This window comes from Eucalyptus grandis, chromosome 10 (assembly GCF_016545825.1).
Source record: "Eucalyptus grandis isolate ANBG69807.140 chromosome 10, ASM1654582v1, whole genome shotgun sequence".
Lineage (NCBI taxonomy): Eukaryota > Viridiplantae > Streptophyta > Magnoliopsida > Myrtales > Myrtaceae > Eucalyptus > Eucalyptus grandis.
In genome coordinates, this window is record NC_052621.1 from 2609100 (window position 1) to 2752453 (window position 143354).

The following is a 143354-nucleotide window of genomic DNA, read 5'->3' on the forward strand; positions in this document are numbered from 1 at the left end:
AATTATTAAGCGAAACAAGATTTGTCTTGAAAACAATTTAATTTACCATCGAAACAAGAACCAATGTGTTTTTGAATAGACAACGGGCCCCATCAATCACACTTGTAAATTTTTGAACCAAACAAAATTTGGCTCGAAAACAGAGAATTGGGATGTAGTTACAGTTCACAGAACAACTGCATGAATCAACGAAACAAGAACCAATCTCTCATTGCATGCTAATGCAATTGGATGACAAAACAGAGCCACACCTAAATTCAGGCCAATAAAATTTCTGGTAATACGAGATTCAGCTTGAATACTGTCACTAATTCCACCTAACATTTCGTGCCAAACGTAGTACCCAATTACTACACGGCTAACACATCCAATTATAACATGAGCGGCCACTTAAGCGAAGGTGAAAATTCAATTGCACCAGATCCAATCCTTCCAAAGATCATGCCGTCCCTCGCGCCGCTTATGAACTTCTTGATTTCATCGTCCAAAGCATCAATACTATGGACAATACTTTGGATATGTGTAGTCAAGAGAGGTCGCAGGCAAAAACAGCAGCCGGTGGGATGCGGTTAAAGCTCCCGTTTTCAAACACAACGCGTCGAAACAGACACTTTCTTTCGCGGTACGAGTTCGGAATCGGTCGGCACACGAGGAATTGAGATTCTCGGATGACATAGTCATCGCCGGAATGTCCGTAAGGTGATGTTATACAGGCTAGCGAGGCGAAGGTGCGTACCGAAGGCAATCGAGGCGACCGTGGCGGCGTCCCGGGCGAGGCGGACGGGGACGACGGTGCAGAGCTTCAGGGCGGTGGCCGGATCGTCGGAGGTCGCGACCGCTGCCGCCGCAGCGCCGCCGCAAGCGGCGGTGCCGGCAAGCGCGAGGACCCTGGCGCGGGAGCGCCAGAGAGATCGCGCGGCCATGTTTTCGGACGGCGGGCAAAATGGTCGGAACTCGGCGCCCCAGCCGTCGCTCGAATTCTAATTGTACGCAAAGAAGTAAAAAAGACATAAATATAGGTAAAATGCCAGGCTGTCGTGCTAACCGTTTTTATCTCCTCCGCCGAAATGCCGACCGTGCGTTTTGACCCTCTTGTAAGAAAACCAATCCGGACCGACTTTAAGACCGGACGTTTACCTTTGCGCAGCGCGGCGTTTTGGTATTTTCTGGGAAAATGTAAAGATGTAAAAGGAAAAATCGATATTTTGTCGTAAAATAACAAAATTAAAAAAATCTATGATCCAAAAATTATGAAATTTATATTAAAACTCAAATGTAAATGAGGAGAAAAAATAAGATCTAACAAAAATTTAAACTGAGAATAGCAAAATTAGATGACCATAATACTCATCACAATTATTGTAGTACTTTCAATCTCGTTTAATATTGTAAAATGAAATTGTCACATTTTCAATAATAAGACGAAGTGAACTTTCCAATCTCTATAGTACATGTCTGAATGGTGAGAAATTTACCACGTGTTCATATTGAATTATGACTAAAAAAGTGAAATAATTTGCTTAGAATATTCTTGAGACTTCTTAGCACATGAGGAATGTCATTTGACGTGCATTAGTGTGCAATATAGCAAGGCAAGCAAAATTACAATGTGCAATCTCTGATATTGTAGGGCTAATGTACCCAATTTGGCGATGTCTAGGGTTGTGGCGATCCCGCAAAGGATGGCCAAAGTCGCACTGTGACAATGATTGTTAGCATGGTTTAAACCGATGTCAAGTTCGCCGGTCTTTGTTTTAGTGCTTAGGTGGCGACTGCAGATCACTATTGATTCTCTTTCTAAATTCGTCTCTTCCTTTGTATTTTTTTCTTTTTGTGTATGGGGGCGCTTCTCTTGGGGCAATAACGGCCGTGCCATAATCAATCTCGAGGGATCTAATTAATTTTCTAACATTTTTATCTCATCTGAACAAAATTAAATTAGTCAATGATAAGATGGCACCGATATGGTAGTCCATATCAAAATTTTAAGTTGAATTTTTAATGAGATCAACTGACGCGTGCCACGTGCCTGTGTAGCTGATGTCACGATATGTGCGGCTGACGTCACGCGGCATGCACTACCAACTGCGCACATGCATCGCACGTGCCTGATGGGGACCATATCGGCACGTGCAATGCACGTGCCAACGACCCTAGTCCCTTCCGGCCGCATGTGGCGGGCGCGTCTGGTGGCCCCCGGCGGCAATCTACTACTCATTTTTCTCATATCAACAAGAGCTTCGACTCTACGCTATCAGAAACGAACTTTAATATACGAAAAATAAAAAAAACGAGGGGAAATAAAGATGGGTGTCGGGATTTTTTCCTTCCCCGATCGACCGACGGCGGTGTTTCATGAAAAATCAATCAAAAAACAAATCATAAACATGAAAAGGAATCGGGAAACATGAATAATGGTTCTGATACTAATGTCGGGAATAACAGATTTTCTAAAATCGGTTCCGATACTTAATTGAACCCCTAAAACAAACGTGGAAGATGAGCCCAGAAAACACATGTATCACCGATCAAAGATACAATACAGAATCGAGCATACCTTATTTGCCATAGATTAAACAACAATGTTGGAGTTCGAGGTTCTACCGAGGAGTGTACTGTTACTATATGGGGAGAAAAACGATGTTTTTGGGAGTGTATTGTTATTACGCTTTTTGGAGATAGAGAGAGACTGAAACTTACATACGCTAAAAGGTACGTTCTCTTTTTTTTTTCTTCTCTCTTAAAATGTCTTCTCCAAAGGACGTATCTTTCCAACGTAAAACGTTTCTCTAAAAGATATAACCTCTCAACGTAACACATTTTCATATCTCAACCCTTCATACACGAGCCCTTAATCTGCGGGCCGGGAACTTAGGCCCAACATGGGCGGACGATTCTACTTAGGCCCATCAAGTCATAGACTAAATCCATCAGGTCTCTATGGTTCCTTACTGAAGAATAGAAGTAGAACTCTCTATATGCAAGCCAAAAACCTTCGCTTAGAGCGTTGAGAAATCCTCTACTTAAGTAGCAAAATCGTTGCTCTCAATTACCCACAGCAAGCACATTGTGAAGCAAGCACATTATGAATCTCTATCGCGTGTTGCCATTTGATAATCATGAGTTGTTACTTCGTGATAATCTTCATGGCGAGCCTCTTGTGCTCCATCCGTGGTACAGGTATGAATCACTCCCTTTTGCTGGCTTTCTCTCATTTCATTTGGGACTAAATTTTCTCCTTCCGACACAGGAAGTTTCTGCCGAGACCCTCCGCAATGTGGTTGTTGTCAACCTCCTAAGTGCGTGCCGCCTAACCCAGAAGCTCTCAATACCAGCGGTGAAGTGAAGCCTCCTCTCAGCCCTAAGTCGACAACTGCAGCAGAGGAGCCTAGTACACCTGCAGTTCTAGATCCCGTTACCCCTGAAGAAGCCGCCGAATGTTGAGTTTAGAGTGTTGTGAAAGATTTAATAAATAATTAACAGCGCTTATAAAGTGCTTTAGCTGGCTTTGATACATTGCTTGTATTCTACATAAACGAGACTGAGATCCTAATATAATTCCGATTATGTACGGTCATCTAATTTTGCTATTCTCGGTCCAAATTTTTGCTAAAAATATTATTTTTCCCCTCATTTACATATACTCCCCGTTGGGACTGCCAAACGGTAGTGAAGAAAGGGCAAGAATTAAGTACGAAGTTCATCTCAAATCAACACTGAAGTTTCAAGAGTTATGTTTAAAAAATGGAGGAATATATATAAAGCTTGGGCAACATATTGGACAGTTGGTATGCTATTGATTTTGCTTCTTTAGATGCTAATAGGAAATATAAGAACGTTACTTCCTCTGGTATCTTTTTCACGATAATCTTAGACAACTAAGTAGATTAACTGTTGGAGTTTATTTGGAAATCAAAAGTAGCATTACTACTGTGTTAATTTATACAGGAGTATTTGGTACCTGAAGAGTATGTGAAGACAATGAGGGAGTCTATGTTGAATAAATGTCCAGTTTCCTCCTATGATCAAGTGTGTGAAGTTTTTAAGAAAGAGCTTAGCGAGACACCAAATAAAGTACGTATTCTTATTGTAATATCTCCTAGGCATCATATGCATTCTCCGATGGTCTCATAGGCTCTCTTTAATATGTTGAGTTTGCATCAATGGGGAGGTGGACGGCTGCCGGCGATCGGTGGTGGCTGGTGGGCTGTGGGTGGCGGTCGTGCGGTGATGGTCGGAGGTGATGGTTAGCGGGCGGTAGTCGTGCGGTCAGCGTGCGGCGGAGGCCGGTGGGTTGTGGGTGACGGTTGTGCGGCGATGGTCAGTGGGCAGCGGTTGTGTGGCGATCGTGCAATTGGCGTGCGGCGGTGGCGAGTGGGCTATGGGCGGCGGTCATGCGGCAACGGTTAGCGTGATGGTCGGTGGGTGATGATCGTGCAACCGGTGTGCGGCGATCGTGCGACGCTAGGCGGCACCGAACGATGGTGGCGGGCAACAGTGAAAGTTGTGAGCAAGAATAAAAACGAATAAATAAAAAAAAAAATAAAAAAATCATAATGCATTTCTATTCATTTTCTATTTCAATAATTTAAATTTTTATAGTTATCAAACACGTTATTTTATTGAAAAATTGTTCTCGAAGTAGAAATATAAAAGAACTATTTATGAAAAGAACATTTTCGGAGTAGAAATGTTACCATGCGCACCCTTAACTTCTTGGCTGGACGGTGGATATCTTACTTCGTTTGTGAGTTTGGTCGATAAGAGTTAAATTTGGAACAAACAAAAACAAGAATAACTTTTTTGTAAGATACAGACGTCAGTGTACCTTTCGTAAGTTATAGCACTTTGGTCTGCGTTTCGCACACTAAGCAACTCATACATCCATATTAAGAATTCTTGATGAGGCTAGAGATAACATGCATTTAGGAGTGACATAAGTAGCCAAGCATCACTTAATGTTATAGATGATGATTGGTGCATTTGGTAACATCTAGAATTAATCGAATGGAAGTTTAGGTCAAGACAATTAGAAATGATGTACATTGCGGTGCAGGTTTACGAGACGGCACAATAAGCACTGAAGAGAGAATGATGTACATTGCGGTGCAGTCAATGGAATACCTCATTCCCAGCTGCACTTTATTAAAAGAGGTTTCTGGGAGAATATTCTCTAAATGAGAATTACAACCCCAACTGGTGAAAAGCAGGAGGGAAAAGTTCCCTTTGGCATTATGCAGGCATATTCACATAATGTATGCACAACTAGAAGGAAAGAACCTACAATTTCAGAAAAGCTCCCAAATGATCGAGGCATCAAAACTCACAAGCAAACTATGTCAGAGGTGAATCTAAAAATACGCCACCTTATTTCTATATTTTGCAGCATCAGGGTTAGCATATCATGGATACAATATTTAATTATCGGTTGCGAACAGTCCAGAGTTGGCCCTCGGCAATCTGGTTTTACAGTATTCAACTTCGATAAAGTTCTTTTTCGAGTCTTCAGGCATTTGGGCTAAAGTCTTCATGCAACAAATCTTCTAATTCACTACTTCATTGTGATGAATTCTTTTCTTTCTCTGCTGCCCTGCTTTACCCGAGAATCTGTGTTTTTCTCCGAATTCTCTCCTTTTCACTCGGTTTTTCAAGGATGAATTCTTCTTCTTTTTCTTCTTAAGCTTGACATTTAATTATCCTCTAATAGATGAGTCTTGGAAATCATAATCCTTATGTAAGCCCAAGTAAAAAATTTAGAGGGAAAAGTCTCTTTAAATTTTAGGCAACAATCCTTATAAAAGATGACAAAGTGGCACATTGACGGCACACGCACAACAAAAGGAAATTCCAGTAACCCTCCATGATCCTTGGAAACACGATTCGTTTTGTCTAGATCATATTGACTCCAGTGACCTTCGAATAATGACCAACTCCCACTATATTGGAATCATGTTCAATCTCACTATCTTGAAGGCCTGGACTTATTCCATGCTGGTGATATTCAACTATGGAGAAGATTATGGAACGGACTCTAGACCAGTGCGAGAGTGCAGTGATCCAAGGAAAAACCAAGTGTTGCATGTCCTCCATTGAGGACATGATCGACTTCACCACCTTGATATTGGATCATGACTGTCGTAGTCCGATCCATGGAGACCGCTAGAGGGTCGAAGCGGGAGGTTTTGATCGAGCTGGCCGAAAGGATCGAGGGCAACGAAGTGAGTAAGGCCATTGCCTAGGAGGGAGTCCGAATTGAAAGGCTCGATCGGTGTGGCAGTATCACTTGAATCCTCCTCCTTGTGGCGAGAGAAGACGGGCTGGAGATTGGAGACTAGGCCTCAAGTAGGGGTGTGCATGGTCCGGGCGGGCGGTTCCCGACCTAGAACCGGGAACCGCCCGCTAAGGACCGGTTCCAAAAAATTGGAACCGGGATCCACCCGTTTGTTGCATGGATCCACTCGGGAACCGGACCGCCGGTCTGGTCCGGTTCCTGGATGGATCCATGGAACCGATATTGACACGAAACAATTTTGGTTTTCAACATAGAACGACTACGTGACATCAAAGCAAGCCAAAAAAAGAAAAACCAAATTTAAGTACGTGGAACAAAAATTCATTTGTTGCAACTATAAATGCAACCAATGAAGGAATGGATGTACGTAAGTTGATATAGAGGTATAAATGCAACCAATGAAGGAATGGATGTACGTAAGTTGATATAGAGGCAGAGAGAGTAGTAAGTGTTCAGGAAAAATGGGTCTCTCTTAAAGCTATGAACTGGACATATCCCTCATAAGGTTCGGCAAAATATCACAAGTCGCACAAACAAATCAAAGGAGTTGAAATGAGGCACAATCCAAACAAAGGAAAACAAAAGAAGTGCAACTAAACAAGACTTTATTGAATACATCACCTTCATCATTATATTAATAAATAAACTAAACAACCAAAAAGCATAAGAATTCCCCAATATTCAGCTTTGTATTCATCATGCCGTAGAAACAATTGCCACAAAACAATTGCTTTGTATTCAATTTTAGTAATTTTTTTAATATTAAAGGGAACCGGTCCGGTCCGGGTGGGCGGATCCGCCCATGGAACCGGGAACCGGACCGGTTCCCACCAGTTCCCAAAAATTGGAACCAGGAACCGGACCGGTTCCCTCAAGAACCGCCGGTTCCGGGCGGTTCCGGTCCGGTTCCGGGCGGTCCGGGCGGTTCTTGGGTATTTTGCACACCCTATCCTCAAGGCAGTAGATTATGCTTAAAATTGTTGGAGAAATCTATTGAAAAAGATGCAAATAAGAATTAAATAATCTGGGACGGGCAAGCAGGTTAACCTCGGGGTAGGAAACCCGATATGACTAGTTCTAGCGGCATTGTTATAAGTAAAACGCAGTTAAAAATTATAAAGAATTTTTTTTTTTTTGGGTATATTTCGATTGTGTTTGAGAGATTCTTTTAACAAACAAATGAAAGTGATAGTTAATAAAGAAATAGATTAGATTAGATGTTAGAGCCGTTACAAAATAATAGCTTTCGAATTTTCAAAATTCTCGAAAATATCCAATATAAATGAGCTGAATCAACTAGAGAACGATTCACCATACTTTCTTACCAGCAAACATGCCCAAAATAATCTCCTTTTTTGAGCTTGAATTTGTTTATCTTGGTCCTCCCAAACCTAACCAATTTTATATAAAGAATAATGCTACACGTATTAAGACTTTTTACTAAGAAATATCTAGTGATGAAGTGTCGAATTTGATTAGTTACTTAGGGAATTTCTATGAGATGATTTCACAGATCCCCTTGCCGGTGTTACCGGTAAATCATTGCCCCTCCTCATCAGGCAGTGGAAACTATTAGCCTCGCACAAAATTTGTGAATAAGTGATTGTCTATTACCAAGTTGGAGTATGGTAAGGATAGAGGAAATATTAAATGTGACCTTATAATGCAATCACATTTTTTGGTCCAGTTTTTTTTTCCCTTTTTGGATGGTAAATATTTCTTCGTAGGATTTCCCCTACAATTGTCATGACGGTAAAGTTATTGTTCCTGAAAAACTACTTTATTATTTTTCTGGTGTTTGGATAATGAAAAGTTAATCATCATATTTTCCATGGATTGAAAACAACAAGGTTAGATGTGAGAAAACAATTTTCCTTTATGATGAAAAAGGAAATCATTTTCCATAAACCACAAAACAAATAAAAATTGACCATTTTCCTTAAAATTGATTTTCCTTGATTATTTTTTCCTTTATCATGACATTTTAGTGAAACAAACACATTGCGTTTGTGGAAAATGATTAATTGAAAAATATTTTCCTTCCAATGATTGTTTGTATAATGTCCATGAGAATGTTTATAGATAAATTATTATTGATGGTGAAAACATTTTTCCTTAACTAACTATATCAAACGATGCAAGCATTCAATTTTTGGGAATTATTATTTAAATAATTCATTTTTCACGAAATAAATGGAGCCAATCAAGTCATCCAAATGCAAGGATGGTTCACTTTCAATCAAATGACCAAATGAAAGATGATGATTAGTAAATAAGTTTCCGTCAATAAACACCACTAAAAATTCACTTACACAGACCACTTAAAAGCAAACACCTTAAGAACGACAGTGTTTTGGTTGTAAAATTATCTAACAAAGTCTCAACAAAGGAAAATAAATGCGTCGAGCAACTAACAGTTCAAGATATATTTTTGTATCACAAGAAAACATCTAGATATATAAATGTGTCGTAGCAGGTTTAATTTTGAATTTTTAATATCGAAAAAAATTTCAGAATAAATATGTCGTAATAAACTAAATTTATAGTTTTTTTTTTTTTTGGTGGCTTGTCCCCAAATAAAAGCACAATTAATTTTTTTTTTTTTGTCTACAAAGTTTTCGGGCCAGGCCGGGCTGCAAGAGTCCGAGTGCATCGCTGCGATCTGACTTTCGAGAAAACCGGTTTTTCTACTTCCATTTTATGATCTCGTTTGCATATTCGTCTCTTCCTTTATATTTTTCTTTTTGTGTATGGGGGTGCTTCTCTTGGAGGTAATAACGGCAGTGTGCCATGATCGATCTCGAGGATCTAATTAATTTTCTAATATTTTTATCCCATCTGAACAAATTTTCGAGGGATCTAATTAATTTTCTAACATTTTTATCCCATCTGAACAATTTTTTTTTTGTTAATAATAAGATGTCACTAGTATGGCAGTCCATATCAATATTTTTATTTGAATTTTTAATAGAATTAATGACTAAGTTAAAAGAAAAATATATTTTCAGAGACCATTTTAGGGTTCAAAAAAAAGAAAAAGAAAAAGGAATGACATTAATAACGATTGAATAAATTAAAAATTCAACAGAATTAACGATTTCATTATTTGACAAAAATAAAATAAAATAATTGGCTCATGTAAAAGAACCTCCAAGAACTTAAGATGGAAGGTAACAAATAAGAAAAGGAACGAATAAAAGGAAATAGAAAAACCCATAAATCGTCGCCCCGCGGAGAAGCGAAATGCCGCCGAAAATCTGAGGCGGCGGCAGCTCGTCCGTCTCCGTCGTCTCCCCTCACTCCCGGCGACGCAAGCGGTGCCAAGCCGCCGACGCCCGCTCTCCCATCGCCGCCCCCGACGGCTCTCCCGGCGACCGGCGGCGGGCCACAATGAGGTTCAACTTCAACTTCGCCGACCCGACTCCGGACCCGCAACCCCGATCCCTAACCCCAAGGAGGAAGCCCAGTGGGTCCCCTCCAGAACCACCCGGTCTTCTCTCCCTCCTCCTCCGCCGGCGGCGGCGGCGGCGGCGGTCCCTCCGGCCCGACCGACTCTCCGGCGCCGCGGAACCTCCTGGCCTGGGACGGGTCCTCCCGGCTCTATTTCTGGGACAATGTGCAGCGGTGCCTCCATCGGATATCGGTTCGGCTTGGAGAACCCGAGCCGACTTCTGTTCTCGCCGCTTCTCCCTCGAAGGTTCTTCTGTTAACGTTTTTCCCCGTGGGTTTTTCAAGTTAATCTACGAGTCTGTATGTTGGAGTCCTGTAGGGTATTGGGTTTGCTGTTTTTTGTTCGTTGAGTGAAGAAACTGTGGTTTTGGCTGACGGTATTGCTACGTAAATTGGTGCTTTTGATGCATCTATAGTGTATTTCACATTAAGCAAATGCAATTTATAGGATAGTTGAATGGCTTTTGTTATGCTAATGCTGAAGCTGTGGAACTGGAAACGAGTTCTCAGCACATTGGATGCCGAGGTTCCAGTATTCTTGGCTTAGCAGCAAAAATTAGCGGAAATTTGGTCCTTTAAGAGTTTGCAAACTTGCTTGGATGGTGGAAATTCTGTGTTATCCTGTGAAATAGTTACATTTTGGGTCCATCTTACTTATATTGGTCAACAATGTCCATCAAAAAGGTATTGCGAGCAGAAACGGAGATCAACTTTGTGGTGGACAAAATCTCAATCAACAGGAATGGATCAGCATTGCTTCTTGAAGGTTCAGATGCCCTATGTGTTATGTACCTTTTTGGGCGTAGTTCTGCTGCTGATGACATTATTTGCAGGTGTGCAGAGTTTGGTGTTCTGTTTTTATGATAGTAGATTCCATGTTAGCAGTATTAAGAGCATGTTGTTCCATTTTGGGACTGTATTATTTTGATTTTGTCATTCTTCAGGGACAAGCCTAAACCACATGGCTTTTTATATCTGTTACAATCTTTGTCCTTATATTTTGTTATGGTTCAGTTTTTATTTATTTATTTTAGGTTGATAAATTCTCATGGTGAGCATTGGCCTCGAAAAAAAAACTATGTAGTGCTTTTTTTTTTTGCTGAAGGACTTCTAATATGTACTGTGCTGTTTTCTGTTGACAGAACTGTGTTAGTTGGTTCTGAAATTTACTTAAATGGAAGCAATGCCTTGAGAGTTCTCAGAGCTTCATGGCACCCATATAGTGACACCCATCTAGGAGTCCTTTCTTCAGATTCAGTTTTCAGGTAAGATCCCTTGTACTTTAGATTACGCAGTTGTGTATTGCATTTACACTGTCGCTTTCTAGCTTGGGATATATCAAATGTTATGCTTTTCTATTATGGCAGGTTCTCAGGTCATATACTTTAAATTCAGTTGTGACTTGTCTTCTCTTCCCTTGTACAGCCAAATGGTGATAAGAATATAAACAACAACAACAAAAGAATTATTATTATTATTGTTATTATTTATTATTATTTATTGTTGTTGTTGTTGTTGTTGTTGTTGTTGTTAATATTAATTCCAAACGATTATTGAGGAACAAAGGGTATGGTTTTAGTGAGTATAAGATGTGAGGAATTATTTAGGAGATTCGGGGCAAGCGGAAGAATGCCTGGAGATGCTTTATTGGAAAGATGTAAATTGTTGGGGTGTGCATGTCAGAAGTAGTAGGAAAACCTCGCAAGATAGGGACATATATCCCAAACAATGGTATTTTCCTAGCTTTGGAGGAGACATTATTGAAAGGGCACAGTAGTGTAAAGGACAAGCCTAAGACTGGAGGGGCTTTTTATGGTTTATATTTTGGTAATCTACTGCAAATGGCTTCCTCAAATTTTATCCCTTTCTGGGTTACTAAGCATGTTTTGCTCTCTTTCTTTTGCATGTCAATGACTATCTTCTGATTGTTTCCCACTTTTTTTGGGGTCAAGACTCTTTGATTTGTCTGCCAATGCCGTGCAACCAGAGCAAGAATTTTACCTACAGCCTGTGGACCCTGGTAAATCAAGAAAAGCTGCATCAATTTGCACTGTTGATTTCTATTTTGGAGGTGATCACTTGTGGGACAGATTCAGCGTAAGTCATGAGGAAAAAGATTTTTTAGTACAATGACAGGGATTAGATGCAGTCCTACGCTTACCTTTGTTTGTCCGATAAATTGCATTGATAGCCAATGTGGAGGAAAATGTTTGTGTCTCATTTATTCTTCAGCCAGCAGTATTGTCATATAGTGTCTTGGAGATGCAATTTGCTGCCCCTTTCTGCAATTCTTCAGTTGATTTCGTGGAACGCTCACAAGAATTATCCTTGCCATTTGAATTTTATTTTAATTGTGACTTTGACCATAATCCTGTGATCTTTGTTTTTGTAGGTTTTTGTTTTGTTTACTGATGGTTCAGTTTACATCCTTTGTCCGATTGTCCCATTCAAAAGGTAATTTTGTGTCTTTACTTTGTACTTGAAATTTCATAGTTGATGTCCTAATATTACCTTTATGACGGAAGGTGACTGGTTTGCATTGTTGAATCACCTCTTATAAAAAATACAAGGTGGGGTTGCATGTGATAGACAACCCTCCCTGAACTTTGCAAAGTGGGGATCCTTGTCCACTAGGGACGCCCTTTTATTCACAAGAATTATCCTTGCCTCAGTTGTTGACAGATGCTGTCTCTTCCCTTTAGCTGTAAAGTTTCCAGTTCATAATTTGGTGTTAGAATTACTGACACATGTTAAAGGGCTTAGGGTAATTTTTTTTTTGTCTTACCAAATTTTTGCTTAGTAAGACTAATTGAGTAATGTCAACTTTCATCAACAGTGCTCACAAATGGCAATCTATACTGGAGATATATGGTGATGCTCATACATATGGTCTAAAATCAACAAATCCAACTGCTGCACGTAACTCCAGCATGGCAATATCTTGGTTGGAAGCTACATTTCCTGAATTAGCTCAGCAAGAAGCAGAAGGGGCAAATCTAGCTACTGTAAAGGCACATCCTTATGCATTGTTTGATGCATCTCTTTCTTTACAGGTATTTTGTTACTGCCCATCAACAATGTGAATGTCCTCCTGAATCCATGATGTGCGATAATATTGACAGCTGACAGGCAATTAATGTTGCGAGATGCATGCATGACGTATACTTACTCAAACATCTACCTAGTGAACATTGCTTGCATAGTGAACATCATGTGCTCACACCCACATATGTGGCACACTGATGTTGCCTTGGTATAATGCTAATTTGGCCAAATATTTCCCTCAAATAACTTTACTTGCGCCTAGAATATATTTTTCCATCTTGTGCTTTATTTTTAGGATGGTGCAATGAACTGAAGAGAAGTATTGGGTTGTTTTGGTCTTTTTTCAGTATAAGATATTATGATTCATGTATTTCCCCATCAAGATTGTGTGTGCATGTGTGTTTTTCTACAATCTGAAAGTGATTTAGGCTAAGGGCTGATTCTGTTTATCGTTGTATTGATTTCCAGGGGCCTCTACATAAAGCCTGTCATGGAAGGGAAGATGATGTAGCAGTTAGGGTGCAGAGTGTGAAGGCTGTGCAGTCAGTTTTCTCTATAATTTAGTTAGCAAAGATTCAATACTTGTGACAACTTGGAGTGGCGGTCAAATGCAAGTGGATGCCCTAGCTGATGAAATTCAGCCAGTTTGGAACATAGGCAGTCCACCTCGTCTGCGGGTTGACTCCTTCGACCGGATACTGGGTCTTGCTATGATTTGCGAGTCAAACTCTGAGGAGCCTTCCAAGTGGAATATTAACAAACCATTAGAAAACACGATTTGGTTAGGGCAGCCTCCTCCTTTGCTAAGATTGGCAATCGTGGATTTGGCTTTGCCTCAACAGACCAATAGTGATGCGCGAATTATGATGTTTGCTGACCCCCTAGTGCCAGAAAGGATCTATGCTCTTCATTCTGGAGGAATTGATTCAATAGTATTGCATTTTCTCCCTTTACGAGTCAAGCAAATGGCAAGGAGGAAGTTGTTAGAACACCCTCCATAAATCCTGTTTTGAGCACCTGCCTTGAGGAAACATCCTCGCCAGCTCCTCTTTGTGGTTCTCTCTCATTATCTGATTCATTTGGTTATTCATGGATTGTTGGAGTTACTTCCAGTTGGGAATGTATTGTCGTAGAGATGAAGACTTGGGATGTCTTGCTTCCTGTTAGTGTTGATTCAGAGAAGAAAGATATTAGCCTGGAAAAGTCAAAGGAGATGGAAACTCCTGCTATGATCAGCAAAGAACTTATTAATGGTCCTAAAGTGGTTCTTGTTCCCCAGACACCATCGAATCTGCGATCTGTTGCTGCTGATTCTATTGAAGGCCGGTCAATCCTTCATCAGTACTTTAAGATTTTCCATGAGAATTATGTGGAATATGCACATAAGGTAAGAACATATTCTTTAATTCTATGAAAGAGAATTGTGGGTTAATTGGACCTTTGGCGTTTCATTAAGTAGGTTGGCATGCTCCTTTTCTTCTCTTTCTTGAGGCGCATTTTGGGTTGGTTGTGGCTTTTAACTGTAGTTCTATCTTTTGACTTTATCTGTCTTGGAATTAAGGATCTGGTTTTATTTATAACGAGCTTGTTAGTTTAGCACTAAACATAAGCAAGAAATTTTCCTGCCAAAATTCAAAGATTGTCCAAATATCAAAATGTTTTAAGAAGCTATGCACGAATTGACATGTCAATGGCATTATGTTTTGAAGGTTCAAATGTTTTGAGTTGAAAAAGTAAAAGCCCATGTATAGTAAGATTTAGATTAAGCAAAAGGCAAAATGAAAGTCAATCTAGACTTGATGGCTTATTGAATTCTTTTAACTATGTGCAAAGTTATAGACATTCACATTTGAAGTCACTTTTTCCACTAAATGTCATACCGTGAAAGTCATCTAGCTTGTATGGCAGAAACCCTATTTGTAAGCCTCCTGGAAACCGTTTCCTTTGTGCTTGTGTGCATATTGGTGCATGACTGCCTAATGTTTTGCAAAAGAACTTTTTGAGGCTCCGCTTTGCATATCCTTAATTTTCAGGATTTTTCCCTGGTTGGCTTCATTTAGTTTACCAGCCTAATGTCATACATATACTTTTGGACCTGTCATAAAGTTGAGGCACATGGGAGGCTTTTAGTCGCTAGCTCATTGGCAGGAAGATCGAGTCACTGATGACTACGTAAATCTTATCTTCCAGGTTCACTTTGAGCTTAAGCATCATGCCCCTCAGCTAAAGCGAATAATTGATGACCAGCATGCTCGTTTAGTTGAGGCACAGGAGAGGCTTTTGAAAGTTGAGAGAAAGCAGGCAGTGTTGGATGAAAGGATAGATCATGCACTCCTGCAGCATGAGATTCTGGATGAACGTTTAAAATGTTTAAGGAAGCTACCTGTAGCTCACAAGAAACCACTCTCTAGGGCTGAGCGAGACTTCAAGTCCGAGCTTGGTAATCAATACCTTTACAGCTTCTTAAATCTTTAATCCCGAGTCATCAACTGTTTTATTTGCTGAGATCAAAGAGATAAATTACCGCTTATCAGTTTCATTTGATACCAGTATGTCATGGTTACTCGTTGTTTTCTGCAGTTATACCTGTCGAGTTGATTCGAACCCCTTGTTTTTATGAATCGCATTTTTTTGTGTTATGCAGACCATTTTGCAGGAGTGGAGTTGGACGCTTTGCATTCATCTATAGATTCTATATCTACCCGGCTACGGAGGTACACTCAATCAATAAAGAAAGAGCAGACATCAAGGAAGAAGTCTCTTGTTCAAGACAACCAGATCTCTCAACTAAAATCCTCCCTCGAGAAACTTTCCCTTGTCAACAGCGACAACTTGAAAAAGGTCAAAGTCGTTGAAAAAGCTATAAGCAACAAGGAGAAGCAGTAGTGCATTTTCTCTGCTAGAATCACTCGGGAAGCGTCCTGGCGATGAACGTGACAATTCAATATCTCAAAGGGACGGATGCCTTGTCATTTTGCTCTGGAGGTGTCTTCATGATCTATACCAGTCTCTGCAAGATGGCTGGCTTTCGATTTGGGTCTACATTTCGTGGAATGATCGGCAGGCTTCTTTTGTGCTGCATATAATTATTCTGTAGAATACAAGCAATGTATCAAAGCCAGCTAGACTCAAAAGCACTTTACAAGCGCTGTTAACTATTGATTAAATCTTTCATAAGATGTGAAATCCATATCTTAGTGAGGTCTGGCATGACCCATCTATCTTTTGAGTGATTTGATTTTTTCTAGTACTATTCTGACTATACTACCAATGGAGCGCCATGATCATGGTTTTAAAATCGTGCGAGGTTTTAAAATTGTGCAATGACCATAATTTTAGAATTAGTGGAATGGAATGGGTTGGATAGTCGTTGCTTGTTTCGTGTACTCAACGAGCAAAGTTTTAAAATTGTGCTTGTCAGTATCTGTCTTCCCATCTCTCCCCGTCTGCTTCAGAAGTGCCCGCAAGTTTCTTCTTGGTGGTTGCGATAGTTCGTCCATTGACCGAGAAACCATCTCAACCTCAACGAGCAAGATGAGCCAATACGAAATCGATGTCATTTTGTCGAACGCCTGAACCTTAACGAGCAAGTTGAGCAAATTACATACATCTAATCGTGTAAGAGTTTCAACAAACTTTAAGCCTAATGAGCTGTGCGGGACTGCCACTAGTGTGTAGGGCAACCACGGATCCATAGAGACCATCCTTGATGTAGATCAAAGTCTTGTGCTTTCCTTGCTCAGCAATAACTCCGCTTTTAATTACCACGATCACATCTGCAATCTTGATTGTGGATAACCTATGAGCCACCACGCGTGTGGTTCGGTGCACCATGACGCGGTCCAATGTCTCTTGAACCGTCTTCTCAGATTCTGTATCTAGCACACTCGTAGCCTTGTTAAGCAGAAATCTTTTATGGCTTTTAACTAAAACGCAAGCAATAGCCACTCATTGCTTCTGACTGCCCGACAGATGAGCCCCTCTTTCACCAACCATTGTAGCATATCCCCGAACGTAAAATTCGTACTGTAAAAATCAAATAAGCCCATTTGAAAGCAAATGTAAGTCATGCACACGGAATAAATAGCGACTGTCTAACCTGTTGCAATCCACTAATGAACACGTGGGCGTGTGCTAATTCTGATGCGGCGAGTATTTCTTGCTCGGCTGCATCTCTATCCTTTCCATAAGCTGTGTTGGCCCGATTTGTCTCGTTGAATAAAACCGATTCTTGGCTGATCACACCCATTTGCTGCCTCAACCACTTGAGTTGCAGCTACCGAATATCCACTCCGTCGAGTGTAATGCGACCAAAATCAGGATCACAAAAGCGTTGCAGCAGCACTATCACTGTTGACTTTCCACTCTCACTTTCCCACTTTCCCACTTTCTCTGACCAAAGCAACAATCTGAGAGGAACAATCGCGTAATTGTCAAACCTTTTGTTCCTCGTGTTCAGGTGATCGAAACACTAGTGTTATTCTCGTAATTCAATGCTCAGTTGATGAAGTCATATTTAAAGTTAGGCATCAGATAAAGTCCGAAGTTTTACCTTTCCGCTGTAAACGGCCAGGCTGAGATCACAGAATATTTGAATGTCCGGCCTAGAGGTATATTTGAAGCTGACATGGCGAAGCTCAATCAACCCTTCACATTGTCTTGTGTCTATCTTGGATTTGCGGTCTATCATTGCTAAAATGGAAGCAGCAAGTAACACCTGTGACTTTGATGGAATCGGCAGTGAAGGAACTTGATTGTGAAATTGCACTGGCTGCCACGGTCAGAGCCAAAAAAGGAAAAAAAGAAAAAGAAAAGAATAAAAAAGAGGAGCCTGCAGTTACAGAACCTGTTATGTGTTGCCGTTCGATAATCATGGTGAGTTGTTACTTCGTGATCATCTTCACAACAGGTATGAAGATGATCACGAAGTAACGGCTCACCATGATTATCCAATGGCAACACGCAGTAGAGATTCACAATGTGCTTGCTGTGAATATTGAGAATGACGATTTCATTGCTTAAATAGAGAATTTCTCAATGCTCTAAAGTGAAGGTTTTTTGGCTTGCATTAGGAGAGTTCTTTACTAATGTACTTCTATTCTTCGGCGAGGAATCATAGGGACCCCGCAATCACATTTGATGTTTGTCCAGAATTTGTAATGTTTTGGACGCACATCCTAATAAGTTAGACAAATTCACGTTCAAGTCGTGCTTGATCTTCTTTTCTTGTATTCAAGGGCAAACAATGGTTGAATGAATTGATCTCAATGGCATCTATGTCTCATAAGAAAAGAAACATATAAAGAATAAAGTACATAAACCAAATCATACATATATTAAGAATTCTTGATGAGGCTAGAGATAACATGTATTTAAGAGTGACAAAAATAGCCAAGGATCACTTAATATTATAGATGATGATTGGTACATTTGGTAATATCTAGAATTAATCGAATGGAAGTTTACGTCAAGACGATTGGAAATCTCTGCAGAAAATGGAGCCTAGCCATGTTCATTATGTCACTTCATTTTCTTTATTAAATCTAAAGTTGGAGAAGAAAACACAGGACGGGCATTGCTCGAAGACTAAATGTCAACTTAAACTACTAACCTTGGATGCCATAGCAAAAGACTGGCATGCATCTAGTTAGTTTAATTCCGAGTCATCAGTTGTATTGTTGGCTGAGATCACGGAGATAAATTGCTCAAATCTCAGTTCCATTTGCCACCAATATGTCATGGTCACTAGTCGGTTGTCTGCAATTATACCTGTTGAGTTGATTTGCAGTCCTTGTGTTTATGAATCACATTTTTTTGCGGTTATGCAGACCATTTTGCGTGAGTGGAGTTGGACGCTTTGCATTCATCTATACATTCTATATCTGTCTAGCTATGAAGGTATACTCGATCGATAATGAAAGAGCAGACATCGAGCAAGAATTCTCTCATTCAAGACAACCACATCTCTCGACTGAGATCCTCCCTCGAGAAACTTTCCCTTGTCAACAGCGACAACTCGAAGACGGTCAAACTCACCGAAGAAGCAATAAGCAGCAAGGAGAAGCAATAGCGTGTGTTCTTTGCTAGAATCGCTTGGAAGCATCTCGGCGACCCACATGACAATTCGAAATCTAAAAGGGAGTGATGCCCTCATCTTGCTCTGTAGGTGTCTACATGGCCTAAGCCCTAGGCCGCTAGTACAAGCGCAGTTAACTGTAGATGAATCTTTCATGGGTTATGAAATTCATATTTTTAGCGAGGTCTAAGCGTGACCCGTCTATCTTTTGAGCAATTTGATTTTTCCTAATAGAACTAATCAAGACAACACTACGCGATGGAAAGCACTGGCCATAATCTTTGTCCTTTACCCCGTTCCTTCCTGCATTCTTCTCTGGGCGTGCATATTCCATTCAGATTGATTGTCTTTGGGATTTTGGAAATAAAGAAATCTCTCTGGGGCTTAAATGCTTGATCGATGCAGTCGACCGAGTGTGGTTGAATAAAGTCATATTTGCTTCTCACATGTGGCAACATAAAAGCGGAAGTAGGATTTTGAGGGGCAAAATGCAGGCACTAACGAGGGTAGATAGATAAGATATTCATTACTCCACCAAAAAAAGAAAGAAGGGTTGATATTCATGTTTGCTAGTGCTTCAAGAATCATCACCACAAACTCCTCTCTCCCTCTCCCTCCCCCGCCCCCAAATGCACGTGCATTGTAAATAGTGGCTATTGCTCTTAGCGGCGAGCCAGATCGAATGAACGAAATAATCTCAAGAGTTGCTTGCTATGTTACATTATAAGTGACTTGATTTTTATCGGATCCAATAAATTGTATCCCCACTTGCATCTTCTATTCTAAACCACTAGCTTCGCCCATTCGCACCCAGGACAGTTTTGCTCCCCCCTATGTACATTGCCCGAACGCGTCGCATCGACGAACATAGATGGGGTACGGCTTCTGCAATCACGTCGTCGGGAAGAAAATAACTTATTCTTCCTTCCGCTGGCACCCAACTGTCACGCGAAATGAAGGTGAGTTTGCCATCGTTAACCTTCAATTTCGCTTGAGGGGAAAAGAAATGTAAGCAAAGAGGTGCCGTATTTAGTACCTGAAGCGAGTAACTAGTTGGTGAAGGAATACGGATGTCTCTACTCTAGCTAGCTCCCATGCGGGACAGAGTCAAGGCCGTCCTTCGAATGGCGTAAAGTTGTTTCAGGGGTTGGCGAGCGAGAATTGCTCTGCATATAATTCATAGTTATCGATCAGTCAATTGAAGATAGATCATTTTTTTCAAGGTCGAACCAAGATCCGCAGGAGCAGAGAGAAGGACAGGGCAATACCTGCCATCTCTACGGGTTAAAAGCTCGAGCTTCCTCGAAGCGATCTTGATCTAGATGCACGGTGTGAAACGAAGTGAATGCTTCCCACCCTTTAGGTATCCTCCCTGCATGAACAGAGATAACCCAGCGAATTAGATCAATCGGCCCATACCAACATGGAACCAAATCGAGAAAATTCTCCTTTACCTTTCACGTTGACATCCGTCATCGCCTCCCTGAATACCTTTCTAATGATGTTCGCAACCCGCATCGTCTCATTGATAACCTGAAAACACTTGCATAGCACAGCGTTAAAGCTCGGAAGCGTCACGCTTTTGCCAAACCCATGGCCACGAGAATGCCGTTGGACTTGCGCATTGCGTGAAAGGCATAGGCCTGATAGTCATTCCAGTCCGGACTCTCGCAACGATATTTCTTCGCTCTGATCTTGTCATGCTCTTCCTGTCATCCAAAGACAAAGATGTCGTCATCCATGGGATCGAAAAATAAAGATATAACTCTTATCCGATATCTTCTGATCAAGAAAAAGAAAAGAAGAGAAAAACATTTAAAGAAGAAGAAATTCAACGGGGTGGAATCTTGATGCATGTGGGAACAGCGTCACGTGAAAACACGACGACCAAAGCGATTCTTTTTGGAAATTTTCAGGAACAGCACCTAACTCATCCTAGACCACGACTAATGAGAAGCGGTTCCTCTATCGGATAGCTGTTCGGCTTGGAGAACCCGAGCCAACTTCTGTTCGCGCTGCTTCTCCTCCAAGGTCCTTCAATCATCATTTTGTATGTTGAAGTCCTCTGTGGCATTGGTTTGCCTTCTCTCGCTGAGTGGAGAAACTGTGATGCTTTTGGTGCATTTGTAGCGTATTCCAAATCAAGCAAATGCGGAATGTGGGATAGTTGAATGACTTTTGTCATGCTAATTCTGAAGCTGTGGAACTGGAAACAAGTTCTCGGCATGTCGAATGCTGAGGTTCCAGTATTCTTAGCTCAGCAGCACAAATTAGTGGAAATTTTGGTCCTTTTGGAGTTTGCGAACTTGCTTGAATGGTGGAAATTGGAAGATCGAGAATGTTATCCTGTGAAATGGTTACATTTTTGGTCCATCTTTCTTATATCAGTTGACAATGTATATCAAATGTGAGCAGATTCGGAGATCAACTTTGCGGTGGACAAAATCTCAATCAACGGGACGGATCAGCATTGAAGGTTCAGACGCCCCATGTGTTGTGTACCTTTGTGGGCTTAGTTCAGCTGCTGACGACATTTTTGCAAGTATGCAGAGTTTGGTGTTCTGTTTTTATGTTACTGGATTCCATGTTAGCAGTATTAAGAGCATGTTATTCCATTTTGGGACTGTATCGTTTTGATTTTTTCATTCTTCAGGGGACAAGCCTAGACCTCATGGCCTTTTATATCTGTTAAAATCTTTGTCCTCGGTCTATTTTTTTTTATTTCATTAATTATTGTCTTATTTCATTTTAAATATAAATAGTAACTTGATCATAATTAATAAAAATGAATTATTGTCTTATTTCATTTTAAATATAAATAGTAACTTGATCATAATTAATAAAATGAATTATTGTCTTATTAATTATTTTTTTTTTTGGGCTGATAAATTTTCTTCGTGAGTCTTTGCGTCGAAAAAAACTAGGCAGTGCCTCTTTGCTGAAGGATTTCTAATATTGACGGTGTTGTTTCCTATTGACAGAATTGTTTTAGTTGGTTCTGAAATTTACTTAAATGAAAGCAATGCCTTGAGAGTTCTGAGAGCTTCATGGCACCCGTAATCGGGTCGGATTTTAATTGCATTGTCCCCTTCTTGAAAACTTCCCTAATAAAATTTGGTAGCGTCTAAGAAAACTAACACTTCTATTGAGCTCGAAGGGGGGATTTGCTTGTTGAGCTGCAGGGAAATGGCATTCCCTATCGGCAACACAAAACAATCCTGTGTTCAAAACGGCGCCTCCCATCTCCAGCAGATTCACTTATGAATGCAACTACCAATACGGCAGTTGCGTCCCGCTTGCATTAGGTCACCACCTACTTCGGTGGCATGTATGATTTCCAATGACTTGAAAAATAGATGTTTGGCTCTTGTTGCTATCAATAGATTAAACTAGTTCTTATGCATAAAATTCAAAATAAACCTTACCATCATCATCCCCTCTTATTTTATTTTCTTTTTGGGTTGCTGGTGCAAAGCTAATTCATTGTAGGTTTGGGAGCAACATTATTTTCTCAAATGGACATCAAGATCCTTATAGTAACAGAGGGTATAAAAAGTCAAATACTCCTCACCGTACAATTCATCCGAAGAGTAAAATTCCACATTACATAATCATGTTTAACAATTTGATCTCTTTTTCAATCTTAGGATCCTAAAGAATAATTTAGACAGTACCGTTGCCATCTATACAAGGAAAAATACATAATGGGCCACTTTATTTGTTGCTTTGCGACTCGTCTCACATGCTTGCGAGTCACTAAAAATGAAATCAAGAGAGGGAACCTACTCAAATTAGGAATCTGACTCCAAAGTAGAAAGTAATTTTGTAATTTCTTGCTTGTTTGGGCATCAAACCAGAAGCCCTATTTAGATTTGAATTTTCCACTTTGATCGGGTCTCCTCATTTCCAAACTCAAAATATATTCTCATCAGTAATTATATGTTTTGCACACTCTGTTGCTTAGATTTATAATCAAAGACACAAACAGATCTAGACTAGTTGGACATACAACGAAATACCGAAGTAGGGATAATTGAATATATGCCAATCTTCTTGCTTTGGAACAATGATATGTTGAATTGCTATTACAAACAATATCCATGATGAATTGATTCAAGAAGGCCATTTCAATAATAGGTAACAACAAAAGAAAGTCCTCTATAACCACCCGCCGGTGGCTCAGCTAGGTAGGCGCTAGATTTCCATCGAGGAGGTATAGTGTTTGAAGCTCCTGCAACTTGTTTTGAGTTTCTTGACGACTTACCTGGTAGCACAAGATGTGGTGGCAAGACGTGTTGCCCAGTGGTTTACCTCTCGATTGCCGGCCGTGTGGGGTTCCCTAGGTCACCAAAAAAGAAAAAGAAAGTCCTTTATATCTTTTAACAAAGTTATCATTGTTTTTATTTGTTCCAAATTTAACTCTTGTTGACTAGACTCAGACAAAGAAAGATATCCACCGTCCAGCCAAGAAGTTAATTCTTTGGTGTGGCAACAGTTTTCTCCGAGCAGAAGAATAGTCCAAGTGCCGAAACTTGACATGAGGGGACACTTAAGTGCCAAAACTTTGAAAATGTACACTTAAGTGACATTTTCTTTGAAAAGTGAGACACTTAAGTGCTACCTCCGACGAACCTTGCCAAAAAATCTTACGTGACAATATTTTATTATTTTTGCTTGCCTACGTGGCTGGGTCGGAGACGACTCAGCTCAAACTCACTTGAAATAACGTTGTCTGCAAAATAAAAATTAAATTACTAGCTAAAATATTCTAAAAAGTAAAAATGTGTAAATAATTAATATAAAATTAATTAAATTAAATTTAAACTTACATTAATTTAAAATATTCTAAAAAATTAAAAAAGGGAAGGGGGTGAAGGAGGTGGTTGAGGCTCGCAACCTCGCCCAGATCCAGCGAGGGCTCGTGGGCCCGCTGCCGGTTCACCAGGTCGGCGAGGGCTCGCATCGCCGATGTCGCCGGCTTCTAGCCAAGGCCCGGCGACCCCCGCCGATGCTCCCCACCGTCGCCGGCCCTGCCACCAGTTGGCTAGGGGCCGGCCACCCCGGCCAACCCTCCCCCTTCCGCGTGGCCCTTCCCGACGGTGGCGGGGAGGCGGCGCGGCAAGAGCTCACCCTCAGCCCGCCTCCTTCGGCGGCCCCTTTTAAGTTTTTATTTTTTAGAATATTTTAAATAAATTTAAGTTTAAATTAAATTAAATTAATTTTTATATTAATTATTTACACATTAGACAAAAAACGATATTGTTTTTGCATTTTCTCGCCACGTCAGCGTGCAAACGACGCCGTTTTGCACTCATCTTGTCGGAAAATTGCCACGTCAGCAATTTGGTCGGATTTTGATCGGAGTGGCACTTAAGTGATCAATTTTATTCCAATTTTGGTACTTAAGTGTACATTTTCTTCATGCTAAGTTTTGGTACTCCAAGTGTCCTTACCTCGTTTTCTCCAACATGAAAGAAATTGTCACGTGAATTAGTGTGGCCTTCAAGAAAAGAAAATATAATCCAAATAAGGTAGTGATCTATTGGGATTCCTTTTCTTTTCCACTATACTTGGTTTAACAAACCTATTTACATCCTCCAATGGAATCGGGTCTTGTTCACATGGTCAAATCCGAGATATAATTTAATTATTTTAATGTAATTTGGCATAGAAAATAGTAGTACAAATTGGGATCGAGGGTTTATCTATATAAATGCAAACCGATGCTCCAATTCTTGAAAAATATATCTTTGGCTCTTATTGCCATAAGTAGATTAAACTAGTTTTTATGCATAAAATTCAAAGTAAACCTTGACATCATGGTCCTTTACCTTTTTTATTTTTATTTTTATTTTTTATGGGTTTCTGGTTGTAGGATATAGATCTAATTCATCGTAGGTTTAATAGCAACATTATTTTTCAAACGGACATTGGAATACTTATGGTAGCTGGGGTATAAAGAATCGAATGCTCGTCATTGGACATCTATCTGAAGAGTAAAATTTTACATTATCTAACCATGCTTTACAATTTGATCTTTTTTCAATCTTAGGATCCTTAAGAACAATCTAGACGGTATAACCATTGTCTATACAAAGAAAGGTACATAACCAAGTCACTTTATTTGTTGCTTTGTCTCCTGTGCTTGTGAATCATTCAAATGAAATCAAGAGAAGTAAATCTACCCAAATTAGAATCTAACTTCAAAGTAGAAAGTATACGTGTAATATCTTGATTGTTTGGGCATCAAATTACAACCCCTATTTAGATTTGGATTTTCTACTTGGATTGAGTTAACTTCATGGTTCAAACTCAAAATATATTCGCGTCACTAATTATATGTTTTAAGTTTCCGTTGTTTGGATTTATAACCAAAGATACAAACAGATCTTGACTAGTTGGTCATGCAGTGAATTACCGAAGTGTGGATAACTAAATATATGCCAATCTCCTTGCTTTGAAACAATGACATGTTGAATTGCTATTACAAAAATATCAATGATGAATTGATTTTAGAAGGCCATTTCAATGATAGATAAGAACAAAAAACTTAGTCCTCTGCATAACCTTGTTTTTCTCTGTTCCAAATTTAACTCCTTTTGACTGGACTCACGGATAAAGAAAGATGTCCACCGTCTAGCCAAAAAGTTAATTCTTTGGGGCAGCTATCTCGGACAGTTTTCTCCAACTGGAAAGAAATCATTACATGAATTAGTGTGGCCTTCAAGAATTGAAAATTTAATCCAAATAAGGTAGTGATCTATTCAGATCCTTTTTCTCTAATATACTTGGTTTAACAAACCTATCAATGGCCTCCAATCGAATCAGCTCTTGTACACATCCTCAAATCTGAAATATAATTTAATACATTTAATGTAATTTGGCATAGAAAATAGTAGTACAATATGGGATTGTGGGCTTCTCTATATAAATGTGAACTTGTTGAAGCCCAAAACATCTTGAGGATCCTCCTCTTCGCCTACCTGCTTTAGCCTAGGCAATAACCACACACCCCAACATGTCTTCATCACTTTGTAGCATTTTGATCATTGTGATGCTTTTCTCGGTTTGTGTTGCTACCGGGAAGAACTTCGATGCTTACTATATCCCAAAGCTGAGCGTATTCCACCGAACGTTTATTCAAGATCCTACATGGGCGGTTCGAGCTTCCGTCTCGTCAAAAGACTTCCAGACTTTCTTTTACAACCAAACCCTGGATCATTTTAATTACAGGCCAGAAAGTTACACTACTTTCAAACAAAGATATGTAATCAATTCCAAATACTGGGGCGGTGCGAATGCAGTTGCCCCGATCTTCGTTTTTCTCGGTTCTGAATCACCCTTCGACGTCGACATCAAATATCTTGGGTTCGTGGCGGAAAACGCGGCTGAGTTTAAAGCGCTTTTGGTCTGTATAGAGGTAATAAAAGGCCCTATATAATTTGCCTAATAGTACCTTCTTTTTCCCTTATGTTTGCCGTGCATAGGTACATATTCACGCAATTTACGAACGTAAAGTTAAAATCTTGCAGCATCGGTATTATGGTGAATCAATTCCGTATGGGTGGACACTCGATAAAGCACTAAAAGATGCCAAGACTCGCGGATATTTCAGCTCAGCACAAGCTCTTGCCGATTATGCAGAAATCCTTGTATACTTGAAACAGAAATTGAATGCCAGACATTCTCCGATAATTGTCTTTGGAGGATCATAAGGGGGAAGTAAGCGAATATGTTTTCACTTATCAGCAATATGACTACTGCTTAGCATTGAAATTAAAGAAAAAGCCCACTGCGCACATTGACGATATCAATTCCAATGTACGATTCCCATTAATTATAGTAGAATGTAAATAAACACATAGTCTGCTGAAAGTCCTTGTTCTTGAACATATCATGGATAGAACTTTTCCTAAAGAGCGCTAGTCATAATGACAACGACAATCCATATCAAGTTTGATAGTTTGCCCTGAATGGCATTGAAGAAAGTGCTTACCATTAGGTTTACAAGAATAGATCAACACCATACATTCTACATTACTTACAAGTAGGTCTTTCAATCTTCATATGTTTGATTTTCAGTGCTAGCTGCATGGTTTCGATTAAAGTACCCTCATGTGGCGCTCGGAGCATTGGCATCATCCGCTCCAATTCTATCCTTTCCCGACATCATTCCTCGGGAAACATTCTATGCGGGAGTTGCAAAAGATTTTTTGGTAATCTTAACTGCTGGATTTATACCTTTTTCCTTTAGCATGCGTTTTCGTTAATCAAATTGATAACTTAACTTGAATAATTATTTGGTTAATATTTCAGCAATTTAGTTTTTCTTGCCACGAGACCATTAGAAGATCCTGGGAGGAAATTGATAGAGTTGCTTCTGAGCTTCATGGTCTCGCAAAATTGAACAAAACTTTCAAAACTTGCAGGTGCGTGGATGATGGAATTGGGATTATACATCATATTGTATTTTGGAGACTTCTCAGAATGTTCTGTAGGACAAGTAATTTTTAGAAGATAAGAAGTTGTTAGACATATCTAATTGGAAATTTATAGCATATATTGACAGTGAAAGGAACCTTGCACAAACGGTCTATCCATTCTTGATTTGTGAATTTCAGGTATCAACTCCCTCACTTGCCATCAAGTATAGGGCGGATAAGACCGTGTGTGAAAAGCGTTTTTACCCTAACAATTTATTCCATAATAGCGTGAACTTTCGCTAAACAAGGGGAATGATTCTAACATGACATAATGGTTTTAAGCTCTGATAATATTTAAAAAAAAAATATTAATGGATATGCTTTAGAGACGAGTATACATCTAATTATGCATATCTTTTATCTTTTGTTAGACCATTGGAAAGTTCTTCAGAGCTCAAGGATTACTTAAAATCAGTCTACGCAGACGCTGCCCAGTACAATGATCCATTCAGTCGTCCAGTAGATGTGATATGCAATGCCATTAACGGAACTTCTCCAAGAAATGACATTCTCAGGAAGATTTTCGCAGGCCTCTCGACTTACCGAAATTCGACTTGCTACATCAATCCACCTCCTACACCTCTATCTAACACTGAGTTGGGTTGGCATTGGCAGGTGCACACTATAGTCGGACATCATGGACGGATTGTAGCTTACTACTACTAGTTGAAATTGACTCGAATTTTGTGTTGTACTAAGCAAACGGAGGTTGTTTGGGTTTGCAGACATGTAGCGAGATTCCGACCCTTTGGAGCATCACCAACAATACTATGTTTCAACCAGCTCCCTCTGGCCTAGATAAATTTGTGAATCGCTGCAAGCGAGACTTTGGCATTGCACCTCGGCAACACTGGGTCCCTACTTATTACGGTGGTCAAGTATGGTCACAAAAATAAAATCACATATCTATGATACTCTTTTAATTTTCTCTTTCACACACACACACACACCAAACAACATACGACACCCTTTCGTTTCTTCACTGACTATGGAAAATTGCAGGACATCAAACTCATTTTGCACAGATTCGCTAGCAATATTATTTTCTCCAATGGGCTTCAAGATCCTTTTAGCTATGCAGGGTATGTGTAGCATCAAAACCTATAGATTTCCATGAAAACATCACTAAATTGGATAAGATTTCAAAGTAATTCTTCTATACCATCAATTGTAGGATTTTGAAGAGTATTTCAAATTCGGTTGTCGCAGTCTACACAGCTAAAGGTATGTGCTGACTCAACTCATGTCGAACTAAAGTCAAATGATTCCGATACTCAAATTAATGCTGCGAAAAATAATTTCTTACCTACAGGTTCTCATTGTTTAGACATACTACCAGCTACAAAAGAAGATCCCATATGGTTGGTCAAGCAGCGGAATACCGAACTTGAGATTATAAGAAAATGGATAGCCACGTATCATGCGGATCTTCGTGCTTTTGGAAAATATTAATATATATCACTGGGGAATATCATTGCATTGAATAATGCTAATAGCATTAAGAATGAAGACCAAAGTTGTGTGCTTCGTCTGTTTTCTTGGGAGAAGGGTGAATTGAGATATCAAAATCATTAAAACATTAAGAAAAACTAAAAGGAATGGTACACTCCAAACTAATGTGAACTTTCCCGAAAGGAAGGAAAAATTCAATTGCAATGTAAGAGACGGTACGACTGTAATGAATCGAGAGAGAGCGAGCTAGCATGGTGGAGTGCTTAATACTTGTACCACCGATGGAGTACAAGGCGCACGCTGTGAAGATGATCACAAAGTAATGGCTCACCATGATTATCGAATGACAACACACAGTAGAGATTCACAAAATGCTTGCCGTGGTGGGGCTGTGGGTGATTAAGAGCAATTATCGCTACTTAAATAGAGGATTTCTCATTGCTCTAGTAAGAGGTTTATTTGCTTGCAATTAAAGAGTTCTTTATTAACGCAGTTCGACGAGGAATCACAGAGCCCAATGCTTTCATTCAGTATGCATTTACGTTTCATGTCAGTACAGAATTCAGCAACATTTTGGACTTACATCCTAATTAAGTAAGATAAATTCACACTCAAGTCGTGCTCGATCTTCTTTTCTTGTATTTAAGGGCAAACAATGGTCGGCTGAGTTGATCTCAACAGTTTTTATGTCTCGTAAGAAAAAGAAACAGATAGAGAATTATGTATTTTTGCACATATACCAACTCCGTGCCCGTAACTAGAGTCTTGATGAGTCTAGAAATAAGGTTTATTTAGAAGTGTGATAAAAGTAGCCAAGCATCACTTAAAAATACAAATGATAAATAGCGCGTTTCGTAACATGTGGGATTTGGACGTTTACGTCAAGACAATTAGGACTCTCTGCAGAAAATGGAGCATAGCCATGTAATAAGTAATTTGTTTAGGGCATTCTATTGGAGAGGGCATTTGTTTTTATGAAGAACACGGCAAAGCCAATTTATGCTTGTCATCGTATGTATGCAGAAGCAAGAACAAGATAAATAGCAATAAAACGCGTGACCTGACTTCATTTTCTTTATTAAATCTAAAGTTGGAGAAGAAAAAAATGGGACGGGCATTGCTCGAAGATTGAATGTCAGTTTAAACTACTAACCTTGGATGCCATAGCAAAAGACAGGCGTGCATCTAGTGAGTTTAATTCCAAGTCATCAATTGTATTGTTGGCTGAGATCACAGATAAATTGCTCAAATCTCAGTTCCATTTGCTACCAATATGTCACGGTCACTAGTCGGTTGTCTGCAATTGTACCTGTTGAGTTGATTCAAGCCCTTGTAGTTACGAATCACATTTTTTGCGGTCATGCAGACCATTTTGCTGGAGTGAGTTGGACGCTTTGCATTCATCTTTACATTCTATATCTGCCCGGCTATGAAGGTACACTCGATCGATAATGAAAGAGCAGACATCGAGGAAGAAGTCTCGTTCAAGACAACCAGATCTCTCAACTGAAATCCTCCCTTGAGAAACTTTCCCTTGTCAACAGCGACGACTTGAAGAAGGTCAAACTTGTCGAAGAAGCAATAAGAAGCATGGAGAAGTAATAGCACGTGTTCTCTCCTAGAATCACTTGGAAGTGTCTCGACGACCCACATGACAATTCGAAATCTCAAAGGAGAGATGCCTCTCATTTTGCTCTGTAGGTATCTACATGGCCTATGCAGTACCAGCGGTTAAATGTAGATGAATCTATCATGAGATATGAACTTCATATTTTTAGCAAGTTCTAAGCGTGACCCATCTATCTTTTGAGCGATATGATTTTTTCTAATAGAACTAATCTAGATAATACTACCCCATGGAAAGCAATGACCATAGTCTTTCTCCTTTACCCTGTTCCTTCCTGCATTCCCGTCTGAACTCGCACTTTCCATTCAAATCGATTGTCCTTGGGATTTTGCAAATAAAAAAAATCTCTCCGGGGCTTAAATGCTTGACCAATGCACTCGACTAAATGCGGTTGAATAAGTCATATTTGCTTCCCACATGTGCCTACATAAAAGTGGAAGTAGGATTTTCAGGGGCAAAATCTAGCCACTAACAAGGTAGATAGATAAGATACTCATTACTCTGCCAAAAAAAGAAAGAAGGGTCGATATTCATGTCTGCATCCGCGTCGTCGGGAAGAAAACTAACTTATCTTCTTCCACTGGCACCCAACTATCACGCGAAATGAAGAGTGAGTTCGCCATTGTTAACGTTCACTTTTGCCTGAGGGAAAAGAAATATAAGCAAAGAGGGGTGCCACATTTAGTACCTGAAGCGAGTAACGACGTCGTGAAGGAATACGGATATCTCTACTCTAGCTAGCTCCTATGCAGGACAGAGTCGAGGCCCTCCTCCGAATGCCATAAAGATGTTTCCGGGGTTGGCAAGCGAGAATTGCTCTGCATATAATTCATAGTTATCGATCATTGAAGAAAGATCATTTTTTTTCAAGGTCGAACCAAGATTCGCAGGAACGGAGAGAAGGACAGAGCAATACCTGCCATCTCCATGGGTTAAAAGTTCGAGCTTCCTAGAACTGATCTTGATCTAGATGCACGGTGCGAAACGAAGTGAATACTTCCCATCCTTTGGGGAATCGTTTAGGCCCGCATGAACAGAGATAACCCAGCGAATTAGATCGATCGGCCCATACCCACATGGAATCAAATCAAGAAAATTCTCATTTACCTTTCTCGTTGACATCCGTCATCACCCGCCACCTTTCTAATGATGTTTGCAACTGTTAGGAATAACGGATCATCGAAAACCGGATTCGACACTAAATCGAACCTCTAAAGCAATGCGGAAGACAAAGCCCGGAAAACACGTATCACCGATCGTAAAGCACACCACGGATTCGAGCGTACCTTGTTAGCCACAGATTAGACACCAATGCCGATGATCGAGGAAGAAATTCTGATCCGATGATGTCAATTTGCCTTGAAAGGGAGACCGGCGTCGCCTTGCGTACTGTTCTTGTTGGAGGGAGAGAGGGAGAGAACGCACGTTCATTGTGCCAACAAGTGTGTTCTCTCTCTCTCCTCCCTTTTATACCTTCCCCCATCCACGGGCCCTATTCCTATGGGCCGGGCCTTTTGGGCCCAAAAGATGGGCGGACGGGCCTTAAGCCCATTACCAATTAAAACTATCATCTCCCACTCGCACATGGTGGGCTGAACAGGATTCTCTTTACCTCTCTTCAACATTCATACCGGTGAATAACTGTGACTAGCATACTTTGAGAGCTCGTTGCCATACATCTATTTAGGAATATATAGACTCATAATGGGCATCACATCCCGAGTAGATTTAGTATGCAGTACTCTAGATCGATCGATCACATTTATATCTCTCTTGATCTCTTTTAAACAATGATATATATATATATATATATATATATATATATATATATATATATATATATATATATATATATTGTATTCACAATTATGATTATCCCAAAGACAGTCATAATTGGTTAACTGGTGAATACAAAACTACAATGTGATTCTCTAAAATCGATCTTCCTCTTTCCTTCAAACTCTCAATTTCAGTTCAGCTTGCTTTTCTAGAAATGCCCCATTAGATTGAATCAACTCATGACTATTGGCAACATCCTAAGATAGCAAACACTAAATAGAAATCTTGAGAATAAGTAAGAGTCATGAGGGGACTAAAAAATTGAGGAACTCTTTTCCTCAAGAGTCTCACACGTCATAAAAGTTGAGATCAAACTTTTTGCCACTCTTATTGGTCGTCTCATGCATACGTAGTATGAAATACGTATTACGGTATTAACTCCTTTCCCATGGAGCGTATGTCTACACCTTTCAATATGTCTAACTTGAGTTCACGTATCTACTCATTCACAAAATTCATGAGAACTCACATCTGGCATCATAGACAGATAAAGTAAAAATACGTGGGGTATTTTACTTTCGGACATAGTAAGTATTATGTCCTCATCTTAACACCCAGTTAGGCGACATACGTATTTTTTAAGCTTGAGCTCTCGATTATCACCTAGATAATAAGCTTAAAAACAGTCTCATCTCTATTTATCACACAGTAAATAGAGACGATTACCCATGTGAGTGGGCTAATATTATATCTGTCCGACATACTTTCTCAACTTAAAGTAATGCACTGAGCATTAAGATACATAAAGATCAAACAAAGATTCATAGGCATCAATGATGAAAACACAAATTCATCAAATGTGAACACTTAGGGAAATTACAATATTCAGTACATCAGCCTCTACACAATCCTAGAGATTTCATATGGCCACAAAACACATCTCTAGGTATTGGCTTTGTCATAGGATCTGCTACCATTCTATGCGTAGTATATACTCTAAGTTCACATCTTTTCGTGCAATCATATCCTTGACAAAAGTATACTTGGTATCTATATATTTGGTCTTGCCATGATATTTGGATATTTGGTGTACATTTTTGCTGCTTGGCTATCACGGTTAACCAACAATGAATCTGCAGCACTTCTAATAGCACCTAAATGATCCAAAAATCTCTTAAGCCAAACATCTTCTTATATTGCTGCTGATAATGCCACGAACTCAGTTTCAATCGTGGACAAGGCTATACACTTTTGTTTCTTACTGCTCCAACATATGGTGCCATTATTCGGTAAGAAACAAACCCAGAGGTAGATTTCCTTTTATTTAAATCTCCTCCCCAATCAGCATCTGAATAGCCTTTGAGTTGAGATCCTTTCCATAATAACTCAACGTATAATCAGCAGTCCCCTTTAGATACCTTAGTATTCATTTAACGGCCTTCCAATATGCTTGACCTGGATTGGATTGGTATCTACTCACCATTTCAACTGCATACCATATGTCAGGTCTTGTACACATCATAGCGTACATCAAGCTCCCAACATCACTAGCATAAGGAATATATTTCATTTGTTCATTCTCTTGTGGAGTCCTTGGACACAGTCTATAGCTCAATCCTTCACATTTTGCAATAGGAGTGTCTATGGGTTTAAAATCCCATATCCTTCAATTCAAAATTGGAAGACAACCAACTTTTGACAGTATTGACAAGCTCCATATTGCTTCCGGCAATTAGTATATCATCAACATATATGATATGATCACAAATAGATCTTTGGATCTTTTGATATATATACAATGATCCTCATCTATTATTGTAAAATCATATGCCATTATGGCATTATGAAATCGTATATACCATTGTCTTGACGACTTGCTTAAGGCCATATATCGACCTCAAAAGTCGACATACCTTTTCTTCTTGGCCTTTCACTATGAAACCAGCAGTTGTTCCATATATGTTCCTTCCTCTAATTTTCCTGCAACAAATGCAGAACCAATAAATGGATCACTTATAATCCACAATAAACAAAATGGAAAATACATAATTTTCCATGATTCATGCAATAAATGCAGAATAAAAAAAGGATTACCTCTAACCCATACAGACATAATTGAAATTTTTTTTTTTTGGGTCAACGGTCGTCGGTCAACGGTCGCGGTCGCGGTCGCCGGACGTCGGACGGTCGGACCCGGACGGGCCGGTCGGTCTAGTTCGGGCAAACCGACGGCACGTGCCGCGCGCATGCGTGGCTGACGTCACGCAGACGTCGCCCGGCACGTGCCGCGCGCATGCCGGGCGTCCGGTGTGTGGGTTGGGTCGGGGTTGCTGGCCGGTGATCGCCCGCCAACCGTCGTCGTCGTGCCGCGTCATCGATGACGTCACCTAGCGGTTTGATCGTTGGATGACGTCATGCCGGTTGACGCGCACGCATCGGTCCGCTGATCGGGGCGTGCCGGTTCATCGGCCGGTGGCGAGCACGTGCCGGTTTGCCCGGCGCGTGTGTCGCACGCGTCGGGCGAGCCAGCGCTTCAGGCGCGTCGTGCCCACGCGCAGCAGCCTTCCGGCCGCGCATGTGGCGTCGCCCTGGCGCAGACATGTCGCCGGACTCGCCGACGACCTCTTTCACCTAGTTCCTTTAGAAATCGATTTTGACTTACGGAAACACGAAAAAATCAATGAACAAAGTGCTCGGGTGTCGGATTTTCGCCCGATCCGTGCCGGCCGATTTTCTTCGCAAAAATTCAATCAAAAACATCAAACAGGTCGGGAAAATGTGAACTAAGGCTCTGATACCAATGTTGGGAATAACGGATCCCCGAAAACCGGATTCGACACTAAATCGAACCCCTAAAGCAATGCGGAAGACGAAACCCGGGAAAACACGTATCACCGATCGTAAAGCACACCACAGATTCGAGCGTACCTTGTTAGCCACAGATTAGACACCAATGCCGAAGATCGAGGAAGAAATTCTGATCCGATGATGTCAATTTGCCTTGAAAGGGAGACCGCGCGTCGCCTAGCAGCTGCATCGTTCTTGTTGGAGGGGAGAGAGGGAGAGGAACGTGACGTTCATTGTGCCAACAGTGTGTTCTCTCTCTCTCTCCTCCCTTTTATACTTCCCCCCATCCACGGGCTCTATTCCTATGGGCCGGGCCTTTTGGGCCCAGCATGGGCGGACGGGCCTTAAGCCCATCACCAATTAAAACCATCAGCAACCCGTAGAGTCTCATTGATAACTTGAAAACACATGCATAGCACAACGTTAAAGTTCGGAAAGCTAATAAAAGCATCATGCTTTTGCCAAACCCATGGCCACGAGAATGCTATTGGAATTACGCATTGTGTAAAAGGCAGACACCAAAATGAAGACCAAAATGATCATCTTTGGAATTTTTCAGAAACAGCAGCTAAAACATCCTAGACCATACGACAAATGAGAAGCGGTTCCTCCATCGGATATCTATTTGGCTTGGAGAACCCGAGCCAATTTCTGTTCGCGCTACTTCTCCCTCCAAGGTCCTTCTATTATCATTTTGTCTTGCAGGCTTTTTCAAATTAATCCATGCGTTTGTATGTTGAAGTCCTCTGTGGCATTGGTTTGCTATTTTCTTTCGCTGAGTGGAGAAACTGTGATCCTTTCGACCTGCTACATCAATCCGCCTCCTACACCTCTATCTCAAATGGACTTGGGTTGGCATTGGCAGGTACACACTATAGTCGGATATCATGGACGGATTGTAGCTTACTACTACCGGTTGAAATTGACTCGAATTTTGTATTGAACTAAGCAAATGGAGGTTATTTGGGTTTGCAGACATGTAGCGAGATTGCATCCCTTTGGAGCATCAACAACAATACTATGTTTCAACTAGCTTCCTCTGGTGATCAGAAGACAGGTATCTTGGTAAGCACAAGAACAACTGAACGCGAATGTTCGGATTTCTCTCTCGACATGAAGAGCTTTTCTCTACCATCAATGGTAGTTTTACTTCTAAACCCTAATGGTTATATCTCAACCCAACTTTCCTTCTCTCGCTTCTCCGCCAAACCCATAATTTCATCGCACACATGAGTCCGTTTACTTCTCAATTGCTGTTCTCTGGTTCGATTTGATTTCTTTACTCCTTCGGGTTTTTCCTCGTTCGAGTTCCAACGATGATTTCTTCTTCTCCCCGCAACGATTGCTCTTCGGATAGTAGTCATACCTTGGTTTACGCACATCCACTGTTGTGAATAATAGTTCAGCTCAACCATTAGCACAATTGACCATCTGTTGACACCTAATTTTTGCCCAAAAATATTTCATTCCAGCATATAGATTATCTAGGTGTTTAATATCGTGTTTTAAATGAAAGATGTTTTTCCTATAAAAAAATAATAATTTAAAAAAAGAAAAAAAAAAGAGAGAGCAAGTTGGGGCCAACGATCTAAATGTGACTAACCAAGCCTAGGAGGTCAGATTGGAATCCAAATGATAAGTTGGGGCCAAAATGCAATTTCCAAAAGTCGAGGGACCATTCGCAAATTTTGTAAAATTTGCGCCCGAGCCCTTAAATCATCATCTTGGTCATCAATAAGTTGAAATTGAATTTGGCCAAGTAGAATCAATCAAATTGAGCCAAAAAGACCACATTTGTATTGAATTTGGTATTTTCGGATAAGAAAATGGCCAACTTTGAGGGTATTTTTGCAAAATTGGGTGGGCACAATTGCGAAAAATGGTCAAGATCTTAAGCTACTATACATGAGGTTGCTAATTGATCAGAAACCGCGGCCAAATAGTGGATTAAAGCACTCAAATCAGCAGCCAAAACTCAGTCCACGAGTTGGTCTTAATCCGGAGTTGCTGAGTAAGCAATTTGGTGGCCCCACCATATCCTCCTCAGCTGCCCAAACAGCCCGATCTTTGCACGTGATGGAATACCGTATATAGCAGTGCAAGTGGACGAAAATTGGCCAGGGATAAGCTTCTGACAACACCGGAAATTCGCAGCAAAGTCCGCACACTCAACAGCTGCAGAACTTAAAAAATTGGCTAAGTCTGAAGAGTAGGTGAAGTAGCCCTGTTGATAGGCTTGGTAGGTGGACAAAGGCTGACCAAAATCCTTTAATTCGGGGATAATATCACTAAAGCAAGGTCTTTCAAGGGATGAGAGAGAGGAGACGAGGGGGAGGAGAGAGTTCGCGGTCGTCCCCCAAAGAGGCCCTCAGAAGCAACTCCAGAGAAGAAAACCCAAAATTCCAGATCAACCCCCAGAGAGAAAAGAGAAATTTTCGCAAACTTGCAGCCAAAATTAGCCAAAACCTTAAACTAGAGAGTGAAACTTCACTCAAAGATCTTTCCATCCATAGGTCGCACGTCTTAAATGGAGATCGGGAAGGCCTCCTAAAGCCCCCCGAAAAACACCCTCCTGGCGGGCCAAAGAAAGTTCGAAAATTTTTCTAAGTGTTGAGCCCGGTTGGTCACGAGTGAGGAAAGCCAGTGTTTTCGAGAAAGTTGAGAGACAAATGAGGAAAATATTGACTTTTAACCCAAACTAGAATACATATAGTTTGGCGTGGTGTCAATTTTTCCAACAAAATACGTCTTAAAGTCTAATTTTAGAGGTCAACGAAAACCTTCGTTGTCAGTTCTTTTTTTTTTTGCAGATCTCATTTCCAGTTGAAGAAGCCAACTTCCACAGGCCCCGAGGATAATTTGTCGGTTTCATCGGCCAAGAACCACTTGAAAAGGAAATTAGAAAGCAAGGTAAGCATCCTAGATGTATTTATTTTCGAGTTTGAGCATGTTTTGATCATGAAAATCAAGAGGAAAACCAGCCCGAAAACTGACTTCTGAGGCTGAAATTTTGTAAGTGTTTGAAATCTCTTCGAGAGTTTTGCATGTGTGCTTCTTGGAGAGGTCGTTTTGATGTTTTTCGGTGAGTCATTCTCGGTGATGTTTGTTGCATTTGAAAGTAAGTGTTACCTATTTTCATCTAGATGGAGTAATATTTCATATAGATATGGCATGTGATGGTTGTTTGAGCTTCAATCTGAGCATTTGGCATGGCTGTTTGACTTGGGTTCATCACCAGTTTTGCAAAACAGCCCCAACCCGCATGTTGGAGGCCGTTTTCAGTTCGGTTTTTGCATGTTCTAGGCTGCAATTTCTAGTCAAACACGTTCTTTGCATGTAGTAGTATATCCTTGATACTTTGCATTCACATGAGATTGCTTATGGATCGAGATTGAAGGCCACGAACATGACCCGAAGAAGCCGTTTTGGGGTGATTTGATGCAAACCAAGTATTCGATAAAATGTTGAAACCAAGCTCCAATCTCGAAGCGGTCGATTTGAGCTTAATCGTTGTGATATTCATGTGATTTGTTACTCCATGTTAGCATAGATCGGTTTAAGGAATCATTATTAATATTTAAAAAATAATAATAAAAAAAGAGAAAAATCTGAAAATTTCAAAAATATAAAAATGTTGGATAACATCAAATTAGGATAGAAATGACATATATGGAATTTTCCTAATTTTAAAATGTCATTTTCCTAATTTAATGCTATTTTGTTATTTTATAACAATTTTTGTAAATAATCCATTTTGCATTGATTAAAATTATCCGAGTAATTTCATGCATTTAGAGTAATATCATGCGTATTTAAATTCCCATTTTGCTCACGGGGTCCTGTCCCATGGCGTGATAATAAGGCCATGTAATATTTGCCCGACTTTGTATCGGGTCTTTCTTTTCCGCATTACTTTCAAGTCATTTCAATTTCTTGGATGTTTATTTACCGCACCGCAACTTTTCAATAAATTGAGTGTAAATTTATTTTCTAAATTATGTTAGGATTAGTTTAGACAAAAAAAAACCTACAAAAACATTTGCATGGACACTTAGCGGTTTCATAAAGATTATAATTGGTAATCAAGATTGTGTGGCCATTTAGATAAACAACCTTCCAAGTTAGTGGCGCAAGGGCGCTAATAGAAACATTGGCGTAAACAAGTCCCCCGTTCCTAGAAATCTCTGGTTGCGTAGAAATCGAGGCAACACTCCCGTGTCTCGGTTGGTTTCTAGCCGACCCCAATAGGCTAGTGGCGACTCCTAGAAGTACTTAGGTTGTTAAGAATTAAAATTCAAAAAATCCAATGTTGCGCGAGGTATGGGCTTGGGAGAGCCCACGCCTAATTTAGGGCCGTTGGTCCGCTTCTTTAGGCAAATACCCCTAAACCTTCTTCTTTTTTTCCCCGGACGGAAAAAAAGGAGGTCGTGACACCATCCCCCGTCCTTTTACTTCGCCGATTTTGCTCGCATGTACCAATTCCATGTGGCCTCATCTTAAGTTCTTGTCTTCTCCCTTTAATCTTCATTCGTTTCATTTGGGGTTCTTTCTATGGATACTCCCGAACCGGAAGACGAATGGCGCCTTGCTTTGCTCTCTGCAATCGGATGGGCCGTCTTTGGCCGGAACAAGATATAGACGTGGGATGAACAGACTTCCATTGGAACACATCGACACATGCAAGAAAACGTTAGTTGGTACAATTCTCTCAAATCCCTCAATCAATTTTACAGCATTTCAGAGCACTTTAAAGCGCGCTTGGCGCAACGAGCAAGTTGAGATTACACAACGAGAAACTAATATATATGTGGCAAAATTCAATTCCGAGAGTGACAAGCAAATAAAAGTGTGTTAGAGGGTTGTCCGTGGCGTTTCTAATCATCTAGTCATATTCAAACCTTGATAGCCAATACACCCTTACATTGTTACGATTTCTCGACGGCGCATTTTGGGCCCATGTCATTGGACTTCCACCGGAGTGGTGTACTTACCGATGATTTGCAAAAAGTAGAAACGTATAGGTAGAGTGTTGGAGGTTAAGAGTGATACAAAGGATGGTGCATTACTCGGAGCTAGGGTGTGTTCGAGTTGATATTGAATTGAGCCAACCACTCAAGATGGGACAACCGATTTGTATAGATTGCAAGACCATATGGATTGATTTTCGTTATGAACGGCTCTCTCATTTTTGCTATTCCTGTGGTCGTTTGGGTCACTATGCTATGTACTGTCCAGCCATCCTATTCACTGAAGTGAAAATGGAAGGAAAGGAAAAGATGGCCTTTGGCCCGTGGCTTGTAAAACGAGGTTAAAAATATAGTCCGTATTGGCTCACCTTTTATGGGGCCAAGGTTGATCCTGTTGCGACTCCATAAACTATTCCTGAAACTCCCTCCATTCCAAAGTAGACTTCATTCCCTACTTTACCACCAGCCGATGCCTTGGAGGTACTTCCACCCGATCGAATTGCAGAAATATAGCTCCACTACACGGCATCATGTTCACGCACCTATGGTAGCAGCATAAGAAGACGAATAGATGCAATTTCAACCCGATCGGCACATCACGCACTTCCACTCTAGTGAACAGCAACCGCCATCTCTCCTACCTCAACTTGCAAGCTCAACATCTGGTCAAAACCTAATTAGCAACTGCAAAAGTTGAGGTCAAGTGGAAAGGTAAATAGGTTGCTTTACCTACCGATATCATCAAGGATCCCGGAATGCAACATGACTCAATTATCCTCAACACACCTGATGTTGTCCCGCTTCTGTAGTATCATCCAGCTGCTATTCCACCACAAAATCCATCCACTGCAGCTCTCACTGTCTCTCCAACCACAAAGCCATGTAACTCTGCTCATACTCGAGAAGCAACTTCGCTGAAGAAACAGAAACATTCCAGAGTATCAACTAAAACCGGGATTGCCAAGAAACTTAAAAGGTATAACCCGTACGATACTCACACTACTGCAATTGAAGAGTTGATGAAATATCATTGTTAGAAACTCCTGTACTTGTCCGCTGACATTGCTGGCAAGTGGGTCGAGGTGGCTTACTCCAAAAGCCACCGCATGAAAAATGAGGCTACTTAGTTGGAACCGCTGTGGTCTCGGGCTCTCCCTCGACAGTTCAAGCTCTCAAGGCCCTTGTGGTCAAAGAGAAGCCCGACTGGTATTTTTGATGGAAACGAAGAATGAGAGGAGGTGGTTACTGTTACGGCGGAGACTTAAGTACCCGAACTCTTACCTTATCAATCCTTCCGGAATGGTCAGCTAGCCTATTTTGGCACTCATATTATCAGACAAGTGGAATACGCTAATCCCAACATTATTGATACACTTTGTTAGAGAATAGCAATGGCATCATGATGAAGTTAACTTGTGTATATGCGCTGTCAACTTCCACTCTTGCCAACGTCTTTGGATAGCTTTGCATCGGATCTCTCATCTCAACTCCCTACCTTGATTGTGTGTTGGTGATTTTAATGACATCTCTACCATTGGGAAAAAGAGGGCACAAGGTCAATAGACTCGCATCGAATGCACTATTTCGTAGAGATGGTTCATGACTGTTCATTAATGGATTTAGAGAGTAAATGTTGTGCTTTTACCTAGATGAATAATTGCCAGGGTGGAGACTTGGTTAAAGAACGGTTGGATAGGGCTCTTTGCAATACGGATTGGCGACTCACCTTCCCAAGAATCGAGGTACTTGCTTTACCCGCTATCGGATCGACCATAGCCCTCTGTTACTCTATACCAAAGCTCAAAAGACACAACCAAGCAAACCTTTTTTTCTTTGAAGCCCTGGTTGCAACACCTGAATGTCACAGCATTGTCGCAACTACATGGACCTTAGCTATGCGTCTCGGTAGAAACTTGCCACATCAACTCGCATTAGTCACCAAAGCACTACAAAGGTGGAGTCGAGCCCAGTTTTCCAATGCACACTTGTGTATTTCAGATTTACAACAACAACAACTCTAGACCCTGACCAACAACAACCTTGCTAACTATGACAGACAATTAGCCACCAAGTTGAAAGTAGATTTACAACTAGCATGGCAGAAGAGGAACAAAGATCAGCAAATGAGATCTCGACTACATTGGATATAGTGGGGAGACAAGAACACCGCATTCTTTCACGCTACTACTATTCAGCGCATGCAGCCGAAAACAAAATCAACTTATTACAGACAACAATCGTAACCGGTGAGTGATGATCAAACTCTTAAAAAAACAATGACTACACCTTGCTTTTTGATCTATACAAGACACGAGTCACCGGGATTATGGCCCGATTCCCGAACCGATGTTCGCACATTGTTACGTACGAGATGAATGCTTTATTAACCGCCGAGCTCACCCTAGAGGAGGTTCATCAAGCCACCTTCTAGTTGGGGCAAACTAAAGCCCCCCGACCCGGATGGTTTTAATGGTATTTTCTACCAATCACATCGGGGTATTCTTCATAAGGATCTATTTCTTTCTGTCTAGACATTTTTCCAAATAGGAGTCATGCCCTTAGCCCTCAATAGAACAATTCTCACCCTTATCCCAAAAGTCTCACACCCCGAACGCCTTGATCGGGGTTCGACCTATTAGTCTATGCAACTATGCATACAAAATCATATCCAAGACACTAACCAATATACTCAAACCCTTCATTCCCTCACTAATATCCTCGTAATCGCAGTGCCTTTGTGGGCGGCCGCCGGATACAAGACAACATCCGGATCGTTCTCAGAGGTTTTGCATCAACTCAAACCAGAATAAAAGAGACACTTTCAAGCAATTTTAAAGATAGATATGCAAAAGGCATATGGCGAGTAGAGTGATTTCCTTAAAGACTACCTCATTCGACTTGGCTTTCATTCCATTTGGGTAAAGTGGGTGATGTGTATCACGACTATCACTCTTAGTGTCAAATTTAATGGAGACCAGCTCAACTATTTCAAACCTACTTCAAGGCCTATGACAGTAGTGATCCCCTCTCTCCCTATATATTTATTCCTCTTCGGCGAATTTACTCTCGACTCTCATACATCAAGCAGTTGATTTGGGACAACTCAAAGGAATCCAAGATTAAATGGTGGTGTCCCACTCTTTCCCATTTATTCTTGCAGATGACGCTATCTTCTTTTTAGATGGGAGAGTACTAGAATGCCGTAACTTATCTAAATCTACCGAATCAATATCAGAAGCACGGTCAGTGCCATCAATAGGAATAAATCGGGCATTTTTCTTAGTAAACACCGTCCAAGTAGTCTACAGGAAAATCGGCACAACAATTCAGTGGTCCCGTGCTTCAAAAGACCGGAAAATACCTGGAATCCCGTATGACCTGGGTCATTCTAAGAGAGATATGTTTGCGTGGATTTTAGGGAGAGTTAATTCGAAGTTAGATGGTTGGAAGAGAAACTTATGTCGAAAGGTGGGAAAGAGATTTTAATTAAAAGTGTTGTTCAAGCTATCCTCAAAAGTATGCCATGTCCATATTTAAGATTCCTATGTCTTTATGCCGATCTATTGAACAAAGATTGCTCGATTTTTTGGTGGCAAAACGATAGTAAAAGCTGGGCATTCATTGGAAAAGTTGGGACTTACAAGGACGGAAGGATAATGGGGGTCTTGGGTTCGTGGACCTATGGCCTTTAATAGAGCATTACCGGCCAAACAAGCGTGGCGATTGATTCACTGTACTTTTTATCTTTATGGAGTCAACTATGTAAAGGCCTCTATTTTCATTCACAAGACTTTCTACGTGCTACTAAAGGTGCCCGCTCGTCATGGCTACTTGAGCATACTTATAGGGCGAGATTCACTTTCACCTAAGCTACGATGATCGGTTGGGGACGGATCACGCATCCAAATTCGAGAGGATTGTTGGCTGCCTAGGGAATTATAGGAGGACCAATGATAGAGAGGAACCCCGAATGGTGACAGTAACCAATATTACCAAAACAGAACAAATGGAATGAGGTTCTTCTTAGCGATTATTTGATGAAGCAACCACAAAGGAAATTCTCAAAGATCTCAAAGTGAGACCGAATTATACCGACAACCAGCTAATCGGACAGAAAATAGCAATGGCCAATACACTATGAAGAGTGGCTATCAATCAATCAAACAAGCAGCCATCCCCAACAATGAATACAGAGCATCGTCGTTTTCCAAATACCTAACATCCTATGGAAGAGCATATGGAAACTCAAAATCCCACCTAAAATCAGGTTCTTTCTCTGGTCAATTTGTCAGCATGGTCTTCCCACTAAGGCGAATCTATTTTAAGTGACACATTAGCGCAGATCCGAGAATGTAGTCTATGTGCAACTCATACCCTGGAAACGATGGAGCACCTATTTTTTCTCTGTCCCTGGACTTTGACCATCTGGTCTCATCCTCAGGTTAACATATCTATCCTACCTACTCACATCACACACATTGAATCATGGCTTGTAGACAAATTTGCAGAGAGACATCACTCACCCGGTATGGAAGTCGTCATTATTCTCCGGCAAGTCCGAAAGAAAGAAATTGCTGTATCTTCAATCGACAGAAACCAAATCCAATATTTGTCGTTGAAGCGTCTTTGTCAGCTTCTAGTTTGGTGAAGCATCTCGTCTTTCCACTACCAGCGCTACCTATCTCACACCGATCCAGGCTTTGTATGGCGCCCCGACTCTGTGCTGCATCAACATTGATGGAGCCTTTAAGATCGGCAGTCACCCGGTTCAACAACGACATATGTTGCGACCATACCGGTCAATTGAAAGAAGGTTTTACCTGTGAAGTCAAGCTTCACTACATTGCACATTGAAATCCAAGCTCAATGTCACTCGAGGCATCTTCTGCAGATCGGTAAGTCTCGTCGATCCCCTCATCATCGATACAGATCAGCCTCCAGGTGGTTCAAAGTGGTAGATGACCAACGGAAGATGCCTTAGGAAGGAAGATCGCTCGCTTGTCTGAAACGGCCGCTCCTCCCTCGTCTCTCTTGTCTCGCATTAGGTTTTGTCGACGTGAGGCCAATGCACTGATTGGGCTGCAAGGGCTCCTTATCGGGGTCTCTTAAATCATCTTGGGCCCTTCCCCTCCCCCCCATTTTGTTTGATCTTCTTTTGACCGATGCTTTACGTGCGCGGGTGTATTTATGCTGTTACTTGAATGAAATCTATCTTTATGACAAAAGAAAAAAGAAGAACCAGCTCCCTTTGGCCTAGATAAATTTGTGAAACGCCGCAAGAGAGACTTCAACATTGCATCTTGGCAACATTGGGTCTCTAATTATTACGGTGGTCAATATGGTCACAAAAAGAAAATCACATATGTATGATACTTTTTTAATTTTCTTACACACACACCAAAACAACATATGACACCCTTTCGTTTTCTTCACTCACTATAGAAAATTGCAGTGATCGGAGCATAGGATATGATATGAAATACATAAATTTTTTATATATCCTATCCACTATTTAGTTATTATAGTAATAAAGTCAAATATATTCACATCATATCATGTACATTATTTTAGAATAAATGACACATAAGTAAAAATGAACCAAAAATTTTGCAAATGGAGATGGTAAAATCTTCATGACACTCTTGCTTTATTTGATTTGATTTTATTTTCCTCTTTTTATTAATTAATTTTTATTTTTTATTTACCCTCCCATCATTCTCTAATAAAAATTTATTAAACATTAGACCGTACTAATATAACCAAAACACTAAAATATTTAAAATATATAATATATGTATATTTATATATTGAAATTATTTTATAAAAAAAAAAAATTATTAATTTTTTACTATATAAAAATAAAAATAAGATTAAATTAAAATAACTGAATTGTTATTTTTTAATATTTTGAATTTCTTATATTAGAATAAAATATTATTTTATTGAGATATATTTTAATTTTATTATTTTAAAAAATTGTCCTCAGATAAAAATAATAATCTCTCGGGTCTCTCTTTACTTACTTTATTTTATTTTCCTCTCTTTATTAATTAATTTCTTTTTTTTATTTTTTTTTCCTTCACACCGTTCTCTAATAAAATTTTATTAAATAGTAAATTGTATTAATATATCTAAAGTACTAAAATCCCTAAATTATATAATAAATATAAATATAAATTTAATTTACATATTAAAAAAAAATTATTTTATAAAATATAATTAAATTTAATATAAAAAATTAAAATAGCTTATTTTTTTTTGTTATTTTGATTTTTTTATATTAGAATTGAAATATTATATAGATTGAGATATAATGCTAATTTTGTTAATTTAAAAAGTCTGTCATGCAAGAAAATAACTTTCCTATTATAAATACTAGAAATCATATCTACCTTTATCCCATCTCCCTATGAGATAATTTTATCCGATCCATATCATCCTTATATCCTCATTTATCTTGTCTTGAGCAGGTACCAAATACAAAACATGATAAATTTTGTCCTAACTACCAAACGCGCCTTTAAGATTTTCCATGAGAATTATGTGGAATATGCACGTAAGGTAAGGACATACTCTTAATTCTACGAAAGAGAATTGTGGGTTAATTGGACCTTTGGCATTTCATTAAGTAGGTTGGCATGCTCCTTTCCTTCTCTTTCCTAGGGCATGTTTTGGGTTAGTTGTGGCTTTTAACTATAGTTAATATCTTTTTGACTTTATCTGTATTAAGGATATGGTTTCATATATAACGAGCTTGTTAGTTTAGCATTAAACATAGCCAAGAAATTTTCTTGCCAAAATTCAAATTGACATGTCAATTATTCTTCAAATGTTTCGAGTTGAAAAAAAGTCAAAGCTCGTGGCACAATAAGATTTAGATTAAGCAAAAGGCAAAATGTAAAAAAGTCAATCTAGACATGAAGACTTATTGAACTCTTTTAATTTGTGCAAAGTTATAGACATTCACATTTGAAGTTAGTTTTTCCACTAAATGTCGTATCATAAAGTCATCCAGCTTGTATGGCAGAAACCCTACTTGTAAGCCTCCCAAAACTCGTTTCCTTTGTGCTTTGTGCGTATCGGTGCGTGACTGCCTAATGTTTCCTAAAATAACTCTTTGAAGCTCCGCTCCATCTTATTTTTCAGGATACTTCCTGGTTGGCTTCATTTGGTTTACCAACCTAATGTCGTATATTACTTTTGGATCCCCCATAAAGTTGAGGCACGGAGAGGCTTTTATTCGCTAGCTCATTGGCAGGAAGATCAAGTCACTGATGATTACGTAAATCTTATCTTCTAGGTGTACTTGAGCTTATGATCATGCCCCTCAGCTAAAGAGAATAATTGCTGACCAGCATGCCCGTTTAGTTGAGGCACAGGAGAGGCTTTTGAAAGTTGAGAGAAAGCAGGCAGTGTTGATGAAAGGGGTAGATCATGCAATCCAGCAGCATGAGATTCTGGATGAACGTATAAAATGTTTAAGGAAGCTACCTGTAGCTCACAAGAAACCACTCTAGAGCTGAGCGAGACTTCAAGTCTGAGCTTGGTAATCACTCTCTGTACAGCTTCTTAAATCTTTAATCTCGAGTCATCAACTGTTTTATTTGCTGAGATCAAATAGATGAATTACTCACTTCTCAGTTTCATTTGATCCCAGTATGTCATGGTTACTAGTTGGTTGCTTGCAATTATACCTGTTGAGTTGATTCGATCCCCTTGTTTTTATAAGTCACATTTTTTGCGGTTATGCAGACCATTTTGCAGGAGTGAAGTTGGACGCTTTGCATTCATCTATAGATTCTATAACTGCCTGGCTACGTAGGTGTAATATTAGGCTGGTGGGCCCCAAAAGAAGAAAAAGAAACGTTGAAAAGTCAAAGAAGAAAAGAGGAGAAAAGAAGAAGAATGATGAGGAGGCACCAAGAACATTCGAAAAGAAGGAAAGAAAGAAAAAAAAGAAAATAAAAAATGGGAAGAGATAAAAAGGAAAGAAAGCCCACGTTGGGCACCAGAAAGAAAAGAAAGAAGAAGAAGAAGAAGAAGAGAAAGGGAAAAAGAAAGGAAGGGGGTTTTCGCACGTGCATGCCACGGATGCTTCGCAAGCCGACTCTACTCCATAACGCAGCACCTGGTAAGAGATTAGGCCCCTCGTTCGTCCAATTGAAGTTATTTATGAGTTTAGGGTTCAAATTCGGAATTGTTGGAAAATCAAGGGCGAAGTCCGATTTTGAGTCGTTGAGCCTTCATTTTTGTGGGAATGATAATTTAGGGTGTTTTGAAGCTGTGGGATTTTACAGATCGTGATTTGAGCTTGTGGTTTGTCCGAAACAAAATTTCAAAAGTTTCCTGCGCGCAGTAAACAGTAATGCATCCAGCAGCTTTGGGCCCGTATTTTTGTCATTTTTCAGCTTGATTTTGGGACGGTGAAGTTGGAGATTCTTGTAATATGTGTCAAGGGCTCTCTATTGACTATAAATTCATTTGGATCGGGTTCGGAGGAGGAAGTTAAGGTGTGATCAAGTTTTGCATTTAATCAAGGCTGCGATCAAGCTTAAAACAATCGCTTTGGTTATGCGATTTGTTAGAGCGTAGAAATCCTTTGTTAGAGTTAAGGCATAAGTTAGTCATTTCGTAGTTAAGATAAGAGTTTTATTAGACTTTAACATTATTCCTCGATTATTTGATAGGGCCGTGAGTTCGACGATACGAGTATCGTTCGCCGTTTGGTCGTGACCACGAGGTGAGTGGTACTATATCTTCTTTGGTTTTGAAAAATTATGTCTTGAAGTATATATGTATATACATTGAATTGAGGAGAGCATTTTTATGCATAAAGCCAGATCGAGCAATTGCTACTCTTGGTTGATTTTGAATGTTGAAAAGTGTGTTATACAGTAAGTGGAGATATATATGAAATTGCTTTTACATTGATTTATGGAAATGTTTATAATGATTTGAGAAATTGATATGAAATGGATGATGGGTTATGCTGCAAATGTTATTTGTTTGGTTTAAGATATTGATTTCTGAATTGGATTTTTCTTGTATTAGAGGATGGTTATTTATGCTCAATATGACCGTGAACCCGGTGAGGGGTTTTTGGGGTATGCATACCAGGTTTAAGATATCCTTCTGGGCCTAGCCACTGCTTTGTAGGTGGAGACCTTGCCAAGGAGAAAAGCTTGGCTGCCTTGTCATAAGGCGTTGTGTCGTGACCATGGTGGAATATTGAGCAACAAATTAATCAATGGATGGACCATTGATTCTATATGTAATATTTGATGGAGAGATTATTCAATGGGACTTAACCATTGATACTTGACTTTTGATAGTGATTTAAATGAATTTTCCATATTAGTATAAAGCTTGATGATACTTAACAACTCTTATATGATTTGATATGTATTTTATATATATTGAGTTGCATTATAGAGTTTGGTATTGCTTTGTATACATGCATAGTGGTTGTTCGATCTCGTTTAGAAGATATGTACTACTCATTGAGCTGTTGTTGCTCATTCCACTCCTCCTTTAATCTTTTAGGGTCTCTGCTAGCAGCGAATAGAGCGAGTGCGCCGTCGGGAAACTTTTTGGGGAGTTCTATTTTTGGTATGGACAAAGGAAATGGTGTACATATTCCTTGCTAGTGGTTGGATTGTCTCGAGTTCTAATTGTATATTTTTTGGTGGATTATAGAAACTTTGATGTTACAAACTAACTGTTGGTCTATCTGATATGTATATATGGTTTGATATATATAAGTTGATATCATGTTGTTGGTTGTGTTTGAGGGCTATGTCCTCGTGTGGAAGGACGGCCGTGTCATCCCCATTCTTTGTGATTTTGGGGTGTGACATCTAATGGTATCAAAGTTGACCCGACAATAAATGGGGCCATAGTGAGGGCGTTGTGCTCCCAAGGAGGGGAGAGTGTGACGGCCCGAGCGGCGGTGCGTGGGGAGAAGGGATGGCGATGCATCCGCGCCGGTCCCTGGGACGTGTGCAAGGGGAAGGGGTCCCTCCCATATCGCCTAGGGAGGGAGTCCCCCGCCGTTTATAATGGCTTGGGCCCCTAACCTGTGTGGCACGCTTTAAAGCCGTGAGGACTCAGTGTCCAAAGCGGACAATATCACAATGGGGCCCGGGGTTGTTACAGGTACACTCATTAATAAAGAAAGAGCATATACATCAAGGAAGAAGTCGCTTGTTCAAGACAACCAGACCTTCAACTAAAATCGTCCACGAGAAACTTTCCTCGTCAACAGCAACGGCTTGAAAAGGTCAAACTCGTCCAAAAGCTATAAGCAGCAAGGAGAAGCAGTTGTGCACGTTCTCTGATAGAATCACTATCTAGCATTCAAAGAAAATCCTTTGTACCCCGAAGACATCTGAGTGTTGTTTTTGCCATCCTGAGCGAGTCGAGCTCTGCATAGAAACTTGTTGCATACACACAGAACAGCAGGAAGATGGACATGCCGAACCCAATTCCGCTGGATCAGTCCTTGTCGAAATCTGTCCTCATGGGGCCTTCACATTTCTTCTCGTAAAGCTGCATTATCTTTCTTCAGCATAGAAAGAAGCTAAATGGTCCTTATACTTCCAACCGTCAATAGCTACTTGGCTTGCTTCCTCGTGTCATCTGCAAACATATTGATTAATATGGTCATGGATAATGAGATTATTTGCAAGATAACAGAAACCGTGGCAGAACCTTTTTTTGCCATTGAAGATTACATGGAATGTGAATCAGAAATTTCGAAGATGGCCTTTCTGTTTTCCTTTCTTTTGAACCTAGGATTCCAAATTAGAATTGGGGAATATATAAAGACCTCTGGGCTATTTCATTTAGTGAGCAGTAAAAAATATTAATGGATATGCCTTATAGATGAATATATAACTAATTATGCCGATTTGGATCGGCATGTTCCACCGCTTGATCTGACCTCCGACAGCATTCAGCTGCCACCGGATCTAGTATAATCTCATCCTCAAAGTGTTCGACTCTTCATGGTCGGTGTTTGGTTGTTCGATCACCGGATCCTTCCTGGTGACCTCTTTTCTCCATCGGTCTTGAGGACCAGCTAGTCGCTGTCTGGAAGTAGGTTAGCTACTTCCAATCTGTTCCGAGGCCCGTCCTGACTAGATTGTGGTCAGAGCTTGGCCGATCGGTCACCGAGTAGTGCCGGTGGTTCGATTTAGCATTAGTGGTCCCAAACCGGTCAAAGCTTGGATTGGTTCTTGCTATTGCTACAAACTAACGTCTAGCCGATCCTTGAGGCGACTCCGTTGCTATCTTTCTCTTTCCAAGTTGAAGGCTTGTTAGTCAAAAGAAGAAAATGCTAAAAAATTGGTCCATGACCTTTCCCTTACGATGGATTAGAAACTTTTGAGGGCCAAACATCACCAGTAAAAGTGTCATAAAGAACATGACTTCCCATGAACCATTGACCACGAACTAATCCAAAGTCAACACACATGAAACCCAAAAGATCTTGACTTCTAGATGGATGTGCAAAAGATCCATCCTTACATGTTTAAATCCTTTTCTTTTGGCCGGTATGCTTGTTTAAATTCTAATTGAATCATAAAACTACAAAATTCAGAGATTTGCAAGAGTAGAATTTTCTTTTTTCTTTTTTTTTTTGCCTCTATAATTAGTGGCATCACTATAAAAACTGAATATTTAAAATTACAGCGACAATTTTCCTAACTTGAAGATTTATTGTTGCATTAATTTAACATTAAATCATCCAATATGATTTTCAAGGAATCAATGCCACATAGAAATTTCTAGTAAAAAAAATCGCTTATGTAAATTATTAGTGTCTTTAAATCGTTCAATTTTATCAAGCAAGCAATGGTTTGAATCATTGAAGGTTGAGCAATGTCACAACACTCGACTCGTGATTTATCCATATCAATAACTATCGTTGATTTTATGTTGCATAAAATCAAACCTGATAAAGATCCATTTATCATCAGTATTTTGGCACTTACCAACTTTCGGAAATTTATGAGCACGGAAGAAGATTCTTTTTTTTTTTTTTTGCATTTCGAAGTAACAGAATAATCCTTGATGAAGCAATGTGATTATGCAAGGACGTAAAATGTAGATATAAATATCTTATACATAGTTTTTGGTTTGGGGCGGCGCTGAAACTTGGGTTACCTCACAAACTAGTTCAAATTTTCATAATTAGTTTCCCTTTTACAACCCTACGAGTTGATGGCAACTCCATCATCTCAAAAGAAAAAAGGAAGGGAGGAACGTGACATCTCATATAGTTCTATTCTCTGAGCTGATCACTCACAAGATAACTAGTCTATCTGGTAAAGCCATTAAGGGATTTTAACGCAATAGACTTGAGAATTCGACCAAAAATCGACTGCTCGACTGTGCTAATCTGCAAAATTCAATACGGCATGAGATCGTAGATAGGTCAATTCGACAAAGATATGTGATTAGTATGTGGGTGATTCCACATGATTACAAAATTTCTGTCGAACGGCATTAGACCAATTTTACTGTCATTTATGTACCATGTGCAAGTATTTGAAACCTTAAGATTTTCACGAAAATCGAGAGTCGCCAATATGTTGAAGATGTATAATGTGGGTAAAAAATAATCGACCACGGGTCAATTGCACCAAAAAATTCCTAAAAGTTACTCGGTAGGCTAGGTCACGCTAAAATCGCACCCGGTTGAAATTAACTGCGAATTTGAACCCGATTTCAAAAGTGAAAGTTCTCTCATGTCACGATTCATTTTAGGAATGCCCACTCATCCTCCGAAGATTTTTCTGCAAACCCGAGATTTTGGTGAAAAATCAAAGTCAAGTTATTTTGGACCGGAAAAATTAGAGGGTCATTTTTTGTCGCAATTTTGGCTATCAAGTCGGTTCAATTGATGAGGAAAAACGTTGAATTTGATTAGGGCACCTTGGTTGATTTGATGGATGCCAATTTGTACTCAATTGGAGTTGAAATTGCACCAAATTGGAGGGAATTGGTCCAAAATTTGTAGGACCAAGGGGCAGCAACATTTGGACCATTTGGAGAAGCTTCTAGGGGGAGTTTGGGTGTGGAAATTGGCTAAGGATAACAGCCAAGAGTGGTGGGGGCAGGCAATGAGCATTAAGGGGATATTTAGCTTGATATTTGAGGCAAATGGGACCCCTCTATCTTCAGCAGCTTCTTCTTCTTTATTTGGGCTACTTTATCCATTGTTGTTGAAGTTGAGAGCTTGAGAGAACCAAAAGAAATCGGCCAGCCTCCCCCTAAGTTGTCAACCACCGTCGGAGCTCCCACGCCACCTATTCGCCTGTCGCATGCCAGCCGCTCGCCTCCAGGCCCGTTTTCGAGCCATTGTCGTCCTGCCTCCTGCTTGTGCCCAGCCGCTGTCTCGAGCCTCCGTTCGGCCAATCGAAGCCTCCGCTTGCCGCCGTTCGCCTCCACCGTCACTCGCTACAACTGCTACCACCCGCCTAGTTTGTTTCCAACCACCGTAGTCCAGCCGAGTTGCCTCCTTCAGCAACAAGTAAAGGCCGAACCCTCAGCTAGGGCTAAGAGCTTGTGGCCCATTTTTAGGCCAGTCTAGACCTCTGTTGGTGTTGTTGCAGGCTCAAGTGTTGCTCACCTCTGCGTCACTGACGTCATGGACTCACCGGCCCATTAAACCGGTGAGTTTACTTACTAAACTCTGCTTAGAGAGTTAATGACGCTTAGTGGATAATTAGTTTAGGTTAATTAGGGATTATGGGGTTAGTTAGTTTAGATTAATGATTTAATTGTTTAATTATGCATGTTAGGTGGTTAGAATAGACTAATTAGGGACTAGATAGATTGTACTATTTATCTAGTTAGGTTTGGAAATTGTCTAGGCTGTTTAGGTGGCTAGATTAGCGTTTTCGGCCTAAGTTGGTATTTATGGTATTTAATTTGCATTATTTAATTTTTTTGTATTTATTTAATTATTTATTATTTTTCGGAAATTATATCGGGATAGTCGGTGACCGGAATTTCGTGCTGATTGCAATGGCGTGCTTAGTTTGTGCAATTGAGTGTTAATTTGTGCAAATTGAGTGGTGATTGGAATTTTGGTTATTTATTCCAAAATTGTGAAATTTTGTTATTTAATTAGAAAATCATGGGTGTCGGGTTTTGACACCGAAAATGATTTTAAAGACTATATCAATTAGTGGGATTTTAAAAGGAAGGGTATCAATTTTTCTGGTTTAAATTGATCGTGTACCTACACATGATTATTTTACCGTGTGTTTTTAATACAAAGAAAATAGGCCAAGTACATTATTTTAATTGGGACATTTGAATGCAGAGTTCGATGTCTTGGTCGGGATTGGATGGGTGCATGAATGATATGAGAACCCGTCACGAACCTTTGGGGCCGGGTGATGCTCCTTCGGGAATGCCCCAAGTCAATGAATGCCGATCGCAGTGGAGACTAGACCAATGCTCCTATGTGGAATGCCGTCTAGATGTAGACGTTGTTGTGCTCGATGGTGCGAGATGACGCCCGGCTATGCCAGAAGACTGCCGACTGTTGAGTCGGCCGTGGCCATTAGGTAGTAATTAATTGGGACGCATGATAATTTGATGCGCCTGATTATGAGACAAAATTGTGTGGCATGGTATAGGATGTATCATAACAATTTGGCCTTATAATCGAGACCCATGTGTTTATTGAGGTGAAAGTGGTGGCGTTCCAATTGATTGAGTTTGATTATTGCATGTGATTGTGTATATGAACTGTTCTGACATGCAAGGAGGATCTAAGACGAGGTAAGTCTCTGTGGTTGTGTGATTGTGTGGCTAGGTGTATTTCCTTCTTAGTCAGAGTTTAGGGGGTGAACTTGCTGAGACATTGTTTTCACCCTGTCGTAGTGACCACCGTCTGAGTCGATGAGGGCCTATCTCAGAGGGTACCTCATCGATTTAGGGTGTGGTTTCGCTGCGGGCTCAATAGATACAGAGTTGGTCCCCTCCAGGGTTTTGAGGTCCCCGCGGTGGTAGTCGACGCTGCTTTTGACGAGGGTATAGCTGATTATCTTGATGGTGCTGTGGAGGACCCGACGTCCCCGGAGCCTGTGGAGTCCGAAGGGTCGGTGAACGTGTCCAACTAAGGGGTCATAGGATAGTTTCCTTTTTGAGGGCTGATCTTTTCGGTAGACAGACTAGTCTTGTATAAAAGCATGTTTTGGTTGTGAATTTGTTATCCTGTTTTTCTATCTCATGCTGTTAGCTGTTGGGGGGTTTTATTTCGCTTCCACATGTGCAATAAAATGAATGGGTCAGCGATGCGTCCTAGGATGTCGCAATTTCATTGACCACCAAGGGATGTGCGCGCGCTCGAAACTTCGGGGTGTGACATCCCCACCCGAAGTGGTATAAGAGCTAGTTGGTAATTTGAGTGATAAGGTGCGAGGGTTCATATGATAGTTAGTAGGAATAGCCTTTATTAGATGCTAATGCATTTGAGTGATATCTGTTTGGTAGCTTGTTTGGTGTGATCACTCAGCTTCTAATTCTGTGTGGAATTGGAAAACAGGTTTTTATAAAGAACTTGCGTAATGAATGATCAAGAGCAGAGGACTCCTAAGAAGAGAACCCTTGGACTAGTGACTCGAGGTAGGACGCCGATAAGGGTTGGTACCCGAGGTGGTCGTGGTCGAGCGTCGGCTCAGGCCAACGCTAGTGGAGTAGCACCGCCTCCAGTCAGTGCTGAGGTAGCAACCCCTAGCGATCCCAGAATCGATGGGATTGTTCAGGCGCTTGAGACGTTGGGAGCACTGATGGAGTAGCAAGCCCAGAATCAAGTCGCCGCCATTACCGCCAGCGCTATAACTACTGCTACCTCCGCAGCCTGCAGCCGCACCGAAGTTCCACCTAGGAACGTGGTTGTGGACAGAGAGAGGCCAATGCACAAGTTGGTGAAACAATTTCTGAAGTTGAACCAGCCAAGGTTCACCGGTGTAGAAGATCCCGAGGCTGCAACCCTTTGGATACAAGACCTAGAGAAGGCCTTTGCACTACTGATGTGCAATGAGAAGGAGAAGGTTGTCCTGGCAGTATATCAACTGTAGAGTAACGAGAGTACCTGGTGGAGGGCCACTAGAGGCAGAGTAGTACCTAAAGGCGAGGTTCCAATGTGGAACGCCTTCTTGAGAGCCTTCAATAGCAAGTATTTTTTCTGATAGTGCCCGAGAGCAGAAGGTGGAGGAATTCCAATGCCTCCATCAAGGGATACTGATCTTGGATCAGTCTGAAGCTAAGTTTGCGGAACTATCACACTATGCTCCTAGACTGGTGGAGGATCTTGAAAGTAGAGCTCGAAGGTTCAGAAATGGCCTCTGACCAGAGATGAAGAATCTGCTGGTGCCTTTTGACCTGAAGGATTATGACGAGCTATACGGGCGGGCCCAACTAATAGAGAGGAATCTGAATGAACAAGCCGCTGCATTTGGGTCGCGGTTTTGTTTGAATAGGGATGGAAATAGGTTTGGAAAGAAACCTATGACAAGAGGAAGGTACCTTGTCCCACCTAATAGGAAAAGTGGGGTGGGTAAATCAATGCCAAGCCAGATGAGTGGGTGTCGCTTCTGCGAAAGACGACATGGATCAACCCCGTACCATTATAGGTTGGGTGCTTGTTATGAGTGTGGCCAGCAGGGTCACATAGCTAGGAATTGTCCCAGAAGACCTATAGGACCGCAATAGTTGCCATCACCGCCACTGATGGGTCAAAATAGAGGCTTCGCACCACAAATTGCACAATAGGGTGGACAGAACAGACCTCTAGCGCAAGGAAGAGTGTACGCCATCACTAGAGGACAGGGAGAGGACTCGCCTGATGTGATCACAAGTACGTTCTCGTTGAACGACCACGTTGCTTATGCTTTATTTGACCCTGGTGCAACTCATTCGTTTATAGCTAAGCAATTTGTTAAGCTGGTAGGATTGAGTCCTGAGTTGTTGGAGTTAGCGGTTAGCATATCTACATCATTAAAAGATAAGGTGTTGTCTACGATAGGTTGTCCTGGTTGCAAGTTAGTGATTGGTGAGCGAGAGGAGAGGATAGATTTGATAGTTCTAGCCATGTATGATTTCGATGTAATAATTGGCATGGACTGGCTCACAAGCAACGAGCTAAGATGGACTACTATTGTAAAGCGATTCAGTTTAATCCGTCAGTGGGTGAAAGTTTCAAGTTTGTTGGGAGTCGAGGAGGAACCTCGATTACCTTAATCTCGTCACGGGGTTGCAAAGGTTACTTAGTAACTGTCGTGGATACGACAATTGAGAAGCTAAAAATCGAAGATATTGTAGTGGTTCAAGAGTTCCCAAACGTGTTCCCAAAGGAATTGCCAAGTCTGTTGCCAGAAAAGGGAGATTGAGTTTGTGATCGAGTTAGCCCACGAGACAGAGCCAATCTCTAAGGCTCCTTATTGAATGGCGTTATTAGAGTTGAAAGAACTGAAGGTGCATATGCAGGAGTTGTTAGATAAGGGATTCATACGACCCAGTGCATCACCTTAAAGAGCACCGGGTCTGTTCGTGAAGAAGAAAGATAGTTCGTTGCGCCTGTGCATCGACTATCACCAACTCAATTAGGTGACGATCAAAAATAAGTATCCACTGCCGAGGATCGATGACTTGTTTGATCAGTTGCAAGGAGCGTCGATATTTTCTAAGATCGACTTGAGGACAGGGTATCATCATGTCACGCCCCGATCCTCGGGCACGCGCACATCCTTCTACTTGGTCGATTTTAAAGTGTGATATCCCAGGACTATGTATCGCCGACCCTTTTTATTTTTAAGCACATACGGAAGCAGTTATAAATCCCCAGACAATAAAACAATGGGATAGAAAAGTAGGCCATATCTTTCATATTGAAATCCACAACCAAACCTTTGTCATTTCATAAACCAGAGTACTTCACAATTATTCACAATTTTTTTTTTACTTTACTCTATTCACATCAAAATGGAGTTCACAAAATAAAATGGAATCTCAGTCCATCCGGGTCGTATCCAAGACCCCTCCCGGTATTATCTTCTTCCAAAAATCCTTCTCCTCAGGTTTCACATCCGAGTTCTCCATCTTAGACTCCTTCTCCTCAGCTCTTCATCGGGGTCCTGAAATGTTTTCCCCAAACTGGGATGAGACTATGTCTCAGCGAGTTCTACCCCACTAAGGCCCGATTAGTAAACCATTATACTATAGGCTGCCTAAACACGCACAGGTCAGAGGACTTACCTTGGCCTCAGATTCCACCTGCATGTTAGCACATATCAAATAGGCACCCAAGCAATCACATTACTGATCGAAGCATCGATCAAATCGACCTAGTTGATTACATCTCAATTAAACCATTCACAACATCAGATCAGATCATTGAATCACATTATATCATACTCAGATCGAATCATCGATCAATCGACTTAGTCGATTACATGTCGGTCATACCATTTCTAGGCCATTTCAATCAATACTATATTTTCCCCATGATAGAATATCCAGTCCCTGAGCCTATATGCATTCTTCAAGACGACATACGTATTCATTGAGCCCACGTGCATTCTCCAAGGTGATGCATCAGGTCACCGAGCCCACGTGTCTCTTTAAGATGCCATACTGAATCAACGAGCCCACGTGCATTCTCCAAGGCGATGCATCAAGTCACCGAGCCCACGTGTCTCTTTAAGATGCCATACTAAATCAGCGAGCCCACGTGCATTCTCCAAGGTGATGCATCAAGTCACCGAGCCCACATGTCTCTTCAAGATGCCAAATGTACTTTGGGACCACGTGCATTCTCCAGTAATGCATCAAATTACCGAGCCCACGTGTCCTTTTAGATGCCAAATGTACTCATTGGGACCATGTGCATTCTCAGTAATGCATCAAATTACCGAGCCCACGTGTCATTTTAGATGCCAAATACTTAATCACCGAGTCAACTTACTCTTCTCCAGGTGATTTACTTTCTACCGTGATTCCACTATGAAATAATGCCTTTCTCTATAGTTCACCAGTCTACTATCAATACTAACAACCGATACCCGATTATTTCTCAATCAAATAATCTAAAATCAACTCAATAGGAATATATCCTAAAATTCACAATTTAAATCAATTCCATACAAATTGAAGTTCAATTAAATAAATGGACTGCGCCACGACAATCAGCACGAAATTTCGATCGTTGGCCATCTCAGTCTTAATTTCCGAAGAATAACTAAGTAATTAATTAATTTCGAAAATTAATAATTAATTAAAATAAATCCAATTTAGCTCAAAATAAAGCCCAATTAAATAAACGGGCTGCACCACGATCATCAGCATAAAAATTCGGTCATGGGCCATCCGAGTTGAATTTCCGGAAAATAAATAATTAATTAATTAATTTCGAGAATTAATAATTAATTATAATAAATCCAATTTAGCTCAAATTGGCACTCAGTTAAATAAACGAACTTCACCACGATCATCAGCATAATATTCCGGTCACTAGCCATCTCAGTTGAATTTTGGAAAATAATTAATTAATTAATTTAATTCCGAAAAATAATATTTAAATCCCAAAAATCCCACTTAGGCCCGAATCGTCAAATTGAAGCCCGATTAGGGGTCGGAAAATTCGAGCTACCCTCAATAAATAGTAGACCACGTCTACTTGCTAAATACATATTCAATTTATCTAATTCGCATTACAATTGACTAATAAACACTAATCCATACTAATATAACCACCTAAACCTAATTAATTAAAAATAAACCACTCTTAAGCATAATTAGCCAACTAATCAGGGATTATTGAGATTACTCATCGGAATCGCGTGCAAAACGTATCAATCCGACGGGGACGACACGAGGAACGATTCTTCCCAAGGCACGGCTCGGGTTCGGGGCCCGGAAATGGCCCAAAACGGGCCTTGAACAGGGCTGGAAATCCATTCTTCTAGCCCTTTGTTCTTGGCTGGACGAAGCTCGTCCAGTGGCTAGGGCGGCGAGGGGAGGTCGGCGGAGGGCGAGAGGACGCCGAGGGGAGTCGGGACGGCGGCGAGCGGCGGCTGGACGGGTGCGGAACGGGGGCTGGCAGAGGCGGATTCGCTCGGGGGAAAAGCTTGGCGTGAGGAAATGGGCTGGTGGCGCATGGCGGACGCGGGGGCACGCGGACGGCGGAACGGCGGTGAGCGGTGGGCGTCCGGGCAGCGGTGCGGGCGGCAGCGGCCCGGCGAGCTCCTCGCTTACGTACGCCAGTTCGGTTCAACAACAAAGGAGAGAGAGAGAATGTCGAGAGAGAAGGAGAGAAGAGAGAGAAGAAAGAGAGAAAAGGGGTTTTGACTGGTCAAAGAGGGAAAAGAAAGAGAGAGTAGGCGTGGGGAGGGGGCGTCCGCACGAAGGGGGAGGGGAGAGGAGAGAGAAGAGAGAGAAAAAAAAGAAAAAGAAAAGAATAATACTATTCTCATTTTTCTTTTCTCTTTCCATTTCCCTTTCTAAATTCTTTCGGTCTTCAATTTTTCCACCGATAATTTCTTTCTTGAAATTTCAGACTCGGCAATAGATTGATAGACGATGAGACGGTCCTAAAAATGAATTGTGACACGCCCAAATATTCGATTCCCAAAACCGAATTAAATTTCATGATTAAAATCGACTGAACGCGATTTTAGTCCAATCCAACCAATTAGGTAGCTTTTAGGGATTTTACGCGGTTATATCCCTTAACGGCTTCACCCAATAGGTTAGCTAACTCGTGAGTGATCAGCTTAGAGAAAAAGGACCATAGGCGCGCCGACGATATGCACATTTCATTTTATCGAAGCGGGTCAATTTCGGGATGTCACACATCAGGCGAGGATCGAAGAAGGACATGCTTTGAAGTCAGCGTTTCGTACTTGATGGCTATTATGAATTCACTGTAATGCCGTTTGGTTTGAAGAACGCCCCAACTTCTTTCATGGATTTGATGAACCGAGTTTTCAAAGAATATATGGATCAATTTGTATTCGTGTTCATCAATGATATCCTGGTGTACTCGAGAAGTCCAGAAGAGCATGAAAGGCATTTGGGGATGGTGCTTCAGACATTGAGGAATCATGAACTGTATGCCAAGTTTAGCAAGTGCAAGTTTTGGTTGACTCGTGTTGCTTTCCTAGGTCATGTGATTTCAGGTGAAGGAATCTCCGTGAACCCGACCAAGATTGAAGCAATGATCAATTGGCCAAGACCGACGACAGTGACAGAGATCAGAATCTTGTTGGGTTTAGCAGGTTATTACAGACGGTTCATGGAAGGGTTTTCAACTTTAGCCTCGCCATTGACTTAACTACTAAAGAAGGAAGAGAAGTTCATGTGGCCAAATAAGTACGAGTGTAGTTTTTAGAAGTTTAAGCAGAAGCTGACTACCGCACAAGTGTTAATGATTCCATCTAGTCATGGAGGGTACGAGTTCTACAGTGATGCGTCGTTTAGAGGACTGGGTTGCGTGTTAATGCAACATGGCAGGGTTGTTGCATACGCGTCCCGTCAGTTGAGACTTCATGAGCTGAATTACCCAACGCATGACTTAGAACTCGAAGTGATTATTTTCGCTCTGAAGATTTTGAGACATTATTTATGTGGAGAAATATTCCAGATCTTTACAGACCATCAAAGTCTCAAGTACCTACTCTCTCAGAAGGAGTTGAATATGAGACAACGTCACTGGATGGAACTTCTGAAGGACTATGATTGCGACATCTTGTATCACCTTGGAAAGGCTAATAAAGTCGTAGACGCTTTGAGTTGGAAGTCTTCAATTGCACAGATGATGGTTAAGGAGTGGATTTTACTCGAAAGAGCTCGAGATTTGGTTTTCAAATTTGAGGTAAGTCACCTTTCAAATCTTATGGCCACTCTCGGGATTGAACCAAAAGTATAGATTAGAATCAAGATGCTTTAGTTGACAGACCCAGATATTCGGAAAATCCTGCAAGAGGATACCGAAAAGAGAAAGGCTGACTTTCAGATTCCTGAAGACGGAACACTAGGGTTTCGAGGACGATCATATGTACCTGATGATGCAGAGCTTAAGGAAGAGATCTTGTCAGAAGCTCATCGTAGCAGTTACAGCATTCATCTAGGCAGTACGAAGATGTATTAGAATCTGCGTCAACACTATTAGTGGCCCGGTATGAAGGCGAATATAGCTAAGCATGTCGCCAAGTGTCTAACGTGTCAACAAGTGAAGGCACGTCACTGTAAGCCGAGAGGACTTCTGCAACCTCTCGAGATTCCTAAGTAGAAATGGGAACACATCACAATGGACTTTGTGATGGGATTACTGAGGAATCAGAGAGGTAATGATTCCATTTTGGTAGTGGTCGAAAGATTGATGAAGTCAGCTCACTTTATCGCCGTACGGAAGGACCTTGCGTTGGACTGATACGCAGAATTGTACGTGCGTTAGATTGTTCGTCTACATAGAGTGTCGGTGACGATTACATCTGATAGAGACCCGAGATTTATAGCTACCTTTTAGAAAAGCTTGCAGATCGCCTTGGGAACGAAGCTGCAATTCAGTACAGCTTACCATCTGTAGATAAATGGCCAGTCTGAGAGGATGATTCAAACCCTCGAAGACATGTTGAGAGCTTACGTGTTGGATTTCAAGGGAAGCTAGGAGGAATAGCTTCACCTCGTCGAGTTTGCCTACAACAATAGCTACTAGCAGAGTATTCGGATGGCACCTTTCGAAGCGTTATATGGCAGAGCGTGCAGAATGCCAGTTTGTTAGGATGAGGTTGGAGAACGAAAAATCACAGGCAAGAGTTGGTTCAACAGTCAGTGGATGTAGTTGCAGTTATCAGGGACAAATTAAAGACCGCTCAGAGCCGCCATAAAAGTTACGTAGATAAGTATTGAAGACCTTTGGAATTCCAAGTTGGTGAGCACGTCCTTCTGAAGGTGTCACCGATGAGAGGTACTTCATGCTTCAGCAAGAAAGGGGAGCTAAGTCCGAGGTACATAGGTCTATTTGAGATTCTGGAAAGAATAAGGACCCTAGCGTATCATCTTGCATTATCGCCGAGGTCGGCGCAAGTGCACGACGTCTTCCACGTGTCGATATTGAGAAAATATGAACCTGACCCAACCCACGTGTTGAATTTTGAAGAATTAGTCGTGGACGACAAGGTGTCATACGTGGAGAGACCGGTTCAGGTTGTAGATCGGAAGGAACATGTTCTACGCACCAAGATAATCCCATTGGTTAAAGTGGTCTAGCAACACCACAGCACTGAGGGAGCAATCTGGGAAAGTGAAGATTCGATAAGATGACTATACCCCCACATTTTTGTTTCAAGATTTGTAATAGGTTTAAATTTCGATGACAAAATTTTTATAAGAGGGGAAGAATTGTGACATCCCGAATTTCCAATTCTGTTTTCAATTGAATAAGTTGGGCTTTTCATCGACACACCTATAGTTCTATTCTCTGAGCTGATCACTCACGGGATAACTAGTCTATCTGGTGAAGCCATTAAGGGATTTTAACGCAATAGACTTAAGAATTCAACCAAAAATTGACTGCTCGACCATGCTAATCTGTAAGGGTCAATACGGCACTGTCAAAATTGATTAGAGATTACAGATAGGTTAATTCGATAGAGGTATGTGATTAATATGTGGGTGATTCCACCTGATTGCAAAATTTCTGTCGAACGACACTAAACCGATTTTACTGTCATTTATATACTCTATGCCCATATTTGAAACCTCGAGATTTTTACGACAATCGAGAGTCGCCAATGTGTCGAAGATGTACAATGTGGCTCGAAAATAATCGACCACGGGTCAATTGCACCAAAAATTCCTAAAAGCTACATGATAAGCTAGGTCACGCTAAAATCGCACCCGGTTGAAATTAACTGTGAATTTGAACCCGATTTTTAGAAATTGAAAGTTCAGTCATGTTACAATTCATTTTAGGAATGTTGGCTCATCCTCTGAAGATTTTTCTACAAACCCAAGATTTCGGCGAAAAATCAAAGTAAGGTTATTTTGGATCGGAAAAATCAGAATTAGAGGGTCGTTTTTTGTCGCAATTTTGGACGTCAAGTCGGTTCAATTGATGAGGAAAAATGTTGAATTTGATGAGGGCACCACTGATTAAGGTTAAGTGATGACGGCGGAGGCAGACAGCAATTCAATTGTCAAGTCAATTTAGATTAGGACTAGATTAAGGTTAAGTGATGCTTTGATGATGTGTTAAGTGGGTTTTAACTTTTAAGCAATAAGTTATCATAGGGTACTGATAGGTTATCGTAACAGGTTATCATATTTTCCAATAGGTTATCGTGATAGGTTATCACCATAAGCCTTTCTAATGTTCGATAAGAAATCGATAGGTGGTAAGTAGTTATGCGATAAGTTATTAAGATGTGATAAGTGAAGTGTGATGAGTTGTTACAATATATTATATTAATGTAATAAACATTATATAGTATGTGATATGTGGTTGTGATAGGGTATGTTAATGAAATAAGTTTGTTGGAGGGGATCATTGTAATGCCTTGGACCTTTATACAATGACTTATCTTAAAGAAGTATCCTATATGCTTTGAGTTCTAATTATGATGCATGTTCATGTGACACTTAGAATGGGAAAAGACAAATGTCCATGGCATTTGAGAATTGTAACCATTTGTCATGCATGAGAGGTGACGTGATCTAAAAAAACGTGGGTACATTCGGGTGATGCATTGATATGAAATGATATAAGATGCGAGTATTACATGTTGGTTTGTGACACATTTTATTGCATATTGTATGAGCATTACACACTCCTGCATCGATTAATGAAAGAAAGAAATAAAATGGGCTTGAGTGTTAGTATGCTCGTGTAATCACTTAAAGACCTTGATGCGTTTACACAGGGTAGTGGATCCTTCTTGTTACACTTACGCAGGACAATGCCCGATTAAATTTGAATGCCCTCAAGTCAACGAGATGCCGTTCACAGATAGATTTTGGAATGACGCTCCTCACAGGAATGTTGTCTTGATGCGTTTACCCAAGATGTTGCCATGTTCAATGGGGTGAGACGATGTCCTGTCATGTCGGAAGACTGCCGACCTTCTAATTAGCCGTGGCCTTGAGCGGTCATAATGATCTAGACATATATGTGTGAAACATGTATAAGATTGATATATGAGTATGTTTGGATTATTACATGGCATGGGTGCATGACTATAATAAATTGCACATTCTTATTTTTGACTCTTGAGTGTGGGAAATTGTTATAAGAATTGCTTATGTCTTGCCTCTATCATTAGCTTAGGTAGTCCCCGTTTCTAGTGTTTTAGTCACCTTTCAATGGCTCCCTTAATGTTGTGCGAGGAATTGTGCTCAAATTGATGGTTTGAAGAAGTGGAATAACCGTTCAAGTGAATAATTAGGGCAAAGTAAGAGCTTTGCTATTGATCCACCATTGATAGATAACTTGCACGTTCAGGCCGATTCTCAGATGAATGACTTCCCCATGCGAGGTCTAGAAAGTTCACTCATTGAGTTTATCTCATGTTGTTTATTAAATGTTTATAGGCCCTAAGAATGTCTAAGCCCTTTCGTTATATTCGGGCTCCCCGTTGAGCATAGCTAGAAAGTGACTGAATTTCCGATTGAGGGGACTGATGCACATTACATGCATTACATCACAACTGTTTTGGTTGACAAGGGACTCCCTAACTTGGTGGCTCATCGTTTTAGGGCATGGTATTTTTGGATTAGCGACGATGCCCACAGGCCCATTCGTGATTTCGATGGACCTCCAAGTGTAGGAAGATCGGGGGGTATTAATTGGGATGCTATGAATGTGAACGTACCCACTGAGGCTATGTCAAATCTAGAGATCAACCCTAATGTAATCGTTAAGTTGGAGCTCTGAATTATAGAGCCCTTAGCAAGCTAGGGGTAGTAGGGGATACAACAATTTTTGGAGTCAACCAACCAATAAACAGGGATAGATCAAACCACACACGCACATATATATGTGGGTGTGTGTGTGTGTGTGCATCGAAAGTTATCACATCATACAGCACATATGCACCAGCTTCATCCTAACTTGCTTCACCACATCTGATCAGCTCAAAAGCGCAGTCACGTCCTTTATCAAAAGAGGTCTCGAGATAAACCTATCACCTCTAGAACTATGAATGCGGCTCCAAAAAGTAACACTAACCCCACTACCATCTAATTGGTTAAGGGCTCCATAATCCAGGGCTCCGGCTCGACAAGTATGATCAAACACAACCCCATCAGGCACGTCTACATCCATGGCATCCTAGCTGATGCCTCCCCCAAATCCTCCTGAACCCGAAGGTCCATCAAAACCGCGTATGGGTCCGTGGCTCTCGTCCCTTCTCCAAAAGTTCCAAGCCACAAAACGGTGAGCCACCAAATTAGGGAGTCCCTCGTCAACCCAAAGAGTCGAGACGTAACGCGTGTAACAGCAATCGATCCCCTTGATCAGATAATCAATCACCTCTTGGCTATGCTCGACGAGGAGCCCGAACTGGATCTAACGAAAGGGCTCAGACATTCTTAAGGCCTATAAACATTCCACAAACAACTATGAGATAAACTCAATGAGTGAACCTTCTAGACGTCATGCAATAGAGTCATTCACCTCAGAATCGCCCTACATGTGCAAGTCATCTACCGATGGCAGATCAATAACAAAGTCATTCCTACTTTGCCCTAACTATAAATAGAAACAGTTATCTCACATTCTCAAGCCGACAAAACATAGCATGTAAGCAATTCTTATAACACTTCCTATACTCAAGAATTAAACATAAAAACACGCGGTATATCATAAACATGCACACATGCCATGCAATAATCTGGACATGATCACACATTAATCTCATGCACGTTCCACACAAAAATGTCCAGATTGTTACGACTGTTCAGAGTCACGGCCAACCCAAAGGTTGGTGGTCATCTGACATAACTGGGTATAGTCTCGCCCTATTGAGTATGGCATTGTCTCACATAAACGCATCAATACGACACTCGTGTAAGGAGTTTCATTTCGAAATCCATCCACGAACGACATGCCGTTGACTTGGGGGCATCCAAACTTAATCGGGTATTGTCCCACGTAAAATGCATCAGGACGGGTTCACTACCCCACATAAAATGCATTAAGGCCTTCTAGGTGATCATACAAGCATACCACTACTCATGCCCATTTCATCTCTTTCTCATTAACCAATGCAGGAATGTGTAATGTTAATGCTATATGTAATGTCACGTGCCACAAACAAGCATGCCATACCTGCATTTCATATCACTTCATCTTAATACATCACCCGACCTCATATGCATGACACATAGTCACTATTCTCGGATGCCATAAACGCTTGTCTTTTCCGGTTCCAAATGTCACGTGAACATGCATTAAATTTAGTAACTAATAATGCATTATCATTAGATCTCAAAGCATATAGGATACTTCTTTAACTCAAGATAAGTCATGGTATCAAGGCCTAGTTCATTACAATAACCTATCCTATAACTTATTCGAATAACATACCCTATCACAATATCATATCACATATCACACATCATCACATAATAATTTATCACTCTATTATAACACATCATATCAATATATCACACTTCACTTACTATATCTTAATAACTTACCACATAATTACTTATCAAATATTGATAACTTATCGAGCATTGGAAAGACTTATCGTGATAACCTATCGCGACAACCTATCAACCAAGACATGATAACCTATCGACAGAACTTGATAACTTATCACGATAACTTATCGATCAAAACATGATAACCTATCACAATAACTAATCGATAAGACGTGATAATCTATCCCGATAACCAATTGGTACCCTACGATAACTTATTGCATAAAACCCACTTATCACATCATCAAAGCATTAATTAACCTTAATCTAGCTCTAAACTAATTCCTAAGTACAACAACAACCCTATTCAAGGGCTAGAAAGCCACTCACGCCCAAATCCAAGCTTAACAAGCGTCGGGGGAAGAGTGGCAAGGCTGGACACCAGCTGTGATGGCTAATCAAGCCTCGAACAGCTCACGGTGAGGGTTGGTCGACGGCTTGGGCGATAGTGCGGCAATCAGCAAGTTAGCGAATGGTCTCCAAGCTTCACGGGGGACCATAACATGAGAGAAAATAAGGCAAGGGATTTGCAGCAAGGCTGGTTAGTCCCTCCTTTGGTTCCAAAAATCCAACTCGGCTAGGGGAATGACAGTGCAAAATGGCGGTTCAATGGCAATGGCGTGGTGGACGGTCACCGGTGAGGAAAATGAGAAAAAAAAATGAAGAGAATAGCTTGCAATGAAATGAAGATGGAGATGGGTAATGGTCGGCTGCACAAGCAGAGAGAGAAAGCAGAGATTGAGAGCAAAAGTGAGAAAATGAGAGAGAGGAAAACGAGAAAAAAATGAAGAGAATGGCTTGCAATGAAATGGAAATGGAGATGGGTGATGGTCGGCCACACAAGCAATGAGAGAAAGGAGAGATTGAGAGCCAAAGTGAGAAAATGAGAGAGAGAGAGAGAGACAGAGAGAGAGAGAGAGAGAGAGAGGCCAACGATTCGGAAGGGGGGGAAGGAAGAGGAGAATGAGAGAGATCTTTGCCAATTAATGCCTTGTACTTCAAATCCCTCACAATCTAGTATTTCTGCTTGAAGGAAGGCTTATGATGATGGAAATCTAAGGCCATTAATGAGGAAGATTTTCACATGGGGAAATAGGGAAATAGGCTAGGATAGGGGATGATATCATTTCTCTTTCCTCTCCCTTGTGGCCGCCCCTTTCATCCCCTTTCCCACCTTTACCCCTTGGTCTTTAGTTTGAAGAGAGGGCAATTCGGTCATCTCATGAAGATTGCACAATATTCACGCACAATTCACATAGTTGGGTGCAATTAATGCCAAGATTTTGCAAAAAGAAAAGGGCTTGATGGGCTAGGAGAGCCTATGGCCCTCATGGGCCACCCAACTCCTTTGGGCATGTGGCCCTATTGGGCCTCCCTTCATGGGCTCGGGTCCAATGGGCCCTCCAGCATGGGCCCTCCAGCATGGGCTTGGGCCCACTCAGTCCACGTTCATAGCCCGTTCCCAAATTTCCGAATTTCCACGTTCCGTTGATGAGAAATCAAGTTTTTTTTCCCCAGAATGGCCTTCTCGACATTGTCGTGGTATATCAGTCCCTATTGCATTCTCATCCAAAGATTGGTTGTGGATGGGATTCCGTTCTAAAAATTGGGGTCGGATCGAAGATGTCATTGAGAAGGAAAGAGGAAGAAAGAGAAAATGAGATATTTTCTCCAAATTTTCATCATTTCAATTTCCCCTAAAATCCTTGTAGCCAAGTTCCTTGTCCCCTCTTTTTCTTTTTTGTTTTCATTTTCTTAAAAGCCAAACTTTCTTGCCAGAATTTACAATTTTGCCATTAGGCCCATTTGCTTGAATGGGCTTGGCAGGCTTGGCTTGGCCCATTTGGGCCCTCATGGCCGAATTCTGAAGGTGTGAGGCCCATTGGGCCTTCGCCTAGCCCAGCTTCCTTTCCGACTTCCAATTCTCGACCGATTAGTCCTCATCCGAAAATTTGATGCTTACTGATGAATAGACAGATAATTGAGGCAACGTTTAATAGGTTCGTCTTAAAGTCCTCGAAAGTTCGATACCCAAAATCAAATTAAATTTCATGATTAAAATCAATCAAATGCGACTTTAGTACAACCTAAACTATTTGGTGACTTTAGGGGTTTTCGCAGTTGTGCCTTTTCAAATCATGGATGACCCTTAATTGTCATGTAATCGCAAGGGTTCAATTACTAACCCTAAGCACAAGATTAATAGAAAATCAATTTACTGTCGTTCGACGCGAGTATCGTAATAGTGCATAACCACCCACGAACTAACTACATACCTCTGTCAAATCGATTTATATCCGTTCGGTGATTGACTTATATCAGCGTAGTATTGTCTTGTTGTCGATCTTTATAGTCAAGCGGTCGATCCCTAATTGAATTCTCTGGTCTTTTGCATTTTAATCCTATGGTCTCTCCCAGTAGATTAATTAACTCATGAGTAATTAGTTCGGAGTAAATCCACTATGAGTGCATTGATGAAATAACAATTTCATATATTTCGAAAGAGGTCAAATTTTAGGATATCACATCGATCACCAAATTTTTTGATGTCTTTGTATTTTTCTTTTCCCAGAGCTCGCTTATACTTTGGTCATTAATGAGAAATGCGATGTATGTAACTTTGAAGTGGTAGCAATGGAAACAATGATGGGTGAGCATCCAAGAGATATTATATCTACCTTGTTGACATCTTTTAGAGAAGATATTATGCTACATAAAATTCTAAACCCTCGGTTGCCTTTTCCAAGAGAGAACTCTATCGCAAGAACTATTGTTATGATAGTTTCTATGGTGCTGGCTTGCTTGAGTGCTAATCCAAAGTCTTGACCAACTATGAAGCAAGTCTCGAAAGCTTTTCTAGCTCAGAAGTTACCATTGGCAAAGCCCTTCCATGAGATCTCATTGGCTCAGCTCCGACATAATAACAGATCATGGTTGGAAGATGAATCAACAGAAGTTTCATCAAGACTAAGCGATGAGTAAGGGTCTCATCAAGTACTTGTCTAGTAAAGAGATATATTGAAGTGAAGTTGCAAGTAGGTGAAAGTGATTAAGGATATAAAAGTGCATGGCTTTTGCGACTTATTAAGTCGTGTTAAACTCTTTTTCCATACGACGCCATAGGACTAGGAATGAGAAGCAATTTATATAGGATGTCTGTTAAATTTTCTTCTTTTCAATAAGATTGAAATGCATGGTCAATTAACAATGCAGCAAGAAATAACGAGATCCATACTAGTACCAATATAAAACACGAGTACCCTTACACAATTTCCATAAGGTGAATTGATTCTACTCAAATAAATTCATAGACTAAGTCTATTTAGTATTATTTTTCATCTCATTATAAGGTGGGTATAACTCGCATTTTCAAAGCCAAACGTCAAGAAAAAATCCATGAAGACTGACTTCTCACGAACATTGTAACACGGTGTGATTCACAATATTAACATACGAAACCCCAAAAGACCCGCTACAGGTAGTTCTCATGGTCCCATAAGCAACACAAAACCACAAAGACCTTGACTTCTGGTAACACGAATTGCATACTCTCCACAAAAGACCTTGACTTCATGATGAATGGGTGCAAATGCCATGCAAAAAATGCGTTCTGATTTTAAGTTTTGATTTTATTTTTATTTTTTTGTCTTACTCATCTCCACATGCCTATTGACGGTTTAAGTTGTAATTGAATTGTTGAAATTTATTGATTTTCGAATGAGTAGTATATTTTCTCGAAGGAGGGGCCGAAACTTCTTTAGGATGTAAGATTCTTAGAGTACTTCAACTTAGGACTCACCCCTTTGTATTATCCTTTGCGGGTGAATTAGTTAATCCTATTGCAGATCCAGTTTTTATCCTTTATATGTATGTATGTATGTATGTATGTATGTATGTATGTATGTATGTATGTAGATGCGAAGTCCCCTACCCAGACCAAACAGAAGAAACATGTGTTACACCACTAAAATTAAACATAGAACGGTACCTTGTTCTAACCTGTGAGAAGACCTTGTCCTTTTCAAGCACGCTTCGAACATGATTGGCCTGAACTTGAACCCAAGAAATATAAGACCAACATCATTTAACAATTGAAATTCCTTGGGATCTTGTGCATTCGATTTATACAGGTTTGGCTTGTATCCACACTAAAACCACTGGGCCCATCGCCTCCTGACTATGTAATGTCCGGTACAGGGAGAGTTGGTGACTAACATGAGACTCCTAACGCTTTGTCGGTGCAAGAAGACTTTTGAGTCGTCTTGAAGTCTTTCGAAGAACAAGACAAAATGCCAGAGAAAAAGTAAATAAAAGAGAAATTGCATCCACCGTGTCCCATCAGGAGGAGGACCTTTCTCAGTGAGCTGTGACGTGTGATTAGCAAACGAACTCCAACAAGTGAAGAGTAGATTGGTCAAATGATGCTTGGTCGAGGATATGAAGTATACGAATTGTGCAATTTAAGTCATGTCAAATTCTTTTCATACTAGCTAGGCTAAAAGTTCACCCAAGTAGCAATTATTATCGCAAGAAGCAGTATCGAACAATTGTTTATCTTTAGTCTTTTTGGTAAGATTATTGATAATAAGTTGTCGTCGCCACGAATGTTTGGCTTTTTAAGGACATTCATTACGTACTTGTAGGATCGTTTCTCTTTTGTTGAAGATTGGAAATTGTGCAATTGATGTTTTCTTCGTTTCGGCTAAAGATCAGACGTCGCTGAAAAACAAAAAACCGCGACTTATCTTGATAGCGTGCAGACAACCCATGTATCGGAAAATAAACTTTGAAGATTTTGACTTTGGAATTGGGCAACCGTGAAATTTACAATGGAGGGCCAGCCAGCAATATATTTCTAAATAAATATATTATTCCAGAATAATCCTTTATTGGCGTGCTTAAATAGTGCCACTTGGATAGAGATCGAGGGGATGAAGGAGGTGGGTCGATGGTGGAGAGGAGAATTTCTGAATGAGGAGACAGAGGTCGTTTCTCGGTGGGATGAAAGTTTCAACCCGTAACTAAAGTCATCGGCCTTGATGCTGACCAGATTGTTAGTACTCAGACTGTCCACCACGAACAGGCACTTCCCCAGAATCCTCACCTTCCTCAGCTTCAGCCTCCCGACCTTGACCGTGACCGGAGCATCGACATTCAGACTCAGTGGTATCCGCCCCCTCTGTTGCTGCTCCTGAAGCGCATTCATCAATGTGCTCCCAGATCTCGTCTTGCCACTCAACCCAACGTTGAGCTCAGTAAAGTTCTTGTGACCCTGGTAAAATATAGGCAAGGAACCTTGGCATTAACTTGTCGTTCTCATACCAAACGGTTAGCCACCCACCCTTGTCGTAGTATATCCCAATCCTTTTGTTCGGATTGCTGGCCTTGATCTGGACTTTAAACTTCGCGTAAAGGGTCAAGTCAATGTTGAGCCTCAGTTTGGTTATCCTCAACTTCTGTATCGAACACTTCAGGAGTTTTGGCTGGAATATGGCATAGAGGATTGCGGCTGTGGCCAGGACCACAAGTGGTAGGACCACCAGGAGGCAAATTATCCAGCACCAGCACTTGTAGAAGCAGCTTCTGGTTCTAGGCAGCCGGGAGGGGACGATGACAGGATGATCCTGATGACAGGGGGCTAGTGGCCTTGTTGGAAGCCGGGGCGCCAGGAGGCACGAGAGGCATGGTGGATGGCAAATCCAAATCTGCAACCGGGTGAATCTTCCGTTGGTCTGCCATGGCCAACTGCTGCTTATCTGGAGTGATGCAAGTTTTGCACCACACTCTGTTTCTGCTTCTAAGTAGGGGAGTATGTATGTTGTCAAGTTCTTTTGGTCATTGGGACTCGTCTGAAATGGTTTTCCCTCTATTGGAGAAGTTGCAATCCAATAGGAGAGTTCCAATATGTATCAATCCTCAACTGTACTGTACCTAATAAAATCACATACTAAAACCAGGATGTTTGGGAGGTGGTTGAGCTTCTCATCTGTTTGAACAGTTCGTGCCAGTGACATGTAGGAATCAATGCTGGTTTTGGTTCTTAAATTCCAGGCAATCATGGCACTTTCAATCACCCTAAGCCAGTGAAATTTATGTGTATGATCTTGAGGTGTCCAAAAACGGAGGACCACACTGAATTTCCAGGAAAACAATCATCGCGAACAGACTTACCTAGCCTGACATGAACCGTAGGATTTTGCCGGCCTCCTGCATCCGATGACTCAGATCACTGCGAGGACAAGTCTTGGCAAGAATTTACCGTACATTTCTTTTGTCTACCCTGTGATTGAATTGATCCTAGGTTCTTGGGAATATTCTTGTGTTTGCATAAAACAATTTCAATTGTCTATCTCACTGGTCAATTGAAAAAAGAGCGAATTCAACTGCATTTATATGGCCCCATGTGCTTATCAAAGGTAAGCAGGTGAGCTACTCACGTTCGAGCGATGACAATTGATGTTTCTATTGACAACGTGCGTCTGGTGTTGCAAAATTTCTTGGGAAGCAATATAACTTCAGGTGATCGTCGGCCAAAATATCAAAGGATTCTAATTAGGATAGATAAAAAAAAAAAAAAAAAAAATGTGTCTCAAGAGCAACATTTAACTCACAATCAGAGAGATGTTCTTAACAATAATCAATGGCAGCTGGTTCCATTGAGTTCCTGAGCACCACGAATTATCAGACATTTTCTCCAGGGACTTACACCTTTTTTCGGGTATTTCTTATTTGCCCCAACATAAAAGAAAATAATTAATATACACTTCAATACCAGGAGAGAGAGAGAGAGACTAAAACAGTCATAATGTGGTGGAAGAAGAAGCAGCAGCCGCCGCCGCCGCTGCCGCCAGTTGCACAATTGCCAGAACATGGATGCAACTCAGCATAAAATCATACTTGGCCACTTCAATACCATGACCGGGTTATCATTTATCAGTTAGATTGATACAAGGGGCCATGACCACGGACCAATCTCACATTTAGAATTTCCACAAACTAGCGAAAGAACAGCTTTTTTTTTTTCAAGAAATTAACCAATGCCGCCGTTTGTTCACAACAGATACAAAATGTCCATGGATAATTTACTTTATTTCCATGCTATTTCAGCTTCCGTTTACACTATGCAGTGAAGGTATAATGCGATTATTGACCCGACCTTCATTCAATCTCAATCTGTTGAGGGGCATCTTCTTCTGCTTCTTTGGATCCTTCTGCATCAAGCTCCTCCTGAGAAATCCCTGAAGCTTCCACCGTTCTGGTAACCCACTCCCTTAGTGGATCTTCATTCAGATCGAGCCTCAGAATACCCGCAAACATCCCACCCATGAAAGCAACCGGTTCCTGAACAGATATAGGTTATAAATAGATGGTGGCAATTGAATTTGAATCTTTATGGAGGAGCATAGAGCATTCTTGCTGACTTAGGAGTCAACTGTCGTAAGCGCTAAAGCTGCAACGGGTACAAATTGCAATACAATTTTCCCTTCAAATTCGTGACTTACAACAATCAAGATCTTTTTGGCACATCATAAGATAGACATATAGAAGCTTGTTTGACTTAAATTTGGTTACTCATAAGCATCTGGTGAAATTACACAGTCAAGGATTAATTGGATCAGTATGGTAATGAAGCCTAAACATATGGCTCTTGTCCCGGACTCTCATTCTCATTCGGCAGAGAGAACTACTAGGGTCCTAGAGTCCCAGGAGTGATACTTTTAAGAGTTTGAAACTCTCTAACGTATATTTTTCATGATCTACCTTAAGACAAATAAGCTTGAGGCCCTTCTATGCACACTTCATAAAATTCCATGATCTGATCAAGTTTCCCCTTTTCCTCTTGATTTTAATAATGACAAATCCACTTTATCTATTAGACTCATTACTTTCACAAGTAGACTTTACTAGCTCATAACCTCTAACTAGTAGAACCCATAAGACATGCCAGATCTCACAACCCCTTTTTCCTTCTTACTTGTTTCTTGAAGCTTACAACCACAAACAGTAAGCCTTGGGAACTCTATACACGAATCATTGCCTAAAGAAATTCTTACCAGCCTGCGCCAATGATAGATGGTCTGACCATGAAAATTTAACTATGACAACCCTCTATCTGAGCTTTTATTCTTTGCATTCTATTGCTTCTATATCAGGATGATGAAGCAGGAACAGTAAGCCTGCTCCCCCCTATCTCAGGCTACCCAATATACAAATGATTGAAACAACTTGCAAAGAAAAGTCCCATCTCAGAGGAACCCCTCCCTTCAAATGATTCTGAAGCCTCAAATAAGTAGTTATTAATGTGTTTCCGCAACACACACACATCAACAAGTCCCAATCCAACAAGTGTTAATTTTCAACCTTTCTTTAAGCTCTTGCAGATGCAGCAATTCAGTTTAAGTCGGGTTAATGTTTTGGCAATGCCCAAAAATGCACCTCGTCTAGAAATAGCAGATCAATCTTTTGAACTTGTTTGGCGGAAAAAAGCAAATCTTGGAAGAGGCAAGATGTTTGGCATGCTAATAGCTCTTATAGGAAACCCCAGAAAATCATCAAAACTTCTGCACCTACAGAGAAGGCTCTCAAGAAAAATCAAACACCCCATTTTCAAATCCTTTAAGTTAGAGCCCCTTGATTCCTCTTAACCATGTCTAATCTCATATATGCTACCAAGTTCTAGACCATGCAGCTTCAATGTTGGCACATCATCCAGTTAGCTCAACAAAAACAATTGCCGCTTAAATCCTAAAGCTCTCTAATTGTCCATCCCAAGACCCAATAGCAACCGCCAAGCATTAGGCAACAGCGCAAGAATCAAGTTAATCAAGGAGTACCTTGAGAGCTTCTTTAATGATGCGCTCTTCCGTGGGATTGAAGAAAAACGCCCGGACTCCGTTCCCACGGTAGTCACCGAGCCTTCTGCCGAAGACCCTCTTCTCCGTACTGAAAAATAGAGACCGCGACGGCGGGTTGAGTCTCCTACGGTCCCCCAAATCGGGTTTCCTTAACTTCTGCTGCTGACGAATCCAAGAATCGATTAGAACGAACAGCGCGCACGAGAGTCACGAATTGTGCTCAGAGAGAGAGAGAGAGAGAGAGAGAGAGATGGACGACGAACCGGTGCAAACGTAGGAGGGTTGAAGAGAAGAGACATGTTCGAGCGCGCTGCGGCGTCGGAGCTGCTTCTCGAAACGGCGGTCGCGGCGGAGGACGGACGGACGGACTGAGAATCCGGAGTGTTCGCCGGAGAAGAAGATGCGCGTCGCTGTCGGGCTCGGGGTGGGGCTCGAGCCTGCTTTAAGTTGATAGAATTTCGTGGGTAATTTGATTGCTTCCTTAAAAAATGGCAAGGCATGCATTTTTTGTGATTTCCATGATATTAGAATTTCTTTGTCTCTTACAGAGCATATAAATTAATGTATCTAGAGATTTAGGGGTAGCTATTTACATTTCAATACAGCCGATACATAATTCATTAACTCAAAAAAAAAAAAAAAGTTCCTCGCCAAGCCGATTGGTAGGTCATAGGTGAGCTTGAATTCAAAAATAAACTGTCAATAAGAATGATGGTCTTTTCTTTTTAATGAGAAAAGAGGAACGATGCACAAAACTGTTGAGACTTTTTTAAAATAAATTGGTATGCTGCATTAATTTTCAGCAAATTTTATGGATGACTTTTCTCCCTCACAATTTGTCTGGACAAAAAATGAACACCCTCCCTCCTCGTACGACAAGACGGCAGCGAGCTACCGACGGGCCGGGCCGAACCCAACGGAAGAGGCCCGAGGAGGGCGGTTCGGTTCGGACAGTTCGGGCTTCCAACGGGCCTTCTCCTGCAACCTCCTCGTATCACCGCCGATCGCTGTAAAATCTAGAAGATTCATTGGTAGCCTGAGGCTTCCTTCCCTTCCGTGTTCTTCCAGCTCTCGAAAATTCCCCCCAGCTCTCTCTCTCTCTCTCTCTCGCTCGCTCGCTCCCTCTGCCCTGCAGATTTCGCTTTGATTTCGATCGCTCGGGTGTTGCTGTCGCTGTCGTCGGCGGTGGAGCGACTAGGGTTGTTCGGTGGGGGTCCCGCGGGTGCTCGCCGTTTCTGCCGCGAAATTTATGGCCGGAAGGGAAGTCCGCGAGTACACCAACCTCAGCGATCCCAAAGGTAGGATCTTCGAGTTCTTCGTGTCGATTTCTCTCCCTCTCTCTCTCTCTCTGGTTTGGTTTGTGGAGATTCGTGGGGGCTGAAATGGGATTCTGGGTCGTGTCGTGATTTGCGGAACAGATAAGAAATGGGGGAAGGGGAAGGACAAAATAGACGACGAGGACATCACGTTCCAGCGCATGGTCGCCAAGGTTAGCCCCATCCATCTCCCGCCCCACCCTGTCTCCTGTCTCTTCTGAACCTGATCGAGCTTGAGTCTTGTTTGGTGCGTGTGTTGCATGGTAGCGCCTGGCCTCCATGGTGCTTGGAACGGGTAGATTATATCAATGGTTCAATTTGGGTTAGCTTTTCTGGTGGGATAATGTTCTTAGGATGTTACTTAAAATATAGATGACGATGGGATTAAATGAAAGAAAAGTTCCCGTGGACTGAAGTGTGTTGTGCCCGAGAAGCTGCACATTGGGATTGTGTCCTAGGCTAGGAACTTGGGTTCCTCTGTTCATATGTTCTGGACTAAGACGGGTCTGCAGAAATTTTACGTGATTGTCGTTTTACAGTGATCATGCCTGTGGCATTGATGTAAGAATACGTGCATCAGCTCTTGGTTAATTTTGTTCTAGAACATGGAAATGTACTAGTTAGTGTAATTTACGGTTCGGGCACTGACTTGATAGATTATAAAGACTGTTTTTTAGTTAGCGGGTCGAGAACAGGAGTCTGTTTCGCCATATAATTTTACTTCAGTCCCGATCTCCATTAAGCATTTGCATTAGGATGGTTTTCTGATAACATGCCCGGGCAGGGATCTTGGCCTTTACCGGGTGGCTGATACAAGCAGATGCAAGAGGTTGCTGGAGAACGTGGAGGTTACCTTCATGGACGAGGAGGTAGGCATAGTTGTAGACAAACTTTCGCTGCGGTGCACCCAGTGAAGTGATGGGAAAGCTCATTCCTGGGTTTTTTCACAGTTTTATCTCTTTCCTTTTTCTTTCTGCCTTTACTTTCTAGAACTTTGTTTGGGCTTCATTGTGCAGCCCTGGACAGTGATGATCTGCTATATCTCAAGGAACAAATGGAAGCTGAGGAGGATGCAGAACGCCTTCTACGCCGCACTGAAAAACGAGCATTTGCTGCATTTAAAATATCCTTCAATGTTTGGGTTCTCTTTTGTTTTTGGGTGAAAGTTTGATGCATTTATGATGGAGCATTGAGATTGGTGAGGTCAATATTGTGAAGATGATGCTTTTTTTTAGGTTTACATTGCATTTGAAGGAGTGTACTTCACTGTCGATATTGGCTAACAAGATTAGTCTAGTTTTTATGCAAATATGGTAATAGTGCAATGAAAATTTCCATACTTGTGCTCTTTGGGATTGGACTTTGTATGAGGCTTTCATGGGATATTGTGCATGATTCTACCTAGGTGTTCTGGGGTTTTTATGTTTTTGGCTCTTCTTTGGTGGCCGGTCATTGTAGTTTAATGTAAAGGCAATCTAGCTGTGTGATCTCAGTTTTATAGTTACAAAGTCATATTTGCTGGAACAAAGTATACGTATTGGGTTAATTGTTTCTTCTGGCATGCGCATTGAAAATTTTGTTTGGGATCTCTTTATTGTATTGTTATGATTAGGTTGCCACCTAAGTGATCTTGATTGGTTGAACAGAGAACTGATGGTCAACTTTGTTGATGTTAGAAGCCTTGATTGGGATAGTTTTTTGACATTGATGCATGAATTCTTGGCTTTAAAATGTGTCCAAATGTTTCTCTGTCATTGTTCTGATAACGTATAGATGTAGAGGTCATTAAAAGAGGAAGAATGGGAGCCCTGTCACAGTGCTTTCATCGAGTTTTTTACTTAATTGAAGGACACAGAGCTGCGAGTTTAGCAGATTCATCTCCTGCATCCGTGCCTTTGCCTCTTCGTGTTGAACCAAAGCCAAAGAGTGGGATCAGGTATTGTCTCTTTTCAGTGCACGTGCAAGGTTGGAATGTTCAGGTTTCTTCCTCTTCTTAACAGTTTTAACTGACCATCTATTGCAGGCAGCAAGTTCTCCTCAAGAAAGTTGTCGAAATCAAGCCTAAGCGGCAAAAGGTTTCTAGCCCACCAAATGCGAATCAGGCAACCACCATATACAATGATCATGTGACTTCCGAATCGAAGGCTGACCAGGTGAAGAAGCATCCCATGCCAACAGAAGCAGAGGATAAAACTGAATCGGAAAATCCTGTAAAAAGCTTGCTGGGCATAGCATATGAAAGTTCTGACGACGAGGAATGATCGAAGAATGAAGAGTGGATGCATATGTGCAGTTCTGCATGCTCAGTTTTGATGTTTACTCGAAGTAGGAAATGTAGTACAAGACATCGAATTTGGTTCGAGTGTATCGTTTGGCACTAATATATTACATTGCTTTGAAAGCTTACCAAATTTCCTCGGTCTGCCTCCTGGTGCAAATGTCTTAGAAAGAGTATAGAAAGACTTTTTGTGATCGATTCATTATAGAAACTTGAAATTGCCAATCTGACGCGTGTTTTGACAGCATTTCTCTTTACGATGAGAGGACCGGGATTTCGTTTAAGTTCAACTCACTTTCGTTTTCGATGATAATTTCTTCTACGGATCCAAGTCTAACTAAGTTTTTCGCAAGAATGGGACGATGTCCTTTCAAAAGCTCATGATCCAGTTGTAATTTCGGAGCTCGGCTTTGGAGATTTGGTTAGTAAAGAAATGAGATCCCAGGCATGAATCTCTGCTTTAACTTCATGAATTCCAATAGTGGCTCAGAGAAATGTGCGCGTCAATGCGAGAATACAATGCTTGAAGTTGAAATGAAAGTCACTTATTCCAATACAAAACATGCATTAACTGGTACACAATATTACTGCAATCTAACTTAGTATCGTCTTCCTTCTTCTTTTTCCCTATCACAGAACCCAAAAACTCTCAACATTATTATTCCACCAGCAACCGTACATATATATTCCCTATTAATGGCTTTATCTCTACCGGCGGCAGACTACTCCACGTCCATTGCTGAACCTGCTGGTGCACTCCATTGCGTTTGCCGACTCCAATGCCAACGGCTTCGCCTCTGCAGACAACGTGGCCTCTGGGTTGAAGATGCAGTACTGACAGTCCGTGGACACGAGAGAGGACGTTCTGTACTTCTTCTCACCTCCCATGATCGGCATCGCGACTCCTCTCTTCACCGGGTTCTGGAAATCGGGCCTGTAGGTCTGCCCCAGCACGCCCTCCAGCTGCTCCGAGAGATCGAAGAACCTGAACTGCACCTCCAAGTGCGCAAAGCAGTCGTCCGCGGGAATTTGATAATTGTGGATCCTGTCATCTTCCTTGGTGATGGGCACTACGGTCACGGAAAGTTCCAGGACGCCAGGAAGAGTTACAGTGATGGCATTGTGGTTAGCAGTCCGCTCCACTGAGAGAGGGCTATTCGGAGCCGACCAGCTCGAGAGGTGACCGTCAGCGATGTGGATCAGCTGGTCGTCGTAGGTGAAAGCGAGCTGGTCAACTTTGTTGTCCCAGTGGGCGACCTTTTTGGCGGAGAGAGTGAAGGTGTGGCGGTTGAACCTCAGGCCTAGGGCTTGGATCCATGTGTTGTCGCGCTTCCTTCCCTCAGGGCGGCGGCCGATGAATCGGGCATTGATTTGGAGGTTCTGGTCAGAGACGAGAGCGAAGTGGCTGTTGGTCTCTCCATGGAAGTAGAAGACTATACCGTCGCCTCCAATGAATCTTGGGTCGCCGCATGCAGAGCCTACTCCATTGCAGTTGGCTGTGCGGTCTGCAATTATAACACCAGCAATGGTTCAAATGGTGTAATCATGTTGCATTACTACCTAGTGCACTAGAATTTTTTTCAGATTATTCATTATAATTCAAGAAGATCTTCGACTGCATATATAATATATCTGCATGAATCATTCAATGCTATGAACGGGCCTCTTAAAGAGAAGTCTATACAGCTTCTCTGCTTGGAAATGCAAGTTGAGAGAGAGAGAGAGAGAGAGAGAGAGAGAGATTTGAGAGACATACTCTTGCAAGTGGCTTCACATTTTGGGGTGTTGCAGTCAATGACACAGGCCTTGGCAGTTGGGTCAGCAGGCTTGAAGGATGGGCACTGCTGTGGGCAGGTGATGTTCTGGGCAAAGCACTTGGTGAACGGGTCATTGCATTGGACCGACTGGGGTGGGAACACCTTCCCGGCCACGGCTGAGGGTGGAGGCGGGGCTGGCCCGGCCAGCGGTGGGGATGGCGAGGGGTTGCCATAGAGGTCAGCGTTGCTGAGGGCAATGGAACTCAACAACAAGAGAAGCGTCATGAACATTGGAGTACTATGGGCTTCCATGACTAACCTAGACAGTGTTTCTTGGCAACACTAAGGGTTAGTGGAAGGCCTGAAGAAACTTGCTTGGCTATGCCACTTATTTATAGAGAGGGGAAAGAGAGATAGATGTTAGGGTTTGAAATATTGAAAGGAGAAAAAATAATGTCATAAATGAAGTAAGCTGGAAAATCTTGGATCTGTTGAATCGAATTGAATTGGAAGTAGCAACCGGGGTTCGAAATTCCATCCGCATTGACTCTCGAGGATGGAAATCGGCATACGATGTCTTATCTCAAGTACACACAGCTCTTCGCCCTCGAGCAGTACAACCCCCCATGTGCAGTCATGAGGATTTTGCATGTGTAATTAACTTATTATTATCTGCTTATTAACTGCACAGGACGAGCCAGAAGACCAAGAAGAGCGTGCTTAGCCCCAGTCAACTTTAAGGATAATATAAAATACGGAAATGAGAAGACGGGCCAAGGACGGTGCTATTTCGCACCGTGTGCTGTCAACCCTGTGATTCATTTCATCTCAGCAAGTCCAAACACACGTAAAAATATACATACGGTAGCTGAGTCGTTCAGAATACATGGGTCAACTGCTACATGAAGGAGGGTCTTCGTAGAAGATGCATGGATGAAGACGTGGGTTGTGATCTGTGAAGCTAGAGAAGCTCAGTTGATTGGCTCATTGTACGTAGAATCAACGTAAAGGATCGACCGAAAAGGGGCTGAAATTTCTTGTTCAAAATCTTGTATTCTACCGTTCGGGTGTAGAACAGCATCGTTTCTTTGAGTTTTGTGTCGAGAAGGCAGCATCTAGTGCTCTCTTGATTTGCGGTGCACGCAATTTGGTTGCGTAATGATCTTTCTTGAAACATGTAAGTTGAACTCAATTTTTTCAGCTGAAATGGTAAGCTATCCCAAATATGAGATTAAATTTACTTCCATGAGGTGACTTTAGTGACTAAAGGATATTCATAAAAGTTTAAACTGATAGGTGGAGGGAGATCACATCAATATAAGAAAAATTTAAGATCCGTTATCAAGCAAAATGGAACAAGATTTCAATAATATCAAGGCAATGTAGCGGTGCTGTTAAACTATTGATCCAATTTCTAGAAACTTCAAGATTGATATTAACTAGAAAAGTCAAGAAAAATCCTTAAGAAAATCTAGCTTAGGTGGCAAAAGAAAAGTGTAGAAGGTAGAAATCTCTAAAAGAAGAATGGATAAACTACAATCTAGAATTTCTTAAAAGAAGCCTAAGTGGACAATATTCCACATAAATCTAGAATGTTGTATTTAATCCCTATAAATAGGAAAGAGCGGGAGCGTAGCAAACCAACAAATGTAAGCAAGCTTCCCTTTGTACTATAATCAATAATAAAAAAGTTCTTTTTTTTTGTTCCCTTGTACTCTCTTCTAACACTCCATTGCACACACATTAACACACGCTTCTGCAAACATCGACGGTGGTATCAGAGCCACGTTTTTGGTTGGTATTGGGTGTTTGTCCTACCTACCCATTCCTAAAACCACCCTTTCCAAATACCCAATAACTAAACCATGACCAACTCTACCTCATCCTCATTTCCCATCCCCATTTTTGATGGGAACAACTATGATTTTTGGAGCATAAAAATGACTACATTCTTGATGACTCAAGACTTGTGGGACATCGTGGAAAAATGTTGTGAGGCTCCGCAAGAAGGTGCAAGTGTTTCAAAGAATCAACTACAAAAGGATGCAAGGACACTATACTTTATCCAGCAAGCACTCTCAGAAACCGTATTTCCAAGAATAATTGGAGCAAGGACTGCAAAAGGGGCTTGAGAAATACTACGAGAAGAGTTTCAAGGATTGGAAAAGATACGCACTATTCGCCTTCAAATTCTGAGAAGAGATTTTGAGATTTCTAAAATGAAAAATTATGAGACCGTACAAGAATATTATGGAAAATTAAAGGAACTAGTTAATCAAATGAGAGCCTATGGAGATGGGATAACTGATCAAAGGGTTGTTGAGAAAATATTGGTGTCACTTACCAAAAAATACAACTCCATAGTTACAACTATTGAAGGAACTAAGGACTTGACGACCCTATCAGTGAGTGAATTAATAGGTTCTCTAGAAGCACACGAGAAAAGACTAATGGCACAAGATGAAGATTCAGTTAAAAATGCCTTTCAGTCTAAAGTAAATATACGGTCTCATCAATCTAAAAATGATGGAAGGAGCTCATGGAAAAATAAAAAAGGAGGAGAAACTATAAAAAAGGAAAATTATCCACCTTGTGGTATTTGCAAGAAAATAAATCATTTGTAGAAGGATTGTTGGTTAAAAATAAAAAACAATACCGTTTTTGTAAAAGATATGGCCACGCAGAAAAAGATTGTCGCTCGAAAACAAATAATCGAGCAAACTATGTAGAAAAAAAGAAAGTGAAGAGAATACATTATATGCAAGCCAAGCGGCAAATGATAATAAAAATGAAACATGGTACATTGATAGTGGGTGTAGCAATCACATGACGGGGAACGAATCTATATTCACTGATATTGATAAGTCGGTGAAATCGCAAGTAAAGTTGGGCAATGGTGCATTAGTGATGTCAAAGGAAAATGCACCATTACCGTAGAAACAAATAAAGGCCCAAAATATATACATAATGTATATCTAGTCCCTCGTCTTGCACAAAATCTTTTGAGTGTGGGCCAAATGATACAAAATGGGTATTCTCTATATTTTAATAGAGATGCCTGCATTATCTATGATAAAATATAAAAATGTCATTGCCTTTGTTAAGATGAAAAATAACAATTTTCCTATTCGATGGAAATATGTCAAAGATATAGCCATGAAAGCTCAACTTGATGATTCATGGCTATGACATCGAAGATTTGGCCACTTCAACTTTGCTGGGCTAAAAACTCTCCATCGGAAAAAATATGATGAGAGATTTTCCAGCCATTACAGAAATTTCAGATGTTTGTGAAGGCTGTCTTCTTGGAAAACAACAGAGACAGTCCTTCATATCTAGAGGTGCATGGAGAGCTAAGAAGCCATTGGAACTTGTCCACACGAACCTGTGCGGTTTGATGAGGACACCTACACCCAGTTAAAATAAATATTTCAACCTATTCATTGACGATTACACAAGAATGACGTTGGTATACTTTCTTCGAGAAAGATTAGAGGTTTTCTCTATCTTCAGAAAATTCAAGAGCCACGTCAAGAATCAAAGTGGCCAAAGAATCAAAGTCCTAAGGAGTGACAAAAGCACATAATACAATTCAAAGGAGTTTAATAAATTCTGTGAAGATGAAGGAGTCCATCATCAACTGACTGTTGGCTACGCTTCGGAGCAAAATGGAGTAGCAGAAAGGAAGAATAGAACCTTCATGGAGATGGCGAGGTCCATGCTAAAGGAGAAAGGCCTTCCCAACACTTTTTGGGCAGAAGCAGTTTATACTGCAGTATACCTGTTAAATAGGTGTCCAACTAAAGCAGTCCAAAATAAAACTCCAGTCGAAGCATGGAGTGGACAGAAGGAGTAAGCTAGATGAAAAGACAGAAAAGGGAATATTCCTTGGCTACAGTGACCAATCAAAAGGCTATCGGGTTTACAACTTAAGAACTAAAAAGCTTATGATTAGTCGAGACGTCAAGTTTGTGAAAATGCTGCCTGGAATTGGGAGAGTGAGAAGATCGAGAAGAAGTATATCACCTTGCCAAACATACCACCTACTCAAGAGGAGTCAACATCACAAGAAGAAGGAGAAGTACCGAATTCCACCACTCACGACATAACTCCACCAAGCTCTCCAAGGTGACGCAAGAAGAATCTACTCTAGAGTCTCCAGTACTAAGGGTAAAAGCCCTAAGAAGAATTTACGACACATGCAACTTTGCTATTTTGGAACCAGAAAACTACGAACAAGCATCCAAAGAAGAAGTCTGGATAAAAGCCATGGAGGAAGAGATCAAGATGATCGAGAAAAATGAAACTTGGGAGCTTGTCGATCGACCCAAAGACAAAGAGATCATTGGCGTCAAGTGGGTTTACAAGACGAAGCTCAACGCGGATGGATCAATCCAGAAGCATAAAGCAAGGCTTGTGGTGAAAGGATACTTGCAACAACCAGGTATCGACTATATTGAAACTTTTGCCCCCGTTGCTCGCCTCGATACTATTCGAACACTTATAGCCCTAGTAGCACAAAAAGAATGGAAGATCCATCAATTAGATGTGAAGTCGGCATTCTTAAATGGATATCTTCAAGAAGAAATATACATAGAACATCCACAAGGTTTTATACTCAAAGGCCTAGAAGAAAAAGTTCTCAAACTCAAGAAAGCCTTGTATGGGTTAAAACAAGCACCACGTGCGTGGTATAGTAGAATCGATGAGTACTTCATCAAGCAAGGATTCAGGAGGAGTATGAGTGAGCCGACACTCTACATCATGACCCAAGGTAAGTCCGACACTTTCATTGTCTCTCTATATGTAGATGATCTCATATATACAGGAAATAATGAGACAATGATCCAAGAATTCAAAAAAGAAATGATGAAGACTTTTGAGATGACGGACTTGGGCTTGATGCATTACTTCCTTGGCATCGAGATTGACCAAAACGAAGGAGTGTTTATCTTGCAGAAAAAAAATATATCGAGAACCTCTTAAAGAAATTCAAGATGAACTATTGCAAAGCAATTTCAACTCCGCTCATGACAAATGAGAAACTATTGAAAGAAGATGGAGCAAAAAAGACTGATGCCTCCCTCTACAGAAGTTTGATTAGCAGTCTGCTATATCTCACTGCTACACAACCGGATATTATGTATGCGACAAGTTTACTATCACGATTCATGCAAAGTCCGAGACAAATTCACTTTGGAGCTGCCAAGAGAATTCATAGATTATGGCATTCGATATCGCCTAAGTATAGACGCCAAGCTCATTGGCTACACCGATAGCGGCGGGCGGGTTCGGTTGATGATAGGAGAAGTACTCTTGGCTATGCCTTCACCGGGTTCTGCAATATTCTTATGGGCATAAAAAAAAAAAAAAAGACTCAATGGCACAGTCTACTGCAGAAGCTGAATACATTGCAGCTGCAATGATCGCCAATCAAACAATATGGCTTCAAAGAATTCTAGAACACATTGGAGAAGCACGAGATGGAAGCAACTCCGATACTTTGCGACAATAAGTCCGCAATCGCTATATCAAAGAATCCAGTATTTCATAGAAGAACCAAACATATCGACATCAAATATCACTTCATACGAGAGGAGCAAAATAATGAAGAGATCGAGCTGAAATATTGCAAAACCGAGGAACAAGTGGCGGACATCTTTACTAAAGCACTACCACTAGCCAAGTTTGAGACATTGCGGAAGAAGCTTGGTGTAACATGAAATTTAATCAAGGAGGAGTGTTAAACTATTGATCCAATTTCTAGAAATTTCAAGATTGATATTAGCTAGAAAAGTCAAGAAAAATCCTTAAGAAAATCTAGCTTAGGTGGCAAAAGAAAAGTGTAGAAGGTAGAAATCTCTAGAAGAAGAATGGATAAACTACAATCTAGAATTTCCTAGAAGAAGTCTAAGTGGACAACATTCCACATAAATCTAGAATGTTGTATTTAGTCCCTATAAATAGGAAAGAGAGGGGAGCGTAGCAAACCAACAAATGTAAGCAAGCTCCTTCCCTTCCCTTTGTACTATAATCAATAATAAAAAAGTTCTTTTTTTGTTTCCTTGTACTCTCTTCTAACACTCTCTTGTACACACATTAACACACGCTTCCGCAAACACCAACAGGTGCGATCTCAGTTTCTTGTTATAGTTAGACGTATCTGCTGGAACAAAGTATACATATTGGGTTAATTGTTTCTTTTGGCATGCGCATTGAAAATTATGTTTAGGATCTCTTTATTGTCTTATTATGATTAAGTTGCCACCTAAGTGATCTTGATTGGGAGAACAGAGAACTGATGGTCAACTTTGTTGATGTTTGAAGCCTTGATTGGGATAGTTTTTGACATTGATGCGCGAATTCTTGGCTTTAAAATGTGTCAAAATGTTTCTCTGTCATTGTTTTGATAACATATAGATGTAGAGGTCATTAAAAGAGGTAGAATGGAGGCCCTGTCACAGTGCTTTCATTGAGTTTTTTACTTAATTGAAGGACACAGAGCTGCAAGTTTAGCAGATTCATCTCCTGCATCCGTGCCTTTGCCTCTTTGTGTCGAGCCAAAACCAAAGAGTGGGATCAGGTATTGTCTCTTTTCAGTGCACGTGCAAGGTTGGAATTTTAGGTTTTTTCCTCCTCTTAACAGTTCTAACTGTCCATCTAACGCAGGCAGCAAGTTCTCCTCAAGAAAGTTGTGGAAATCAAGCCTAAGAGGCAAAAGGTTTCTAGCCCACCAAATGCGAATCAAGCAACCACCATATACAATAATCATGTGACTTCCGAATTGAAGGCTGACCAGGTGAAGAAGCATCCCACGCCAACAGAAGCAGAGGATAAAATTGAATCGGAAAATCCTGTAAAAAGCTTGCTGGGCATAGCATATGAAAGTTCTGACAACGAGGAAGGATCGAAGAATGAAGAGTGGATGCATATGTGCAGTTCTGCATGCTCAGTTTTGATGTTTACTTGAAGTAGGAAATGTAGTACAAGACATCGAATTGGCACTAAATTATTACATTGCCTTGAAAGCTTACCAAATTTCCTCGCTCTGCCTCCTGGTGCAAATGTCTTAAAAAGAGTATTAAAGACTTTTGTGATCGATTCATTGTAGAAACTTGAAATTGCCAATCTGACGCGTATTTTGACAGCATTTCTCTTTACGATGAGAGGACCGGGATTTGGTCTAAGTTCAACTCACTTTCGTTTTCAATAATAATTTCTTACTTCTACGGATCCAAGTCTAATTAAGTTTTTGCAAGAATGGGACGATGTCCTTTCAAAAGCTCATGATCCAGCTGTAATTTCGGAGCTCGGCTTTGGAGATTTGGTTAGTAAAGAAATGAGATCCCAGGCATGAATCTCTGCTTTAACTTCAAGAATTCCAATAGTGGCTCAGAGAAATGTGCGCGTCAATGCGAGAATACAATGCTTGAAGTTGAAATGAAAGTCACTTATTCCAATACAAAACATGCATTAACTGGTACACAATATTACTGCAATCTAACTTAGTATCGTCTTCCTTCTTCTTTTTCCCTATCACAGAACCCAAAAACTCTCAACATTATTATTCCACCAGCAACCGTACATATATATTCCCTATTAATGGCTTTATCTCTACCGGCGGCAGACTACTCCACGTCCATTGCTGAACCTGCTGGTGCACTCCATTGCGTTTGCCGACTCAATGCCAACGGCTTCGCCTCTGCAGACAACGTGGCCTCTGGGTTGAAGATGCAGTACTGACAGTCCGTGGACACGAGAGAGGACGTTCTGTACTTCTTCTCACCTCCCATGATCGGCATCGCGACTCCTCTCTTCACCGGGTTCTGGAAATCGGGCCTGTAGGTCTGCCCCAGCACGCCCTCCAGCTGCTCCGAGAGATCGAAGAACCTGAACTGCACCTCCAAGTGCGCAAAGCAGTCGTCCGCGGGAATTTGATAATTGTGGATCCTGTCATCTTCCTTGGTGATGGGCACTACGGTCACGGAAAGTTCCAGGACGCCAGGAAGAGTTACAGTGATGGCATTGTGGTTAGCAGTCCGCTCCACTGAGAGAGGGCTATTCGGAGCCGACCAGCTCGAGAGGTGGCCGTCAGCGATGTGGACCAGCTGGTCGTCGTAGGTGAAAGCGAGCTGGTCAACTTTGTTGTCCCAGTGGGCGACCTTTTTGGCGGAGAGAGTGAAGGTGTGGCGGTTGAACCTCAGGCCTAGGGCTTGGATCCATGTGTTGTCGCGCTTCCTTCCCTCAGGGCGGCGGCCAATGAATCGGGCATTGATTTGAAGGTTCTGGTCAGAGACAAGAGCGAAGTGGCTGTTGGTCTCTCCATGGAAGTAGAAGACTATACCGTCGCCTCCAATGAATCTTGGGTCGCCGCATGCAGAGCCTACTCCATTGCAGTTGGCTGTGCGGTCTGCAATTATAACACCAGCAATGGTTCAAATGGCGTAATCATGTTGCATTACTACCTAGTGCACTATAATTTTTTTCAGATTATTCATTATTATTCAAGAAGATCTTCGACTGCATATATAATATATCTGCATGAATCATTCAATGCTATGAACGGGCCTCTTAAGGAGAAGTCTATACAGCGTCTCTGCATGGAAATGCAAGTTGAGAGAGAGAGAGAGAGAGAGTTTTGAGAGACATACTCTTGCAAGTGGCTTCACATTTGGGGGTGTTGCAGTCAATGACACAGGCCTTGGCAGTTGGGTCAGCAGGCTTGAAGGCTGGGCACTGCTGGGGGCAGGTGATGTTCTGGGCAAAGCACTTGGTGAACGGGTCATTGCATTGGACCGACTGGGGCGGGAACACCTTCCCGGCCACAGCTGAGGGTGGAGGCGGGGCTGGCCCGGCCAGTGGCGGAGGCGGCGAGGGGTTGCCATAGAGGTCAGCGTTGCTGAGGGCAATGGAGCTCAACAACAAGAGAAGGGTCATGAACATTGGAGTACTATGGGCTTCCATGACTAACCTAGACAGTGTTTCTTGGCAACACTAAGGGTTAGTGGAAGGCCTGAAGAAACTTGCTTGTCTATGCCACTTATTTATAGAGAGGGGAAAGAGAGGTCGAAGTTAGGGTTTGACATATCGAAAGGAGAAAAAATAATGTCATAAATGAAGTAAGCTGGAAAATCTTGGATCTGTTGAATTGAATTGAATTGGAAGTAGCAACCGGGGTTCGAAATTCCATCCGCATTGACTATCGAGGATGGAAATCGGCATACAATGTCTTATCTCAAGTACACACAGCTCTTCACTCTCGAGCAGTACAACCCCCCATGTGCAGTCATGAGGATTTTGCATGTGTAATTAACTTATTATTATCTGCTTATTAACTGCACAGGACGAACCAGAAGACCAGGAAGAGCGTGCTTAGCCCCAGTCAACTTTAAGGATAATATTAAATCCGGAAATGAGAAGACGGGCCGAGGACGGTGCTCTTTCGCACCGTGTGCTGTCAACCCTGTGATTCATTTCATCTCAGTAAGTCCAAACACACGTAAAAATATACATACGGTAGCTGAGTCGTGCAGAATACATGGGTCAACTGCTACATGAAGGAGGGTCTTCGTACAAGATACATGGATGAAGACGTGGGTTGTGATCTGTGAAGCTAGAGAAGCTCAGTTGATTGGCTCATGGTACGTAGAATCAACGTAAAGGATCGACCGAAAAGGGGCTGAAATTTCTTGTTCTAAACCTTGTATTCTACGGTTCGGGTGTAGAACACCATCGTTTCTTTTACTTTTGTGTCAAGAAGGCAGTATCTAGTGCTCTCTTGATTTGCGGTGCACGCAATTTGGTTGCGTAATGATCTTTCTTGAAATTTGTGAGTGGAACTCAGATTTTTCAGCCGACATGGTAAGCTTAGCCAACGCTATTCCAGAGTAGAAAAATACAAGAATTAAATTAATTCCACGAGGTGATGCGTGTGTATATCAAATACATATTGTCAGAAAGTTCAATCCAAAAGTTTAAGCTAATAGATGGAGAGAGACCATATACATTTAAAACTCGTTGTCAAGCGATATGAGACAATATTTCAATATTCTCACATGCTGGCCAAATTATGAGTGGCTCATGAAGTGGAAAATGACAAATGAAGGGTGGACATGCATTTGCAAATGGATGATACTGGTTCTGATACTATATTAAAAAGTCTAATTAAAAAATTTAAGCTTTTAAAATAATTAACAATAACCTCACAAAATCTCACATACATAATATAGATTCGCCTTACTACTCCATCAATGTAAACAACTCCATACTTGACTTTAGGTCCCATCTTACTCAAATTAAGAGGTAATCGGATATTTTGTCGGTATGCAAGTGGTCTTAAGCGGTGAAAGATCAATTTATAAAGTGGTGACATGTCGTTGTTGATGTGATTTAGATTTTCTGGATTGAGTGATTTCCCGAAGATACTTCCCAATAACGTCCATGGCAAATTTCTAACCAAGAACGACCAAGTGGAAAATCAATAATTCAACAACGGGTAGAGAAACACGAACGATTTCACGCTGTAATCACCGGACCACAAACTGAACAGATCTAGCATTCGGCTTCTTTCTTTCGAGTTCGTGTTTTACCTAAGGCATTCGACTTGGAATCCAATAGTCGGAGTTTTATTTCTGCCTTGGGAAACTCGGAGCTAAGTCGGTGGCCACGGCGGTGGATTATTGTGCTAGTTCCCCTCTATGTAGCCAGCTAGTTAGGTTTGCGCTCCCGGAGTAGCAAAGGAAACTTGCCATCTACAAGTTGAAGTTAAAAAGGGAATTTACCTGAGCACACTCCCAAATCTCTAATGGCATCTCCAAAGTAACTAGTGCAGTTTACACTTTGACTTTAGCGTCGATGAAGACTAGAGATAGTAATTATGTATTGCGTCTAATACTGCAGATGCCCCTAAAATAGAATCCCACCGTCATGTCATGTGGAAAAAACTATTGTATAAGATGGTCATTAATTACGATTGTCTGCACGTTGAATCCAAGTGGGAGTTGGAGCGTTGAACACGGAATTGAATGCTAAACATATTGTAAATCCCAAATCGCTCCATCCGAAGTCAGATCTCCAGAGTCAAATTCGCCCCGAGGAAGATGAAGGTACATAGTTTTGAGGTAATCGAGATGATATTATTCTTATTTTCTTACACTGGTTTCTAAGTGGAGTCCTCCACGTTCAAGAGTAAAATAGCGTGCAAGAGAAGGAAATTTTGTCTGCGATCGGAGCTCGGCCAGTTCGTTCCCCAGTCCATACCCAAAAAAAGAAAGAAGTTATAAGATTGAAATTTGTTTCTTCTTAGTGAAATACCATTGAGATCACATGTGGGGATTAGCTATCTGGGGGTTTCGATTGTCCGCTGACCATTGGAGATGCCGAATGGATTCATCTGATCTTATAGTCCTGGTAATGTGTGTTAGGGCTTTTGAATTTGATAGTCGATTATGGGTATAGCGATACTGTAACGATCCGATTTGATGAGAGCATAGAGTGGTCATTAGGGCCAAAGAGAGCTTAGATAAGGAGTGGCTTCTAAATGGCTTTTAAGATGACGAATAGGGTAGGAATGAATGAATTATGCTCCGAAAAAGGGTAGAGTAATTGTAAAATGTATATGTAAAAACTGAAATTAATTTATGGAGATGCCTTTTGATATAACGGTAAACTTTTCTTTGAAATTCTAAAGTTAAGCGAGCCTAAGCTATAGCACTATTAGGATGATAAAATTGTAAGGTTTGGTATGGGATGGGCCAAAATGTAAAGTACAAGAGTTATCTTTGGTAGTGTTTCAATAGATGAACCTAATATATGCATCAAAGTTGAATGAGAACCATCTAAAAAAGTGGGTCATCTATAGGTCCTACTGGATTTGACAGTTCAGATTCATTTAGCTTATACAATATGATTATGCAATACAAGCCCCATCTCATCTCCATTAAGCAAAAGGGTGAATGACACAATGTCTGAAGTATGAACGACAAATCGATCAAATTCCTGGACAGAGGAGTAGAATCCTTGTTCCAAATTGATGATAGATCGGTGCAATCAGGTGAAACCAATCTATCATTCTCAATGCTGTGGCCAGTCATAAGGAATTTCTCCACTCCAAGGTCTCAAAAATCTACAAAGTCATATGATAATGGGGCACGACCTCACACCAAGGAGGTCTAGAACCGGATCACCAACCAAGTACACATGGGGTGTAATGAGTAACGACCCAAATATTCAAAATCAACGTTTAGTTTGTAACATACCAAACATAAGATGGGCCGTCAGCGACCTTTCGGTTTCCTGATGATACTACTGGTGACTGCCCATTAGATAGGTCGTCAACCACATTTCTGCATCAGCAAGAATCACAAATAGTACTAAGTTTTCTCTAGACAGATCATTGACCAACCTATACGATTAGGACGAAATAAAAAGCACGAAACTCTGATGTAGCGCATGTATTATGTCATAGAAACGATACACTGCAAAGCCTGGTAAGCAAACCCTCTGACCGGCTTGCTCATCTGACAGTGTTGGCACATGATCACTTAATTACAGGCTTAAGGCGATAAGCTCTCAGCTTGGACAAGTCCAGATTGGAATCAAGTTCCTCATCTAGTTCTCCGACAATGCTTCTGTGAAAACAGAACATGGAATATTCCGATAAAAATATTTTCATGAACAGAATTTACTTTGAGGCAGACATAGAGCTAAAGTAAAGTAAAAAGAAAAACGGAGATGGAAAAAAATCGAAATGCGGCAATTTCCTTTCTTCTGCTTTCTGTTGTATCTGATAGAAGAACAAAGGGAAAAGAAAAAGAGAAAAGGGCTTGAACTGAGATGGACTTCGCTGCACACCTTCCTGCAATGAGCCAGAATGTTATTCATGTTAAGGCTCCGTTTAATGGAAGCCTTAGGAGATCAGATATCATATTATCAAAACTGCGACACAGGAAACATGGATCATAGACAAACCTTTGTGGAGTAAACACGCTCATGACGTTCATCAAGAATAATATGTGCTGCCAGGTCAAAGCCCTTTCAGATCCCCTCAAGAGATTTAAACATTGTAGTTATCATCAACTCTAGGATAATAGAAGTAGAAATATTAAAGGCCAAACGTACCACAATGTTACATCCCTCATTTGTAATGACTGATATTGTTTCTGCGCACAGGAAAGAACTGTCATAAGAGCAAAACAGAGAAAAATATTGTCGCCTCGAGAAATTGAGTGGAAAACGCATAGGTAGAGCAGATATCCCTGTTAACATTAGGCATTTAGCTTCGACAGAGCAAAATTTAACATCCTATGGTGTAAAGTAACAAGAAAGGACAGGCTTGAAACACAAGCCTGCCTCCAAAAATTGCCGACCCCACCATAAGCCGGACAGCTATGAACAATGCAAGTTCACGGTTGGAGATAAACAGAAAAGTGCTGCATATGTCTGTACGATTTTCATATAGTAGCCAGTTAATCTTCGACAAGCATATTGCTATTACTTTTCTTGCATAGCATTTACACATCCTAAGCTATGTTAAATGCGTAGCGAAATGTTAATCTAAGCATATGAGAGCAAAAGGAATGAAAGCCTCCTTTCATTTCCTCAATGGTGAAGCAAGACCATTCTCATGGATCGTCATCCTAAGCCTACTTCAATGGCCCGTTTTACGCTTCAACTCGCATCACTTTGGGTTTCTTCTCCTCCCATGTGATATCTTAAAGAAAATTAAGCAAGAAACTGAAGACGGTAGTCAAGAGACGTACAATTTATAAGAGAATCAAGTCGTGGGCCAGTTGACATGTCACAGCTCCGAAAGCTAGTAAAGCCCTTCTGTAGGTCTGGTCTAAACATTATTGTCTGTACAAAATGAATCCGAAGAAATAAGCCGCCAAGTGCTGAAAACCTATCCACTGACTGATTGAAAGCAACACAATGGTGCTTGTAAGCAACGTAGTAGTGAAACATGCAAAACATCCTAGTCAACATTTTGAAGGATCCAAAAGCAGAGTAATAGAAAATTAACTCAGTTGCACAAACATATGAGAGCGTGAAATCCACAGAAACCTCTATTCCATATGAAGGAGGACTTATTTTTCTACTTTTTGGTGATCCATTAGTCCTGTGAATGATGATAACCCAGATCTTTGGTCATTGCCACAGTCAATGATTTTTTTATGAGAGAGAGAGAGATTCTGAGAAATTCACTAGGTAGTTATGTGCAATATCATGAGAAGGGTAGCTAAAAAACAAAATGTAGAGTAATACAGAAATTTGCAGCCAGTCCCATTGTAGAGTAAATGATGCTCGGAGAAGACTAGGACAGTGAGGTTAATACATCTCAATTTCCTATAGAAAGGTGTCTTTTGAATGAGAAGGGTAGCTAAAAAACAAAATATTTATCATCATTGCTGAGATCAAACAGCATCCACAGCCTCTCCAGCTCATAGAGCCGAAACAGTTCGGAAAACATCTTGGAATTAAAGGTGTGTTTGGTAACATTAATGTTTAGAAATAGTTTATTTATTTATTTATTTATTTTCTTTGGATGAGTTCTTGAGTAGAAAAATGCATTTGGTATGATTCTAAAATGTTTATTCTCAAAATAAAATAAAAAACAGAAAAGTGTTTGATATGACCCTCAGATTTTTTTGTGACTTAAATTTATTTTAGTTTTTAATAATTTTTGAGATTTTTCTAATATTTTTGAATTTTTCTTTTCTTTTTTCCTCTTTTTTTCCCTTGATGATGGCCAATGATTAGCCAAAGACAAGGGCCAACGAGGTGAGTGAGGTCGGCCTCACCATGGTCAAGCGAAGTTGACCTCGCTTGACCATTGCAAGGCAGACCTCATGGTGGCCGTGTACGAGATCGAGCCTCGCTAGCAATCCTAAGGCCTAACCATCAGTAAGAAGAGGAAGAAGAATGACGGAAAAAAGAAAATAACATTGTTTCAAAAATTGTTTCTATAATAAAGAATTAGAAATTTTCTTTTTACTTCTTTTATTTCAGAATTATTCCCTAGCCACTAGCTATTTTGATGAATGAAAAAATTAGCCAACGTTACCAAACAATTTTCTTTTTCCAATTTCAAGAAACGATAAAATGGAAAAATAGGAAAATAGGATGATTACTAAGCAGGTCTTAATTAACCACGAAGTCAAATCATTTGTCTCCTCCAGTCTTCATCGAGATCCACGAATAAAAGTTCTCGCTTGAAACAAATGCAAATGATCAAAAAATTGACAGCTTGGAATGAACGAGGAAAGCATCTTCCGATCGGGGCGGATCACATAATTAGCCTCACCTATTCGCCAGGCCTGACCGGCAGAGAAATACAATGCCAATGCACCAGCACGCGCGAAACAAAACGACACAATGTCGCCTGGCCTTAACCTTGTCCAACGAGGAAGTGACGGAGCCCCAGAGAGAGAGAGAGAGAAAGCTCACCTCCGCTCAATGCCGGCGGCTATCGGAGCTCGGGGAGGGAGGAGAGGGGTACGGCGAGGCCAATCTGCTTCGTGAAGCCTGAACGAAGAGTGACCGCGCGCCTCCCCGAGCGGCAGCAGCGCTCCTTCGAGCCCCGCCGTTCGTCATTTTCAATTGGACGAGGCCCAAATTTAGTCCGTAGCCTCTTTCAGGGCCTGTGAGCTCGGCTCAGCCTTCGTGGCATGGCATGACAAAGGGTCGGAACATGCATGGACCCACGACGTATTTGTATAATCTTGTTGATTCTTGAAACAGATAGAATATGGCGATGCATGTCTTTCGACGAGCGACGACCAAAGTTCGTGCTCGAGCATGACTCTGTCTTTCCCTCGAGCAGGATTCCATTCATGTCATCTTTGCTTCCACGAACTACGCTTTTCATCCTGAAGTGAAGGAAGGAAGGAAGGAAGGAAGAAAAGTCCGACCAACAACATAGCTGTCAATTTGACAATGAAAAATCGTTGCCAAATATTCCTCAAAGCTGTCGGCTTGTCATGAATTTTTAACGACTCCTTGTTCCGCCCGCTCCTGAGCAGAATCTTGCCTTGCACAGTTCGTCAAAGGGTAGCGATTAACAGGTATGAAATTCTGGCAAAAACACACAGCCCGTTTGATTTTCCGTTTTCTTGATATCAACAAAAAAGAAAAAACCCATGCTTGTTTTCATCTTTAGTTCCATTGTTGATCATGATCTTGGCTTCTAATGCATTGCTTGGCCTTGCCATTTTGATTCTTGTAGCTCAGTTTTCAAGTATTACACTCTGTGTTCATGGTGTTTATTATGCTTATGAAAGGGATGATTTGGTGAGGCTAAGAGATTATCTGAAGTCTCCTACGTTTAGCCTGAGAGCAAATTGGTCAGGACCGCCTTGTATTAGCAACAGTAGCAGATGGGTTGGTCTTTCTTGCTTGAACTCACACGTTGTCCACCTTGTACTTGATGAATTGCACTTCACAGGGTCTCTCCCTCCTGGATTCCTGGAAAATGTGACTTTCCTGAGTAGACTTAGCTTCAGAGACAACTCCATCTCCGGTCCCCTTCCTAACCTTACCAATCTCGTATACCTGCGAGATGTGTTGCTCTCTGGTAACCGATTCTCCGGTCCAATCCCTCTAGACTATGTCGACCTGCCGAGATTGAAGAATTTAGAGCTGCATGAGAACAATTTGAGCGGGCGGATCCCGCCTTTGAGTCAATTGACTCTGATAGGTTTCAACGTCTCATATAATCATCTAGAGGGCCCTATTCCACAAACTCGTGTTCTTCAAAAGTTTCGAGTAGTTCCTATGATCACAACCCAGGTCTTTGTGGAAGACCCCTGGAGACTCCATGTGCGGTGGCGCCTCCTCCATATATTCCACCAACGCCAACTCCTTCACTCGTTCCATTTATTCCACCACCGGCCCAGCCAAAGAAAGGTCTACGAGCATGGATTATTGCTCTTATTGCTGCAGCGGCAGTTGTGGTTCCTTTATTTACTGTGGCCGTTGTCGTGTTCTACTGTAAAATGGGGTCCGGTAGAAAAGAGCAAGCAAGAGAAGACCACGGAGGTAAGAATGGATAAGACACTAAGTCTTGCCAATTAATCCTAGAAACTAGCAGCGCATTCTCAACTGTGCATTATCTGTAAGAAATTTATGGGAACTTTCCGAGTGGTTCATTCGTTCGTTTGATGCTTTGACAGTTAGACAGTTAATAGATGAAAATAGCTTTTAAAAGGTTTTCATGCTCTGAGGTTGTCTTTTTCAGTCAGTGGTTCGGTTGAGACGATGGAGAGGAGCAGACTTCAATCAAAGAGCAGGAGGATCCAGAAAGAACAGTGGAACTTGATATTTTCAACGGGGAGAGTCAAGCTTTCGACTTGGATGATCTACTGAGAGCGTCAGCTGAAGTACTCAGAAGAGGGAAACTCGGTACTACTTATAAGGCAACACTAGACTCCGGTGCAGTCGTTGCTGTTAAGAGACTCAACAACATGAACGGGCTGGGCCAGAAAGAATTCAAACAGCATATGCAGATGCTGGGAAATTTGAGGCACAAAAACCTTGTCAGGGTCATATCCTATTACTATTCCAAGGAGGAAAAGCTGGTTGTCTATGAATTTGTCTCCGATGGCAATTTGTTTGAGCTTTTACATGGTTAGTCCAGATTCTTTACCCTTTCCATTGGATATTTCCGAAAATCACTCAAAATGTTTTCCTCTGTCAAACACCAACAAAAGGATTTATGGTTATCGTTTTTGTCGTGTCATCAAAATACGATATGTGCTTACTTTTTATCGTTGTTGTCGTGTCATCTAATTACGATATGTGCTTACTTTTTATCGTTGTTGTCGTGTCATCTAATTACGATATGTGCTTGACTTTTACCGCTTGGCCCTAAAATCTATTTTCTGGGTGCCAGAGAACAGAGGACCTGGAAAAGTACCTCTGGCTTGGGACACGAGACTGTCCATCATTAAGGACATAGCCAAGGGCCTGAGTTTCCTGCACCAGTCGTCATCATCTCAGAAAGTTCCGCATGCAAATCTCAAGTCTTCCAATGTTCTTATCTCTCATAGCAACCAGAACTTTTGCGCTAAGTTAGCAGATTTCGGGTTCTTTCCATTACTTTCACCAAGGAAGTCATTAGAAAATCTAGCAATTGGAAGGACGCCTGAATTTTCCCAGGGAAAGAAGCTTACACACAAATCTGATATCTACTGTTTCGGAATAATAATACTAGAGCTCATTACCGGTAGAAACCCGGGGGAGACCATGGTTGACAATCAGGGAACAGCCAGCGATCTTTCCGAGTGGGTGAAAAAGACGGTGCAAGGCGAGTGGTCCACCGATATATTAGATATAGAAATATTTGCTGCCAAGGAAGGGCACGACGACATGCTCAAGCTCACAGAGATAGCTCTGGAGTGTACGGACTTAGTACCAGAAAGAAGACCCGAGGCGAGCGAACTTCTTAGAAGAATAGAAGAGATCGAGATAGGGAACCAAGATAACAACTGAAGAACCCATGACCGTTTCAAGGAAAGGACTTCAAGTTGTGCCGCTCCAGCTGCACATGGAACCAACTCTTAACTCATTCTTTCAACGCAGATCATGCGCATTCAGTTTTACTCAACAGGCATCCCCTATGATATTGATTGCAGATACCGCACGAAAGCGCTTCGACCCCATGGTGCATCTTTTGACTTAACGCTTGTTGTACGTAGTGCTGATCATAGTTTTGGCGATGTGGAGTATGAAAATATTGATTATAGCCTGGCCTAGCTACGTCAATGAAATTCACATTCTTGAAGCATTTTGCAATTCGCCATCGTAGACAGACAGTTTAGATATTGATCCTCCTATTCTTTATGTAATGAGCATTAATAAAGCCTGTAATTCAAGCCTCTGGTTCTGGCATCGACAGAGCTCTAATTGTTGCACAGATGAACAGTGTCTCATTCGTGGTGTGTATTAGATTGCATGATGTTTGCTCTGAGGCCTGAAGGATTATTCCTTTAGGTCGTCCTTTTGACGTCTCAAGGAAAGACACATTCAGGAGACAAAGGGATGAATCCTTGAGAATAAGCATGCCAAAGAAAAGCATCAGCCTCAGGAATCAATCTTGAATGGGAATGCAAAATATTGCGAAAAATAATCGAACACAATAATAAACAATATAAGGAAATAAACCGGACACTAAATTTAAATGGTTCACAAGAAGAGTAGCACATGAGTTTACTTTAAATTAAGCAAAACATGTGGAAATTACATCTATACTTGAGTTACTCAGACACTTTTAGTAATTTTCAACTTCTGATTATATTCAATAACTATAGCAAGTAATTCAAGTCAACCAAGTCCACATTTGACTTTCTTTTTCTATTTTACTATGCTAACTCCAAAATGGAAACAAGTCAACCAAGTGCTCTTTGGCGAGATCTTTGCCCACATCGGCGCTAGTCGTGCCACATATGATGGACAAATCCACATCAATATGTTCCAATCAAAATTGGCTCAATAGACTCAATTTGTAAAGCGTGAAAATGTTCATGGCTTAATTGACAAAATCGATAGATTTATGATTAAATTGACAAAAGTACAATAAATTTATGATTTTTTGGACAATTGTCTCATTACTGGCAATATCTTATTTTTAATCGAATCTCCAAAAACTTATTACATCGTGTAAAAATTACTGTTATGAAGATTCATCGACAGTCATTCCGGTGCATATAAAACTTGTCGTCACATGGAGATATCAATGGATAGATTCACAAGTTAGGTTACTGAGCATAGAATTTGTTTGCTTTCTACAATAGAAGTTACAGGGGAAAAGTGCCAAAAAAGTCCTAAACCTTTTGTCTTTGTGCAGATTTAGTCCTAAACATTTTTTTGGTGCCGATTTAGTTCTAAACCTTTTTTACGTTGTGCCAATTCAGTCATTTCCGGCCAAAATTGGCCGGAATTTGCTGACTAGACGCCGGCCAGCTGACGTGGACTATTTTTAATAATATTTTATATATATATATATATATATATATATATATATATATTTTGTCTTCTCATCTTCTTCCTCCGGCCCGGCGAGGTCGAGGTTGACCTCGCCGGCCACCTTGCCGATGGCTGCGACCTCCCAGATCCGGCGAGGCTCGGCCTCGCCCGCCTGGCGCGAGGCCGCCCTCGAGGCCTGGGTGGCAAGGCTCGCCCTTGCCGAGATCTAGCGAGGTCGGGCCTCGCCCATGGCCGGCGAGGGCGACCCCGCCAGCTCGGCGGGTGGAGCATGGGGAGGAGAGCGAAGCCGACGGTGGCGAAGCTCGGCGAAGGAGACGACGCGGAGCACGAGGCCGAGTCCGCGATGCCGCTCGGCGGCAGCGACGACGACGAGGAGCGAACGAAGACCCGAGCCTGAAAATCGTCGAGAAGGCGCTCTCGGTGCGTGCCGGCTCGCCTCAACGCCGCCGGGCGTCGACGTGTCGGAGGAGGACGACGATAGGCCTCGGTTCCGTAAGACCTCGAGGACCGAATCCGGCCGCCTCCTCGCGCCCGAGCTGGCGAGGCTCGCCCTCGCCACCCAGGCCTCGGGCGGCCTCGCGCCGGGCGGGCGAGGCCGCCCTCGCGGCCCGCGCCCAGAGGTGGTGGCGAGGTCGACCTCGACCTCACCGGCCATCGCCTCTGGCCGATCGCTGAGGTCCGGCGACCGGCTGGAGGAAGAAGAGGAGAAGACAAAGAGAAAAAAAAAAAATTAAAAAAATTAAAAATTAAAAATTAAAAATTAAAAATTAAAAATTAAAAATTAAAAAATTGAAAAATTAAAAAATTGAAAAATTAAAAAATTGAAAAATATTATTAAAAATAATCCACGTCAGCGCCGATCGGGCCACGTCAGCCGGCCGGCGTCTAGTCAGCAAATTCCGGCCAATTTTGGCCGGAAAGGACTGTATTGGCACAACGTAAAAATGTTTAGGACTAAATCGGCATCAAAAAAAGGTTTAGGACTAAATCAGCACAAAGACAAAAGGTTTAGGACTTTTTGGCACTTTCCCGAAGTTACAGCAATACTGAAAAACTGCTGGTTATGAAAACGGTCCGGTCGATGTTGAAAATTTATGTACAATTGATAGGTCGAAAGCTAGTTTCCTGATCCAAAATTTCTTTTGTTACCCCACAGAAACTCTTAGTTACCATTAGGTGTATACTCTTTCGATATGCTGTGCCATAAAAATCGCATGAAATCCAGGAGATAAGCACGATCGAATGGAATTATATGCACACAAGATGATAAAGACTAGAACATGCTATATATACATATATATATAGCTAGCAAACAAGAGAAACGAAAGAAAAGAACAAGCAAGAAGCGAAATGATAGGGACGACGGACCGTTTCATGTTCAGAGCGGAAAGGAAGGGAAAACAAGAAGACGTGATCGATACGTGTCGCGATTCATGCGCACCGTACCACAAGTGTCCCGCACGAGTCCAAGGCTCAAGCACCACGACGCTTCCACCTCTCGGCCATGCAAAGAATCAAGAGCAGCGCAGGGAACCGCCAACTCCATCGTCCTCTATCGTCTTATTATAGTCCGCAAAGAGAAGAGAATAGAAGAAACGAAACCGTCCGAGAACGAGCGGAACGAGAGGAAAATCAGAAGCGGGGTGTTGCTGACTCTTGTTTGGGATCGTGGGTAGCTGAGGACGTGAACAGGGATAAGCGAAGCCTTAGCTGACACCAATGCCGCCGCCGGTTCGGAGCTACGTGCTGCGGAGGGAGGACGAGGCCACGCACCCGGACTCCATCCGGGCCGCCTTGGCAGAGTTCTTCTCCACCTTCATCTTCGTCTTTGCGGCTGAAGGCTCCATCTTCGCTCTCGGTATATCGTCATCCTTGTAGTTTCGACACAAGTACAGTTGATTTTCCTTCCTATTTGTGAGTCTAGTAAGTAGATTATACGATGTGATTCATGTGCCACTTGCTATGTATGGATATGATCAGCATGAGATGACGGAATTTGACCGGCTCATTTTCGCAGTTTGTCTAGTCCATGAGGTTATTATATGCACACAACTTGATCTGCACAGTTCATTGATGTGAGAAATCTCTCGAATGGTTAGGATTTTTACCAATAATACGCCGATCGAATAAATTCCGAACTGTGCTGGTATACTTGATCGTGGTAATTTTAGTTTTAAGGAGGATCCAAGTGTTCATGTTGTTCACTAGGAACATTAACCAGTGAATCCAAGATTTGATCTGTGGCTCTTTCACCCTGGGAATGTATGTCTGAGGATTGTAATTTTTTTCTCCTTTCCAATTTTTCTTCTTTTCAGATAAGATGTACACAGACACTGGCACGACAGTTACTAGTTTGATAATGATTGCGCTCGCGTCCGCTCTATCGCTCTCCGCCGCTGTTGCATCCAGCATCCATGTCTCCGGCGGCCACCTCAACCCAGCCATCACCTTTGGGGCGCTGGTAGGAGGCCGAATCTCACTGATCAGGGCCATATATTATTGGATCGCTCAGCTCCTTGGCGCTATAGTCGCCACGCTCCTGTTGAGGCTGATCACTGCAGGAATGGTACAATATTTTATGTGCTCTCCATAGGAATAACTTTCACTGACAGATGTCGATTATGTTGTTTAAGTTAGTGATGTTGATGATGTTTGTTGCTAACTCTCCTAGAGGTACTAAACACTCACATAACTTTCTTTTGTGCACTGATTTCACAATTAATTCGAAGTGTGACACTGCTTTCGCAGAGACCGCTCGGGCTCATCTTGGCCTCTGGAGAAGGCGAATTGAGGGGGCTCCTCTTGGAGGCGGTGATGACATTCGCATTGGTCTACACGTTCTACGCGACCGCGATCGACCCGAAACGAGGGAGCCTAGGGATCATCGGGCCCCTCGCGATCGGATTCATCCTAGGGGCGAACATCCTGGTGGGCGGGCCATTCGACGGGGCATCCATGAACCCGGCCAGGGCCTTCGGGCCAGCACTTGTGGAGTGGAGGTGGAGGCACCACTGGATCTACTGGCTGGGCCCGTTTATTGGGGCCGCGCTGGCCGGGCTGATCTACGAGTTCATGGTGATACCGACCGAGGCGCCGCATCATCCGCTCCACCAGCCGTTGGCTCCCGAGGATTACTAGGGTCTCAGGGGTGGTTTTCTGCACATGGATCTTGGTCTCTGTTTATGATTTTGGGTTCTCTTTTGCATATGAAATGTAAGCAAGGACTTTGTCGTGTTCTTTCTGTGAAGTTGGGTGTGACCTTGTGCTTTGGGGTTTTTGCTGGGTGTGCTGGTTTTGAGTTCTTGCTCTTCAATTGACAGAATCCGTGAGGAAAGCCCAATGCAACAGAATGCTTAAGAGATTGTGAATAAGTGAAAAATGCAACTGCAATCACTATTCGTGTGTGTAGCAAAATACCATTTCCATGGGAGCTAAGCAATGAGCAAATGCCATTTTAAAAAAATAAAATGCAAGAACATCATCCAATTCACCAGCAATCAGCAATGATTTCACACAGCATTACGCTTCCACATACAACATGGAAATGGTATATTTGCGGTATATCAATGTACATTATGTACATCATAGATAATGATAAATTTACTTAAAATTGATAAATTTACTTAAAATTAATTTTTTATCATGAAAATTTTCAAATTGGTAATTATTTTTCGACTACTAAATATTCCAAATTGATATATATGCGACAAATTTACCCTAAAAAAAAATCCACAAATCAATAAATTTGGGACAAATATTGAATCAAACTAGTACACCCATCAATTGTCATGTGTCATCTAATTCAATAATAATTTGATAGTAAAATTCAATAGAAATGACCAGAGGCTATAATTTGTCACAACTTTATTAGTTTGATATTTTTCATGGTATGAACCTTAACATTGTAATAAAGCACAAACCTCATTTTTGTTGGAGAAATTTGATTGTTGAAGAAGATGAAGTAGTAGTAGATCCTTGATACTTTGATACGTGATCATGATCACTATCCTTAAGGAATTATTTGTCTCCACTATTGTTGCTGCCAAGTTTAGAACAAATATATCTCCAATAAAAGAGAAGAAGAGAGAATTCTCCTTGAATCTGTCTTGGAATTTCTTGACACTCTGAGGATTTTTCCTTGAATGTATTAAGATTGTGCGTATGAAAAGAGAAGAAGAGCAAATTCTAGAGAAGAAGCATTTGTGAAGAGCTGTGGTTATCATAAATAATATGTAAATTGGTGTCTATTCAAAGAAAATCCATCAACACACCTCTTGAAAATAGGTATCTTATCCCCAACCATCACTACTCTTCATGTCAAGAGTTATTTTATTTCATAACTACCAATAACCTCCTTCTTCGTCACTTCTTTCCATAAGCAAGAGTAAAGTCTTTTTCTATCAAGAGTCACATATTTTCTTAACTAAAATATATATCTTTTATGATAGCAAACTATTTAAAAAAAAAAATTATAGTATGAATTACCTGACTAATTAAATTTCATGACTGATGTATAATCTCAACCATGATAATTGGTAACCATACAAATCGACAGGCGCTGCTTTAATTAGCTCCACGTCTTTCAAAGTGAAGACGGCCCTCGCTTGCTTGACTCGAAGGTCTACTCATCTTGGAGATCCTTATCTCATTGGAGGAGATGAATCTATTCAAAAAGACCAAAGACCACGAGGCGTTCTTGTTCGCTTCTAGATTCGACTTTGTATGGCGTTTCACCGTCATAAATGGAGTAAGCTGGAAAATCTTGGATCTGTTAAATTGAACTGAATTGGAAGTAGCAACTGGAGTTAGAAAATTCCATCTGCACTGAGTATAGCGGAGAGAAATCGGTGTAAATTTTCTTTCTTATTTCACTTACGTAAAGATCTTCACTCCCTAGGAGTACGACCCCCAGGTGCAGTCCTTAGGATTTTGCATGTGTAATTTGCTTATTTTTATCTGCTTATTAACTGCACAGGACGAACCAGAAGATCAAGAAGAGCGAGCTTAGCTACGGTCAACTCATCGACGCCCAAATATAATCCGAGTCATGACGGATCGATAAAAGTTCATTACTATTACAAATCGGCAATCTAGGTAGGTAGCCGTCGTCGATGGAACAGAATCGGTGAAGGCAAAAATCGACATGCAAGGAAAAGAGACTAGCCGATCGCTAGATCGATGGAAAAGCATGCAGAAGTGAAGCCGAATTGCAACCGTTTAAGGATATTAACGTGCGATTTTAAGGAGATCAAGTGGAAACCTAGAATATCCGGATGGTTTGAATTTGGAATTTGAATTCGACGGTTGTTTTTACCATAAGGCTATCAAAGGTCAAGGAAACCGATTCTAGAGGATCCGCAATCAATCACACTTACCGGTTTCTCTACAATTTACTTTATCAATTCTTCATTCTTATTCTTTTCTCTTTCATTATCCTTAGTTCGTCGTATGGCCATATCCATTGTTTCCTGTCCTAATCGTTTCATAGAATCCTATTCATTTCTAGAAAATGAAGACTTGACTTTTGGTGAAAGGTCTATTGTGGACTAATACTTTCGGCGAAACATGACTTTAAGGATAATAATAAATGCGGAGACGAAAAGGTCCGAGGATGGTGTTCTTTCTCTTCATAGAACATGCTTGGATGAAGACGTGGGTCGTGATTTGCGATGCTAGAGAAGCTCAAATCAACTGGACTTTGTACGTAGGACCAACGTAGAGGATTGACCAAAAAGGGGTTGAGATTCTTGTTATATACCTTGTATTCTACGGTCTGGGTGTAGATCGTCGAGAAGGCAGCGTCTAGTGCTCTCTTCATTTACGGTGCACGCTTTTTGTTTGGTTAATGATCTATTTTGAAATTTGATAGTTGAACTCAATTTTTTTAGCCGACATGATAAAATTTAGCCAACCATAATCCAAAGCAGAAAAATACAAGATTGATTTAATTCCATGAGGTGACTTTAGTGGGTCACAAGGAGATGCTGATGTGCGAAAATCAAACGCACACGACAAAGATTCACCTCGCTACTCCACCAATGTAGATAACCCTATATTTGACTTTCGTTCCCATCTTACTTGATTTATGAGGTAATCGAACATCTCATGGGTTTGTGACTGATCGCTTAAGGGGCAAACGACCGATTTATAAAGTAGCAACATATTTTGTGTGTAATGTGATTTAATTTTTCAAGGCACTTCCCAATAACGCTCATGGCAAATTCTAACCGAAAGCCACTGCGTGGAACATCAAAATTTGACAACAAGGAGAGAAACATGAATGGTTTCACGCAGTAATGACCGGATTACAGACTGAAGAGATCTATAAAAGCACGTGCTTTTCTCTTTCCAGAGAGGAAGTTGCAGCTTGCGTTTTAACAAGACCTTTTGGCTCGGAAACGATATCGGGAGTTCGATTTCTACCTCAAGAAACTCGGAATTGAGAAGGTGGCCATGGCCATGGATTGTTGTGCTTGCTCCCCTCTCCATGTGACTGATTAATTGTAGTCGCGCCACTAGCCATAAGGAAAAAAACTCGGATTCTCTTTCCATCATTTGGACAAATTAAAGCTTAGACACACTCGCAAATCTCCAAATAGCATCTCCAAGGTGACCGGCCAGAGCATGTTGTTTGCATCTCGACATTAATTTCAACAAAGAGTCGAGACAGTAATTGTGCACTACGTCTAATACAGCATATGCTCCTAAAATTATTATTATTATTATTTATATCCCACCGTCTGTGGAAGAAACTATTTTATAAGTGAGTTATTGATTACGATTGTCTGCACATTGAATCCGAGTGGGAGTTGCAGCATCACACACGGACTTAAATGCTAAAACATATCGTAACCCCTCCAATCGCTCCATCCTAAGTCCGATCTCCACAGTCGAATTCACCTAGGGAAGATGAGGAACAGAGTTTGAGGTAACCAAGTTGATATTAGTCTTATTTTCCCCACTATTTTCTAAGTGGAGTCTCCTCTCTGACATGGACGGTTTATTTCGGAAGGCTACAAAGTTGGACCTCATTTGAAAATATCGGTCAATTTACTTTATAGTTCTCCTAGGATCGATAGCTTTTTGTCGGGCTTTCGATAGAAGAGACTCTGATGCCATAAAGGTGAACCGGGTCTCCTTTTGATTCGGGAGTGAAATATTTAATTAATTAATGAAGTGCGGTTGCGCCCCGTTTTCCTCTCCTTCCGGATAAGATCTGGTTCTCGAAATGGCTTCCGACTTTGATGACTATATCTCGATAAGGAAACCTAAAAGGTTGTTTCAAATAATGAGCAACTTGTCAAATGATGCATTATCAATACTTCAAGAACCAATTAAAATGGAAGATGATACAGTGTTCAATAAATTAGCTTCGACTTGAGCAGGATTTACTAAGCTCATGTCCCTTGCTTAACAATTTCTATTAACTCACTTGGTTGCTTATATATTGTGGGGTTAATATTGAAAAACTTCAAATTGGTAGACTTGTAATAAATTTACATTAAACTAATTGCTTGACCACCAAAAATTTCAAATTGGTACATAATGTATCTTATGTTAATTTCTGTTAAATTATATTAATATATATATAATAAAAAAACCACAAACTTATATGCTTGCGACAAATCAAGGTTAAAAACCCAAATCGGTACATCTGTTAACTGTTATGTGCTATCCAACTCAACAATTTGACAACAAAACTTAACGAAAATTAACGAATGATAAACTTGTCACAGGTATACAAATTTAAAGTTTTTTATGATAAAAAAATTAGTATGAGATAAATTTACTGCAAGTGTACTAATTTAGGATTTTTCATGGAGGTGGACCTCATTTTCGATAGCATGGATTATCCGAATATTTAAATTTTGCTGACCTCTCCTCCATGATAATTGACGTCCATCTAAATCGACAGGCGCTGCTTTAATTAGCTCCATCCATGTCTTTCAAAGCGAAGACGAACCTTGCTCGCTCCACTTGAAGGTCTGCTCATCTTGGAGATCCTTATCTGATCGGCCTAGATGAATCCATTCAACACGCGGACAAGCTTGGAGCCAGACAAAGATGATGACATTGAGGTTTTTGTTCGCTTCTCGATTCGACTTTATATGGCGTTTCGCCGTCAAAAGGTGGATGGAATCGGATGACAAAAGTCCGAGTCCGACCGTGCGCATGACATCAAACGCAAGCTGTCGCATGCAAACGATAAAGTGCACAGGAAGAAAGAGCCAGAGAAACCCCATAAACCGAACAAAAACATATTCCGCCATTTACAATCTTGATCAAATGCGTAATGCGTTGGGAGTCAATGTTTGCGATGACATCAGGCGCGAGCTGTCGCCTGAAATGATGAAACACACTATCGAGTTTCGGCTCATAAAAGTGCGTGGCAACGGAGTCGATTTTCACGATGCGTTGTCGTCTTTTACCAGCTAATCTGTAGGGAAAGGCATAGTCACCAAGGGCACGGGGCTCTCGTAGCAAAGAGGACGATATCGAGATGATCGTTCGATTGACCCGTTACAGAAGTTATGCGAAGCTTCTTCCATCGCTAGAAAGATGATGAAGTTGCAGTCACTTTTAGGGAAGTTTCATGGCGACCTGTTAAAGGTTAGTTAATTGTCAAAAAGATGGAACTGGGCAGCCAAATAGCGAAAGCGGATGGCCCCATCTCGTGTTCTTGGCAATCCTTTGATTGGTTTTCGTTCTCTAATGAGTGGCTGCATCATTGGACTAAGAAAAATATTTAATCAGATGAGATCACATGGTTCCCCGATGAGCAAGGCTTGATGCACCGACAAGGAAGTCGAACGCGAAGACTTAGACAAAACCTTGTGACCTAATCTCTCAAATCATCCGGAAAAAGGTAAGCATCAGCTTCACGTTCATTACAATTCGAACGTCATGACCGGGGTTGTTCTTTGGTGCATGTGAACGGAGGGAAAAGAAAAGTTGTATATGAACAGGTATCCCACGTTCAATCATCCCATTAATTAATTGGAAATTACGATGAAAACGAGATGAAGAATGGCAGGCCCTTCGCATTCAATTTTTTTTCGGATTTTTTTTAGTGGTTGTCGGTTTTTAGTTGAAAGCTGAGCTGTTGTCTTGACCTTATTCCGTCTTTTGATCCATATAAATACGACCACTTCCGCTTCTGGCTCCTTCAGTATCTGACTGCATATTTTTCAGTTTTATTCTGGGAAAGAAGTGATTTCGGGCGATGGCTACCTCGTTTAATTCGAGAGAGCAGTCTGCGGTTGGAGTCGTGGTGGTGATAGCTGCGTGCGTTCTGTATGCTGGTGTCGCCTCCGCTGGACGGCCAGCGACGAGCGTTAGCGTGGACCTGCTCCATGCAAGAGGCGGAATCAGAAGAAAGCTTCTCAAGAACGGCCTCGGTTTGACTCCTCAAATGGGGTATGAGATTGTACTACTCAATTCTCTCTGGTTAACCTTCTTGTGATGGAACTGATTAATCAAATGAATAGAGCTAATCATAATTCGAATATGAAGAAAGAAGATACGAACCTTTCTGCTCTTCGGCCTGGATTAGTATACGAACCTTTCTGCTCTTCGGCTTGGTTTAGTATAGTAAGTGGGAAAATGTTCTCGTTTCTGTCATTTATGCGAGACTCGCATGTGACTAAGCATGCCACTTTTCTCAGTTTTTCACTTTAACTTTTATCTCATGCTTTTTCAAGTAGGATTTCAACCGCAACGAGAAGTAGAAACAGAAAATTAGAGAACTAATAATTAGAATTGCACATTAAATGATCACTGGAATTGCAGTTCATTGGCTTCCCGTAATGATCATGCAACAGATGATTAAGGGTCACCAATGTCAGGGAGCAGTTGAGAGCTCTAATACCAAAAAAAAACACATCTTGCAAGCTGTTGTTTCGATATGATTTGTTTCAATATGGTTTATTTTATTCGACACATTACATTTAGGGCATGTTTGTTTGTGTTCATGGCCCATGTTTATGAACACAATTCCTATTTTTTTGTTCCGGAAACAAAAAAAAAAGAACAGAAACGCGTTTGTTTGGGTTTTTATTCAAAATCTATTTTTTTATTCCCAGGAACAAATTTGAACAGAAATAAGAAACAAAAAAAAAAAACTTATTTCTTGATTTTGGAACACTTTCAAGAAACAATTTTCTCTCTCTTCGTTTTTTTCTTCTTTTTTCTTTGGCCGGTGGCCGGCCTCAGCCATGGCCGGTGACCGGCCATCAAGGGCCAACGGAGCATTGCCGGCCCTTGGCGAGGCCGACCTCGCGCTGGCTGGTGAGCCTCGCCATGGCTGGGCGAGGCCGCAGGCCCTCGTTGGCCGATCGCCGGTCATGGCTAAGGCCAATGACCGGCCAAAAGGAAGGAAAAAAAAAAAAAAAAAAGGAAAAATAAAATAAAAATATTAAAAAATTAAAAGAAACAAAAAAATTATACAAGTTTACTAAACGCGTTCTTCTATTAAAAAATTGTTCTCCGGAACATAAATAGTTTTTTCTATTTCTGTTCCCTGGAACAATTTTTGAACAAAAACATTACCAAACGCACTAAAATTCCTGGGTTTTAACTTTTGGGACATCACCTTCCATGCCCTTCATTAAATAGTTTTGTACGATGCATTTGGACTTTGGAGTGTACTATGTTACTATCGTATTGTTTAGAGAATCCGATCATGGTGTGACATCTTTTTCGCCATTATCTTGCAACAAAAAGAGAAAATGCTATTGCTTGCATTAGCAAAATGTTGTGTCCAACACTTTATTTGCTTCTATGGATTCCCAAGAGGCATTTCACACCAGATAAAATGGGATACTGATTTTCTAGCTGATGTTTGATCTGATTTGGGCAATTTGATTCCAACAGATGGAATAGCTGGAACCACTTTCACTGTGACATCAACGAAAATATGATAAAGGAAACAGGTAACTTGATCAACACGCACCAATGGAATCGATCAAAAACTTTGCAGGATTTAATCTGGCTAATTTACTTAATAACACTTTCTTTGAATGTCGCAGCGGATGCGATGGTCTCATCCGGACTTGCTGCACTAGGATATGAGTATGTAAACTTAGGTGCGTTGACATGTTTTTGCTCGTGTAGAATCATAAACTGTATAAAGCATTGTACGAATATTTATTGTTTCTGCTTCTTTTCCCTCGTTTTCCTCTTAAAGATGATTGCTGGGGTGAACTTAACAGAGATTCTCAGGTACACTCCTATATCTTGTCTCGCTACCGTATGATAAGAGTATAAAATTGGTTAAGAGTTACCAAAATGAGGAAATTCGATAATCGTGGCAGGGTAATTTGGTTGCCAAGGCTTCAGCATTTCCATCTGGAATTAAGGCATTAGCTGATTATGTTCACAGCAAAGGCCTCAAGCTTGGGATTTACTCAGATGCTGGGTATGGCCGTAACATTAACTAAAGCAAGTCTTTTTACGTTCATTACATTAGGCGAAAGAGAACAGGAAAAGAGAAAACCATGGTTTGATTACCATATAAAGTTCGATCTAGTCTCTTTTTGTAGATCTCGAACATGCAGTCAAACAATGCCTGGATCGCTCGGTCATGAAGAGCAAGATGCGAAAACTTTTGCTTCCTGGGTAGAATTCAGTAGTGTCTGAAGAATTAGACAGTTGTTAATCTGCATCGTCCCACTCGCTCATGCACTCGCTCATTCTAATGTTTTCTATCTGGCAGGGGGTTGATTACTTGAAGTATGATAATTGTGACAATCCCAATACGAGTCCCAAGGAAAGGTACGCAGTTTTTTCTGATATTTTCGCGCTTTGGCTGCCGAATATCCTCATTTAGAACATAACATAAAATACCAAATTCATTAAGCAGAATTTTGAAAGTGGCTCTGCCGTTACTAATCAATGTTAAACTTTTCTTTTCCTAACTGAAACTACTTTGCTAAAGGTACCCAGTCATGAGCAAAGCCCTGTTGAACTCTGGAAGAAAAATCTTCTTCTCTCTCTGTGAATGGTGAGTTGAGCCTTTTGCAGGATTAATTTTCTCATCCATCATTTGCGCTTATTGACATAAGCAAGAGAGAACTTACTTTTTGCACCAAAACTTCAGGGGACAAGAAGACCCAGCAACTTGGGCTTCGTCCATTGGGAATAGCTGGAGAACAACCGAAGATATTTCGGACAACTGGGACAGGTGACTGAATATGAACATAAAATCTGCTTCATGTCCTAATTGCTGCATGTAATCAAAACAGAAAAAGGGATCTAATTTGCAAATCTCTCTGCATAATGGAATGGAACCAATCTTGTGATTAAGTTTCACTATCCGGGAATTAGTTTCTGTCGACATAAACCAACGAAATGAACGACTCTGTGATCCTTTCAGCTCATGTTCTTATGACTTCACTTCTGACGTGATAAATAAGTGACGGGAATTTCCTCTTTGCATCAGCATGACATCTCGGGCGGATCTGAATGATAAATGGGCATCTTATGCTGGACCTGGAGGATGGAATGGTAATGATCATCATTTTTTTTTAGTTCGATATTTTTAAAAATCGAACAGAGAGATTGGAAGAGAGGAACTTGCAAGATGAACAATCAACAAGTCATTTTGGAATTAAATTGTGTTCAGATCCTGACATGCTTGAAGTTGGAAATGGTGTAATGACCACAGAAGAATACCGTTCGCATTTCAGCATATGGGCACTGGTCAAGGTATGAACAAGACATATTTTGAAATAAACACACCTAAGACACGTTTTTGCTGAGTTTTTTTTCTTTTTTTTGGGTCCTTCCGAACAGGCTCCGTTGTTGATTGGTTGTGATGTGCGATCGATGGACTACACGACCCTCATGTTGCTGAGCAACAAGGAAGTTATTGCTGTTAATCAAGGTATCGACAAATTGTGTTACAATGGAATGCCCTGCGATGAATTTTTCCTCAGTGAAAGCATTTTCACTCTTTTGTAGATGGGCTTGGCGTTCAGGGGAAAAAGGTTAAGTCAGATGGCAATCTTGAGGTAAACTTTCTTCAGTATGATCATCCTTCACTAGTACGTCAGTCATGGTACAGCAAAAAGCAACATTGCATATGCTCTGCATCAATTATCAATATCAAAACAATGCATAGCCCATTGCAGACATTTGAAAGCAAATGGATTGTAATAATTTGCAAGTTGTCTATCTTTAGGGGTGTAAGTGTATCAATGCTTCCTCGTTTGTTCAAGTTAACACGCAAAAAAACTTTAAACCTGTGGCTGGGAAACCAACAGAAAATTGGTGATAGATCCCATTCTTATATAAATTTAATTAAATCATTAGAAGTTACAGAGTTAAGTTGATGGAAGAAACAAAAGTCTTGTATCCATCACAGCAATGGATTCAACAGCAAGGTTGATTATCAGGTTAACCAACCTAATATTCTGTCGGTCAGTTTATTAACTTTTGTTCATGACCTAAAAGGACATTCCCAGCATGCAATTATGCATATTATGGCAATCAACAAACGGTCATGCAGAGTAAATACCAGGGTGACTAATAGATCACGTGAAGTTATCTTTTAAAAAATGTTGTTCTTCCCATCATATTTAGCAGAATCTTATAAAGTTCACAATCATGCATCCAAAACAATGTAGGTTTGGGCAGGTCCCCTCAGCACGAACAAGGTAGCAGTGGTTCTATGGAACAGAGGTTCATCGAGAGCTACAGTCACTGCCTCTTGGTCTGACATTGGTCTCAATTCTACAACAGTAGTCAAAGCAAGAGACTTGTGGATGGTGAGACTTCAGAGCCAAACATAATTGTTTATTTGATGAAGAACTAAGCTCACAGAAAATTACTCAAATTTCGGTGCAGCATTCCACCAAAAGGTCAATCAAGGGACAAATCTCAGCTGATATCGACTCCCACGCTTGTAAAATGTATGTTTTGACTCTGCAATAACACGGAGACATCAGGAGAAAGGAAACAGGGTTGAAGCTGAGGTTGTGCAGAATTAAATATGTGCTAATTTGATCCTGTTTCATCATTGATGTAAGAAATAAACCACAGAATCATTAATAAGATATGATCACCAACTTCGGCAGTCTTCCTATGTCTCTTACAAAGTAAAACCCGAAGCAACCCCCAACACCTCCCCCCAAAAAAAAAAAAGGAAAAAAAAAAGCTAGTGAGTAGAGACTGACAGTTAGCAAGACAATGAAGGAACAATGAAGGAAAAAAAACACGGAAGCGAAAAAGAAATCCTGTGATATTAGCAGTCTTCAGATCCAACCAAGACTCAATCAGACATCATGAATGGAGGTCCTCTTACATCAAATATTTCACGGGTTGGCAAAACAACTGCAAGAACAGCGGTCAGTAGCCCTTGTTTCCTCGAATCCTTGCTCTCGTGTCAACCTGGGCAAAAAGTTAAATGAGGAGTTAGAGAGGTACATTGCTTATTCAGCTCCTCTCGTGGAAATCATATCATAGATCGGCATAATGAATTTTCAACAAGTCCCCACACGAAACTACAACCCCCGTGCGCATGACATCAAACGCAAGCTGTAGCATGCTGTTGTTTTTTTTTAAAAAAAAAAAAAGAGGAGTTGACAGCAAAAGCTATGCATCGTATTTAGAAAAACTGAAAAAAAAAATTATCAATATACATACTAGAACATAACCATAAACTCACGTTGCCCACTAAGGTCCACAAAACCAGCAACAAACCAGAATAGTTAAAATACATGCAGCTAACTGCTCTTACAAGATAAGATTGATCAAGTAAAACAACAATTAACCAGCTCCTAAAAAAACAGGACACCAACAAACTGACTAAACAAAATAAAGAAGAAAAAAACAGAACGTGCAATCTTGATACATCAACACTCTCCTCCTGGATCAAGTACTGCACACTCCTAGCTTTGCCCTGAGAAGTTCAAATCGACCAACATGAAATGACTTCGTGAATATATCTGCAATCTGGTTTTCTGAACTGCAGTACACTAGTTTCACCTCTTTAGCCTTTTGCACTTCTCTCAAGAAGTAAAACTCAACCTTAAAATGCTTTGTTCTTCCACGAAATACTGGATTCTGTGAAATGGCCAGAGTAGCTTGATTATCCACAAACACTTCTATGTCTTCTTCTTGCTACATATGCAGATCATCCATCATCTTCTTTAACCATAATGCTTGATTCACAGCTGCAATAGCTGCAATGAACTCAGCTTCTGCAGTTGACTGAGCCACTATTTCCTACTTCTTTGAACACCAGGAAAAACATGCCAACCCAAATGTAAAGTAATAACCTGAAGTGCTCCTCATATCATCCATTGATCTTGCCCAGTCACTGTCAGAATACCCCTGCAACTTAAACTCCCGAACTCTACAAAACTTAATCCCATATAAAAGAGTACCTCTTAAGTACCTCAACACCCTCTTTGCAGCTACCATATGCAACTCACTTGCACAATTGAGAAATCTAGATAAGACACTTACAGGAAACATGATGTCTGGCCTAGTTGCAGTGAGATATATAAGGCAGCAAATCAAACTTCTATAAACTTTTTCATCTGCAGGTACTGATCCATCCTTCTTTTGAAACTTTTCCTTATGACCCATTAGTGTACTCACACTCTTGCACTCCTCCATGTTGAATCTCCTTAGGACCTCCTTCAAATACTTCTTTTGATAGATAAAAACTTCATTTTGAGTCTGCTTAACCTCCATTCCTAGAAAATATGACATCTCACCAAGATCAGTCATTTCGAATATCTTCATCATCTCTTACTTAAATGCAGTAATCTGAGCACTATTACTCCCTGTCACCAGCATATCATCCACATAAAGAGACACCACCAAGTCATATACTAATTTCTTGACATATAGAGTGGATTCACTAAGGCTTTTCTTGAAACCTAAACCTAACAAGTGCTCATCCATCTTAATATACCATGCTTTGGGAGCTTGCCTCAAGCCATAGAGAGCTTTTCTCAACAAATAAACTTTCTCCTCTTGGCATGGTGTGACAAAGCCTTCTGGCTGCTCAACATAAATCTCCTCCTGCAACACTCCATTCAAAAATGCAGATTTCACATCTAACTGATATACCTTCCATCCTTATTGAGCTGCCAAAGCGTGAATCATTCTAATTGTATCAAGTCTTGCCACGAGAGCAAAGGTTTCTGAGAAATCAACTCCCCAAACCTGTGCATATCCCTTCACCTCCAACCTGACCTTATGCTTATTCACTGAGCCATCAAGATTAAATTTGGTCTTGAAAACCCATTTTACTCCAATCACCTTCCTATCTTCAGGCCTCTCCACTAGCTCTCATGTCTGGTTTTTTTCTATCATAGCCAACTCTTCCTTCATTGCATTCATCCACCTCTGATCACTTTTAGCTTCCTCATAACCCGCAAGTTCCAAAACAGCCACACTACACATTTGATATATATATCAGTCAAAGATCTAGTACCTCTAACTGGAACATCATCCACCAGTTTTTCAGGTTCCAACGAGACCTCTTTGTGCGTGCGTTGTGGCTCATTTGTCCAATCCCATTTCTCATCTTCTAGAAACTGAACATCCCTACTAGTGATCACCTTTCATGTCTATGGTTGATAGATCCTGTAAGCTTTTGACACTAAATTGTAGCCAACAAAGATCCCAGGTTCAGCTTTCTCTCCCAACTTGTCTCTCTTGACCTGTAGAATATGAGAAAAACACAAATAGCCAAACACCTTCAAATTTCTTAGAATTGGCTTGACATCAAACCAAGCTTCAAAGGGTGTCTTCATCTCCAATACCCTCGGTAGGTAATCTATTCAGTAGAAAAGCTGATGTGTTTGCTGCTTTTGCCCAAAACTCTTTTGGTAGATTTTTCTCATACAACAGACACCTAGTCATCTCCATAATAGTTCTATTCTTCCTCTCACTAACTCCATTTTGTTGTGGAGAGTAAGGAGCAGTAAGCTGATGCTCAATTCCGGCCTCTTCACAGAAAGAGTTAAACCTCTGTGAAGTGTATTCTGTTCCATTATCAGATCTAATGACTTGAATCTTACAACCACTTTGGTTCTCAACCCATTTCTTAAACTTTAGAAATACCCCAGCAACTTCTGACTTTTGCTTCATAAAGTAAATCCAGCACATTCTAGTATAATCATCAATGAAAATAATGAAATACCTGCTGCCATTTAGTGAAGGAGTCACTTGTGAACCACATAGATCTATATAAATCAATTGTAGCTTCTCGTAGCTCTCCAAGTGAATTCCTTGAAGGGAAGTCTTGTTCGCTTACCCAGCAAACAAGTTTTACACTCTATGATCTGCTCCTCCAAGCTTGGTAACCCGATTGCCATTTCATTCCTTTGCATGAACAGCACGCCTTTATTATGAAAGTGCCCCAACCTCTTGCCATATTTTTGAATCATTAGCCTGACACTTGAATGCCATATGCTCCTTTTCAAGAGGATTCAAAGAAAAACTATTGTGTTGCATTTTTATCTTGAACAACTCGACCATTGAAGTCAAAGATCAAACACTTCTCCTCTTCAAATATCACCTTAAATCCCTTTTTTCTATCAACTGCCCCACACTCAGCAAATTCTGATCAATTTTAGGCACATACATCACATCAGAAATCAGCTTAGTTCCAGCACAACTCTCCATTACTACAGTCCCTTTATCTTTCACTTCTAAGTACTCCCCATTCCCAATCCTCACTCTTGACTTCAACGACTTGTCAAGATTTATAAACAGCGTTTCATCACTTGTCATATGGTTTGTGCAACCACTATCAACAAGCCAACTGTCACATGGAGTACTAGAGGAGAAACAAGAGGCAACAAACAGTTGATCTACCTCTTGTTGAACTGCAGCATGTGCCTCACCTTGCTGCTGATCTCTCTTTTCTTTGCAGAATTTCTCAATGTGTCCAAGCTTATGACACTTTCTGCACCTGACATCTGGCCTCTTCTAACACTAAAGTGTGGATGATTCTTTTTTCCATAGTGCTGACATGGGGAATATCTTCCCCAATTGTTCTTGGAGTTGCCCGCACTATTCTCTCCTACAGCAGCTTCTGAACCACTACTGCCATTTCCTTTCTTCCCTTTCCACTTCTTGACTTTTCCTCCTACATTCTGCTGTTTTTTGGCCAGCAAAGCTCCTTATGTACTTCCTTCCAGCCTCATTAACCTCATTTGCTCTTGTGCTTGCAGAGCACTTAGCAATTCTGCCAACTTGATTTGAGACAAATCCTTGGTATTCTCCAAAGAGGCAATGGTTGCATCAAACCTTTCGGGCAATGAGACAAGAATCTTCTACACTAGCCTATTATCAGAGAGGTCAATACCTAGAACTCTTGCCTGATTTGCAATGCTTATCAAATTATCAGAATACTCCTTAATTGTCTCAGATTCCTTCATCTGCAGTCTCTCAAATTCTGTGATCAAGTTTAACCCCTTCATGCTTCAGATCCTCTCATCTCCTTGATACTTAGCTTTGAGGAAGTCCTAAATAGCTTTGGCTGATTCACAAGCCATAATTCTGCTGAAAATGGCAGGTGAGACAGCAGCATATAAACAAGACTTTGCCTTTGCTTTCCTTGTCGTCCTCTCCTTGTGAAACTTGATTTGATTGATAGTTGGATTGTCGGGAAGGGGAGCAACTTCATAATCTTGTTCCACAACTTCCCAAAAATCACAACCTTCTAGATAGGCTCGCATTCTCACTGCCCAAGCTTGATAATTTTCTCCATCAAACACTGGTGGAGCCATTGTTGAAAAACCACTCGATCCTGCCTCCATCTTGCTTTTAACTTCTATGGATGCAGACACACCTCTCAATCAATCTCACAAGTCGCTCAGAGCCCCTTAAGATCAAGAAGGCTTTGATACCAGTGTTGTTTTTTTTTATTAAAAAAAAAATTAATAAAAAAATAAAGGAGGAGTTGATAGCAAAAGCTATGCGTCATATTCAAAAAAACTGAAAAAAAAAAATGTCAAAATACATACTAGAACATAACCATAAACCCACGTTGCCCACTAAGGTCCACAAAACTAGCAACAAACCATAATAGCTAAAATACGTGCAGCTAACTGCTTCTACAAAATAAGATTGACCAAGTAAAACAACAATTAACCAACTCTAAAAAACATGACACCAACAAACTGACTAAACAAAATAAAGAAGAAAAAAACAGAATGTGCAGTCTTGATACATCAACACATGCAAACGATAAAACGCACAGGAAGAAAGAGCCAGAGAAACCCCATAAACCGAACAAAAACATATTCCGCCATTACAATCTCGATCAAATGCGTAATGCTTTGGGAGTCGATGTTTGCGATGACATCAGGCGCAAGCTGTTGCCCAAAATGACGGAAAACGCTCTTGAGTTTCGGCTCACAAATGTGCATCGCAACAGAGTCAATGTTTGCGATGCGCTGTCGTCTTTTACCAGCTAATCTACAGGGAAAGGCATAGTCACCAAGGGCACGGGGCTCCTGTAGGAAAGAGGATGACATCGAGTTAATCGTTAGATTGACCCGTTACAGAAGTTATGCAAAGCTTATTCCATCGCTAGAAAGATTGTCACACCCCAAAACCATCTTGAATGGGGATGACACGGCCATCCTTCCACTCAAAGGACGCAAGCTCCCAAAATCCAACTCTTAAAAGTCCCCACATCTATATCGCTCTCGTACCTACTCATCGTTAGTTGAGGAACTTGAAAAAGATTGGAAAATAAAGGGGTGAGCAACCAGTGAGTAGTGCATCTCTTCTAAGTGAATCGAGCACCCACTATGCATATTTACAAAATCAAAGTATAACTCTTTTAACTCAAATCTATGATATAACAAATATACAGTAGAAAGAATAAGTTACATACGCTTCAATATGGCTATATTTATAGCAAAAAAAAATCATTTCATAATAACATCGAAATAAACATTAATGGTCTAAAATCCGCTAATCAATCTCATTAATTCACACGTCAATGATCCATTCTATCGATTGATCTCATACCACACCAAACCCAGAAATTTAACAAACCTTCAAGGCCAAAATATAACATTTCTTACTTTAACACAATATGTTCAAAGCAAAAATATTTAAGATAATAATAGGCAAATGCCAATGATCTAACTCATTGGTCAATCTCATAAAATATGTATCAATGGTCTCTTCCATTGATTAATCTCATCAAACCATACATTGATAATCTAATGAAATTACACGTCGATGGTCCATTCCAACGACTAATTTCAAATTACATGTCAATAGTCCATTCTAATGACTAATCTCAAATTACACGTCGATGGTCCATTCCATCGACTAATCTCAAATTACACGTCGATAGTCCATTCCATTGACCCAACTCATATCACATGTCAATGGTCCACTCCATTAACCAATCTATTGCTCAATATCAAACCATGGTCATGATACAACGCTTGGTGACGAGGCAACCAAAATTCCCCCCTTGGTAAAGTCCTCACCTATTATTAGCCGGTAGTTCAGCCCATAAGGATATCCTAAAATAATATGCGCATACCCACAAGCCCCTCGCTGGGCTCACAACGATATTCAGCATCCTCATCAATCCAGAACAACACCATCCATAATTCTCAAACCAAATCAATAAAACATTTCATATATCACGAAAAGATTTTGCAACTCAACTTATCCGCCCGAAATACTTTTGATAAAACATTCTCAAATAATTTTAAGACCTGTCTCATAAATCAATTTCAAATCAAATACATTTCAAAAAGCTTATCACAAATAAATATCTATATAACCTTCCATAAATCATCTCAAAGTCGAGCTTTTTGTGAAATGGTTTCACAAACCCAAAACATGTAATATTTCTCAACTTCGTTCATCAAACAGAATATATATAAAAAGTTCTCATACTATTTTCAAATATCAAAACTTAGTAAATGCCCGATCCAACTTTTATACAATAAACATGGACATATGGACTCCTAGAGTGCCATAACTTGGGAAAAATGGATACTTAAATTCCAGAACTTATGAAAAGTACACTTAAGTGCCAAAATCAAAACAAAATGAATCACTTAAGTATCAATCCAGCAAAAATCCGGTCAAATTGCATACATGGCATTTTTTCGATGAAGCGAGTGCAAAACATATTTGTTTTGCGTTTATGTGGCCAAATAATGCAAAAATGGCGTCGTTTTGGGCTGACGTGGTAAAAAAATAATATAAAAATTAATTAAAGTTAGTTAAAACATGAAAAAAAAAAATTAAATTTAAATTTAGTTAAAACATGAAAAAAAAAATTAAAATTAAATTTATTTAAAACATAAAAAAAATAATAATTTTAAAATTAAATTTATTTAAAATATTAAAAATAATAATTTTCAAATTAAATTTATTTAAAATATTAAAAATAATAATTTTAAAATTAAATTTAGTTAAAATAATAATAAAAAATAATTTTAAAATTGCAAAAATTATAAAAAAAAAAAAAATTTTAAAAATTTTAAAAATTTTAAAAAGGGGGATCGGCCAACCCTTTTTTTTTTTAATTTTTTTAATTTTTTAATTTTTTAACTAAATTTAATTTTAAAATTATTATTTTTTCATATTTTAACTAAATTTAATTTTAAATTTATTATTTTTTAATATTTTAACTAAATTTAATTTTAAATTTATTATTTTTTATTATTTTAACTAAATTTAATTTTAAATTTATTATTTTTTAATATTTAACTAAATTTAATTTTAAAATTATTATTATTTCATATTTTAACTAAATTTAATTTTAAAATTATTATTATTTTCATATTTTAACTAAATTTAATTTTAATTTTAATTTAATTAATTTTTATATTATTATTTTTACTACGTCACCCCAAAATGACATCGTTTTTGCATTATTTGGTCACATCGGTGTGCAAAAAAGGTATCGTTTTTGCACCCATTTCGCCGGAAAAATGCCACGTTAGTGTTTTGACCGGACTTTGGAGTGGTATTTAAGTGATTCATTTTTCTTCGAATGTGAGATAGCTAGATGAGTACCTAGAGGGGGGTGAATAGGTATACAAAAAAATTTCTCGATGTTTGCACGATATTTAAACAATTAGAGACTTTGCAACAGTTGAAAATTCAATCGCAAGGCGAGTAAGGGAAAGAGAGAATTGAACACTCGGTTTATAGTGGTTCGGCTTGATTCAAGCCTACGTCCACTCTTCGCACTGACAACAGCCGATTGGCTGGATTCCACTATGATCAAAGAGATGTTACGGGTGTTGATCTTCCTTGATTTCTAGGTGTAGATGATCTACCACACTTGCTCAAGGCGTCACCAAGTATAAACACTCTCGATATACAATTTCGCTCGTCTCAACTAACAATCAAAGGATCTTCGACACTGGAATTTTTCTATCGATCACACACTTAAAACAACTAGAACGTCTTCCTTTTATACTCCTTCATGCCATCATAGCCGTTGGCACTTACCAAAGGAATTCCTCCAATCTACCCGTTGGACGGAATCAATCAAGAAGATCATCCGAGCTATATAAGGAATCGATGATAGCCCATCAATCGTTTCGCCCATACAATCGGATCTCGGTTTCCAAGAATAGAATAATCCAAGATTATTTCGTCGACCATCGGATCTTCAATCGTTCTTAGATAAGATATAAAGAATCCGAAATGATTATCCAACCAAAGAATCTATCCCGAGAGGATAGGATCAAATCCTCAATCATAAACCTCGACTTTGGATTTCCTTCAACACTGGATTAGAAAGATCGGTGAGAATAACTTTGAGTCTTGAGTCTTGAGTCTTGAGTCTTGAGTCTTGAGATAACGAGTCTTGAGACTATAAAATCTTGAGACTTTAACTATCGATATCCAGACTTAGATCGATAGAAATGTTTTGTCGGCTTCAAAATATTCTGGAAAGATTTCTCCAACAATCTCCCCTTTTTGATGGTGACAAAACTTTCTTGAAGATTTGAACAACTTTGACCTGCAAAACATTTCTCAAGCAATATGGCTAACTCATAAAGATTAATAAACAACCAGACTCTGCATCCACAGCAAATTGGTTAGTCTTTCATGAGTAATACCATGTAACAATACTTGATATAAATGCAACCAGTCAAGCATCAAAATCCACAACCAATTCAGTCTAACACTCAAGTTCAAGTTCTCAAGTCATACTCAAAAATAAACATAACCACAAAAGTCAAATAAATAATGTTTGTTCAAATTGGTTCTCCCCTTTTTGTCATCATTAAAAAGAGGGTGAGAAAGGAGTCATGTCCGCTTGGGAATGCGCACGATCTGGAAATCCCCAATGGATCGGACTACTCCTTCGAGCTTCTTCGGATCTTCTCGCAGATGAGCTACCTCTTCTCTCTTGGCATTGGCTTGAAGTTGTAGAGCGAGGTCTTTGTATTTTTCTTCCAGAGATCAAGATGCTTGTCCAAAGATGCTTCAAGACTTGGATTTCACAATCCGTAATATATATCTGGTTACGCATTTCCGAAGAATATTCATGATACTACGAAGATCTACGTAATCATCCGTTGTACCGGCATTGGCTTTCTCGGATGGTGTGTGTGCGAGACGATGGCGCTTCGAACGGTCTTGCAGATTTGGAATCGTCGTATCATCTTCTTCGTGCAATTGAGAGACCCGAGCTTTTCCTGGGTCTTCCGGAGATTTTCTTTGATCTTCGGCGAGCATGAGGTGGAGACCTCTCTTGCTCGCTAACTCCCCGTCTCTAGGACATCGAAAGGGGAAGAGTGATGATCAATCTCTTGATTTCCCTTCTCTCAGCATTTATCCGCCAGACCGATCTTTTACTTCTTCTTTTTCTTCCTCAACTTCTTTCTCCTTCTCTCTCTCGTTCTTCTTCTTCTCTGCTCTGCTGAAGTTCTGTCGAATAAGACACAGAACGTCTTGTTCTTGTCAGTGCTGGAATAGTGGGATCTTCATCATCTTCATCTTCATCCTCATCCTCCAGGATAAGAGTTCTTTTCCTCTTTTCGAAGAAGCACTAAATGCCTTCTTTCCTTTTCCTTTTGAAGCAGTGATCGGACTGAGATTTCACTTTGAATTTCTCCATTGCCTTAGAAAGTTCTTGCAGACGCATCTTCATTAACATTTTCAACCCTACCACCATCTTATCACACGGTCTAACACAAAAAGTATGTGGCGCTCAATATTCAGATGTCTCAAGATCTTGGTCACCAGACAGGATAAGGCAATTGTCCTTTGTCTTTTGACACGATTCGTACATATGGAAAAGAATAGTGTGCGGGGAGAGAACTTCCGTCCTGAGTTGATCGCATACATCAACTTTGCTTCGAAAGAGACACGAAGTCTTTGAAGTAGACTTAGGTCTTAGACAATTGATCACAATCTTGTGAAGCACAATGTTGATAGCGTTCATTCTTGAATAGATAATTTTCTTATCTACATCCCTATCTTTGACAAGATCCAGAGTAGTTCGAGCAGGTGAGACTTTAATTGGGAGATAGCGTCCCCGTTCAACTCCAACTATGTCCCGCCAACATATTCACATCTACCACATAGACTTTGTCTCGAACACGAATGAAATTCTATTCGCATCCAAAAAGCTAAGATTTGAATAGAAATAAGCGATCGATGATCATACCCGTGTAGAGTCGGAGCGGAAAGTCTCAAGTTGAAGCAAATTCAACTTCTCTCTTAGGTTCAAGTTGATGGAATCCAGAAGTCAAAATCGACACTTCTAGGGTTGATTACCCTCTTTTCAACAGACCGTAATACACTTTTTCTTGATCCTTGGATTTAAACAAATCCATCCGATTTCCTTTCGCCTTTGCCGCCACACCCATTCTAGGTTCAAATTCAAGGAACATTTTGTCATCATCATTCGCGTCAATCAGATTTTGTCCTGGCATACGAGGATCTCTTGGAATGTTCGCAAGAGCTTCCTCTCGCTTTCCTTTTGGGGCAATTCCCCATTCCTCCATTTTCTTGTAAAAGATACTCATTCCCATAATTTTTGTCCTTAAGGAAGTCATCTATGTAGTTCAATGGAGTACTGTGCTTTTCAATGCACAATAAAGTTTATACAAAAAGGAAGGCTTTTGAACTCTTACTGGTCGGCATCCTCGATTATCTCTTCTTCCAGATTATGACTTTCACTTTGTGGGGCGGGAGATGCTGAATGACGTGGAGGAGAGCGAATCGGACTTTGTCGCGACCAGATAAGTCTTCTTCCTCAGTGAGATCGAAATGAGTCGGTCCCTTCTTCATTCTTTGTGGTCCCCGTTCGCGATTCTTGATGATTTCCTTGAAGACGACATCTTTCTTTGTCTATTGGAGGATTCCTTCACTTGCTTTCCCAAGAAAATGACCACTTTCTCGACGATGAACAAAGAGTAAAAAAAGATGTCGAGAGAAGAGTGCTTTTTAGGGTTTTGAAGATTTGGGGAAAGAAAAACGTATATATATATATAACTTAGTTTTTGAAAAGGGAAGTTCAATCGGTGCAATGGAAAGTGAACGATTACTTCTTTTCAAAATCTATAACTGCCAAAATTATTAAACAAAAGATCGTACCTTTTCGACTAAATGACAATTAGTACCTTTTAGAAGAAATACAACTTACAGTCTTTATCCACGAATGTCTGAGTCTCAGGACTTAGAGTCTAAGAGATCAGAGTCTTTAGAGTTGGTGAGTCTCTAGACTTTAACTTCTTCAAGCTTCAAAATGTTGAGTCTTGAGCGGATAAAGTCAAACCGATTCTTCTCCAAAGGCTTTGTGAATATGTCGCTAGTTGACTTTTTGAATCAACAAATTGAATCGAGATTTCTCCATTTTGAATATGATCTCTAATAAAGTGATGTCGAATCTCAATATGCTTTGCTCTTGAATGAAGGATTGGATTTTTGGTGAGATTTATAGCACCGGTGTTGTCACATCTGATTTACGTGCATGAGTCTTCAATGCCAAAGTCTTGTAGCTGTTGTTTTATCCATAGAATTTGCGAACAGCAGCTTCCAAGAGCTACATACTCGCTTCGTTGTTGAAAGAGCTACGGTGCTTTGTTTCCTCGAGAACCAAGACACCGTTCTGTTTCCAAGTAGTTGACAAGTTCCGTAAGTGCTCTTTCTATCGATTCCCGCAACCGGCCAGATTCGCATCCGAGTATCCTAGAAGATTAAAGTCTCCCTTCTTTGGATACCAAAGACCGATGCTTGAAGATGAAGCAACGTATTTGATAATTCGTTTCACGGCACCGAGATGTGATTCTCTGGATCGATTGAAACCTAGCACGAGATACAAACACTAAACAAAATATCGTGTCTAGAAGATGGTAAGATAAAGAAGTGAACCGATCATGCTTCAGACATGCTTTTGATCTATTTTCTTCCCTTCTTCATCCTTGTCTATCTTCCGAGAACATGACATTGGTATGTCGATCTTTTGCATTTTTCCAATCCAAACCTTTTGACAAGATCATTCGCATATTTTCTTGATGGATGAAAGTTCCTTCCTTCATTTGTTTCACTTGGAGTCCAAGAAAGAATGTTAATTCTCCCATCATACTCATTTCAAATTCATCCCGCATAGACTTAGAAAATTTCTTGCAAAGACTTTCATTAGAAGATCCAAAAATAATGTCATCAACATATATTTGAACAAGTAAAAAGTTTTTGTTTTCCTTTTTGATAAACAAAGTAGTATCTACTTTACCTTTGACAAAACCATTTTGTAATAAAAACTTACTTAATCTGTCGTACCAAGCTCGAGGTGCTTGCTTTAGACCATACAGAGCCTTTTCGCCCAAGACCGAGTCCGGCTTCTTTGGGTCTTCAAATCCGGCGGTTGTTCCACATAAACTTCCTCATGGATAAATCCATTTAGGAAAGCACTTTTGACGTCCATTTGGAATAACCTGAAATTTTTGTAACAAGCAAACGCAAGTAATAGACGAATAGCTTCTAACCTTGCAACGGGTGCGTAAGTCTCGTCATAGTCTATTCCTTCTTCTTGCGTATACCCTTTGGCCACGAGCCTTGCTTTGTTTCGTACGACTTTTCCTTTTTCGTTCATTTTGTTCCCGAATACCCATTTGGTTCCACAACAGTTTACCTTTTGGTTTAGATGTCAATTCCCGGACATCATTGATGTTGAACTCGTCTAAGCTCTTCTTGCATAGCTTCGATCCAGCTTTTCATCGATAAAGCTTCTTCTAAGCTTTTTTGTTCAATTTCAGAGATGAGAGCCACAGCACTAGATTCTTCATGCCTTTTGATCTCGGTGCGGATTCCTTCATTAAGTTCGCCAATAATAAGATCTTTGGGATGACCGGATTTGTGTTTCCAATTGCGGGTTGATGATCTCTTTCTTTATTTGATTCTCCATGAGCGTCTTGATGATGGACTTCCGTAATCCGAGATGCTTCTTGAGATGTAGACATTTGAAGATCTAGAGCGGATTGGTCTCATCGTGCGAGTCCGGCTGGATTCATCTTGCACCGAGTCTTGGAATTTGACATTCATTGATTCTTCCACACGGCTTTTTTTATTGTAGACTCGTAGGCTTTTGCTTGATGTAGAATATCCAAGGAAGATGCCTTCATCTCGATCTTTCTTCAAACTTACCAACTCGATCATTTGCATTTTTCAAAATAAAGCATTTGCAACCGAACACATGAAAGTATGAAACAATAGGCTTCTTACCTTGAACAATTCATAGGGGGTTTTATCAAGAATAGGTCTTAAAAAGACTCTATTTATAATATAGCAAGCGGTTGAAACAGCTTCAGCCCAAAATCGTGAAGAAATTTTACTTTCAATTAAAAGTGTTCTAGCCATTTCTTGAAGAGATCTATTCTTTCTTTCCACAACTCCATTTTGCTCGGAGTATACGGAGAGGAGAACATGTGATTAACACCAGATTTATCACGAGAATCTCGTAAAATCTTGATTTTCAAATTCACTTCCATGATCTCTGTTCTTATACTAGAAATAGCACATCCTTTTTCATTTTGAACCTTTTAGCAAACTTTTCAAAGTACGAAAAGGTTTCGATTTGTTTGCTAGAAAATATACCTGTGTAAAACGAGAGTAATCATCTACAATTACTAGACAATATTTCTTACCTCCAATGCTCTGTGGGTTCTTGTTGGTCCGAAGAGATCCATATGAAGCAACCGTATTACATGATTAGTAGATACATGATTTATTTGTTTAAATGAATTTCTTACCGCTTTCCTTAATGCATGGAGTACATAAGTCGACTTTTGGTATGGCGGTTTAGGTAGACCTCTAACAAGCTGCTTTGAAGAGATTTTGGCTAATTGCTTCTTGTTGATATGGCCAAGCTTTCTATGCCATAGAATTGCTTCATCTTGAATTGAAATTAAGCATTGTTCTTCATTTGGCTTTACATCAAGGAGGTAGATGTTTCCATGCCTTCGACCCATGAAAGACCGAGTCGAATCTTTGCTAATTCCAGAACAAATGCCTTCTTGAAAGAAGATCTTGTAACCAGTATCACACAATTGGCTAATGCTGAGTAGATTGTAGTTGAGTCCTTCCACTAGAGAGACATTGCTTATTGTGAGATTTCCAATTTTCGCAATTCCGAATCCCACAATACTTCCTTTGCTATTTCCTCCGAATGAAACTTTTCCACCATTCACTTTAATAAGCTTTATGAAACACTCGAGTCTCCCCCGTCATGTGTCTTGAACATCCGCTGTCAAGATACCACTTTACCTTCTTTTTGACAGACCGCATTCAAAAAAGAGTCTCAAGCTTTCTTTGGTACCCAAATTTTCTTGGGTCCTTTCGTGTTAGTAGGATAAGCATTATTAGGCCATACTCTCTTCACGAGCTTCCAAACCATAGGACACTCTTTTTCAAAATGATCCTCGTTACACTTAGAACACCTTAAAGCATTTCGACCTACAGGCTTTACAAAGACTTTTTTGAAATGATTTTTATAAGCTCTCTCGATGGTCTTTTCTTAATTCTTTCTTTTACTTTTGGAAAATCAATCAAAGGATTGTTTCTTCTGTCATACCTAGACCCGACTTATTAAAGTAAGGTCTTTGGATTGAAAGAACTTTTTCAAGTTTTTAGGACCTATTGAAAATTTCTTTGAAATATTTGATAAATCAGTTTTAAGAAAGCATTTTCTTTTGAAAGATTGTCTTCACTCTCTTTAAGAGTAGAAACATTCAAGTCTAAATTTTTACCTTTTTCTTCTAAAATGATTTTTTTGTTTTAAAATGAGTTTTCCTTTTAAGTTCGGAAATCCTTTTAAGAGAAGTCTTAAGACTAAAACATAACTCATTAATATATTTAGAGACTTTGACAGGGATTTTATAATTACTTACCTCAAATTCACTGTCCGAGTCCGATCCCAGAATCCGAGTCCGATTGCGCCATTAGACACGGGTTTGGCATATTCCTCATCACTCTCTTCACACTCTGTATCGCTCCAGGTTTCGGCTTTAAGAGCTTTTGAAATTTCTCAGCTTTTCCTCTTTTCTTTTTCAGAAGAGGACAGGTGGGTCCGATGTGTCCCTTTCTTTTACATTCGAAGCAAACTACTTCTTTGTTTGGTTCCTCATCATCACCGTATTTGGTCTGCTGTCTCGAGAATTTTGTTTCCTGGGATAAACCTTCCGCCTTTTCTATTCAGTTTTCTGAATCTTCTTATCATGAGGGCGAGCTCCTCATCATTCATATCATCTTCGAATCTGCATCATCAGAATCATCATTTGATTTTAGTGCAATAGATTTCTTACCTCTTGGATCTTCGTCTTCATTAATTCGTTCCACTTCGTAAGATCAAGAGTTCCAATCCGTTAGTCTACATGATAATGGCATGATTCTTTGCGTCTCTCTTATTGAAGTCTTTATATGATTCCAATCCTTGGAGAGTCCACGTGAGAAGCTTGTTCACCTTCATGGGATCAGAAATTTTGTCCTTGGTTCTCAAGACCATTGACAATATCTGTAAAAAACGACTAAACATGTCAGCTTATAGATTCTCCCGGTTTCATTTTGAAGGATTCATATTGACCAAGAAGAATGTTAATTCTGGTCTCCTTCACTGATCCGTTCCTTCATAAGTGATATGTAACCCGTCCCAGACTTCTTTTTGCTGTGACACAAGAAGATATTCTGTTATATTCATTGGTGACAAAGCACAATATAAAGAATAAATTGCTTTAGCATCAAGTGCTTGTCTCTTGTTTATTTCTTTTGAGACATTCCGCTGGTTTCAACGGTTTCTTTTCCTCTTTTCGGTGTTTGTTTGATGCAGCAGCAATAGTGATTCCTTTTTTCCACTACGTCCATTCCAGAGGATCCTTTGATCGTAGGAAAGCTTTCATCTTGTTCTTCCAGATGTTGTAATCCTTTCCATCGAAGTAGGGATGTCTGGGTATTGCTTTGCCCTCCATCAGCCCCTTGGTGCTAGCATACTAGCCATGGATCTTTTACTCAAGTAAAACACTTCAAACAAAGTAAGAACACAAAGGCTCGATACCAATTGAGATAGCTAGTACGAAAAGTACCTAGAGGGGGTGAATAGGTATACAAAAAAATTTCTCGATGTTTGCACGATATTTAAACAATTAGAGACTTTGCAACAGTTGAAAATTCAATCGCAAGGGCGAGTAAGGGAAAGAGAGAATTGAACACTCGGTTTATAGTGGTTCGGCTTGATTCAAGCCTACGTCCACTCTTTCGCACCGATGTACCGATTGGCTGATTCCACTATGATCAAAGAGATGTTGAGTGTTGATCTTCCTTGATTTCTAGGTGTAGATGATCTACCACACTTGCTCAAGGCGTCACCAAGTATAAACACTCTCGGTATACAATTTCGCTCGGTCTCAACTAACAATCAAAGGATCTTCGACTCTGGAATTTTTCTATCGATCACACACTTAAAACAACTAGAACGTCTTCCTTTTATACTCCTTCATGCCATCATAGCCGTTGGCACTTACCAAAAGGAATTCCTCCAATCTACCCGTTGACTGAATCAATCAAGAAGATCATCCGAGCTATATAAGGAATTCGATGATAGCCCATCAATCTGTTCGCCCATACAATCGGGATCTCGGTTTCCAAGAATAGAATAATCCAAGATTATTTCGTCGACCATCGGATCTTCAATCGTTCTTAGATAAGATATAAAGAATCCGAAATGATTATCAACCAAAGAATCTATCCCGGAGGATAGGATCAAATCCTCAATCATAAACCTCGACTTTGGATTTCCTTCAACACTTGGATTAGAAAAGACTCAATCAAGTGAGAATAACTTTGAGTCTTGAGTCTTGAGTCTTGAGTCTTGAGTCTTGAGATAACGAGTCTTGAGACTATAAAATCTTGAGACTTTAACTATCGATATCCGTAGACTTAGGCCCATAGAAATGTTTTGTCGGCTTCAAAATATTCTGGAAAGATTTCTCCAACAGAATGTAGCACTTAAGTGTCTTTTGTGTCAAGTTATGGCACTTGAAAAGTTCCTTTGCCCATTTGTTATGGGAATATGAGAAGAAGGTAAGCGAGGAACAACATTGAGAGTTGTTTCTGAGACGAGGCCATGAGAGGTTTTAGGTTTTGGGTGGGCTTTTCTTCGTTTCTAGGCGCGCATGTGTTATAATGGACTAACTATAACACGTATTTATAAAAGAATTGACACCATCAAATCAACAAACAGGTCAATGATCGCTGCTTCTCGGTGAATGAGAAAATATCAAATTTCTTTTGGGAGATATTACACAAAACTCTCTTGAAATTTGAGAGGTAATACACATTTTCCCTAAATTATCAATATTATGCAATTACTTTTTGAATTCCCATTTGTTACAGTCGCTATTTCCTTTATATTTTTCGGTAATATACGCAATGCACATCATATATTTAATATGTATGGCCCTTTATTTGCAAAGACTTGTAAGTCTTTGGTAGAGTAAGGATTGGGATTTAAGTCCACAAAGCGAGAACTTAATACTGCAGAAATATAATCCCAACCTGCTTTAATAAATAATGAATCCGTTGCCAAAAAGCATGAATTCAACAAATGCACTACGAAGTCTTATTTTCGGTTTTCTTTTCTTTTCCAGAAATACTAATGAGTGTTTTGAGCTATATTTTCTCTTTGTTTTCGTGTAGAGATCGTTATCAGACATCATCAAGAAAAAATATATTTTGGCGTGGTGTGTTATAGGATCAATTGGCTAAACTTACCTGATCAGAAGGTGATGACCATTTCATGTTTTTGGTTGAAAAATGTATTTAACATGGTCAAGAAAAATTTCTGTCGGCAATGAAAGATGTGATGTAAGAGAAAGTGACAAAAAAGTTCACATCCCACCAGAAGTCATGGTGATTTTGGAGGAGAATCCTCCACGCACTGAGACCGCATTTCGGACCAAAAGAAAGGAAACGCGGTATTGAAGAAGATGGACAAATTCCCGAGTATGGACCGACGACGTCAATGGAGGAATTAACCATCTACTCCATTTTCCTTGGTCTCTCACGCAAGTAGCGGGTTACGTAACCGTGTCAAATAGACATCGACGGAAAGAAAACAAGCGAAATAGAAATAGAAAGAGCTAAAATAAGGAGTTTCAAATCTATAATGGTGACCTTTATTGGGATATCGGGTTAGACAAATTATCTTTTTTCAAAGACACAAAACTACTTAGAATCGGACCGATATGAATAGGTAGCATGGAGAAACATTAAAGCCAGATGGACACGATAATGATCGAACATTTATGCGAACTGCAATGGCTTCTATCACATATATAGTCTCAAGTAAGCACGAGAACTTTTGCTTTGATTAGTTTACCTTTTTTTTTTCTTTCTTTTTCGATTTTTGGCCTTTCAGCATCCACATTTGTCTTGCGTCTCTTATCCCTTGTTTTCATTCATCGATTCATGGTAACGTAGCTTTATTACATACAAGGATGATATTATTGTAAATCTATGAATTAAATTGCTCGACATTATTCACACTCGATGGAGAGTTCAGCATTGGGACCCGCATATTCGACAAATTGAGTTGTTGGATGTGGAAGTCAAGAGCATCCATTGCTAAAGGACTTTTCTTACGCCTGCGCACACAAGAAAAGTCCTAGTTGCTTTAATTGATCCCACCTTCTTGTGGACCATTCCATAATGACTTGCTCGATACAAGGACGACATTATTGTAATCCATGAATTCGAAATTGCTCGATAGATTTGTATGAATTTAAGTTCACACTGGATAAAAGGGGAAAAGTGCCAAAAAGTCCTAAACCTTTTGGCTTTGTGCGATTTAGTCCTAAACCTTTTTACGTTATGTCGATTCAGTCCTTTCCGGCCAATTTTGGCCGGTTTTGCTGACTGGACGCCGGCGGCGGACGCGTGGCTTGATCGGCGCGATGTGTACAATTTTTAATAATATTTTAATATTTTTAAATATTTTTATTTTTTATTTTATTTTTCTCTTTTTATTTTTATTTTTATTTTTATTCTTTTATTCTTTTTCTTTTTTTCTTGTCATCTTCTTCCTCCAGCCGGTCGCGGAGGCTGGGCGACCGCCGAGGCGACGGCCGACGAGGGCGACCTCGCCGGCCACCTCGCCTCGCGCCACCGGCGAGGTGGCCGGCGGCTCGACCTCGCCGGATCCGGCTCGCCACCCGAGCTGCGAGGGCCTCGCCGGGCGGGCGAGGCTCAGCCTCGCCGGATTTGGCGGTCGAGCCTCGCCCATGGCCGCGAGGGCGAGCCCCGCCAGCTCGCGCGAGGCTAACTGCCTCGGAGAACCCAGGGAATCACAAAACCCCCACCCCGATGAATCGCCGCCGCGGAGAAACAGGCAAAAATCGGGGCCGGGCAGCGTGACCGAAGACACCCGAGCTCCGTAAACCTAGAGACGACGACGACAATGAGCGGAGGAGGAGGAAATTTCTAGGCGAGATTGGGATCGGAGAACGGAGCGGGAGGAGTCCGGGCCTGGCCTCGCGCCGAGCTGGCGGGCTCGCCCTCGCCGGCCATGGGCGAGGCTCGACCCTTGCCGATCCGGCGAGGGCGAGCCTCGCCACCCGGGCCGCGAGGGCGGCCTCGCTGGCCGGCGGGCGAGCGAGGCTCGCCTCGCCAGATCCGGCGAGGGCGAGCCTCGCCGCCCGATGCGAGGCCGCCTCGCGGCCCCGGCGAGGTGGCCGGCGAGGTCGACCTCGGCGGGCGTCGCCTCGGCCGGTCGCCGAGCTCAGCGACCTACGCGGGAGGAAAAGATGAGAAGGAAAAAAAGAAAAAGAAAAGAAAAGGAAAAAATAAAAAATAAAAAGAAAATAAAAAATAAAAAATATTTAAAAATATTAAAATATTATTAAAAATTGTACACATCGGCAATCGACCATCGGCCGCATCCAAATACGGCAAAAACCGCCAAAATTGGCCGAAAGGACTGAATTGACACAACATAAAAATGTTTAGGACTAAATCGGCACCAAAAAAAGTTTAGGACTAAATCGGCACAAAACCAAAAAGGTTTAGGACTTTTTGGCACTTTTCCCGGATAAAAGTTCAGTTTTCAGACTTGGGTATTCTGCAAATTGAGTGGATTTGGACGTGGAAGTCAAGAGTGTTCATTACTAAAGGACTTTCCTTGCACCTGCAGCACAAGTCTTATTGCTTTAATTGATTCCACCATCTCATGGAGCATTCCATAATGACTTGACTTCATTCTCTTCTAGATGCATTGCATGGTATACCAAGCTCGTCTAGACTATCGATCATGTGTTCTTCCCGACAAATATGGCTAAGGCGAGACGATATGGAGATGATATGTAGAGCTGGGTAAATCCGACAAAAGGATGCATGCCATGTAAAAGCTATTCCATTGAAAGAGATTATACTAGAACCACTAAGGTCAAGAGCTTATTGGCTAGTAAGGGCGGTTTGACATGACATGTCATGAACTAGCTACTTGTCATGACATGCAGCCACCGGTAATAATTAGACTACCACATGTAGATCAACATTTAGTAACAAAAATAATTCTCACTTTAAAATACTATGAAAGCAACTTAGGTAAGCATCTCCTTCCTCACATAGTACTTCCCGCCATACACACTCCTCTCCCGTTACTTAGGTATCGGACGGCCAATCGGATCAAAATCTGAACACCAGAATTTTTGTATGTGGACACATTCCACTTGAAGCGATAGCGATTTTGGAGAATATTTTGGAGAAGATTTTTCCACACGATGAAACACGGCAAAGGAGAAGACTAGGCAATTGCCAATGTGAACAGACTTTGACGTCAATGGAGGACTTAACCATCTACTCCATTTTCATTGGTGCGCACGGAAGTTGCATGTTACGTGTAAAACATGGCAGTATCAGGTTAGACAAGGAGGTGCGGACCCCTAGAGTGTCATAACTTGACAGAAATGGACACTTAAATGTCATAACTTTTGAAATTGACATAAATGTCATAACTTTCGAAAGGTACACTTAAGTGCCAAAATCAGAGCAAAGCGGATCACTTGAGTACTAATCCGGCCAAATTGCATACATGATATTTTTCCGACAAAGCGAGTGCAAAAAAACGCTATTTTGCACGTTGACGTGGCAAATAATGCAAAAACGGCTTGGGGCCGCGTAGTAAAAAAATAATATAAAAATATTAAAAATAATAATAATTTTAAAATTAAATTTAGTTCAAAGATGAAAAAATAATAATTTTAAAATTAAATTTAATTAAAATATGAAAAACAAATAATTTTAAAATTAAATTTAGTTAAAATATTAAAAATAATTTTAAAAAATTAAAAAAAAAAGCTGAGCCCTCGACCATCGCCCCTTTTTCTATTTTTTTTATTTTTGAATTTTTTCACATTTTAACTAAATTTAATATTAAATTTATTATTTTTTCATATTTTTAACTAAATTTAATTTTAAATTTAATTTAATTATTTTTTATATTTTCTACCATTAGCTGCCACAAACGACGCCGTTTTGCATTATTTGGCCACGATCGGCGTACAAAATGACGTTTGCTAACTGCACTGCCGGAAAAATACCCACGTCAACATTTTGGCCGGGACTTTGCAACCAAAGTGGCACCTAAGTGATTCTTTTTTTTCTTGAATGTGGCACTCTTAAGTGTCCCTTTATGCCAAATTATGACACTTGTAGTGTTTTTTTTTTTTTTTTTTTTTTGACCAAGAAGCTCCCCGAACGGCCAAGCGGCGGTGGGAACCGGGGCTAATTAGGCCACCACCACGAGACCCGGCCGCGGGTGAGTCGTGCGCAATGGAGACGCGGGGTTTGAACCCTCCCCCACTATGGGGAGAAAGCGCAAACCATTTAGGCCACCGTGGGTGGTGGTGCACTGTTTTATCCCAATAAACATGCTTATTTATAGCTCATAAAATATCAAATCTTTATCATTTTGAAGACATGAACTTAAGAGATAGCACCACTCACCTGAAAAATCAAAAATCAACCTTGGTTACTTGAGCCAATACACTGTATTCCTATTAATAAATCGAAAACGATATTAAAACCTAGTAATATGTTACTCTCCAACTAACGACTTGACTAAATTATGTTTATTCATCAATAAAACAATACCTACATGCTAATAAATCACTCACCAAAGCAATTACTCAAAGCCGTCCTTAGCGCGAAGTGCAGCACGAAACTTCATCATGCCATATTTCAAGCCCTAGGTCCAAAATTACTCCGATTGAACGAATGGTGGGCCAAAATTACTCCGATTGAACGTAATGGGCGGCACAAGCACTTACCGGGTATCATTGTGTTTCATGGCGAGGCTCCCTTTTATCTCCTCCTTTTTCCCCCTTTTCTTTTTTTTTTTTTCTTTCTTTTCTTTCCTTCTCTCTGTCTCTCCTCTTTTTCTTCTTCTCTCCCGAAGACTCTCGATCTCTCTCCTTCTTCTTTCTCCTTTTTATTTTTGACTGGGTCAAAACCCATACTTTACAAAGATGATGAAGTTGCAGTCACTTTTAGGGAAATTTCATGGCGACCTGTTAAAGCTTAGTTAATTGTCAAAAAGATGGAACTGGGCAGCCAAATAGCGAAAGCGGATGGCCCCATCTCGTGTTCTTGGCAATCCTTTGATTGGTTTACGTTCTCTAACGGGTGGATGCATCATTGGACTAAGAAAAAGATTTAATCAGATGAGATCACATGGTTCCCCCGATGAGCAAGGCTTGATGCACCGACAAGGAAGTCGAACGCGGGAGACCCACAAAACCTTGTGACCTAATCTCTCAAGTCATCTGGAAAAGGTAAGCATCAGCTTCACGTCCACTTCAACTCCCTCACAAAACAAGAAAGATAAAGAAACGAATAAGTTTAAACAATTCGGACGTCATGACCACGGTTGTTCTTTGTGCATGTGAACGGAGGGAAAGAAAAGTTGTATATGCACAGATATCCCACGTTCAATCATCCCATTAATTAATTGGAAATTACGATGAAAACGAGATGAAGAATGGCAGGCTCTTCGCATTCAATTTTTTTTCGTATTTTTTTTTAGTGGTTGTCGGTTTTTAGTTAAAAAGCTGAGCTGTTATCTTGACCTTATTCCATCTTTGATCCATATAAATACGACCACTTCCGCTTTCTGGCTCCTTCAGTATCTGACTGCATATTTTTCAGTTCGTTTTGGGAAAGTGATTTCGGGCGATGGCTACCTCGTTTAATTCGAGAGAGCAGTCTGTGGTTGGAGTCGTGGTGGTGGTAGCTGCGTGCGTTCTGTATGCTGGTGTCGCCTCCGCTGGACGGCCAGCGACGAGCGTTAGCATGGACCTGCTCCATGGAAGAGGCAGAATCAGAAGAAAGCTTCTCGAGAACGGCCTCGGTTTGACTCTCAAATGGGGTATGAGATTGTACTACTCATTTCTCTCTGGTTAACCTTCTTGTGATGGAACTGATTGATCCAATGGATAGAACTAATCATAATTCGAACATGAAGAAAGAAGATACGAACCTTTCTGCTCTTCGGCCTGGATTAGTATAGTCATAAAATAAGTGGGAAAAAATGTTCTCGTTTCCATAAATTATGCGAGACCCGCATGAGACTTTTTCTCAGTTTTTCACTTTAACTTTTATGTCAAGTAAGTTTCATTTGCAACGAGAAGTAGAAACAGAAAATTAGAGAGCTAATAATAGATTTGCACACTAATTGATCACTGGAATTGCAGTTCATTGGCTTCTCGTGATGATCATGCAACAGATGATTAAGGGTCACCAATGTCAGGGAGCAGTTGAGAGCTCTAATAACCAAAAACAGTGCCTTGCAAGCTGTTGTTTCAATATAGTTTGTTTCAATATGGTTTATTTTAGCCGACACATTACATTTAAATTCCTGGCTTTCAACTTTGGGACATCAAATGAGAAAAAGGTTTCACGTGATCCATGACTTGCATGCGTAAACCTTCCATGCCCTTCATTAATTAGTTTTGTACGATGCATTTGACTTTGGAGGTACTATATTGTTATTGTATTGTTTAGAGAATCCGATCATGGTGTGACGTCTTTTTCGCCATTATCTTGCAACAAGAAGAAAAATGCTATTCCTTGCATTAGCAAATTGTTGTGTCCAACACATTTATATGCTTCTATGGATTCCAAGTGGCATTTCACACCAGATGAAATGGGATACTGATTTTCTAGCTGATGTTTGATCTGGATCTGGACAATTTGATTGCGACAGATGGAATAGCTGGAACCACTTTCAGTGTAACATCAACGAAAATTTGATAAAGGAAACAGGTAAATTGATTAACACGCACCAGTAGAATCGATCAAAAAAATTGCAGTATTTAATCTGGCTCAGTTACTTAATAACACTTTCTTTGAATGTTGCAGCGGATGCGATGGTCTCATCCGGACTTGCTGCACTAGGGGATATGAGTATGTAAACTTAGGTGCGTTGACATGTTTTTGCTCGTGTAGAATCATAGACTGTAGAAAGCATTGTCTGAATATTTATTGTTTCTGCTTCTTTCCCTCGTTTTCCTTTTAAAGATGATTGCTGGTGAGCTTAACAGAGATTCTCAGGTACATTCCTATATCTTGTCTCGCCACCATATGATAAGAGTATAAAATTGGTTAAGAGTTATCAAAAGGAGGGAAATTCGATAATTGTGGCAGGGTAATTTGGTTGCCAATGCTTCAACATTTCCATCTGGAATTAAGGCATTAGCTGATTATGTTCACAGCAAAGGCCTCAAGCTTGGGATTTACTCTGATGCTGGGTATGGCCATAACATTAACTAAAGCAACTCTTTTGTTCATTACATTACGTGAAAGAGAGCAAGGAAAAGAGAAAACCATCGTTTGATTACCATTTAAAGTTCAATCTGGTCTCTTTTTATAGATCTCAAACATGCAGTGGAACAATGCCAGGATCACTCGGTCATGAAGCAGCAAGATGCGAAAAAACTTTTGCTTCCTGTAGAATTCAGCGTCTGAGTGAATTGGACCATTATTAATCCGGCACGTCCCACTCGCTCACGCTTTCGCTCATTCTAATGTTTTCTATCTGGCAGGGGGTTGATTACTTGAAGTATGATAATTGTAACAATCCCGGTACGAGTCCCAAGGAAAGGTACGCAGTTTTTTCTGATTTTTTCACGCTTTGGCTGCCGAATATCCTCATTTAGGACATAACTTATAAAATACCAAATTCATTCAGCAGAATTTTGAAGGGCTCTGCCATTACTAATCAATGTTGAACTTTTCTTTTCCTAACTGAAACTACTTTGCTAAAGGTTGCCAATCATGAGCAAAGCCCTGTTGAACTCTGAAGGAAAATCTTCTTCTCTCTCTGTGAATGGTGAGTTGAGCCTTTTGCAGGATTAATTTTCTCATCCATCATTTGCGCTTATTGACAGAAGCAAGAGAGAACTACTTTTGCACCAAAACTTCAGGGGACAAGAAGACCCAGCAACTTGGGCTTCGTCCATTGGGAATAGCTGGAGAACAACCGACGATATTTTTTGACAACTGGGACAGGTGACTGAATATGAACATAAAATCTGCTTCATGTCCTAATTGCTGCATGTAATCAAAAAAGAAAAAAGGGATCTAATTTGCAAATCTCCTGCATATTGGAATGGAACCAATCTTGTGATTAAGTTTCACTATCCAGGAATTAGTTTATGTCGACATAAACCAACGAATGAACGACTCTGCGATCCTTTTCAGCTCATGTTCTTACGACTTCACTTCTGATGTCATAAATAAGTGACGGGAATTTCCTCTTTGCATCAGAATGACATCTCAGGCAGATCTGAATGATAAATGGGCATCTTATGCTGGACCTGGAGGATGGAATGGTAATGATGTTCATCATTTTTTAGTTCGATATTTTTAAATATCGAACAGAGAGATTGGAAGAGAGGAACTTGCAAGATGAACAATCAACAAGTCATTTTGGAATTAAATTGTGTTCAGATCCTGACATGCTTGAAGTGGAAATGGTGGAATGACCACAGAAGAATACCGTTCGCATTTCAGCATATGGGCATTGGTCAAGGTATGAGTAAGACATATTTTGAAATAAACAGACACCTAAGACACGTTTTTGCTGAGTTTTTTTCTTTTTTTGGGGTCCTTCCGAACAGCTCCATTGTTGATTGGTTGTGATGTGTGATCGATAGATAACACGACCCTCATGTTGCTGAGCAACAAGGAAGTTATTGCTGTTAATCAGGTATCGACAAATTGTGTTACAATGGAATGCCCTGCGATGAATTTTTCCTCAGTGAAAGCATTTTCACTCTTTTGTAGATGGGCTTGGCGTTCAGGGGAAAAAGGTTAAGTCAGATGGCAATCTTGAGGTAAACTTTCTTCAGTATGATCATCCTTCCTTGCATTAATAACAGTACCCGGAACTAGTACGTCATTCATGGTACAGCAAAAAGCAACATTGCATGCTCTCCATCAATTATCAATATCAAAACAATGCATAGCCCATTGCAGACATTTGAAAGCAAATGGATTGTAATAATTTGCAAGTTGTCTATCTTTAGGGGTGTAAGTGTATCAATGCTTCCTCGTTTGTTCAAGTTAACACGCAAAAAACTTTTAAACCTGTGGCTGGAAACCAACAGAAAATTGGTGATAGATCCCATTCTTATATAAATTTAATTAAATCATTAGAAGTTACAGAGTTAAGTTGATGGAAGAAACAAAAAGTCTTGTATCCATCACAGCAATGGATTCAACAGCAAGGTTGATTATCAGGTTAACCAACCTAATATTCTGTCGGTCAGTTTATTAACTTTGTTCATGACCTAAAGGACATTCCCAGCATGCAATTATGCATATTATGGCAATCAACAAACGGTCATGCAGAGTAAATACCAGGGTGACTAATAGATCACGTGAAGTTATCTTTCAAAAATGTTG

General features: G+C 40.6%; 10 protein-coding genes, 1 non-coding gene and 4 pseudogenes across 14 annotated transcripts in view; 8 read left to right on the top strand and 7 right to left on the bottom strand.

Moving 5' to 3' along the window:
- LOC104421085 (putative ABC1 protein At2g40090) overlaps positions 1-987 on the bottom strand; it is a 6548-nt gene extending 5561 nt beyond the window's left edge. The window contains exon 1 of the mRNA XM_010032924.3: positions 737-987. Within this exon, the coding sequence (XP_010031226.1) occupies positions 737-923 (187 nt within the window). The 5' untranslated portion in view covers positions 924-987. The remainder of the gene's footprint in view (positions 1-736) is intronic.
- An 8513-nt stretch (positions 988-9500) lies between these two features.
- On the top strand, positions 9501-16016 carry LOC104421086 (nuclear pore complex protein NUP88). Its single transcript, XM_010032925.3, is given in 12 exon segments — positions 9501-9748; positions 9750-9989; positions 10427-10575; positions 10885-11007; positions 11695-11839; positions 12135-12196; positions 12579-12795; positions 13256-13304; positions 13307-13726; positions 13729-14174; positions 14978-15227; positions 15432-16016. Coding segments are annotated over 12 exon segments (2409 nt in total). The 5' UTR covers positions 9501-9682; the 3' UTR covers positions 15674-16016.
- Positions 16017-16414: 398 nt separating this feature from the next.
- Positions 16415-17036, bottom strand: LOC120289125 (annotated as a pseudogene).
- Positions 17037-19561: 2525 nt separating this feature from the next.
- Positions 19562-23826, bottom strand: LOC104421089 (annotated as a pseudogene).
- Positions 23827-25881: 2055 nt separating this feature from the next.
- Positions 25882-28798, top strand: LOC104423340 (annotated as a pseudogene).
- Positions 28799-74621: 45823 nt separating this feature from the next.
- Positions 74622-77070, bottom strand: LOC104456439 (UPF0426 protein At1g28150, chloroplastic). Of its 3 annotated transcripts, none has more exons than XM_039303348.1 (3): positions 76860-77070; positions 76576-76752; positions 74622-75082 (listed from the first exon to the last, which is right to left on the bottom strand). In XM_039303348.1, exons 1-3 carry the CDS (start codon positions 76893-76895, stop codon positions 74900-74902), a joined length of 396 nt encoding a protein of 131 aa, XP_039159282.1. In that variant the 5' UTR covers positions 76896-77070; the 3' UTR covers positions 74622-74899. The 3 variants fall into 3 exon arrangements, with proteins under 3 accessions (XP_039159282.1, XP_010069537.1, XP_010069538.1); XM_010071235.3 differs by having other exon boundaries at positions 76576-76758; XM_010071236.3 differs by having other exon boundaries at positions 76576-76755; positions 76860-77064.
- A 559-nt stretch (positions 77071-77629) lies between these two features.
- LOC104421860 lies at positions 77630-80437 on the top strand. Its single transcript, XM_039303998.1, has 6 exons — positions 77630-77894; positions 78015-78085; positions 78733-78781; positions 78929-79035; positions 79766-79848; positions 79936-80437. The coding sequence occupies exons 1-6, from the start codon at positions 77846-77848 to the stop codon at positions 80171-80173; spliced, it is 597 nt and encodes a 198-aa protein (XP_039159932.1). The 5' UTR covers positions 77630-77845; the 3' UTR covers positions 80174-80437.
- A 276-nt stretch (positions 80438-80713) lies between these two features.
- Positions 80714-82295, bottom strand: LOC104456440. Its single transcript, XM_010071237.2, has 2 exons — positions 81947-82295; positions 80714-81695 (listed from the first exon to the last, which is right to left on the bottom strand). The coding sequence occupies exons 1-2, from the start codon at positions 82257-82259 to the stop codon at positions 80899-80901; spliced, it is 1110 nt and encodes a 369-aa protein (XP_010069539.2). The 5' UTR covers positions 82260-82295; the 3' UTR covers positions 80714-80898.
- A 5135-nt stretch (positions 82296-87430) lies between these two features.
- On the top strand, positions 87431-89023 carry LOC120289129. The gene is made up of 3 exons (XM_039303660.1): positions 87431-87659; positions 88443-88530; positions 88617-89023. The coding sequence occupies exons 1-3, from the start codon at positions 87431-87433 to the stop codon at positions 88915-88917; spliced, it is 618 nt and encodes a 205-aa protein (XP_039159594.1). The 3' UTR covers positions 88918-89023.
- A 552-nt stretch (positions 89024-89575) lies between these two features.
- LOC120289130 lies at positions 89576-90960 on the bottom strand. Its single transcript, XM_039303661.1, has 2 exons — positions 90599-90960; positions 89576-90357 (listed from the first exon to the last, which is right to left on the bottom strand). The coding sequence occupies exons 1-2, from the start codon at positions 90909-90911 to the stop codon at positions 89576-89578; spliced, it is 1095 nt and encodes a 364-aa protein (XP_039159595.1). The 5' UTR covers positions 90912-90960.
- Positions 90961-94485: 3525 nt separating this feature from the next.
- Positions 94486-95744, bottom strand: LOC120289131 (annotated as a pseudogene).
- A 2373-nt stretch (positions 95745-98117) lies between these two features.
- Positions 98118-100619, top strand: LOC104416279. Its single transcript, XR_005547068.1, has 3 exons — positions 98118-99046; positions 99209-99569; positions 99835-100619. It is a non-coding gene; the product is annotated as a probable leucine-rich repeat receptor-like protein kinase At1g68400 (transcript).
- A 3027-nt stretch (positions 100620-103646) lies between these two features.
- Positions 103647-105065, top strand: LOC104456445 (probable aquaporin TIP3-2). Its single transcript, XM_010071240.2, has 3 exons — positions 103647-103785; positions 104243-104493; positions 104676-105065. Exons 1-3 carry the CDS (start codon positions 103647-103649, stop codon positions 105063-105065), a joined length of 780 nt encoding a protein of 259 aa, XP_010069542.2.
- A 5492-nt stretch (positions 105066-110557) lies between these two features.
- On the top strand, positions 110558-116004 carry LOC120288954 (alpha-galactosidase-like). 2 transcript variants are annotated; one of them, XM_039303281.1, is made up of 16 exons: positions 110558-110793; positions 111120-111344; positions 112800-112858; positions 112955-113011; positions 113113-113147; positions 113240-113343; positions 113468-113543; positions 113641-113699; positions 113863-113928; positions 114025-114108; positions 114367-114431; positions 114550-114632; positions 114720-114810; positions 114888-114937; positions 115553-115693; positions 115773-116004. In XM_039303281.1, exons 2-16 carry the CDS (start codon positions 111151-111153, stop codon positions 115857-115859), a joined length of 1251 nt encoding a protein of 416 aa, XP_039159215.1. In that variant the 5' UTR covers positions 110558-110793; positions 111120-111150; the 3' UTR covers positions 115860-116004. The 2 variants fall into 2 exon arrangements, with proteins under 2 accessions (XP_039159215.1, XP_039159214.1); XM_039303280.1 differs by lacking the exon at positions 110558-110793 and having other exon boundaries at positions 111113-111344.
- A 23618-nt stretch (positions 116005-139622) lies between these two features.
- LOC120289132 (alpha-galactosidase-like) lies at positions 139623-142432 on the top strand. The gene is made up of 8 exons (XM_039303662.1): positions 139623-139825; positions 140653-140711; positions 140808-140852; positions 141319-141407; positions 141491-141549; positions 141798-141956; positions 142215-142279; positions 142398-142432. The coding sequence occupies exons 1-8, from the start codon at positions 139623-139625 to the stop codon at positions 142430-142432; spliced, it is 714 nt and encodes a 237-aa protein (XP_039159596.1).
- The last annotated feature ends 922 nt before the right edge of the window (positions 142433-143354 follow it).

Coding starts and splice junctions, on each gene's coding strand:
- LOC104456440 (XM_010071237.2), bottom strand. CDS start 82,259: ATGGAAGCCCATAGTACTCCAATGTTCATGACGCTTCTCTTGTTGTTG. Junction 81,696..81,946: donor ATGTGAAGCCACTTGCAAGA/GTATGTCTCTCA, acceptor TTATAATTGCAG/ACCGCACAGCCAACTGCAAT.
- LOC120289129 (XM_039303660.1), top strand. CDS start 87,431: ATGGAAGCAACTCCGATACTTTGCGACAATAAGTCCGCAATCGCTATA. Junction 87,660..88,442: donor GACATTGCGGAAGAAGCTTG/GTGTAACATGAA, acceptor ACTTAATTGAAG/GACACAGAGCTGCAAGTTTA. Junction 88,531..88,616: donor AAACCAAAGAGTGGGATCAG/GTATTGTCTCTT, acceptor CATCTAACGCAG/GCAGCAAGTTCTCCTCAAGA.
- LOC104456439 (XM_010071235.3), bottom strand. CDS start 76,895: ATGTCTCTTCTCTTCAACCCTCCTACGTTTGCACCG. Junction 76,759..76,859: donor ACCCTCCTACGTTTGCACCG/GTTCGTCGTCCA, acceptor TGGATTCGTCAG/CAGCAGAAGTTAAGGAAACC. Junction 75,083..76,575: donor TCATTAAAGAAGCTCTCAAG/GTACTCCTTGAT, acceptor ATATCTGTTCAG/GAACCGGTTGCTTTCATGGG.
- LOC104421860 (XM_039303998.1), top strand. CDS start 77,846: ATGGCCGGAAGGGAAGTCCGCGAGTACACCAACCTCAGCGATCCCAAA. Junction 78,086..78,732: donor TCCAGCGCATGGTCGCCAAG/GTTAGCCCCATC, acceptor TGATACAAGCAG/ATGCAAGAGGTTGCTGGAGA. Junction 79,849..79,935: donor AAGCCAAAGAGTGGGATCAG/GTATTGTCTCTT, acceptor CATCTATTGCAG/GCAGCAAGTTCTCCTCAAGA.
- LOC120288954 (XM_039303281.1), top strand. CDS start 111,151: ATGGCTACCTCGTTTAATTCGAGAGAGCAGTCTGCGGTTGGAGTCGTG. Junction 113,700..113,862: donor AATACGAGTCCCAAGGAAAG/GTACGCAGTTTT, acceptor ACTTTGCTAAAG/GTACCCAGTCATGAGCAAAG. Junction 114,432..114,549: donor TGGACCTGGAGGATGGAATG/GTAATGATCATC, acceptor AATTGTGTTCAG/ATCCTGACATGCTTGAAGTT.
- LOC104456445 (XM_010071240.2), top strand. CDS start 103,647: ATGCCGCCGCCGGTTCGGAGCTACGTGCTGCGGAGGGAGGACGAGGCC. Junction 103,786..104,242: donor AGGCTCCATCTTCGCTCTCG/GTATATCGTCAT, acceptor TCTTCTTTTCAG/ATAAGATGTACACAGACACT. Junction 104,494..104,675: donor GGCTGATCACTGCAGGAATG/GTACAATATTTT, acceptor CTGCTTTCGCAG/AGACCGCTCGGGCTCATCTT.
- LOC120289130 (XM_039303661.1), bottom strand. CDS start 90,911: ATGGAAGCCCATAGTACTCCAATGTTCATGACCCTTCTCTTGTTGTTG. Junction 90,358..90,598: donor ATGTGAAGCCACTTGCAAGA/GTATGTCTCTCA, acceptor TTATAATTGCAG/ACCGCACAGCCAACTGCAAT.
- LOC120289132 (XM_039303662.1), top strand. CDS start 139,623: ATGGCTACCTCGTTTAATTCGAGAGAGCAGTCTGTGGTTGGAGTCGTG. Junction 141,550..141,797: donor GGTACGAGTCCCAAGGAAAG/GTACGCAGTTTT, acceptor AGCCTTTTGCAG/GATTAATTTTCTCATCCATC. Junction 141,957..142,214: donor TTTTTTGACAACTGGGACAG/GTGACTGAATAT, acceptor TCTTTGCATCAG/AATGACATCTCAGGCAGATC.